The sequence below is a fragment of the Papio anubis genome, chromosome 1 (assembly GCF_008728515.1).
Source record: "Papio anubis isolate 15944 chromosome 1, Panubis1.0, whole genome shotgun sequence".
NCBI classification, from domain to species: domain Eukaryota; kingdom Metazoa; phylum Chordata; class Mammalia; order Primates; family Cercopithecidae; genus Papio; species Papio anubis.
The window spans coordinates 149149272-149293450 of record NC_044976.1 but is presented as its reverse complement, the minus strand read 5'-3'; the positions used below and the strand labels follow the sequence as shown (position 1 = coordinate 149293450).

The 144179-nt window shown below is 43.8% G+C and overlaps 2 protein-coding genes, 2 long non-coding RNA genes and 1 pseudogene across 6 annotated transcripts; 4 read left to right on the top strand and 1 right to left on the bottom strand.

Annotated features, from left to right (window-relative positions):
• The first annotated feature begins 38692 nt into the window (after window positions 1–38692).
• ATF3 (activating transcription factor 3) lies at window positions 38693–92644 on the top strand. Of its 3 annotated transcripts, none has more exons than XM_003918789.5 (4): window positions 38693–38844; window positions 86881–87124; window positions 89987–90094; window positions 91225–92644. In XM_003918789.5, the coding sequence occupies exons 2-4, from the start codon at window positions 86885–86887 to the stop codon at window positions 91420–91422; spliced, it is 546 nt and encodes a 181-aa protein (XP_003918838.1). In that variant the 5' UTR covers window positions 38693–38844; window positions 86881–86884; the 3' UTR covers window positions 91423–92644. The 3 variants fall into 3 exon arrangements, with proteins under 3 accessions (XP_003918838.1, XP_003918837.1, XP_021789047.1); XM_003918788.4 differs by lacking the exon at window positions 38693–38844 and adding an exon at window positions 80580–80895; XM_021933355.2 differs by lacking the exon at window positions 38693–38844 and adding an exon at window positions 80924–85940.
• Window positions 77552–80468, bottom strand: LOC110742288. Its single transcript, XR_002519795.2, has 2 exons — window positions 80390–80468; window positions 77552–78309 (listed from the first exon to the last, which is right to left on the bottom strand). It is a non-coding gene; the product is annotated as an uncharacterized LOC110742288 (long non-coding RNA).
• Window positions 92645–96624: 3980 nt separating the features above from the next.
• Window positions 96625–98944, top strand: FAM71A (family with sequence similarity 71 member A). The gene has a single exon (XM_003918792.3). It carries the CDS (start codon window positions 97049–97051, stop codon window positions 98831–98833), a length of 1785 nt encoding a protein of 594 aa, XP_003918841.2. The 5' UTR covers window positions 96625–97048; the 3' UTR covers window positions 98834–98944.
• A 16678-nt stretch (window positions 98945–115622) lies between these two features.
• Window positions 115623–122204, top strand: LOC110742287 (annotated as a pseudogene).
• Window positions 122205–133707: 11503 nt separating this feature from the next.
• LOC108584057 lies at window positions 133708–142044 on the top strand. Its single transcript, XR_001898939.3, has 3 exons — window positions 133708–134204; window positions 135759–135917; window positions 141995–142044. It is a non-coding gene; the product is annotated as an uncharacterized LOC108584057 (long non-coding RNA).
• The last annotated feature ends 2135 nt before the right edge of the window (window positions 142045–144179 follow it).

Genomic DNA, 144179 nt, shown 5'->3' with positions numbered 1-144179 from the left:
TGGCCAGTCTGACTGTGGCTTGCTGCCTCGTGGTTGCAAGATGACTGTTGCACCTTCAGGCATCACATCTGCATCCAGGTAGGAGGAAGGGGGATGGCAAAAGGATCCAAGGCATTCTCTTAGAGAAGTTTACTTCTTATTCTGGAAAGAAAGTGTTCCTCAAAGACTTCCACTTATAGCTTATTGGCCAGAGTTGTCTCACTAGCTGCAAGAGTAGCTGGGAAATTGAGGTTTTGTTTCCATGCCGGTAGAAGAAGGCTAGGGGAGAAGGCCAGGAGAGGCTTTTGGGTGACCCCTCCTCAGTGTCTGGCCCAGCTCCTCCTCTTTCTCGCACCCAGCCACAGTGTACTGAACACCTGCCATAGGACCGGCACTGAGCTAGAATCTGTGATGGACAGAAAGACGAATAAACGCAACCCCCAGCCCGATTAAGCACATGGCCTGCGACAAAGATGACTATGTCAGAGGGCAGCTGTGAGAGTGTGGGAGGTGCTGTGCTGCCAAATCTCCCTGAGATGCAAGTGTGAATGACAAGCTTGGAGGATTAGCTGGGTAATATTGAACATGATGTACTTTCCAATAAAGGTGGATCCCAAGATTTGAGGACAGGACTTGGCAACGAGAAAGCTTCGGAGAGAACAGCCAGCTGGGTGTGAGAAGAAGGAATGTGTGTGCAGGGGTAAAGCACCTCTCACCCCTGAAAATGACCAGGCTGGGGGCTTGCCGTGGCATTAGGGAGCCATTGTGAATACAACAGTGTGAGAACGGAGATTTGAGTGACTGTGGAGCACACCAGCACAGAGCCACAAGAACTCCTTGTGGAGATGAGTCACCACCCACAAATGAAGAGTCCAAACCTGCCCTTGAGAAAAAGAAGACCAAACCTTTATCTCCTGCCTGAGGATCCTGCTGGGTGCTCAAGTCTCACCCGGCCTGGTTTCCTATCCTTTCAGCCTCTGATGCTAGCCCCCTCCTCGCTTTTCAACCTCTCTCTACTTCCCTAGCTCAGTTGCTAAATCCACTGCTCGGCCCAGGTCTGGCCAGCCTCTAAGCCAGGCAGGCCAGAGGCAGCAGCCTCAGTTGCCAGCCAGGGTTGATGCCTGATGCCAGCGACCCGCTTGGGTTCCTAAGCAAGCAGCAGCGTGCTCTGCCTCCCCTGCACTGGTACTGGCCAGGTCACAGCACAGATGTGGCTCTAACCGCCCCCCCAGTAGCCTCAGAGCCACGGGAGCAGACCTGGAATTATCCTGTAGATTCTTCATGTGAACTCACGGAAACAGAAAAAAAAATAAAAAGCCCTCAAGGTAGGAGAGTTACTGTCATGTTGCCCATGAGGAAATGAGGCCCAGGGAGGCCAGGTGAGCAGCTGGAGGTTACCTGGACACTCAGGGTCAAGGTCGGTGATAAGGTAAAGCCCTAGGACTCCAGATTTGACCCAGTAGTTGAAACAAACCCAAGAGTTGCCCCCTTTTTATTTTTTTGAGAATGAGGAAAGCTTTACTCAGAGCACACCTGTCCCCTTCTACATCTCCAGTGGTTCCTAAATTCTAGATCTGGACAGTATGAAAAATTCAAGTTCTTGAAAACTAAAAATCAATAATGCATATTTCCTTTGGACATACACAGATGTAAAAGCATTTTTTTTTTTTTTTTTTTTTTTTTTGTGACAGATAATAGTTTTTTTTTCCCCCTTCGGGGGAGCGGGGTGGCTGGCTCTCAGCTCACTGCAAGCTCCGCCTCCTGGGTTCACGCCATTCTCCTGCCTCAGCCTCCCGACTAGCTGGGACTACAGGCGCCTGCCACCTCACCTGGCTAGTTTTTTGTATTTTTTTTAGTAGAGACTGGGTTTCACCGTGTTAGCCAGGATGGTCTTGATCTCCTGACCTCGTGATCCGCCCGTCTCGGCCTCCCAAAGTGCTGGGATTACAGGCTTGAGCCACCGTGCCCGGCCAAAAGCATTTTTTTAAAGGACTGTGAGACTATGTACAAAGCTGATTGTACGTGGCACTTTTGGAGACAGCCTTCTTCTCAGGGCCTTCTTCTGGGAAAAGAATCAATTCTCCGGCAGTTCTCTCACACACTTTCTTTTTTGGTTTGATACCTAGCTACTGAGCAGTGGTTGAGGAGGTTCTTCCCACTTCAGGCTACTAGTTCAGAAGGGCTCCTCATTCCAGGGTATCCATCAAGCAGGGACTGCAAGGACGTCTGGGTGACCCGAGCCCTCTGTAGGGTATGGCCAGCAGGGACGAAGGGACCAGTCCCAGGCATTGGGTTGCTCAGAAGCTCACCAGACAAAGACCCCAAGAGGCAGCCAACAGGGAAGACCTTATTGTCCACTGCAAAGCCACATTCTGATGACAATAAAAGAACACCCATGCGAGAACCCGTAAGACTGTAAGAGAAGAAGAACCAACATGGATTGTGCTCCTACTTGTGCCAGGCACCGACAGTACCAGGATGCCTTTGCTGAGGAGAGATAGTTTGAGGAGTAACAGCCTTCTGTTACTGAGCAAAGGGTGGAAGCGGTGAGAACTCTTCATTCACTCACAAACTCTTCTCTGGTAGCCATGTCTCATTTTGTGTGCACTTGCTGGTCTTTGTGTCTTCACATTGCATGCCGTGAAGACACCTCTATTAAAGCATTTTCATAGAGAAAAAAAAGAGGTCTTACATTGAGCATCTGATTTAATCTTCCCTAAAAACCTGCAGAGATGGGTACTATTATCCCCATAATATAGATGAAGAAACTGAGACACGGAGAGACTAGGTTATTTGCTCAAGCTCTCTTAAGCTCTTAACCACTACTCTATAGCTGCTTTGGAGAGAAACCAGAAAACAAAAAAGGGTGGAGGGGAGAAAACAAACACATACATTCCTCTCAATCATTATATTAACACTTGAAGGAAGGGAGTATTATCCCCACTTTATAGGTGAGGAAACTGAAGCTTAGTTAAAAGGTGTCCCGAGGTCACATAGCTGGTAAGCATTGCTCCACGTATGGAGTCCAAGCCTGTCAGCCTCCAAGGCCCAAAACCCCTAATTCTCAAATGATGATTTCCAGCCAGGGAACTATGCTTCAGCATAGTTGGCATTGGAACGAAACATCAAGCAGGGTTCACTGGACAGAGGTGGGAGGGCAGGCAGGCCATGCCATAGGCCTGCATCAGCAAAGTCCCAGGGTTTGAAAATGCATGATCTGTCTGTTAATAGATGAAAGGCACCTAATGACACATTCCTTTAGTACAGTTCTCACTGGACAATAAAATGCCACATCTCACTATTTTGAGATGTGAAAATGATTGCAAAATAAATATACATTGAACTCAGAATATGAAACTGTATATAACAAGATGCCAATTTGGTAGAGGTGTGTGTGTGTGTGTGTGTGTGTGTGTGAGAGAGAGAGAGAGAGAGAGAGAGAGAAAGACTACAAGAAAATCCACCATCTTGTTAAGTGGATTTTTCAGGATGTGAGGCTCATAAATGATTTTTGTTTTCTGATTTTACTTTTCTGTATCTCAAGCACATCGAACGGTACCTTTACAGCTATGAAAAGAGATCTTATTTGCTTACAAAGATGCAAGGCACAGCTTTTTCCTGATACCATTGACAGGGAAAGGATGAACCTCTCTTTATCCCATTGACCCTCCTCCTCTCCTGTCTTGCCAGCTCACAAGTTGATTTTCCAAGACTTTCCATTTGTGAGTTCTTGATGTTTAATTCAACATCAAGGATTCAACATTCAAATTTGTTAAAACAATTTTGGTGGGAGTGGAAGAGATGATGTCTGATGTGATCTGCTTTGAAGACCTCAGGGTGGGCTATAATTTACCCACGCCTGAAACACACATGTGAAAGCTTTAAGTTTCCCCGAGCTGTTCCCATCTGACCAGGGAAAAGTGTGGAATCCCCTGAAATCCTCAGCAGATCTCTGAGCACACAGCTCATAAGTCTCATCCTGCTGTCTCTCTACCTCACTCTGCCCTTACATCACTGCCTGTGTAGAAAGCAAACCCTTAAACTCAAGTTGAAGTTGCTATGATTTTAAAAGCTTTTAGAGATAAAATCAACCTGGAACGTAGTGGTATGTAATGACAAAGTTGACAGTTGACTCCATTTACTTTCGTTCTTATGACTTCATTGTCATATATTCCCATTTGTATTTGAAGGGGTTTATCACAGATGCTGTTATTTAAGTGCTATTTAAAAAAATTCTGGAGCTAAAGAAAAAGAAATCATATACAAGGAATGGCCACCTGGATTGAAACAAAAAAGTTGTTCCAGTTTAAAAGTAGTCCTTGGTTTGACTTAAAAAGAATTCAAACATCCCTTTCCCCCTAGATTTGAAAAGTGTGTCTCCTTCTCCCCACTCTGTATTTTTTAAAAGGTCTTGGGTTCCATTTTCAAAATAAGTTCTATATTTTTAAGGGTGACACATACCAAGTAACCAGAAACTGGCCTTGGCTTGGAAAACCTCCCAGTTCTCATCAACATGCAATCACTAGCTCCTTTCAGCATGATGAATACTATTGATTGGCTCAGATAGGCTTGTGACCCAGCAGGGGTATTAGACATTGGCTATAAAACATCTCCTTATGAATTTTTTATTGGCTTGAGTGTCTGGAGAGCTGGGCAGCTGCCTCCCTGAGTGCTCTCCCTCCCTCCTTGCTCTCCCTCCTCCTCTCTGCGTCTCTGGGCTGATGATGCCACTCTGCAGGGCCACGTTATTGGATCAGAGTGATTAGCTTTACAGCCTGTTTTTCCGAGTAGAATCCAATTTCTTTTTCAGGTGCAGTGGGCTTACGAGTAGTCATGTGCTTTTTGTTTTGCGATGGCATCACAGGATTACTAGAAGATGCAGTAAACTGAAGTCATTTCCCATTAGCCATACTCCTCGGGATACTAAGACAATGTGTCACTCTGCACTTGCAGCATCACAAGCACTTTTCAGAAGAAAGAATGCCTTCAGCAGCTCAAGGAGAAGCTGACAAAGAGTTGAATTTTTCATACTGTCCAAATCTAGAATTTAGGAACCAATGGAGATGTAGAAGGTGACAAGTTTGCTCTGAGTGAAGCTTTCCCCATTCTAGAAAAAGTATTGCATTGGGAGTTATACCTGATGTAAATGACGAGTTGATGGGTGCAGCACACCAACAAGGCACAAGTATACATATGTAACAAACCTGCACGTTATGCACATGTACCCTACAACTTACAGTATAATAATAATAAATAAATTTAAAAAAAAAAAAAAGAAAAATAGCATTTAGAAACTAAGTTCTGGGTCTAGGTGTGCTCACTGCTACTGGGTGCCATTACTTCTTGACCCTTTCAATAAACAGAGCTAGAAAATATGTGTATAATGACTTGTACATATACATACATATATTTTATTTCTGTATTTATCTGCATACATATATTTAAAAATGAGTTCATACTGATACTTTGAATTCCAGTTTATTACAGTAAGTTTCAGGATTGCCTTTTCTTCATTATTTGTAACTTCTTTCTCTAACATTGAGAAATCTGGCTCTTCTTTTTTATGTTATATTTACCTATTTGATCAACCTTAGTACACACATAAATTAGTTCCAGATTGCCTGACCCATTAATGTGTAATAAACAATTTTTCTAACTAGATTATAGTGTTTGAGTAGAGTACTTTTTATCATTAGCCTCATAATATTCAGCCAAAATACTTTTTTCCAAAGTAACTTAGGTTAATTTTTCCTTTCAAATTCCTTATGATTGTGTTATTCATTTGTAATATAGTTGGCTTATTCATGTAGCTTGTTTTCATTTTGGGGTTCCCCTGCATTCGAATTGACTTTTAAAAATTTATATACTAATTCTTTGTGATATGTACAAGGCTTTGAAAGGGTTTGAAAAATGTATAGAGCCATTTATCCACCATTATAGTCATAAGTTTTGTTATCTTCAAAATGCCCTCATGCTCCCTCATTGTAAAATATTCTTTCTACTAACTTGTATCCTTGACACTGATTTTTACTCTTATAATTTTGCCCTTTATGACATCATATAAATGAAATAATACAATATGTACACTTTCAGGTATGTCTTCTTTCACTTAGTAAAACATATTTAAGATTCAAAAAAAAAAAAAAAAAAAAAAAAAAGTAAAATAAAATAAAAAGGGGGCAACTCTTGGGTTTGCTTCAGCCACTGGGTCAAGTCTGGAGTCTTGGGGCTTTACCTTACCACCCACTTCAGTGTGAGCTTGATAAATCCTCAATAGGAGTCTCTGAGAGATTACCGAGGCTCTCAGACAAAGCAGACTCTCGAGAAGCATCATGGTAGGCACTGCCAAACACCTTGGCTCACGATTCTCATCATAACCACAAGGGAGGAGGAACAGTGCTCCCACTTTTACGCTGGTGGAAACTGAGTAGCTGAGAACCTCGGTAATCTCTCAGAGACTCCTATTGTGGATTTATCAAACTTACACTGAAGCAGGTGGTAAGGTAAAGCCTTAGGACTCCAGACTTGACCCAGGAGTTGAAGCATACCCAAGAGTTGCCCCCTTTTTATTTTTTTGAGAATGGGGAAAGCTTCACTCAGAGCACACCTGTCCCCTTCTACATCTCCATTGGTTCCTAAATTCTAGATTTGGACAGTATGAAAACTTCAAGTTCTTGAAAAATAAAAATCAGTAATGCATATCTCCTTTGGACATACACAGATGTAAAAGCATTTTTTAAAGGACTGTGGGACTACGTACAAAGTTGATTATATGTGGCAGTTTTGGAGAGAGGGAGAGAAAGAAATGGAAAGGAGGTGGGTGGAGGTAAGGAGTGATTATGTTATTACAGGAAAAGAGCACTTAGCTTTATCTGTAATGTTCTAATACTTTTTAAAAAGGACAATGTGTTCATGTTTTACTTTAATGATTGTTTTAACAATGTATATATAGAAAAAGCAAGTGTATCAAATAAATGATAAATTTTGAGTCATTAAAGAAAAATTCAAGTTATCATGTTTAGAAATGGGCTTTCTTCTCAATAACACTTGTATCTAGGTGAAATTGGGTTAAAATAAACTTCAAGCACCAATTTTGGGGAGAAAATAAATAACACAAGGTCATTGGGTAGTCTGTGGAATGGAGAGGATAGTGGTGATTGGGTAAGGTGAATGACTGAGGGATTAACATGTGTGTATGACCTCCTTTCACATGTGTGGTCTTCTCTCTGGTTCTGCTGCTTCTGTAAAACATGAGGGACTGTGAAAAACTCATAATGCAAAGTGAGGAAGAACCTTGAGTCTCTGTGGTTGACTATCCCAAATAAGTCTGCCCTCCTTATCTATGGGTTCTGCATCTGTGGATTCCAGCAACCGCAGATCAAAAATATTCACAAAAAAGAGCACGCCTGTCCTGAATATGTACAGACCTTCTTCTTGCCATTGTTTCCTAACCAATACAGTATGAAAACTATTTACTTAGAACTTACGCTGTATTAGGTACATGTAATTACATTACATTAGGTACATGTAATACATGTCTGTATTACAAATAATCCAGACATGACTTAAAGTGTACAGAAGGATGTGCGTTTTATATCAGGGACTTGATATCTGCGGATTCTGGTATCTGGTATCTAAAGAGATTCTGGAACCAATCCCCCACAAATACCAAAACATGACTGTATTTTGCTGTACAAAGGAGAAAAAAAAATAAAGTAAAGGAATCAGGAAATGCCATGTCGTAAATGAAAGTGAGAATTCTTCCTGGTTTCAGTCTCTGCTAAGGAAATCCAAATCCAAACTCTACCTGGGAACTGTGGCTAGTTTTAACAGTGTATCACTCGTCTCATTCACAGCAACCTGCATACCTGAGCCATGAGGCTACAGTCACCAAAAACAACTATGCCAAAAGAAACTGTTCTTTGCATCTATCTCCAGAGTGCTTATCACCATAGCACAAATACACCATTTGTTCTTGAGCCATTGATATAAATTGCTTGGTAAGTTTGAAGAATAAAAACAAATACACACCCACCTAGTCCCTTCTACAGAGGCCACTTGAGATAAATACACTAAGAAGACTGTATTGTGTCTGCCCCTAGATATTAGGTGTTTTCCTATAGCTCCTCCCTGATTTTATAGACTAAAACTCCCAAGTGAACAAGAACTTGTCTATTTCTAGACAGAGAGCTTCTAGAAGCTAGTTTCCAAGCCAGAGTGGATGGAAGTGTCACGTTGTGGGTATTTCAAAACTCATGAGCCTGACCCCTCTGTTGGAGTGGTCATGATTTTCCAGACAGCAGCTGTTAGCCCATCCATATCATGGTTATTACAGACTCCTTGGATGACAGGATCCTTTGCCATTCCTCTGCGAATATCTCATACTGATTACACAGTTTCTAAGCCCTCAGGACTTTTCTGCAAATTTGCACGTATTAGTAAATTTTTAATCAGGGAAGATGTGCAAAATACTGCATTAAACTCAAGGATAATCATTCTGGAATATCGTAGTTGAAAGGAATTCCCATTGGTCCTCTAAATTGCCGTCTGCACCTACAGTCCTCAACCTCAGTGGATCTCCTTTTTCTGCTTCCCTTTGTTTTGTCCTCAGGAAGTAACAGCCCTTTGTAGAATTATAAAGTCACTCTTTATAACTATGCTCTCTATAAGTTTTGGAAGGCCTATTTTCCTTGTATCTTTAGGCTTTTCGTCATGGAGTAAACTGGACAAAGTTCAACCAGTTTCTTTAAAACTACAACTGTGATGATGAGGGCTACGTGGCAGGAGAAGGTCTGAAGTCACATGCATCTTTGAGGGACACCGTCCCTGGTCTCATGACAAAGATGACACAAGATGACAGGGCATCTGGGAAGGCTGTTTGTATCTGCCTTGCAGTCAGTGGGTGAGAGAGTGGGTTGATTCTGATGACTATGGTGAGCTTTTCCTTCCTCCTATTGTAAAAAGGTGAGTGGCCGGATGTTGCATGGTCTAGAAAGTGTCCTTCGCATGAATATCAGACATTGTGAAGATCTATGAAGACTGGATCTTATGAGATTGTATTTTTTTTTATTTTGGTGGAAAATGTTTTCTTAACTAGTAGCGTGATCATGACACAGAAGTCTATTTCCACCTCCAGCTCAGAGAAATAGTGTGGGAGCAACATGGAAGGAGCAGAAAATAAACTTTTTCTTCAGGCTTTAAGGAAGGGTAGCTCCCTCCGCAGGTCAGCAAATGACTTTCAAGATCACTTTTGTAACCTCCTTTGCCCTTAGGCCCCTGCAGCCAGGCAATTTCACTGCCCACAAAAGGCAGTCCTCATGCTTGCGCTGTCTTCAAGTCTGTCCCCAGGCTGAAGGTTGCCTTCTCTTACTCATTCTGACTCCTTCAAGCCAACCTTCAAATTCAGCTTAGGGATGGATACCTCCCCTTTTATTCCAGCCCCTCTTTATTCCAATTGAGAACCTGTCAGTATGAGGCAGGAGAATAGGGTTTGGAGACAGGAACATAAGGACTTCCTAGAACTAAATCAAATGGGAATACTTCAGCTATGACAGGAAATATCCTCTCCATTTACATAGGGCATAGGCCGAGTAAATAACTTTGTAACTTTACTTCATCCTCTTCGTTTATATAGGGTGTACACCAAGTAACCACTAGAAACCTCTAGAGGGTATTTAAACCCCCAAAAATTCTCTAAGAGAACTCTTGAGCCCCTATGCTTGGGCCCATTCCCAGCTAGTGGAGGATACTTTCATTTTCAATAAATCTCTGCCTTTGTTGCATCATTCTTTCCTTGCTTTGTGCATTTTGTCCAATTCTTTGTTCAAAACGCCAAGAATCTGGACACCCTCCACCGATAACAAGTAGACTGATCCCACCATTAGGCAGAGACCTGATTCATCCCTCCCCCAAATCTTCCTTTACCCAGATACCAAAGCTGGCACAGAACAATGGTCAATGATGTTGGTGAACCCAGTTGATGAATTCTGGCTCCACTCTTGGCACAGTTCTTTTCCTTCCTCCTGTTCTAGAAAGGTGAGTGTTACATAGGTGGTCTTTTCCCACCTGCTGTCTCTTGTCACCCCTTTATGTCTGCACCTCTGCATCTCATTCCACAGCTCCCAGTCTCCGCTGCTGCTTTAGGAGGTCGTTAGCAAGTGTTTGTTGACTGGCCCTTGAGAACAGAACGCGTCATGGGAAGTTACGTGACAGACAGATCCTAACCTGGACTGGTGTGTAGTTTCAATACTTTCGGCAAATTATTTACCTAATAATGGGTGTCTACGAAAACAACAAGTCAGACAACTCTATCTTTTCTCTCTCCTCCCACCCCTTCCCACCAAATTTCTTGAGAGAGTAATCTGTATCTACTGCCTTTATCTCATACCTTGTCCATTTAAATCCGATTTCACTTCCCATGCTCCCTCCACACTTATGCAAACTCTGAAATTGCTCACATCTATGTAATAGCTTTTCCTGAATTTTATCCTTGCTAATCTTCCTAATGAGTTTGATGCAGCTGTTCATGATTCCCTTGAAAATTTTCTTCCCTTATCTTTCGAGTGACTGGAAAACAGTTTGCCTCTCACCTCTCACTAACTTACCTCTCTCTCCCTGTTGGCTCATCTGTGCCTTACTTAAAACACAGGTGTGTCCCAAGATTTCTCCTCAATTCTGTTTTTCTTTGTTTTCTATATTTCCTTTCTGATGATCTCAAGTACCCATACTATCTCAATTAACACCTCCATGCAGATGTTATCCTAGTCCAGATCTTTATCCCTAGGCCAAATATCTACAGAGTTCTAGTTTCAAATTTTCTTTTCTTTTTTTGAGACAGGGTCCCACTCTGTCACTCAGGCTGGAGTGCAATGGCACGATCTCAGCTCACTAAAACCTCCACCTCCTATGTTCAAACCATTCTCCTGCCTCAGCCTCCAGAGTAGCTGGGATTATAGGCATGCACGACCAAACCCAGTTAATTGTTGTATTTTTAGTAGAGACAGGGTTTTACCATGTTGGCCAGTCTGGTCTCGAACTCCTGACCTCAGGTGATCTGCCCTGTTCTGCCTCCCAAAATGCTGGGATTATAGGCGAGAGCCACTGTGCCCAGCCTGTATTTTTTTTTCTTTTAGAGACAGGGTCTTGCTGTATTGCCCAAGCTGGAGTGCAGTGGCACAATATGGCTCATTGCAGCTCTACTTCCCAGGCTCAGTGATCCTCCTACCTCACCTCTCAAGTAGCTGGGACTATAGGTATATACCACCATGCCCAGCTAATTTTTGTTTTTGTTTTTTTGTAGAGAGTCCTGTCATGTTGCTCAGGCTCATATTTTCAATTGTCTGCTGGATGGCTTCATCTAGATGATTCTCCTAGTCTTTCAAATGCAGGGGTTAAAATGAGAACAAATAATCTTGTCCCTCCAACCAGCTCCTCCTCCTAACGTTTGTTATTAATATTTGTAAAAGAACATAAGCCGCTAACATTGAAATAAGGTTTAAAACAGAACATCTTTCACTCCTCCATCTCTCTTAAGCCCATATCTAATAAGTTGACTAATTACAGAGCCAACATGCATTCATTGAATGCCTACTATATGCCTGACTCAGGGGATGTAGTGTGGAAAAAATAAAGGAGAGAGAGAAAAAGAGCAAGAGTGAGAGTGAGAGAAAGAGAGGAGAGAGAGAGAGAGAGAGAAGGTGAGCTTATGGTCTAACAGGAGAAAAAGACATTCAGCAAACAATTTCACAAATAAGTTTATGACCACATACAAATAGTGCTTGAAAAGAAAGCTAGATGCTGCTCTGAGAACTTATTTTAAAGGCAGGACAGAAAAATTATTCTTTCACTTGATGAATATTTATTTACTGTCTCCTAAAGGCCAAGCACTGTCTGGGTGCCAAAGTGTCAAGCCCACCTCTGCAGTGCCTCTCAAGGCTTCTCCAGCACAGTACAGGTCCCTATTCCCTGTTCTTCAAGCTTCCTAACAGCCCCTCCTAATGGTCTCTCCACATTTCAACTCAGCCCAAATGCCGCTATCAGACGAATATTCCTGTAAGGCTGCTTTCTTATATTAGTTGCAGTAAAGAATTCAAGGCTGAGCACTGTGGCTCACGCCTGTAATCCCAGCACTTTGGGAGGCCAAGGTGGGCGGATCACGAGGTCAAGGGATCGAGACCATCCTGGCCAAAATGATGAAACCCTGTCTCTACTAAAAATACAAAAATTAACTGGGTATGGTGGTGTGCCTGTAGTCCCAGCTGCAGTCCCAGCTACTCGGGAGGCTGAGGCAGGAGAATCGTTTGAATCTGGGAGGCAGAGGTTGCAGTGAGTCAAGATCACGCCACTGCCTTCTATCCTGGCAACAGAGGGAGACTCCGTCTCAAAAAAAAAAAAAAAAAAAAAAGAACTCAAGACCCCATCTGAGGCCTGACCTCCCATCTTTCTTTCTGGTCTTATCTCCTAATCCCCTTTCATGTTTACCTGTCTTCCAGTCAAACAGGATTACTCCGTGTTCACAAACACATCCCATGCTTTTTTTTACCCAAAGTTATGCTTTCCACTTGGAATCCCATGTTGTCTGTTCATTGAAAGCCTTCTTTCCTCTTTCAAAGTTCAGTTTAATGGCTTCATAACTTAAAAATTTGTGCCTTATTCTCCCTAATATCTTGCACCAATGGCAAGGACTTGGTTCTATTTATATTTATAGTAAGTCTACTCACCACTCTGCATACAACTTGCAAAGGAACCTTCTCATTACAGATGCTTAATAAGTATTTTCTTATTTTTGTCAGTAATAAGTAAATGCTTATTGCTGACAAATAATTGTTGTCAGAAATGTTTTCCTAGTCATTTTGCATGCATACATTACAATATCTCTTTCCAACAGCATTGTAAAATCTTTTTTTTTTTTTTTGAGGTTGAGTCTCGCTCTGTTAACCAGGCTGGAGTGTGGTGGTGTGATCTCGGCTCACTGCAACCTCCACCTCCCGGGCTCAAGCAATTCTCCTGCCTCAGCCTCCCAACTATCTGGGATTACAGGGGCCCGCCACCAGGCCTGGCTAATTTTTATATTTTTAGTAGAGATGGGATTTCGCCATGTTGCCCAAGCTGGTCTCAAATTCATGAGCTCAAGCGATCTGCCTGCCTCGGCCTCCCAAAGTGTTGGGATTACAGGCGTGAGACACCACATCCGGCTTGGATTTCAAAATCTTTAAAAACAGAGGCAATGTTTTCTTCCTTTCCCTTTGTTTTCTCCGTAGTTCTTAGTATAGAACTATAAATAGAGCAGGAATATAAATATTAGCCAAATGAACAACTGATAAGATACGCTTTTTCATAGGAAAATAAATATTACATTAAAATCCATGGCTATATTCCTTAGTTTAAGATAATGCCATTTTGGATTTTAGGAAAAGAAAAACTTATAGCTGGTATATTAACATCCATAAATTTCTTTTCTTTTTTTTTTTTTTGAGATGGAGTCTTGCTGTGTTGCCTAAGCTGGAGTGCAGTGGTACAATCTTGGCTCACTGCAACCTCTGCCTCCCAGGTTCAGGAGATTCTCTTGCCTCAGCCTTCTGAGTAGCTGGGATTACAGACGCACACCACCACGCCTGGCTAATTTTTGTATTTTTAGTAGAGACAGGGCTTCACCATGTTGACCAGACTGGTCTCGAACTCCTGACCTCAAGTGATCTGCCTGCCTTGGCCTCCCAAAGTGTTGGGATTACAGGCATGAGCCACTGTGCCCAGCCTCCATAAAATTCGTTAGCCATTTTTTGGCCTTTGTAGTTTCATAAGCAACTATTGCTGCTCTACAAGCTATCACTTTTTATTGGCTTATTTTTTAACTCCATCTTGTTAAATTCCATTCTTGGTCCATTAAAAAAGTTATCTTGTGGCCAGGCACGGTGGCTCACACCTGTAATCCCAGCACTTTGGGAGGCCGAGGCAGGCAGATCACAAGGTCAGGAGATCAAGACCATCCTGGCTAACACGGTGAAACCCCGTCTCTACTAAAAATACAAAAAATCAGCCGGGCGTGGTGGCGGGTGCCTGTAGTCCCAGCTAGTCGGGAGGCTGAGGCAGGAGAATGGCGTGCACCTGGGAGGCGGAGCTTGCAGTGAGCGGAGATCGTGCCACTGCACTCCAGCCTGGGCGACAGAGCAAGACTCCGTCTCCAAAAAAAAAAAAAAAGTTATCTTGAGTTTTCCTAATAGATTATCATTATCTATAAAGATAATTTTGTCTCTACTTTAAAATAGTTATATCATTTCTTTCTTTTTCTTATCTTATTGCATGGGTTAGAACTTCCAGATCAATATTTAAAAAATGAGAATAATAAGCCTTTTGCCTTACTGGGTTTTTCTTTTTATTTTCCTACTAGCAATTATTATGTTAGTTGTTGGTTTGAAATAAACACTTTTGAAAAGCATTTGTCTATTCTAAATCATGAAATCGCATCTAATTGTTTCTTTTCATATTAAAACTTTATTTGCACACTTAATAGATTGCTCTGTCAAACTGAACTACATAACTTAAGTGAAGTGGAGATTTGGCAACTATTTGGTGATGGGATCAGTTATAGAGTGCCAAGCCAGATAACTTAAATCATGAGTCATTTGGTCTATCTTTACTGATAAAATTATCAAGAGAATTGGTGAACCTACATTAGCCTTTGTGCCATTTAGACACAAAATCTCCGGGAAAAGGTGACAAAATATGAAAATGCTCATGAATTCGCCTATCCTTTCATTCATCATCTATTCATTCATTTGATAAATATTTATTGAGTACTGCTATGTGCCAAACACTATTCCAGCTTTGAGCTATAAGAATAAACAAGATGGCCAGGTGCAGTGACTCAGGCCTGTAATCCCAGCACTTTGGGAGGTGGAGGCGGGTGGATCATGAGGTCTGGAGATTGAGACCGCCCTGGCTAACACAGTGAGACCCTGTCTCTACTAAAAATACAAAAAAATAGCTGGGTGTGGTGGCGGATGCCTGTCATCCCAGCTACTCGGGAAGCTGAGACAGGAGAATCGCTTGAACCCAGGAGGCAGAGGTTGCAGAGACTCTGTCTCAAAAGAAAAAAAAAAAAAAGGCACCAGGCACGGTGGCTCACGCCTGTAATCCCAGCACTTTGGGAGGCTGAGGTGGGCGGATCATGAGGTCAGGAGTTCAGGACCAGCTTGGCCAACATGGTGAAACCTCATCTCTACTAAAAATACAAAAATTAGCTGGGAAAGGTGGCGTGTGCCTGTAATACCAGCTACTCTGGAGGCTGAGGCAGGAGAATTACTTGAACTGTGACCTGGGAGGTGGAGGTTACAGTGAGCCAAGATTGCGCCACTGCACTCCAGCCTGGGCTATAGAGCGAGACTCTGTCTCAAAAAAAAAAAAAAAAAAAAGAATAAACAAGACAAAGTCCCTACTCTTGTGGAGCTTTCTGTCTAGAGAGGGCAAACAAATAGCAAGTTAACAAATAGGCGAACAAGATTTTTAAAAATAGATATTCACGGCCGGGCACGGTAGCTCATGCCTGTAATCCCAGCACTTTGGGAAGCCGAGGTGGGAGGATCACCTGAGGTCAGGAGTTCGAGACCAGACTGGCCAACATGGTGAAACCCTGTCTCAAAAATTAGTCTGGTGTGGTGGCAGGCCCCTATAACCCCAACTACTTGGGAGGCTGAAGCAGGAGAATGGCTTGAACCCAGGAGGTGGAGGTTGTAGTGAACCAAGATCGTGCCACTGCACTCCAGCCTGGGCAACAAGAGTGAAATTCCATCTCAAAAAAAAAGAAAAAAGATATTCGTAAATGCTATAAAGATAACAAAATAAAATGATGTTAGAGAGTGACTTATGGAGATGGGATATTTCAGCAAAAGTGGTCAGAGAAGGCTTCTCCAAGGAATGATATTTGAACAGAGACCTAAGTGACAAGAAGAAACCAGCTGTGTAAAGATCACAGAGACACTGCAGGCAGAGGAAATAGCAAATGCAAAGACACTAAGGCGAAAACGATATTGGCATTTTACAAGAACAAAGAGAATGATGAGGAGCAGTGAATGGAAGGAGAACAATAAAATACAAGGTTGGAGTGGTAGGAGGACCAGATGATGGTGAATAATTTGGATTACATGTATTCATGAAAATAATTTTTAAGGATGATAGTAATACATTTGATAAGATGAAATACATTTAGAAAATTTACAGTGCAAATTATAAACACACAAAATTAACAGAATATCTTAAATAGACAGGAAAAATGCCCAAATAAGGCAAATAAGCTCTTTATTCCATTCTATTCCACAGCCAACTCTCATATACTTGTGTTTTGTCACTTTGAATGGCAACAAAGATTTGAAATGATAACATGCATACATTCCTGGGGGTAAAATTGCTTATGCAACAGATTGTGAGCCAAGATCTTTTTGACAGTTTAGTACGTTAGAGAGACATACTGTCCTAAACAATTAGCATGGGCTTTCCAAAGCTGAGGAATCATATCATCCATACTAGTTGCAGTCTTCATGGTAAGTCAAACAGAACCACATGACTTAGTTCCTTTCTTTGTACTTTTATTGGAGAGAACCAGCAAATGAAACACTTTTCGTGCCCACTAAAGCTACCCAAAAATAAAATGTGTAAGAATTGAACTTGGGTGACTCAGGGTGGTCATTCTCTGCGTCTTGATTTAGAAGATGAGGCTATTTTGGGTTTGTCCTAACTGGTTGGTTGTTGTGGTCTCAGACCAGGCCCAGCACAATGGTCAAAGCAGTGCTTTGTCACACGGCACAGAAGCTTGTGCCCACAAACCTGGCAACCTTCTGTCCCTTTGTGAAAGAACATCGAATCCCAGTGTGGTTAGATTCTGCTGTGGCAGCCTCCAAAACGCTGCTCATGGCTTTGTTATATTGGAGTTTTAAAATTTCCCATAGTGATCATGTTTTTGGAAAGAGCAACTCACCAGTGAGTTTTTCTGGGTTGTGGTGATTGTCGTGGTGATCAGAACCAGACAAAGGCAGGAGCAGACTCCTCTACTCACATACGACGGGGAGCTCATCCCTCCTCAGGCAAGCAAGGCACTGGGCACAGGGCCTGGAGTTAGAGTAACCCCTCAATGAAGGTCATCTGCTTGATTTTGGATTTCACATTTACCTAGCCCCCAAATGGATTAGTTAGCAGTCTGTAGAGCAGCTCCCAAACAGCATTCCACAGAACTAGGCCAGCCCATTTTTACTGGTCTCCAGCGAAAAGAGAAGAAACTATTTTTTGAAATAATTGAGTAAACATTCATGCATACATGTGAGATGGTTTAAAGTGATCATTGGTCACTTCTTGTGAACTGCCTTGACTCTGATATTTTTGTCCTGCCTACCAGGTTTTTCTTAAAGTTGACACACTCTGGCTTTTAATAAAGAATGTTGTCAGTGTATGGTAGCAATTGTTGGTTTAAATATCCTTGTGTGGCAAAATTTAAGGGTAAAATATGGAAGAAAGTTTTTCTAATTATCTCTATGCCAATCTTCCCCCAATATTTTGAAATTTTACAGAGCCCAGCACTCTGAATCTGGAAACCCCTATCTGAATGGCTTCAATCTCTAGTTTTCTGGTCTTACTGGTCCCTACTGTAGTATATGGGATGGGTAAATGCTTACTCTGTAGTCTCTTTACCAATTTACACCCTTTTCTGATGTGGTATCTTACAACTGAAAGCTGGAGACCGAAAGAGAGAGAAGGGGCATGCCAGGGAAGCAGGAATAAATAATGACTATTATTTATTTATTTATTTATTTTATTATTATTATTTTTTTTTTGAGACGGAGTCTCACTCTGTTGCCAGACTGGAGTGTAGTGGTGCAAGCTCTGCTCACTGCAACCTCCGCCTCCTGGGTTCAAGTGATTCTCCTGCCTCAGCCTCCCAAGTAGCTGATATTACAGGCATGCACCACCACGCCTGGCTAATTTTTGTATTTTTAGTAGAGACAGGGTTTCGCCATGTTGGTCAGGCTCGTCTTAAACTCTTGACCTCAGGTGAACTGCCTGCCTCGGCCTCCCAAAGTGCTGGGATTACAGGTGTGAGCCACTGCGCCTGGCCAACTATTAATATTAATATCACTAGTATTTATGTTGGTATTACAGATGGGCAGAAAATAAGGCCAAATAAAACATACAGTTTTTTAGAATGATAAATATAGAAGGAAGTTTTTCTTATGAGTGTATCAACTTGTGAGTGATTTGTTTTGTGATAATATGAACAAATTTTTAAAATTGCATGCTTCTGTCCTTTCAACTTTTGCTGCCCTTAGTTTGCAAACATAAGTGGTACTTTAGACATTCCTTTCAAAAAATATTTAATGCCATAGGGCAAATGTAGATTTTCTATAATTAAATCAGTCTAAGTCACTGCTTACACGATACAGATGATAAATAAGAATGTAAAATAACAAAGTGGCTATTTTTGTCTTAGCAGGACTTCCTGGCCACAGTACAGGACTCTGAGGTGCAGGTCTTGCATTCAGCTAAGCCACTGCTTTGCTGTCTCTCACTGAGAAATGGCTTAAGCCACGTCTGTTCCCTGTTTATGAATTTGAGATAGTAAAATTTGTCACTAATAGTTCATCATCAGGTTGTTGATTAAAACAGATTATTAGAAACAATGGCCTTATATACTGGGAAGGCAGTTACTTGTGTCTTTATAGGTCTTATAGCTACAATACCATGTCTATAATAAATAATAGCATGAGGAAGACTGGGTCCGGTGGCTTACACCTGTGAGGCTGAGGTTTGAGATCATAAGTTTGAGACCAGCATAAGAAACATAGTGAAACCCTGCCTCTACAAAAAATACAAAAATTACCCTGGCATGGTGGCATGCATCTGTAGTCCCAGCTATCTGGAAGGCTGAGGTAGGAGGATCACTTGAGCCTGGGAGTTGGAGGTTGCAGTGAGCCATGATCATGCTACTGCACTCCAGCCTGTGTGACACAGAGTGGCCCTGTCTCAGAAAAAAAAAAGCAAAAATAAATAAATAATAACATAAGGAAAAATTAAAAATTTGGATTAATAAATTTGTAATGCTATTAATAACAGTTTTTATTTACCCTGCATTTATTATGTGCCAAGCATTTTGATAAGTGCTTTTTAAATGTTGTATGATTGGCCCTTTAGAATAACCTTGTAGGAAGGCACAATTACTACCTTCAACTTAAAGTTCAGGAAACTGGGGCTTTTTGAAATCATTCCGCAAGAGTAACAAATGGCAGGCTGAAAGTCCTCTTGGGAGACAGGCAGCCCACCTGTTCCCATAGAGCAGTGTGACCCCCTCTGAATCTCTCTGTGTTGACCAGGCTGGTGAGTATGTATGTCCTCCTCCAACACCTAATAAGGCAATATTTTCCTTTTTCTTTCTCTAGTTCCTTATGTAAAGAATGTTTAATTTCCCTTTGTCTTTTGTCATTTGACTTTCATTTCCTATTTTGGGATTTCTGCTTCTCTCACACGGAGCCTTCTGTTCTGCCCTGCTTCATTTCTCTTCTTGGTGGATTTGACCTAAGTTCCAGTTTTTGTGCCTTTTCCTTTATGTTTCAGTTCCTTATATAGTCTGCACGAAGCCAAGTGAAGTTACCTTCTATGGTTGACATCCCTTTTCTGTTCACTGGAAGTTTTCTAGTTTTCCTGTGTTCTTTTGATACGTATATAACTTATCTGAAAGGGGTTTCCTTTGGAGTGCTCTAGGTTAGACTTCAAAAAGAAGTTTCTGATTTAAGTGCTGTAGTGTATTAGAATATTTTACTGAGAAGGATTATAAAGTGCTTACAGGTTTTTTGTTTTTATAAAGAAAGAATAAACAATGACAGAAGGAAGACGGATGGAGGGGTTGGAATATTATCTTGCTGAGATGCAGAGGAAGGGAGAGAGAGAAAGAGAGAGAAAAATTGGTGGCTTCCACTGATGGCATTCTAGTTGAATTCTGGACTATTTGTACTATTTCAGAACACAGAATAATAGAACTCAGAAATGATCATTGTCACAATATTGGATATTTTGTTAGGTTTTGTTTGGTTTGGAAGTAAGGATGTTCCTCTACTCAGTGTGTTTTAGGTCCTTATCAGAAATTCAGGTTCTAAATGGTTCAATAGAGTGGCCATGGCAGCAGAGCACAGGGAAACAAATACTGGGTTCAGGGCCAGAGACCTAGACTAAGTACTGGTTTTCCTGGTAATCAGCTGTGTGATCTCTAGCAAGTTATCTATCTTATCTCTGAGTTATCTCTGAGTCTGTTTTCTTCCTAGTATAATGAGTGGAAAGGATCAGATAACCTACTGCGAAACTTTTCATACACTATAGTTCTCAGTGTAACACATTTTCCCTCTTTCTTGTAAAAACTTGGAAAATTCTCATTACTAAAAGAAAGTTATCAGTGGTGAGGAAGACCATCAGTAACTCCAGCCATGCCCTAGTTAGATCTTGGCAACTAATACTTCCAAGTTCCCTACATATGTGCATATCAGCTATTTTCTAGAGAATGGTAAAATTCTGTTGTAATGTCCCTTCACAATTGTGATTATATGTGAATCAAATACCTTGTTTAGAGGTTATCTAAACTCCTTTTCAGAAGACATACAGTAACATGCCACGCAGGTTTGTAGACTAGAAGCAATAAGCTATACCATATAGCCTAGGTGTGTAGTAAGCTATACCATCTAGGTTTGTGTAAATACACTCTAGGATACTTCATGACAAAGTTGCCTAATGATGCATTTCTCAGAACATAACCCTGTCATTAAGCGAAGTATGATTGTAATTGCATCACATCCTACACACAAGTCTTTATTTCATCCACTTTCATTTATCTCTGAGCTACATTAACCAAAAAATTGAACATTACATTCCAAAGACAGCGCAAAGACAACCTAGTATCTCCTCACTTATTCCTGTAAAAGAAAACTTTATGAGTTTATCTACAGTTAGGCAAATGTATTTTCTTATACTTTAATATCATTCTCATCACAGATGAAGAAAACAATAAAATAAGTTACACTACGACTACTGATTTTCTTAGATCTTTAAAGCCTCCTCTTGTTTCCTTTCTCCTAAAGCAGATATAAGAACAAGGTTAGTGCCTGCCCTGGGTTTTTCTAAAAAGTGCAAAAGAATATAAAATGAAAAAGTAAAAATCTTCTTTTTATTCCTAACCCCCAATAATATTTATCAGAGCTAACTACTATTAATATTTTCTTGTGTAGCTTTCCAGAATTTTCTAGGCATATGCAAGACCTACTTTTTTTTTTTTCATTAATGAGATTATGTCATGGATGCTTATATGTATCTTACCATTTTTAAAAACAATTCATCTTGAAGATATTTGTATGTCATCACACAGGGAACAGGCTTATCTGCTAAAGTTCTTTAAAAAAAACTAATGAGGCCAGGTGCAGAGGCTCATGCCTGTAATCTCAGCACTTTGGGAGACTGAGGAGGGCAGATCACTTGAGGTCAGGAGTTCAAGACCAGCCTGACCAACACGGTGAAACCTCATCTCGACCAAACATACAAAAATTAGCTGGGCATGGTGGCATGTACCTGTAATTCCAGCTACACGGGAGGCTGAGGCAGGAGAATTGCTTGAACCCAGGAGGTAGGGGTTGCAGTGAGCCAAGATCGTGCCACTGCCCTCCAAGCTGGGGGACGTCTCAAAAAACAAGACAAAACAAACACCTAAATGAGAGAATTCTGTATCATGATCAACACCAGATATGGGGTGCATTCTGCTCTCAAAAATATTAGTTTCCTTCCTCTCTTTCTTTAACAGAAGAGTCACCTGGATATGTATCGTGATTCTGGAGGATTCTATCATTCATGCGTAGACACAGATGTAGAAAGTCACAGAATCACAGACTTTCTGAGGGGATGGCTCTTACAGATTGCTTGGTTCAAGTGGCAGAGCCTGTACCAAAACCAAATCTTCGCTTTCAATTTGGTACTCTTTAATCCTTTTTGTTTCTAATGCAATCCTGACTTGTATTTATTGTTTATCTTAAAAATTAAAGCACGGTATGTAATGGTGTTAGATGATGGTTATAAATCAGGTAGTATATGCTGCTCAAAGGAGACAAGTTTTAAATTTTCATTTAGAGAAGAAAGTTTTAAAAGTATCTTTGTCATCTTGCAATGTTTGGTGTCCTTGTGTTTTACCTAGGGGTGTCTGTACCTCAAAGCCTTTAAAATGCTGATGGAAGGAGTGGAGATCCGGTGTTCAGGATAGAAAAGAGGTGGGTAAACATCAAGAATCCAGGAGAATGCTCTAATATTGGAAAGGGAACAAAAGTTGGGAGCCACTTGAGGAGAATAAAAGGAATTATGGAAGGAGTTTGGAATACCAGAAAGCGTGAACAGTGATTTTTACATTGCATTTGTTCCAAAAAAAACATTGGTTTGTTTGAATATAAGACAGGCAGGAGGAAAATCTGAAAAGTGAAATGACTCAATTTGATCTAAAAAAATTAGTGAATAACAGATTGAGCAGCATTGCAGTGATGTAGAATAAGCTCTTTTGTCCTGAGGAGTCTAGCTTGTTTTCCTCCTCCAAGGGAGCTAACCGCCTTAGATGAGGTTAGGCAATCTATCACATGACTCAAAGTCAGGCGGCTCAGACTCCCATCTGAAAAATGGAAATTCTGAAAAACTCACGTTTGCATCATAATGATTTACTGAAGGCACAATAGAGCAGAGAAAAAAAAAAAAGACTTAAGGCCCAAATTTTGGCAATTCAAGTGGTCTGTTATTTAAAAGTCATTCAAAGCATAGAACTATAGAAGTGGAAGGAATCTTAAAGGTCGTGAAGCATCTTCATTTTACAGATGAAGAAACAAACACGCACCCAGAGGCTAGTCTAGCTCTCACAGCAAGTCAGAGGAGCATGGGACTAGAATCCAGATCTCCCCAGTCAGTGCCTGGGTTGTACTACTGAACTTCCCCGCATACAGCATTTGTTTCCAGTCATCTGATGTTTACTCCATCCCATGGCAACACTCTCTTTAAAACAATGACTTTATGTTCATCTTTTCTCTCTTCTAATTGTATGAAATTACACATCTAACACAAAGGAATCAGAATCACGTATCTTTACGTGAGAAAAGTGTTTAGCGGACATCTAAATTATGTGAAAACACTTATTTTAGAAGTGGGAAAATCATGGCTGTCCCTTAAATCTTTCTGATCCAAGACTGTAAGGGTGGCATTGAAACATTCACATCACACACACACACGCACACCATATAGACAGAAACAGACCATGCCTATTGGATATAAAATAGAGAGTGTAGGAGAAAGGATAAGAGTAGAGAGTCTTATTTGATTCATTTCAAAATACTGCTGATTATAATTCACCTTTTGTAGTGATTTGCTAGTCAAATTCACTCAACAAGAATTTACTGAGTGCTTTCTGCTTCTTAAGCACTAAGTATTCAAATATGAAAAGACATAATTTCCCATTCAGGATGCTCACAGTCTAGAGGAAGATATAAGTCAGTCAGGCAACAAGCAGATTTGGTGTCATATGCTAAAAGTACAGCTAACTGGACAGTTGATTTTAGAAAGCAAAACCTTTTTAAACATTGTACTTAGCAATTCTTCAAATTTCCAGTTTCTAAAACGTTTTAGGATATTTTGTTTCTATTCCATCCACAAAATGAATTTAACACTGAGAAACTAAGTCAGTCAAACAAGGAGTAATATTGGTTCTCCCCATAATTAGATGACATAAATATATACAAGAGTCTTTAGCCAGTTAAATTGAAGCATTAGTATATACTTTTAAATATTTATGGAACTGTGGAAGGCAATGAGTCCGTTTTTTTTTGCTATTAATATCCTATGGCTATAGATTTACATACAAGTTAACTAATTGCTCTATTAGGTGGTATTTTTTACATAGCACAGAATTTGAGAGATTCTGGATGCTGAAAATATAAGGTTCAAACAAATGAAAATTATATTCTTTTTTTTTTTTTTTTTTTGAGACGGAGTCTCGCTCTGTTCCCCAGGCTGGAGTGCAGTGGCGCAATCTCCGCGCACTGCAAGCTCCGCCTCCCGGGTTCACGCCATTCTCCTGCCTCAGCCTCCCGAGTAGCTGGGACTACAGGCGCCCGCCACCTCGCCTGGCTAAATTTTTGTATTTTTGTAGTAGAGACGGGGTTTCACCGTGGTCTCCATCTCCTGACCTCGTGATCCACCCGTCTCGGCCTCCAAAAGTGCTGGGATTACAGGCATGAGCCATCTCTCGCAGCCTTTTTTTTTTTTTTTTTTTTTTTTTTTTTAGAAACAGGGTCTCGCTATTTTGCCCAGGCTGGCCTTGAACTCCTAGCCTTAAGAGAGTCTCTCAGCTCAGCCTCCCAAAATGCTGGGATTACAGGTGTGAGCCACTACACCTGTCCCTTTTCTCTTTTTATTATGAGTGACATATGACAAAATGGCATATATTGTAGGTTTGTAGGATGATGTTACTATTTTTTGGTGTTTTGCCCTCACAATTTACTCATTCATTCATCATTGGTTCAATAAGGAATTCTCTTGCTCAATTTCTCCATCTTGTTTCATTTTTCTTCATTGTCACTCTTTCTTTTCTCACTCTGAGAAAATCCAATATATGAAAACCTGCATTTACCCAAAAGAAAAATCAGAGAGTGATTATTCCCCTTGAGCCCACAGGCCAGTTTCGGTCACCTGCATCTGCATTCTAAAAGGCAGTTCTTCTCTCCTCTACCAGGGGCAGCTGTGGTATTCTATTTAAAGGTAATTCCTGAAGATTTTGAGGGTAAAAAGCAGATAAAGAACTAGCATTTCAGAGTGATGAGTGCAAGGTACAGTTAAATCATTTAATTAACACTCCAAAGCCTGGGTGCTTCTGTCTTGGGGTTATTGTTATCCCCTTTCCTCTCTCTTTACCTTTATGGAAGTGTCACTTTCCCCTTCATATTTGCTTTGCCTCCCTTCTCTCTTCCCCACTTATATGACCACAGTAAAGACTTGAAGTATTCTCTGTTTTCACAGTTGCTACATTTTATACTTTTTACTTTTAGTTTTCTCGAATTTGCTCATCCTTCTCTGTATTGTTCCAATTTTACTATATGGCTGCCAAAGCGAGCACTACTTTTAGCTTTCCAACTAGTGAATTTAGACATTTATTATTGGGTAGGTGCAAAAGTAATTGCGGTTTTTGCCCTTACTCTCAATGGCAAAATTACTTTCGCAATTACTTTTGCACCAACCTAATAGTTTTAAAATCAAACCAAACCAAACCAAACATAAAAGTGCTTTTTATTGCTCCATGGTCCCTAATGAAACTTTTTCTGTGAAATGATAGACATGGATGGGAAAGGAGTGCTTTAGGCCCTGCTTACAAGAGCAAACTCCTCAAGTGTGATTTAAATGATTCAATTAAGTGACGGTTTACAAAGGTGAGGCTAGGGCTAAGGAAAACCGACTATACATGGTGGAACAGCCAGGGAGTCCTTAGAGCAAGAAGTCTTTCCACCCCCAGGTCTGAAAAGGCCAGGAGAAAGAGCTCTTCTCAGAAGCCAGAGCGAGCTATAGTTGTGTGGGTAGGGTGACCTTAGGTAGAGGAAGACAGTCACTGCCAAACCAAGGTTGGCAGAGCGGGAGCCCCAAACTCAGTCTGCTCTGTTTGCCACAGTGTGGAGAAATTTTACTATAAAAGCCAAAGACGGAGATTACAATGAGCAGCCCAGCTAATAATCGCGTAGGGCAATCATCAGGCAGGCCAATCAAGAAGGGCCAGGCCCTGGTGGCTCATGCCTATAATCTCAGTACTTTGGGAGGCAGAGGTGGGTGGATTGCTTGAGTTCAGGAGTTCAAGACCAGCCTGGCCAACAAGGTAAAATCCTGTCTCTACTAAAAATACAAAAAATAGCCGGGCATGAGGGCAGGTGCCTGTAATCCCAGCTATGTGGGAGGCTGAGGCAGGAGAATCCCTTGAACCTGGGTGGCGCAGGTTGCAGTGAGTCGAAATTGCGCCATTGCACTCCAGCCTGGGTGACAAGAGCAAAACTGTAGAAAGACAGAAAGAAAACAAAAGAAAAGAAAAGAAAAGAAAAGAAAAGGGCAAGGGTCCCTTGACTCAACTACACTACTGGAATAGGTAAAACGACCAGCAGGTAAAGAAAAGAAAGATCTTCAGAGTCAATGGTTTTGGGGAAAGAGGAATGAGTCCTTAGATGAATAGATGATGGTTTGTGACAGGGTCTGGGTGTGGTGGACTTCTGGCCTCCTCTTCTGTGATAAGAGTTAATCTTCAGAGATTTGGTGACAACTGACTTCATCTTGTAGGATGTGTCTTTAGGCAGATGGAGGGAAACTCAGAGAAACTCTCTGTTTTGCAGTTTTTCAAGTGCCTTTAGCTCAAAGTAATCAATATACCAAAAAAATACATATATATACCAATATACATATTTTGGGATGGCATTTCCTGAACTCCTTCAATGGTGCTGGGGTTCAGAAACCAACATCCTAAAGTATGGCACTTTAACATGCTGAACTTCAGATGAAGCCTCTCAGGGTCTCTCTGACATGCCCCCAACCCTCTCTGCACTCGCTCTCCCAGAGCACAGGGCGAATCTGTTCTCTGAAGTTCCCTGATTGGCCTAAAGTCTGGACCCACCAAAGAAGAAAACAATTACCTGTGGTCCCTTCCCTGAGTTTTCAGTAACCGAACTCATATCACAGGAAGAAAAACTGAAGTTTGTCAACAAATCTGGACAGACTTTTGTCACAAACCATTGTCTACTTTGCGGGCCCAACAGACTTTGTCTCAGGCCATTGTATGTTCTTCATGCCTATTGAATTCTCCAAAATTCATTTACTGCTACCCTAAAATCATCCACACTTCCCCTACCTCCCTTTCTCCTAAGAAGAAGTGTATATACAAGCATCTGTGCCCCATTGCGTGGTGGCATAATCACTCTGTGATAGCCCCCCTATGCATGCTAATAAGTTTGTATGCTTTTTCTCCCATTATTCTGCCCTTTGTAAGCTGATTTTCTCCTTATGAAAAGAGAAATATTGAGCTAATTGGGCTTACTTGGTATATTAAATTATATGGGAAGCACTATCAAATAATAAGTAATGCTAACCTTCTTTGCATTATATTTGTGTGAATGTGTTATTAATATGTTTCAGAAATTGTATGAAATTCATAGAAATTTGATAGTCTGGAATAACATTATCAGTCATAATTCTGGTTACTATCTTAAAACGTTGCATGCAACAGAAATAACCAAATTTTCTTCTCAATTGTGTTATCATCATAATGAACTCTCATCAGATCTTTAACCATGAACATTTGAAGTCTTGTTATTCTCAGCTGACAATTGTTTACTGTGGTCTATCTTTTTCCTTTCTCCCCTGTTTCCTTATGTCCTAAGTACTTCCTTTTCCTTACAGGAAAATCCATGGAACCGTAATCTATGGATGGCTTTAGGTAAGGCTTATGCTCTAGCAAAAAACCAGAGCAACTGTTAGGCTTATGAAGATAAGCTAGTTTCCACTGAGGAATGATTCCAGTGGGGTTCCCGAGGGCTCACTCTTGGCAGTAGTAGCGCATCAGTCATATGGAATTTGAATCTAATCCATAAATTGGGGAAAAATCCTGGACTTTATGGTTAACCAGAACTCCCAGAGGTTCAAATGGGCAGAAGTCATCCTTTGAAAGGTGGATGATAGCACGCATATATGTTTTTTGTTTTTTGTTTTTTTTTCTTTTTCTGAGATTGAGTCACCCAGGCTGCAGTACAGTGGTGCCATCTTGGCTCACTGCAACCTCTGCCTCAGCCTCCCCAGTAGCTGGGATTACAGGTGCGTGCCATCATGCCTGGCTAATTTTTGTATTTCTAGTAGAGATGGGGTTTCACCATCTTGGCCAGGCTGGTCTTGAAGTCCTGACCTTGTGATCCATCCACTTTAGCCTCCCAAAGTGCTGGGATTACAGGTGTGAGCCACTGTGCCCGGCCAGCATATATGTTTTAAGAAAAAATATTTACTGGAACATCATGTGGCTTTAGAGCTCCTTTTTGCTCAACTTGGAGGCTTGTATATAGCATTGACAAAACTGAATATTGTGCCTATCTCTCCCCTAATTTTGTTAGTAGAGGAAGCTTAACTAAAAACAAAGCTGACTGAAACTGCTGTTTCTTCAGACACTACCATCAAATACATGAAGGAAATTTCTTAAGGGAAAGGAACAAATGCTGTGTCCAGGGCAGCAGCTAACACTTGGTTTGCAGGAATCCTGAGTGGTGGATGGCAAGCTTGGCTTAAACCCGGGAGGCAGAGGTTGCAGGTTTCTAATCTTTATGTTCTTCTAGTGGGTCTCCAGGTTACTATGGCTTGTGTTATTAAATTAATGACAAAACTGGATACTTATTTAAATCAGATCGTTCTATAGCAAGCTGTGGTCCTTAATTTCCATCACACTTTGTTTTTTTTAAATTTTTTTATTTTTTTGAGACGGAGTCTCGCTCTGTCCCCCAGGCTGGAGTGCAGTGGCGCGATCTCGGCTCACTGCAAGCTCCGCCTCCCCAGTTCACGCCATTCTCCTGCCTCAGCCTCCGGAGTAACTGGGACTACAGGTGCCCACCACCACGCCGGGCTAATTTTTTGTATTTTTAGTAGAGACGGGGTTTCACCGTGTTCGCCAGGATGGTCTGGATCTTCTGACCTCGTGATGCGCCCACCTCGGCCTCCCAAGGTGCTGGGATTACAGGCGTGAGCCACCGCGCCCGGCCACCATCACACTTTGAATAAGGATTATGGCCAACTGGATTCAAATACTGTTGAACTGTCGATATTACTTACCTAAGCTTTGACTTGTTTGATTTGAATCAATTTGGTCCCTTGGAGCTCCTGTTAAGGAACACGCTGCAGTTTTTTGGTATTATCCTAAATACCAAATCCTATCTAATAGTCATCATGATAGTCCCCCTGGTGTGCTGTATCCTCTCAAGTCTTAAACGTTTCTATGCAGCCATCCATTGAGCATTGAATGATCTCACTTTGACTAGATCAGCAAGAATATAAAGAATTATTCAACTGATGTGATGCTATGACTTGTGAATTCCATATTGAGAACAAATAAGTCAATTTATGATGGTGACAGAGAGTGGCATGAACCAGATATGTTTTTTAGAAAGTTTTATTTATTAATTTTATTTAAAATTTTATTTTCAGGAATGGGATTGACTGCAAGGAAGCACAAGTGAACTTCCTGGGGTGATGGAAATGTTTTGTTTTGATTGTGGTAATGATTACATGACTATGTTTGTCAAAATTCCAGAACTTTAAACCTAAAAGGGTGAATTTTACTGCATGTAAATTATACCTGACTAAACATGACTTTTTAAAAAGGCCTGAAATCTTAACTACTCAGCTAAAAATAAAATAAAATATACAATTTAGGTGCAAAACAAGTTTTGTTTTCAGGACTGACAGAGGTCCAATGATTGTATTTATTTATAAAGCTAATAATCCAATCCAATATATCAATATAAATACTTTTAAATAGGATATAAAAAGTTATGAGATTTTTAAAAATAAGGATTTAGACTGCAAAATATTTATTATGACTACAATGTTGCTGAAGCAATGCTATCTTTAAAAATATCTCAAACACAAAATAACACTGTAATGCTGTTAATCATTGCAATGATTTAAACTTCCAGAATATTACCATAATGCTGCTTATATTATATACCGAAAGCCCTATATTTAATAGTTAAAAACAAAGAATTATTTAATACCAGCTAGCTTCATTACTTGATAGATTAACTTGCTTGATAGATCAACATTACTTGATAGATTACTTGATGGATCAACCAGCTTCCTAAAACATAATTGTAGCTCAGCTTCTAAAAAAGGTGAAAGAGATTATTACATTCAACTGAACTAGATTTTAAAAATAAAGACTATCAAGAACATAGGAAGAGGTAATTAAATGATGGGTCCTCTTAAGGTTTCAATAGAAGCAAATACATCCAAGAAACCATTTACGAAAAACTCACCCTCATAATTGCCTTAGAGACCAAAGTCACAATTTTACAGCCAAGATCTTTGGAAATCAGACAGGTCAGTGTGACGGTTAATTCTGTGTCAAACTTGACTGGATTATGGGGTGCCCAGATATTTTGGTCAAACATTATTCTGGGGTATCTTCGTAAGGGTGTTTTGGGATGAGATTAACATTTCAATTGATAGAATAAAGCAGAGTGCCTTCTATAACGTAGGTGGGCTTTATCCAACCATTTAAAGGCCTGAATAGAATGAAAAGGTTGGCCCTCCCCAGAGTGAGAGAATTTTTCCTACTTTTTAACTGTGACACGGGCTTTTTCCTGCCTTTGGACTTGGACTAGAACTACACCGTCAGCTCTCCTAGGTCTCAAGCTTGCTTACTGACCTTGCAGATCTTGGGACTTGCCAGCCTCCATCATTGCTTAAGTCAATTCCTTATAATAAATCATATAAATACACACAGGCATGCCTCAGAGATATTGCAGGTTTGGTTCAAGACTACTGCAGTAAACTAAATATCACAATAAAGGGATCCACACAAATATTTTGGTTTCTCAGTACATATATGTTGTTTATACTACACTGTAGTCTTAAGTGTGCAATAGCATTATGTCTTTAAAAAGTAAATACCTTCATTTAAATATATTTTCTTGCTAAAAACATGCCGACAGAGACATAAAGTGAGCACATGCTGCTGGAAAAAACGGTACCAACGGTACCCATTTGTAAATAACACATTATCTGCAAAGTGCAATAAAGTGAGACACAATAAAATAAGGCATGCCTGTATATCCTATTGGTACTGTTTCTCTGGAAAACCCTAATACAACCTGCTTTCAAATCAATTTAAGACCCTCCTCCTATAAGCATTACATTGAGGAAAATGTGGTTGCAACTTTGTCCTAAAAATTAGGACAAAGAGACCTTTGTTGCTATATAACAATATAAAAAAACCAGTATGCCTACCTCTGGACGTATTTGTTACAAATATCAGTATTAGATTGTAACTGCCAATCCTTTAAAACCAGTTTTAAGATGGATATAAAGCCCTAAAAATCTTGCAGGTTCCACACTGACACCTGAAAAACTTCCAATTTACAAAGGCCAATGTGATATTTTTGGAAAACAAAGGAAAATGACACATACCAATTTCTGTCATTTATTCATGTCATAAAGCCACCTTTATTCCACAACTCTTTCCACCATTTTCCTACGGTCAGCTTTTTTTAAGGTTATAGCCTTCAAAAACTTGAAATAGAAAATTTTAAGGATGCAACATTAGAAAATGTTCCCATACTAACATTTAACATTCCCCGTTTATCATTATGTTTACTAACATGTAATTTCCAACATAATCTTATGAGGAGGTCAAAGGCTCTACGAAGAACGCCGTTTTACAGTCTACCTAGGGAGGCAGTGACTGTGAAACACACCACACCAATGACAGGAATGCGGGTCACTGTGACACGGCAGATCCCTCTGCAAAGTCAAAACTGCAGTTCACTTTACGCTGACAGAGCTTCTTTCCAGGACCCCCACCCCCACTCGAGGACAGTAGAGTGTCGATTTCCCAAGGTGTCTAGCACTGCTTCTTGAATATGCAGCTCTCATCTGGTTCCTGGAAGGTCATCCTGGTTCGCGCAGGACTCGGGACGGGGCGCTTGGCTTCTGCGGCACCACGCTGGCTCCTCACCCGGTGACCTTCAGGCCTCTGAGCTTGGCCTGACCCTAGAAGGGCCACCGCCCTTCACAGCGGGCGGCCATGGTCCCTCCCATGGCCCCACCAACTGACGCGGTGGCCCCAAGGGTCCAAGCCCGCCCTTGCCCCACTCCCGCGGCGGTGCCCCCCACATTTGGTCCCCGAGGGCCGCCCCGCTCCCGGTCGGATTTCAGCCCGCACCGCACCCCAGCCGCCAGGGAACCTTCCAGAACCCTGCCCCTCTGGCTTTCTTCCGAAAGCCCAGGGTCGCTGTCCAGGAAGACACTTGATTCATTTATTGAGCGCCGACTGTGTCCAGGGCCGAGGGAGGGGAGGGGTTTCCACGCGGGGAGACCCCTCGGTTCTCGCCTCGGTAAGCGCCCGCGTTCCAGCACCTCGAGTCGCCCGTGGGCCCCCACCCCTCGGGCTGGACCCGGTCCTCGAGGAAGACCCACGGCGGAGCAGGAAGGGACGAGGAAAGCCGCGCTCCTTGCCCGCCTCGTCCCCTCTCTCCGCCTTCACCTCACCGGACCCCAGGGAAGCCGCTGGAGCTAAAATTAGCAACCCGCCCGGCGCGCGCTCACGTGCGCGCGGCCGGGCGGGGGCGGGGAGCAAGGGGCGCGGTCCGGGTGACTCACCGGCCCCGCCCCACTCGCCAAGAACGCGCTGACGTCAGCCGCTTCCCCGAAGGGTGACGTAAGCGCGCCACGGGGAGGCCGAGGCAGCTGATAGAATGTTCTGAGTTTCGATGCCTTAAAGGGACCAGGCATGCTATCGTGAAACTTCTGGGGAGATGACTCCACTCACACACCTGCAGGCTCAGAACCCATCTTGTACCCTTTTATACTTAAAGAGAGTTGACTGTTGAGATGATGATGAACACGGTAGAACAACCGAGCCTAGTTGGAGGCTCTTTGAAGTCCCAGAACCTCTTCCTGGAAGCCCTCCTTGGTTAACCAGATGGACATCTCAGTTGCCCTCTGAGCCTGAAGCAAGTGTCAGGAAGAGTTTTCTATGGCCCTTGACTCTCTAACCCTTCCCTTATGGCGTCTCTGCTGTCTGATGCCTCTGCTGTCAGAGAAAAGCTGTAGTTTAAATATTTATTTTTGAATCCATCAACTTGGGCCAACTAGGCCCATTTATCACTGTTTCAACTGTGTCTAAACTGTCATTAGTGGTGTGACCAGAAACCAGTTAATATCTTTGGGTGGTAAATTCGTGGACTGATCTCCAAACCCTCCTACTATGCTAATATTGCCAATGAAGGTTTCCAGAGGCCAGGATCCTTGGCCAACACATCATCGTAAACAACATGACAGCCTTACAGGGAACTCACAGTTTACTGAGGTTTGCTCTGTGCCAGGTGTTTTCATGAGCCTCCGTCCTCCTGTCATTTAATCCTCTTCTCTGAGGTAGGTACTGTCCTCCCCATTTTACTGATGAGGATAGAAATCGAGGCACGTGATTAAGCATGTTTCGCTGGGTCACACAGCTAATGAATGGCGAGATGGAAATCAGTCCCAGGTCATCAGGCTCCAAAGTTCATGGTTTTGGTGATGAAGGTGGGCTGTGAAATGTGTGTCTTATTCTGTGCATGTGAGTCCCCTAGACCCAGCTTTTCCACTTGTAACACAATCTCAGTGCCTTTCAGCAGGTAACCCGCGCCAGACCAGATCTCCAGAGATGGAGGTGGCGGACCTCAGGGCCCAGACACAGGAAGGTGTATGAGGAGGCATCGCATCAAGTGCCCACCCTGTGCTTGCAGAGCCTGACCATGAGCACCGCCTTCAGTTTTGCATCTTAGGCACCCCACTTGGCTCTCCATCCCAGCCCTGCCAGGCCCACCCTTGACTCTGTGTTTCCTTTCTGGAAACTCGAGAGGCCATTCTACTTAAAGAGTCCTCACCTGGCCTACCAGCGACCAGATGTGCCCAAGTGCAGAAGAAACACTTTGTTATCTCCTCTATCATCGTCCCCTCTCAAGCATAAAACAACATAAAGTTTCCCATCGGAACAGCACGATTGTGCCAAAAACAAATTAGAAACAACAACTACTTCGCAAAATTTTGAGCAAAGTGATGGTGACTGTGTCCTGGAAATGAAGCAAAGTGAGTGAGCCACTGTCACTGTTACCGTCTGACAATCACTACTGGTCCTTGGCTAACTATTGCAGCCCCTTCCTCAGGCTACACATGCCGGGTGTACCAGAAGCACCTTCCACCTCCAGCTGACTCCTGGGAGATGTTTAGAGCTGACTCCTCTCGCCACCCGCCCCCAGTCTCCAGCCACCAGCAGGCTCTCTCCTTTGTGTCCCCAGCTCCTGCCCCTCATACTGATAGAAGCATTGCCCACTGCTCTTCCAGTTCTTACAGGTTTCCTAGTGCCTGTGACCAAACACCTTGTGTGTGCTCCTCAGGAGAGAAAAACTGCTGGCAGCCTCAGGTATTGTTGGGGGTGGGGGGATGGGGGTTCTGTGGGGACAGGAACTTCTTCCTCTGTATTCGGGGTGGACACACACACACATGGAAACTTAGAGTGGTATGCTACCTCCAGGCCAACCAGGCAAGCCCCTGTTTTATAACTAAGGTCTAGGTGAGGTGGCCTCCCTGGGTCTTACGGCCTGTTAGGGGTAGAGATTTCTAGTTACTTGACTTCCAGCCTGCTTCTTTTCCATGGATCACACACACACCACTGTTATAAGATGCAGGTAGGACAAAGGGCATGAATGTGCATGGCAAATGGGAACATGTCATATATACGATGGAAGGGAAGACAAATGATATGAAGTAAATATAGACATGAAATCATAGGGAAGAATTGGAGAACACGATTTCTGATGACCACTGGCTATTCCCACTTCCTTTTTCCTTCTGCCTCCCACCTTGTTTGAAGACAGGTGAGCTGTTCCTCCTCAGACCCAGGAATCATTTCCCAGTGGAATGACACAGTGAAGTGGATTGCCATTTTTAAACCTTCAGTAATAAAGATCTTGTTTGTCATTTCAATTTTAATTTTTTATCTTCCAGTCTTTACTCTCTATCATTTCTTTATCCCAGAAGCCCCATTAAATGTCATTAAGAACCATAAATGTAACTGGCCACTAATGTGGAAGGATTGTGATCTCCGGCAAACAGCCCTGGCAAGCAAAAGAACAGGAATCCTGGGTCAGTGTCCAACTGTGCCTGTGACTCATTGTGTGACACAAAGCAAAGCTCCACTTTTGCGGAAGGAGAGCCATGGGGCAGCGAGACACACATGGTCTGCACCCTGACAGAGGTGGAAGGGTTTCCCTGCTTGCTGGAAGCTCGGGGGTCCCTGGTGGAATCCAGTTCCATAGTAACTCCTTAGCAATGGCCATGAGCTCTGCCTCCAATGGAGACACTACCATGGGTTGGGCTGGATTATGGCACTTGCCCTTCATGACATCATTCTCATAGGTTAGGAATGCACCCTGATTATTTCTAACTCCACTTTAATAACTTGTTCTGGATCTGCCCTCCAGGAATTTATTTGAAACTTTCATTCTATTTATATTTCAGCCTGTACAGCCTTTTCGGGCAACAAGTAGATTTACCATTTATGTAAAAACTCTTAAATTCTAAAACACAGGAAGTGCTGCATAATGGTTTGTTATAATAATAATCACAATAATTTGATATCTGTATTGTTACACATAACAAATATTATATTACAGTTTGATGATAATTATTCATGCAGATGGCCTCACAGGCTTCATACTTTCAACCACTCACTAGCTTTCTGTTTATCCCCCTACCCATCTCTCCCCAACCCCAATCAAAAAGAATCTCTTGGCTGGGAGCAGTGGCTCATGCCTTTAATCCCAGCACTTTGGGAGGCTGAGGCAGGAGGACTGCTTGAGCTCAGGAGTTTGAGACCAGCTTGGGCAACATAGTGAGACCTCATCTCAATTTTTAAAGATTTTTTTTTTTTTTTTGATATGGAGTTTTGCTCTTATTACCCAGGCTGGAGTGCAATGGCACGATCTCGACTCACCACAGCCTCCGCCTCCCGGGTTCAAGCTATTCTCATGCCTCAGCCTCCCGAGTAACTGGGATTACAGGCATGTGCCACCATGCCTGGCTAATGTTGTATTTTTAGTGGAGACGGGATTTCTCCATGTTGGTTAGGCTGGTCTCGAACTCTGGACCTCAGGTGATCCGCCCGCCTTGGCCTCCCAAAGTGCTGGGATTTCAGGTGTGAGCCACCACGCCCAGCCAGAAATTTTTTTAAGTGTCATAGTGAAGATAAGGGGCGAGGGAAGCATTTATTAATGGAATGAGGTGCTGTAATGGGTGCAACTCTGCGCAGAGACTTACCTAAACAGATTCAATGTCCTCTAAGGACTTGTTATCTAAGATGAACATGTGGTAGGTGCTTGTCTTAGTCAATTTGGGCTGCTATAACAAAATACCATAGACTGGGTGGTGTAAACAACAGATATTTATTTCTTACAGTTCTGGAGCCTGGGGAATTCAAGATCAAGGTGCTAGCAGATTAGTGTCTGGTGAGGACTGGCTCCCTGGGTTACAGACAGCTGCCTTCTTGCTGTGTCCTCACGTGGCCTTTCCTTGGTGTTGTGCCTGTGAAGAGAGAGAGCTCTCCTATCTTTTCCTCTTCTTCTAAGGGCACTAATTCCATCATGAGGGCACCATCCTCATGACCTAATCTAAACCTAATGATCTCTCAAAGGCTGCACCTCCAAATACCATTACACTTCGAGTTAGGGCTTCAACATACAATTTTGGAGGAGACACAAACATTCATTCCATTTATTCAGTGCTCAGTAAATATTGGATGTATGAATGGATGGAATAAAAAAAGGTAAACCTGCGTGGTAATTGGATAGAAAACACATGGACATACAGTCATGTGCCACATGACGTTTCAGTCAATAATGAACCGCAGATATAACAGTGGTCCCAAAAGATATAATGGGCCAGGAGTGGTGGCTCACACCTGTGATCCCAGCACTTTGGGAGGCCAAAGCGGGCAGCTCACTTGAGGTCAGGAGTTCAAGACCAGCCTGGCCAACATGGTGAAACCCTGTCTCTACTAAAAATACAAATATTAGCTGATCACAGTGGCAGGTGCCTGTAATCTCTGCTACTTTGGAGTCTGAGGCAGGAGAATAGCTTGAACCCGGGAGATGGAGGTTGCAGTGAGCTGAGATCGCACCATTGCCCTCCAGCCTAGGCGACAGAGCGAGACTCTGTATCAAAACAACAACAATAAAAATTTAAAAAAAAAAAAAAAGCAAAAAGATATAATGGAGCTCAAATAATCCTGTCATCTAGTGATACAGTTGTCATAACATAGTAGTGAAACGTATTAATGTTATTTTTTTTTGACACAGAGTCTTGCCCTGTCGCCCAGGCTGGAGTGCAATGTCACAATCTCAGCTCACTGTAAACTCCACCTCCCAGATTCGTGATTCTCCTGTCTCAGTCTCCCAAGTAGCTGGGATTACAGACGCCTGCCAACATGCGAAGCTATTTTTTGTATTTTTAGGAGAGATGGGATTTCATGTTGGCCAGGCCAGTCTCGAACTCCTTACCTTGTGATCCGCCCACCTCAGCCTCCCAAAGTGCTGGGATTACAGGTGTGAGCCACTGCACCCAGCCAACCTATTAACTTTTTTATGTTTAGATATGTTTAGATACATAAATACCTACCATTGTGTTACAGTTGCCTACGGTATTCAAAATAGTAACATGCCATACAGGTTTGTAGCTTGGAGCAATAGGTTATACCATATAGCCTAGGTGTGTGGTAGGCTACACTACCTAGGTTTGTGTAAGTACACTCTATGATGTTGGCACAACAATGAAATCACCTAACGATACATTTCTGAGAACATATTCTTGTTGTTAAGTGATGAATGACTGTATATGACATTCTGGAAAAGGCAAAACTATGGAAACTAAAAAGATCAGTGGTTACCAGGGGTTGAGGAGTGGGGATGATGAACAGGTGGAGCACAGAGGGTTTTTGGGGCAGTGAAACTATTCTGTAGGATACAATAATGGTAGATACTTGTGTTTAAAAATCTGCCCTAACCCATAGAATGTACAACACCAAGAGTGAACCCCAGCATAAACTATGGATTTCATGTATGAATAATTTGTTAATTAGGTTAATTGATTGTGACAAACGTACCAGCTGGTGGGGGATATTGATAAAGGAAGTGGCTATACAAGTGTGGGAAGAGGAAGTCTGTGGGAAATTGAGTACTTTCCACTTAATTTTGCTGTCAATCTAAAACTGTTCTACACAATAAAGTTGATGTTTAAGAAAGGCAAGTGAGGTGCTAACACTTTTCTGTAGAGTTCATTCCACTGTAGCGTTACACAGATTTGGGCTGGAATCTGAGCCAAGCCCTGTAACCTGGGGGAAGTTACTTACCCCTCTAATCTTAGTTTCTCTAACTTTACAGAGATTGTAATGCCTTCCTCAGAGTGTTTTGAGAGCTAAATGCAAAACTGTATGTAAAGAATCTATTCCAGCACCTGGATATATAGCATGGTAAATATATACAGGCCTCCTCATTCCTCCCTATGACTGTGATTCTTATCTGTTCTGATGGCTACTATTTTCAAAGTCAGGCCAGGGCAAGAAAGCTGTCTTGGGTGAAAGTGTCTTCTACTAGAAAAGAATCTGTGCATGAGGGGCCTGTGTGTCCTCATTTGCTCATGTGTGTCCCCAGAGGTGCTGGCTACAGAAGGCCAGACATGCACTGGAGCCCCGGATCGGTGTCAAGCCCCTCACTCAGCTTTCTCCCGTGAAAAGGTCAGGATGATGGAAGGCTGTCATATTTAGATGATGGCTCGCAGGGAAGCCTTGGTGGGTTAGTCACCTATGATATGACATCATATTGCCACTCAATATAGTAACAGCTGTTGGTTGCTTTGGGGGGCAGAGGTGGGGTTAGCTTTAGTTGACCAACCATGCCTTGAGGATAAATTGGATGGGATCAGATGGGAAGATGTGACAAGAAGAGAAATCCTCCTCTATATAGGATGCTCTGCCATTTCCTAAGGATTTTCAGCACCTCGCCCCAAAATGTGAGTCTTGACTTTTTCTCTGGTTTTGGGGCTAAGTGGGAAAAATGTTACAGGAGAAAGGTGTTTGGTCAGGAAGCCTCCAGCTGGGGGAGTACCCATTGTGGCCCTGCTGGGTGGGTGACACCCGGAAGAGGAGTGGGAAACTGAGCAGTTCGGTGCATATGGCACTCGGTGAAGTGATCTGAGGGATAGGGATCAAAAAGTCCAGGAGTTAGAGTGCTGCAGAAGCTCTAGGTTGGATTAAGGTTTTTAGTGACCCCTCTTCAGGTTACATAACACCTGCGGGATGACCTGTGGCATCCCAGTGAGGCAGTGATGTGGTCTCGGTCTCATCCTGGATGAAACCGTGATTTGGGGATACCATTAGTCAGTGCTGTAGTCAATGTAAGGCATTGATTATTCATAATAGGAAGCAATTGGAGTTGGTTAACACCTTCCTTCTAGTGTGTTCTCCTTCTTGACTTTCCTACCTCTTCTGGGGCCCTTGTGTTTTGGGAATAGAATGCTTTGTATCAGCAGTGTAACATGGATAGGTTAACTGGATATAGGCTGGGTATGGGGAGAGCTGGTTCTTCCTGTGCTTAAACGGAGTAAGTCCAGAGTGAGGGAGTAAAGATGTTAGAGAGGAAAAGCCCTGGAATGAGGGTCAAGAGATCTTGTTTGGCAGCTAGTTCTGCCAAGTAAAAGCTGTGTGACCTTGGGCAAGTCACTGTTTCTCTTTAGATTTTGGTTATTCCTCTCATCTGTAAAAACGTGTGCACTTGGGGTTCTTCCAGCCCCACTGGTCCTCTTCCATCCTTTAAATGTGGATCTGTGGTTCTGTTGTTGGCAGCCCAGAAAGGGCACAAGTTTGAGTGTCTGGCTCTGCCATTTGTTGTGCGACCGTGGACAAAGACACCCCTTCTCTGAAACTCAATTTTCCCATTTATAAAATATGGATTTTTGTGAGACATCAGTGAGGTAAGGAAGCTGAGAGCCTTTTCGGAGGCACGATGTGGATGTAAAGCAACACCCTGAGTTTGGACAGGGCAGGTGGAGTAAGGCAGGCTGAGGGGTGATGTTTGGGGTTACTGGCAGGTTGAACTGTGACCAGGGGCATAGATGGGGTGGAGGTCATGGTCAGCCAGGCCATAGAAACCTCTAGCCCTGTCCTACTCAGTTCCTGTTCCTTCCCCAGCAACCGAGGGAGGGAAAATAGTTGAGAGGTTATAAATGACGCTGTAAACAGCTCACAAAAATGGCTGCAAACTGTCTGTGGGGGTCATGCCGCTGGAGCAAAGCGTGTGCTGGGAAGCCATCCAGGGTTTGGGGACCCCTGAAAATTGAGCAACCTCCTGGTTCCTATTGGTGCCCAAGAGGATGCACCTTCTGCACTGCCTGGCATCACTTCCTGGGAAAGTGAAAACTCCTCGTACGGCGACTAATGGATCACGACTGAACAGTGACCAGAGTGACTTGTCTTGAACCGTCTCTGAGGGAAAGTCACAGATTCCCTAGAGAAAGTTTCCAAATTCCTGTTTATTCTTCACATAAACAGATTAACCTAGGGGTAGCGATTTTACTTAACTCTTCCTTTCATGTTGCAGGGAAAGTGAAATTGGCCACTTCTTTGAAGCTGTTCTTTGAGCCATAAATATAATTTCTCTTCCCACCCACAGAAAGGGGTTTTCTTTTTCTTTCTTTCCTTCTTTTTTCTTTCTTTCTTTCTTTCTTTCTTTTTTTTTTTTTTTTTTGAAGCCCCAGGCTCTGATACGTTCGGAGGTTGGCAGGAGGTGCAGCTGCCGTAGGAGCAGCATGTTGTCCCCCTGCTGACTCATCTGACATTAACATAATTATGTTTCAGGAGTCAAAGTGATTTTCAAACTATGAGTAATGCAGGGCGTTAGAGAGAGTGTTTACACGGCAGTGGGCATTTCAGCACACTCAAGTAACCAGCTGCTGCTAACAGCTGCAATGAGTGAAGGAATAAGAAAATGCTCTCAGGAAAAACAACCCTTCTGTCTCGTCTCTGTTTCTGTGCAAAGGATTCAGATGTCATGAAAGGCAGGTGAACTTAGAGTTCCCTAAGAACCAATTCAGATCTAGCATTGTTATCTGAATGCCTTGATGTCTGATCTTTTTATGGGGAAAAAAAGGTCTTTATAGCTTATTTTCCATTTACCCAACTCTTGGGAAAGGTGGATTTAAAGACTTTAGCAAATTATTTATTTTTTATGATGTTACCAGTATTAATAATTATAATAATATTCTAAGGCTGTGCTGCTGCTTCTAAAACAGGAACAAGGACAAAACCCATTTCCCCCAGTTTTAAAGACGGGGGCAGAAGCCCATGGAGAGGGGGACTGGGGAATGTCTTCTTAAAGCTCCTTTGTCTCATTATTATGGGAAAAGTTCTGAGAGACATGGAGTGCAGTGTGCCAAGTATTTAGACCTCAGGAGCGAAAAGCTGGGCTCCAGTCCTGTTCCAGAACTGAATATTGGAATGGGAATGCCTCAATTTCCTCATCTCATAATGAGAATATTAATAACACTTTCTCTGCCTACATCAGAAAAAGAGCCTTGAACTTTTGTAGGGTAGGGACAGGGTCTGCCCACTACTGTAGCCCCAGTGTCTAACTTAGAGCTGTCACATAGAAGGTGCTCAGTTAGTATTTGCAGAATTAACGAATGAGATAAAAGCTATAAACGCCAGAGCTCTGCTCTTGTGGTTTGCTATTGCATCTAGCAAGGTGTCATTCTCATGGAGAGTGGTCAATAATTTTTTTAATGTGTTAAGAAAAAAATTGTGAACTAATTATACATTCACTTATACATAAGTTATTCATAAACAAATTGGTTATTATTTTGGGGCTACCAAGCTGAATTACACACAAAAGTATTTCTGTTTACTTAAGAATGTCTTTGATGGCCAACACAATTTATTAAGCCTTGTCCCTTGAGTATACATCCTTTGCATGCTCCACATTTGCGCCCTCATGGAAAAAGAAGGAACCCCGGAGAAAGAGCACACCAAAAACATCGACCTACCCTGAACTAAGAGGCTCAGGTGTGCTTTTGTGGACTACTTGTATTGAGTGATCCCTTCATCCTGGACCCATTAATAATTATTGTTAGGCTTACTTCAAGCAGTAAATCTAAGCCAGTCCATTCACGGCAAATCAATCCAAAATGGCCGTTAAGGAGAGTCAGGATCTGTGGTCCCATCCCAAATATTTGAAGATGATGCCAGAAAGCAAATTTAGTGTGTCCTCCTGGTGACTGTCATTTGGTATTTCTGTCCTAGGCCAGTTCTCCAATGGGGTAAATGCAGGATCAGGCATTTCTAATGTCTAAACCTCCACTGCTCTCTTTCTCTCAAAGTTGCATGTCCAATACAGTCGTAATTTCACCTCCCCAACTCCGTCGTTACTGTAGTTCATTAATGTTTGTTGGACCGGCATCCTAATTTGGGTGTGGACGACTATTCCTTAAGGCATCTCAAGTAAAAAGGCTCCTTACTTCTGATCCTGGTTTATTTATTTTAAAAATACTTGTAAATAATTTAATATTAATTTAATAGTGTTTTTAAGTTAGTAGCAGGTTGCTGAAGGATCCAAATGTTTAACATATATTCTAAAATAAACATTGGCTGTTTAGAGCCGTTACAGAATAAACTTATTTGAATTTTTCCTCTAGTACCCTTTTCTTTATTTCTTCTACTCTTTCTTCCTTCCCTCTTTTCCCATCTCTCCCTCCATATTCTTCCTCCCTGCCTTCTTTTCTTTTTATTATCTTGTGTTTCATTTGTTTGTTTGTTGCTTTTGCTAAATGTCTTTCTAAAAAGTATATCTGGAAGGAGATAAGAGAAACTAATTAAAGAGCCTAGGACGAGGTAGAGAGACTTTTCATCATATACACTTTCTGACTTTGAATTTTTAATCATGGCAATACTTTTTGCCCAATAAAAAAGTTAACCAGAACAGAGTTGTACATCCTTCTTGTTTTCATTTTTCCACTTTTCTAATGTGAGCCTATTTCCTTCTTACTAGGATGAAAGACAGGAATGGCTTCCAAAGGGAAACGGGGAAAAGAGAAGGGAGACGGTAGACAGAAGCTCAATGCCTGTGTGTCCACAGTGGAGATGCAGGGGAAAGAGCTAGTGTAACAGAACCAATACATTTTTTTTGGCTTTTTTTTCTTTTCATTTGAAATGTAAACGTCTTCCCACTTCATTCTTTCCACCTCATAAGAATTCTTCTTCTTTTACAACATAATTTTTAATGATTGTACAAGAGTCCCAAGTTAATGTAATATTTTTGTACTGTAGTTTACCTTACTAATACTCTATGTTAAATATTTGGGTAATATCTGATTCATCAATATTGTAAATAGTACTGTAATAAACATTATTGTAGCTAAATCTACGTTCATGGCAATGCTTATTTACTTTAAATATATTTCCTCAAAAAGAATCAACATATTTCTCAAAAATAAATAAACTAAATAATATATGAATCATACAGTCTTTGATATATGTAGCTCTTGATGTAATTTTAATTTCTATAAACACAAAGAAATTTTTTCCATGTTTGTTAACTAGTTTATTTTCTGTTTATGAATCTTCTGTTCAGAGCCTTTGCCTGTACATCTGTTGGAATCTTAATATCTGCAGTGATTTAAAATGTCTTATACATATATAAGACATATCAACAAAGACCTCCCTATTATTTTTTTCGAATAATAATAATTCCCTGGCTTGACATTTATATTTGAATGGAAGTTATATTTATATATTTTTGGCACAGAGAGATTTTAAGATTTAAAGTAATCGAATCTGTCAATTTTTTTTTCTGGAGAATGACTTTTTCTCATATAGAACTTTAAAAACTATTTCATATTTTCTTCTAATAGAAAACAGCCTTTTAAAGATAAAATTTCCATATTTTATGTAATTACAGGGAAATGCACAAATCTTAAATGGATCATTCAGTGAGTTTTGACAAATGACAGATGCATATGCTTTTCAAGATATAGAACTTAAAGGGTATGACTTTTTCAGGTGATGGTTGCACATATCTATGAGGATACAAAAAAACAATGAATTGTACCCTTTAAATAAGTGTGTTATGTAAATCGTATCTACAGACCTTTTTAAAAAATAAAAATTACCATCATCCTGGAAAGCTTCCTCGTGTTCTCTCCCAGCCTGTCCTCACTCCCATACTACCCATATAGGCAACCACAAATTTTAGTTTTTTCATCATTAGTTTGGTCTGTTTTTGACCTTTATGTGGAATGGAGTCACACAGCATGAACTCTTTTGCATAAGGTTTCTTTGACAGCATAATGTTCTTGAAATTCGTCTGTGTTGGTAAGCTTCAGGGATTTGTGTCTTTTTGTTACTAAAAGTAAGCTTTCATTATAGTATGTCTATATGACAGTTTGTTTATTCATTCCTCTATTGATAGACACCAGGCTGTCCCCAGTTTGGTCCCATTATGAATAATGAAACTGTGAACATTCTTGTAAAAGTCCTTTTATAGACATATGCTTTCATTTTTCTTAAATACCTATGGATGGAATTTCTGGCCATAGGATAGATGTATACTTCATTTTATAAGAAACCACCAGCCTTTTCTCCAAAGGAGTTATACCATTTTACACTCCCACCAACAATGCATGAGAATTCAGTTGCTCCAAAGTTTTGTCAACATTTGGTGTTGTCAGACATTTTTATTTTAGCCATTCTGTTACATGTGCAGTAGTAGCTTATTGTAATTTAAATTTGCATTCCCTTGATAAAGTTATTGAACATTTTTTCATGTGCTTCTGATTTTTCTTTATTTTATTTTAATGTGTATGTATTTTACATCTATGTCTATCCATCAAAAGTTATTTTGATTATGATTTGAGGTAAATCTCTAGATTAATTTTTTTCTAAATAATCAGTTAACCCAGAACAATGTATTGAATAATACTTTTATTGTTATTATATATATATTTTTTGAGATGGGAATCTCACTCTGTTGCCCAGGTTGGAGTGCAATGGTGCAATCTCGACTTACTGCCACCTCTGCCTCCTAGGTTCAAGCAATTCTCCTGCTTCAGCCTCCTGAGTAGCTGGGATTACAGGCTCCCACCACCATGCCTGGCTAGTTTTTGTATTTTTTAGTAGAGATGAGGTTTCACCATTTTGGCCATTTTCATCTGGTCTTGAACTCCTGACCTCAGTTGATTCCCCCGCCTTGACCTCCCAAAGTGCTGGGATTACAGGTGTGAGCCACCGCGCCTGGCCAATACTTTTATTCTCTGCTAATTTGTGATGCTTTATTTACCATAGAGTTCTCATATGTACTGTGGTCTCAGAATATCTATTCTATGTCTTGATATGTACATTTTTACACTTGTTCTTTTGTCAGTTCCATACTCTTATTTATATTTGCTTTTAAAAATGATTTAAGAGCTGGCAAGGCCCCTGTCTCATCATTCCTTTTCATGTTCAACATTTTCTTTGCTGCTGGGCATGGTGGTTCATGTCTGTAATCCCAGCACTTTGGGAGGCTGAGGCAGGCTGATCACCTGAGGTTGGGAGTTGGAGACCAGCCTGACCAAGATGGAGAAACCCCCATCTCTACTAAAAATATAAAATTAGCTGGGCGTAGTTGTGCATGCCTGTAATCCCAGCTACTCAGGAGGCTGAGGCGGAAGAATGGCTTGAACCCGGGAGGCGGAGGTTGCGGTGAGCCGAGATTGCACCATTGCACTACAGCCTGGGCAACAAGAGTGAAATTCAGTCTCAAAAAACAAGCAAACAAAAAAACCCCACATTTTATTTGCTGTTCATGCTTAATTATTCTTTTGGTTGAATGTTAGAATGATTTTGTGAAATTCTGAAAAGAACACTATTGAGATTTTTATTGAAATTATATTGACCATTCAAATTAATTTGCAAAGCACTGATGTCGTTGCCATAAAGCTCAGTATTCAAAGCTTCTACATTTTCCAACAGCATTGTATAATTTTTTTATATGGGTCCTTCACATTCTCATTATAGCTTTTCCAAGGCATTCCACAGAAGTTTCCAATGTCATCATTGTTGATTTTTGCTATTGTCATTTTATCTTTTCCAAAAGTTATATTTTCTAATTGGATAATAGTTCTATATAGAAAAGCAATGTAGCAAATTTCTATATACAAATTTTTATACAGAAAATTTGTATATACAGAAGGTACTGGCTTTTGTGTCTTTTTTATATTTAGCAGTTTTCTTGGGCTCTCATATTGATTCTAATAATTCTTAGTTGAATTGTTCTTTTGAATTTCTGGGAATGTAATTATATCATATACAAATAATTACAAATCTATTTTCTCCCTTCCAGTGTTTGTGCATCTTATTTTTATAAGTGCCCTATTTCATCAGTTAGAACTTTCAGGTCAAAATTTAGTAAAACTGGCAACAAACTATATCTTTGTTTTGATCCTGATTTTAATAATATTGCATTACTATTTCATCCTTAAAGATGACTTTATTTGAAATAAACACTTTTTGTTATGTTAATAAAAGTTCTTAAATTTGTAATTATTTTTTAATAGGAACCAGCTGTTGAATTCTAATGTATTTCCTGCATTAATTGAGAATCTTATTTGGATTTTCTTTTTTAGCCTGTGGATGTCATATGTTACACTGTTGGATTTTAAAGATATTAAAACATAAAATTTTTTATTTTAGATTAAACCCTCCTTGGGTTATTTTCATACTGTTACCTGAATTTGGATTTTCTTTTCTATGTTCACAATTTAGATAGGTTTATTATCTTCTTTTTTTGAGCTGTCTTTTTCAGGGTTTTACATCAGGGTTATCTCTGTTAAGTAAATTACATAAATTTTCCACATTTGTCAATGTTTGAAATTACTGAAACGTAGTGATTACGTATTCCTTAGGAATTGAAAGATTTTTTTTTCCTATAAAGTTTTCTTTTTTTTTTTTGTCCTATAAAGTTTTCTAGGCCTAGACACATTTTTTTCCTGGAGGGAAATCTTTCCTTTTTTTCTTTTTTAAGTTCTTCAGCCATGATTGGCATATGTAGGTTTTATACTTCTAATTTTGATAATGTATATATTTTCAGACTATTCATTTCATCTAGGTTTTCAGATTTATAATTTATAATTTTGCAAAGTATTGTCTTGTATTTAAAATATCTCCTTATCTGGTGCTGAACCTCCCCTTTTTATTTTCTAATTTTATTATCCATAGGGTTTTTTTCTTCTTTAGTTTCTCTAATATTTGTCTACTTTATTACTTTTTTTAAAAAGTGCTCTCAAATTAATTCTGTAAGTTTTCCTGTGTCCTAATTCAGTTAGTTTTGGTTTTGCCTTTAGTCTTTTCTTTCTACTGATTTCTTAGGGATTTTGTTGTCATTGCTGTTTTTATAAACTCTTGAGTTGAAAGCTTTTATTTTTCCTTTCCTTGAAAATAAAAACAAATAAGATTGTAACTTTAACTTTTAGTACAACTTTGACAATATTTCACACCTGTTGATATATTGTGCTCTTATTTTAATTATCTTCTAACTGCTATGTTCTTATACTTTAATTTTTGTTTTGTTTAATTTTTGTTCTGTCCTTAGCTTTATTTTTTGTTTTAATTTCTATTATTAATAGCTAGTTATACTGCACTGTGATCAAGTAATCAAGCTTATATAATTTTTGTTTCTTGAAATATTTCCCATTTTGGTATATTCATCACAAATACTTCCTCCTGTTCTATAATATCTTTTCATTTTGTTTATATTGTCTTTTTTAACACATAGTTTTTTTGTCTTAATGTGATCCAATATATCCCTCTTATTTTATTGTTTGCATGTTTGTATCTTATACAAAAAATTTCTGTACTTGATGATAATGAGTGTATCTTCCTATATGTTGTTTTTTCTCGAGGTTGCAAAGTTTTGCTTTTCACATCTGTGTCTTTAATCTTTATGGCTGATGTGAGTGAGAATCTAATTTCACTTACTCCCATATGGATAACCAGTTATCCCAGTTCCACAATTTCCTCCCATTGCTTTGTGAGGCTATTTCAGTCGCGTACAGAGCTTCCTCATGTACATAGGATATTTATGGGCTTTTGTTCGGTTCCATTAGTCTATTTCTATTCCCTATGCCAATACTACCACAATCTTTTCAGTAAGTCTAAATATCTAACAAGACAAGTCCTGCTACCCTCTCTTCTTTTTCTTCCAAATTTTATTGGCTTTTCCTGGCCCATTCACATGAAATTTAGAATTAGCTTCTTAAGAATTGTGCACATTTTGAGGATTTTTAATATTAAAATTTCATCAAATCTATAAACAAATATGGAGATGGCTAACATTTTTATGGGAATCTTGCGTGATACCACTACACCAGAGGTGCCACCAAGATGGCTAACATTTTTATATTACTGAGTACTCTAATCAATAAACATAGTAATTTTCTCCATTTATTTAGATCTTCTTGTATTTTATTCAATAATACTATCGTAGTTTTCTTCTTAGAGGTCTTTCATACCTTTTAACAAATTTATCTCTAGGTGCCATATAATTTCTGTTACTATTATAAATGGGATTTTCCCAATATATTTTCTAATTAGTTATTACTATTAAGAATGCTATTGATTTCTGCATGTTTTTTTTTTTTGTATCTAGCAACCTTTGCTGGATAGTTTTTAGTTCTAAGAGTACGTAAATGTTCTTGAGTTCTTTATGTAGACAATCACATTTTCAGCAAACAAGAACAGTTTCTAATCTTTCTCTTTTTCCATTCTTTTATATTACATCAGTTAAGAACTTCAGTATAATGCTGAATAGAGGCTTAGAACTTACATCCTTCTGTAATTTCTGACTTTAATGAAAATGTCTCTAAAATAGTACCAGTTAATATGATATTTGCTTGTAGAGTTTTGATGTATAGCCTTTGTCAGGTAAGGAAAATTGCCTTCTATACCTAGTTTACTAAGATTTTTAAAACCATGAATGAATGCTATATTCTGTCCATACCTTTTCTGCATTTATTGAGACACTAAAAAGATAAAAAATAAAGGAAAAAGGCCTTCCTTTTTAATGTAATAAGTTTTTGAATCTTGAATTATTCTTTCATTCTAGAGATGAAATTCCACTTGGTCATGATATTTTTTTTAAGGTTTTGTATCTACATGAAAAATGAGATTAAGTTATAATTTTCCTTATTTGGATTGTCCCTGTCTGGCTTTAATATCTCAAAAAATAAGTTAGGAAATTCTCTTCCTTTTTCCTCCCATCCTCTGAAAGAATTTTTGTCTTTTAAAGCAGGGCTTATCTATTTTTTAAAAATCTGGTAAATATTTGGGCCTGGTGTCTTCGGAGATTGAAGAACTTTTGATTAATAATTTAATGTCTTTAGTAGCTAAGGCTTTGTTCTGGTTTTATCTGAATAAATTACCAAATTTCAATTTCTTTCTTGAAAATTATTTATTTCTTCTAAGTTTCCATATTTATTCAGATGGAGTTAATAGTATTCTTTTATGTATTTTAAAATCTCCACTGTATCTATTTCTATCCCTTTTTATTCCCACTTTCTGTTTGTGTTTTTCTCTTTTTTATTGATTGGTTGTGCTCAGGCTTTATCTTTTTCTGTAAGTTGTTTTAAAAAACTAACTTTGTGTTTTATTCACCTTCCCTAAATATAATTTCTTTCATTCTTCTCTTATATTATTTTCCTATTTCTAGTTTGGATTTCTCTGTTGTTCTTGCCTAGTTTTTTAAGTTGAACACTTACTTATTGTGCTGTTTTTAATTTGTTTTTTCATTTTGCTTTTACTAGTTTTTTTCTTAAGTAGAACTTTACTTGTCCTTTTGACTACAGCAAGGACCTCAGCACTTTTTAATTACATGTGGACCCTGTTCCCCATCTTATTTTTATTCCAGAGTTAAAGTTTTTAAAGATAAAAGTTATTTTAAAAACATATTGGTTTTTTTGTTGTTGTTGTTTGTTTGTTTGTTTGTTTGTTTGTTTGTTTTTTTGAGACGGAGTCTCGCTCTGTCACCCAGGCTGGCGTGCAGTGGTGTGATCCCGGCTCACTGCAACCTCCGCCTCCCGGGTTCAAGCAATTCTCCTGCCTCAGCCTCCTGAGTAGATGGGACTACAGGCACGTGCCGTCACACCCGGCTGATGGAGTTTGTATTTTTAGTAGAGACAGGGTTTCACCGTGTTGGCCAGGATGGTCTTGATCTCTTGACCTCGTAATCTGCCCACCTCGGCCTCCCAAAGTACTGGGATTACAGGCGTGAGCCCCCGAGCCCGGCCCAAAATAAAATATTCTTTAGTAGTTCTTTAAGTGACAGTCTGTGGTTGGTAAACTGTCTTCATCTTTGGATGCCTGAAATTCTTTATTTTTCAGGGTATAGAATTCTAGACTGATAATTGTTTTCCCTCTGCACTTTCAACTTATTACCCTTATTATCTTCTAGAATCTATTGATGTCTATGAGAAGGCTGCTATCACACTAATTTTTATTCCTTTGTCAATAAAATAATTTACCTCTTTAACCTTTTTTTAACTGACAGATAAAATGATACGTATTTATAGTGTACAATGTGATGTTTTAAAGTAAAATTATAACATGGAACGACTAAATCTACCTAATTAACATGTACATTACCTCACATTGTTATCATTTTTGTGCTGGCAACACTTAGCATTCACTCTGTTAAGCATTTTTCAAGAATGCAATATATTCTTATTAACTATAGTCACTATGTGGTACAGTAGATCTCAAACTTATTCCTTCTAACTGAAACTTTATATCCTTTGACCAACATCTCTTCAACTCACCAGCCCCACCCCCATCCTACCCCGACCACAGCCCCAGCTCTCGGTAACCACCATTCTGCTCTCTACTTCTGTAAGATCAACTTTTTTCAGTTCCCACATACGAGTGAGATCACATGGTATTTGTTTTTCTGTGCCTGGCATATGTCACGTAACATAATGTCCTCCAGATTCATCCATGTTGTGGCAAATTACAGGATTTGTTTCTTTTTTCACAGCTGAATAGTATTTCATTGTGTACATATACCCCATTTTCTCTATTCATTCATCTGTTAATGGCCACTTAGGTTGATTCCGTATCTTGGCTATTCTGAATAATGCTGCAATGAACATGAAGTGCAGATATCTCTTTGACATACTGTTTTCATTTCCTCTGAACCTATTACTCAGTAGTTGGATTGCTGGATCATATTGTAATTCTATTTTTAATTTTTTGAGAAACCTCCATACTGTTTTTCATAATGGCTGTTCCAATTTACATTCCCACTGACGGTGTGAAAGGGTTTACTTTTCTCCACATCCTCACCAACATTTGTTATCTTTTGTGGATAATAGTCATTCTGACGAGTGAGGTGATCCAACCTGTTAATTTACAATTATCTCTTTATCCACGGTGTTCTGCAATTCAATTGCAATGTATCTTCGCTTCTAGAAAATTCTCAGCCATTATCTCTTTAAATATTGCATCACTGTCATTTCCTCTTTCCTTTCAGAATTTTTATTACATGAGGGTTGGTATCTATGAGAAGGTTGCTTGCTGTCAGACTAATTTTTATTCCTTTGTAGATAAATTCATTTAACTCTTTAATCTTTTTTAACTCACAGATGAAATGATATGTATTTATAGTGTACAATGTGATCAATCTTCCATGTCTCTTAATACTTTCTCATCTTTGCCTGCATTCTGGGTGTGTTCCTCTGCACCCTTTTCCACTTCACTAATGCCTTCTTCAACTTTATCCAGGCCACAAATGTTCTATCTGGTGCATTTTAAATTCCAATGTTTATACTAATCATTTCTGAGGTTTTTTTTTAGTTGGATCTTTTTTCTACTTTTAACCGGGAGTAGAATCCTGTCCTGACTATTCACTTTGTTGGCTGTCTTCCTTAGCATTAGATTTCTTCATGTATTTTGAAAGCTGAGTTTGCCGGCTCATTTCAGGGGAAAGTGATGTTTGTTTGGTTTGGTTTTCTGTCTTTTTCTTCCTCACTCGGTGCTCATCCCTCCTTCTTCTCCACTATTGCAGTGGTCCACTCAGCCCTCCAGCTCCCCGACCCAGAACCAGAGTCTCTGGGAGCATTTCAGGGTTACTGCTGCTCAGTGATGATAGGGACAGAGCGGACCCAGTCGTGGACTCATTCCCAACCACCAGGCTGTGTCTGTGTCCTCCCACACCCCTACACAAGAAACTTCTAGGAGCTAGAGCCCCAGGCAACTCTCTGGAGTTGTTTTTTTTTTTTTTTTTTTTTTTTTTTTTGAGACGGAGTCTCGCTGTGTCGCCCAGGCTGGAGTGCAGCAGCACAATCTTGGCTCACCACAACCTTTGCCTCCCAGATTCAAGTGATTCTCCTGCCTCAGCCTCCCAAGTAGCTGGGATTACAGGCGTGCACCACCACGCCTGATAAATTTTTGTATTTTTAGTAGAGACAGGGTTTCACCATGTTGGCCAGACTGGTCTCGAACTCCTGACCTCAGGCAATCCACCTGCCTCAGCCTCCCAAAGTGCTGGGATTACAGGCATGAGCCACTGCTCACGGCCTTCTAGAGCCGTTTTATTTAGTCTTCCTTTCCAAGCTTGGGAAGCTCAGTTCCATGTACCTTCCCCATCATAAAACTCTAAGCATCACAAGGACCAGGGCAGTATATCTTTTTTTTATCACCATCGTATCCCCAGTGCATAAAATAGTGCCAACACATGGTAAACTGAGTCAATGAATGATGGCTAGCATATCAAAAACTGAAGGACTGAACCTTTGGAGTTTAACCTGGAGCTTTGTTTACTCCCAGTCCCTCTGGGAAACAGTCAGCCTAGTACTCAGCACAACTTATCTGTAGAAGAGAAGAAGTATTGGTGTAGGGATTAAAAGACCTTGGTTTCAGGGCTGGTTCTGCTCTTGCCTAGTTAAGCCACCTAATCATCCTAAATCCAGGATTCCTCTTCTATAAAATGAGCATCTCATGGAAGAATGACAATGCTGTATCCAGATGTGATGGCTGCTTCATTAGCTTGGGCTCCGAGAAAAGCAGAGCAGATCCCAGCCGATATGGAGTAGGGTGAATGAGAAATCAACTACCTTGGTTAGGAAACAGATTTGTAGGCCAGGCTCACGCCTATAATCCAGCACTTTGGGAGGCTGAGGCAGGTGGATCACAAGGTCAGGAAAAAAAAAAAAAAAAAAAGAAAGAAACAATTGTAGAGTTCTTTGTTACTGCAGCATAATTTAAGCTATCCTGATGGACACAATTACTTACTTGTATCCTTCTTCTCAACAGAGTGTGAACTCTATTGGGAGGAGAATGCTTTCATTTTCACTACTGTTTTCTTTCAAATTTCTACTTTTTTTTTTTTTTTTTTTTTTGAGATGAGGTCTTGCTCTGTTGCCCATGCAGTGGCACGATCTCTGCTCACTCTGCCTCCCAGGCTCAAGTGACCCTCCCACCTCAGCCTCCCGAGTAGCTGGCACTGCAGGTGCATACCACCACACCAGGCTAATTTTTGTATTTTTAGTGGAGACTGTTGGCCAGGCTGGTCTCAAACTCCTGAGTTCAAGTGATCCACTTGCTTTCACCACCCAAAGCACTGGGATTACAGGCGTGAGCCACCATACCTAGCCTTCACTTGCTTATGTAATATGTGATAGTTATTCTTCACTCTATCTTCACTACTAAGGACAAGCATATTAAAATCCAGTTTTAATTACCCTACATTTGCAGCACTCTAATTTTCTGAGAAAATTGTGACATTGTCTAGGATTCCCAAAACTATAGTAATACATTTTGTTTGTTTATTTATTTATTTTGAGACAGGGTCTCGCTCTGTCACCCAGGCTGGAGTGCAGTGGCACAATCTCAGCTCACTGCAACCTCTACCTCCCGGGTTCAAGTGATTCTGTCACCCCAGTCTCCTGAATAGCTGGGATTACAGGTGCCCCCCACCATGCCCAGCTAATTTTTGTATTTTTAGTAGAGACAGGGTTTCACCATGTTGGACAGGCTGGTCTTGGACTCCTGGCCTCAAGTGATCTGCCCAGGTTGGCCTCCCAAAGTGCAGGGATGACAGGCGTGAACCACTGCGCCTGGCCATGGAATAGTATATTTTAAAGTGCTATGGTACCTTTTCCAGAGAGGGATGGGAAGACAAAATTTTTGACTTGGATGTAATTTAAAGTTTTCATGAGGACATGCAACATGATTATGTGTCTCAGTAACACAGTGCTGCCTAAGGGCTGGTGCGTGCGCAGATCTGCCGGCCCCTGCAGGACTCTTGGAGTTCCTGGTCCTGTGTCTCAGTGGGGCTTCTGCTCTTATGCTCTCGGTGTACCTGACTTTAGTGGAAGTCCTAGCCACATTCCCAGTTTGCTTCCCTCTACCTGCTTGAGATGGAAAGTCCAAAAACCAAGAACTTTTTGAGTAGATATGTAAGAAGAGCTCAGCAGTACCCTGAGTGAACTGCATGAACCCCATGGCATTTCTTATGGGTGTTGTAGGAGTTTTATTTTGTTGTTGTTGTTGACGTTGTTTTTGTCAATGGAAGAATGTTTTATGGAATTTAAAATACAAAAACTGTCTGTGGTTCCTTAGACACTTGCACTGCAATAAAATTATACTTTATCATATAGTTATTAATGGTTTGAAGAGAAATAAACAGCATAAGCAAAATATGGTCCATACTATGAAAATGCAAACCACACAATGGTGACTTTGATTTTCATAAAATGAAAATCATAAAATAATTACTGAGTATCCAAAGACATACTTAATATATACATGTGAAATATCTTATACACAGATATAATAAAAGTTTGTCAGCATTTTGATATTTGAGGTTTTCAGATACATGGCTTCTAGATAAAGGATATAATTGCATATTCTTAAGGAAATACAGTTTTATTATTTCAAGGAATAGACATCGGAACTCAGTTGATAGGATGCTATTTAGAGTCCTCTTTTAGTGAGTATAAAAAAGCAATTCATAACAAGCACATTGGTTTCTGAGTAAAATGAAGCTTCTGAAATGTGTGAAGAATGCTTGAAAACAATGTTTTATAAGCCAGTGAAACATCTCCCTTCCCCTCACTTATAGGATTGCAAAATTTAGCAAATGAAAATATACCAGGCCCAGGTAAGCGTGAATTTCAAATAGAAACAAAGAATTTTTAGTGTACTATATCCCAAACATTGAGTGGGACAGACTTATATTTGCGGTTTATCTGGAATTCACACTTACCTGGGCACCCTATCCTTTATCTGGCAACCCTTCCCACCTCAGAAGTTAACCTTCATCGTGCACCACCTTTTGGAAAGGAACCAGGCCAGCCTCTGTAAATTCTGTATTGGTGAGCCCGTATTAATGCTTTTTCTTTTGCACATTTTGAGGCTTATAGAGAGACTGAATTTGCCAACCAATGGCTCTCAAACCCAATGCACCCTGGCAAAGCAAAGTAGGGCAGCCTTCAGAACTTCTCCAAGGGGAGGGCTGTGTGGGTTCTCCCCCACAAAGCTCTATTTTAGTCACAGTCATTAGTGCTGGAGAAAACACACACTGGTCATGAGATTCACCTTTTGCCATGTCGCAAGAAAGTCAGTAAAACAATGCCTGAAAGACGGCTTGGGCTTCGGTCCCCTGCACTGAGCGCTCTGCAGTCCACCTTCTGAAACATGCCTGTGCGTTTTTTCCAACTGTCAAAGCTCCTGACATCTCTCCCGGCAGAGGGATTGAGCAGCACTTTAAACCAGAGACTGAGTGATTTCAGGCAAGTATTCCGGCCTTTCCATGAGACCTGTGCTTAGAAGAAAGGAGAAGAAAGGCCAACTTGACTGAGCTCTTGATAGAAATACATTTGCTTACTTAGTCCTCATTAGCTCCCGCTGAAGTATGACTCTCAGTTTACACACCGAGAAACAGGCTCAGAGAAGTCAAGCCCTTGCCGAGTCACAAAATCAGTAGCAGAGCTTGGATTCCAACCCAGGTCTCTTGGGTTACAAAAGGCTGAGCCCTATTTCCATGCTGCCACCCTTCGTCTCTCTAGGGAAAGGGAGAGTGCTAAAGAATGCCAGGGTTATGGAATAGTCTAGAGGAAAACATACACTGTCATGGGGCAGGCTCATTCCTAACCAGTTTCTGAGAGAAGAATATGAGGTATAACAAAATGAAAATGGGCTTCATAGCTAGACACTTCAGTGTCTGACGCCTGCCTCCACTGCTTTTTAGCTGTGTGACTTTGTTATCTAATTTCTCTCTCTGTTTTTTTTTTTTTTTTTTTTTTTTAAGCAATGGCATCTCGCTATGTTGCCCAGGCTGGTGCAGTGGCTGTTCACAGGCATGCTTATAGTGCACTACTCTCTGGAACCCCTGGGCTCAAGTGATCCTCCTGTTTCAGCCTCCTGGGTTTCGTTTCTCTTTATCAGTCAAGATGCCAGCAGGAAATTGATGGCACACACAGCACGTTTAACTGAGGAGAGTTTAGCAAAGGGACTATTAACTGAGGCTTGGGCAGGATTACAGGAACCCACAGGGGATGGTGAAGCACTGAGAGACTAGTAATCGCAGAAAGCCATCACCACCCAGGCTTACGGGGCAAGAGGAGGGAATATTTTATTGGATCCTGTTGAAAGCTGGCATCATGGACAAGAGCCATCTGACAGGGGCTGTGGCCCTGGAGAAACACAGCCACTGTCAGAACAATGCCCTGGAACAGAGGTCCTAACCTTGACCTCTCTCTTTCCCTAGCCAGGAGCACAGGTTATAAGTCTGTAGAGTTTAGCCCCTCAGGGCACAGAGGAGGACAGGAAGTGGATGGAAGGGGTGGGGCATAGTAATCGGAGAATAACAACACTCCCGCTGGGCATCAGTTTCCTTTTTTTTAAAATGGGGATCATGGTAGCTACCATGTGGCATTGTTGTAAAGATTAGAAATACATGGACTGACGCATTCAACAGGTATTTTCCAAGTACCTACCATATCCTGGGCTCTCTCCCACAGATACAGTGATGACCAAAACAGACCGTATCTCTGCCCTCATGGTAGGTGAAACGCAAGAAAGCCAGACGTTACATAAGTATTTACAAGGGGGAGGAGATAAAATATCACCTCTCACACACAGGGTACTCATAGTACTTGTAAAGAGCAGCTATAATTATTTCTTAAAGTCCCCCAAAGAGACCTATGCTGCATACCACTTCTTGATTTCTTATACCAGTATGTATTTATGAACAACTTTTACCATCCGGACAGATTTTCTCCCACTGGAATACAAAGTTCTGAGCGTCCAGAAAGCAGAAAACAGCTGTTACTCCCTGTGTTACTCAGGGTTCTCCAGGGAAACAGAACCAATAAGACGCATGTGTATAAGATATTTATTGTAAGGGACTTGGCTCATGCAATTACGGAGATTGATGGGCCACTAGATCTGTAGTCAGCAAGCTTGGGGAGAGCCAGTGGTGCAGTTCCAGTCTGAGGCTGGCAGGCTCAAGACCCAGGAGGAGCTGATGTTTCAGTTCAAGTCCAAAGGCAGGAAAAAACTGATGTCCCAGCTCAAAGGCAGTCAGGCAGGAGGAATTATCTTTTACTTAGTCTTTTTGCTGTCTTCAGGACTTCAGACAACCGGATGAGGCCTACGTACACGGGGGAGGACAATCGGCTTCACTTGGTTCATCAGTGTAAATGCTAAGGTCATCCAAAACACCCTCACAGAAACACCCAGAATCTTGCTTGACCAAATATCTGGGCACCCCATGGCCCAGTCAAGCTGACACATAAAATTCATCATCATGCTATGCTGGAGTTAAAATTCTTTATAAAGTTGCCCCTCACTTCCCCCTCCTGCCTAACATGGCCTCTCTTTTTCACCTGGAGTCTCTCCAACTGCGGCTCCCAGGCCACCTGTATGGAACTCTTGTGGGAAATTTCTGGTCACTCAGATCGCAGGACCCCAGGCAGGCTCTGTGTATGAGGATACCTGGGACAGAGACTCAGGAATCTGCATGGTAAACACAGCCCTGTGGCTGCCCATTCTCCAGTCCTGTGATCACCTTATGGTGTCCCCTCTCCAACCTGTCAGGTACCAAAAGGAGAAGAGAAACCCTACAAGATAAGATGTATTCTGAGGGCCGAGGGGGTGAGGGAGCCTCTAAGGGGACAGGGAGAAGTGCCTGAATAGTGAGGCCGATCCACAGGATGGTGAGAGGAAGGATTACTAACAGCCGGGGAGTGAAAGGCAAGTGGGGCTCCTGTGCGTGGCAGCTCTGGGGCTGCTGAGCCCTGGGGATGCAAAGGCGCTGCTGGGGCCTCCTGCCTGTCGACCTCTCCAGACTCAGCCTGGCTCTCTCTGCCTTGCCCCCATGGCCAGTCCTGGCGAACTTCCTTCAGTTCCTCAAACAGCTGAATCCCTTCCTGCCTCAGGACCTTGGCTGGTGCTGTTGCTTCTGCCCAGAGCCCTCTCCTTAGGATTCTCTGCTTGGCTGGCACCTTCTCCTTCAGGCTTCACCATCAGGGGAGCTCTCCGTGGAGGGGCCACCTCAAACCACCCCATCCAATGTAGGGGCTTCCCTCTGTTTCAGCACCTGTTTGCTTTCCCTGAGAATTTATGAAGATATGTGGCTTTAAACATTTATTTGTGTGTGAAGCAGGAGCAAGTTTCATAGGCCACATATCTATGTGTGCAAAACTGTAATAGATTATATTTTGTAATTCTTAAATTCTGAACCCTCCCTCTGTCACAGAAAACAGAGTCTTCTTCAGATAACCTCAGCCAAATGAAGGGTTACAGGGTCATTTCCGGTTATCGACCTAGGCAGATTTTCTCACATTCTTCCTAGAGAGGCTCTCAGTTCTAGGGGTGTGTGTGTGTGTGCGTGTGTGTGTGTGTAAAATGAGGGTTATTTTTGCCCTGGTGCCAAGAGAGAGAAGCACCTGCTCTATGGTTGTTGCTCTTTGTCCACAGTGGCTTTGTTGGAGTGTGGAGTCCCCTGGGCCTTTGGTCATTGGCACCCATCCTCCTGACTTCCTTCCAAATGACCTAGGATCTGTTGTGGTCTCCAGTGGCCTTGGCATTCTCCTTTTCCCAAAATTGTTGGGTCCTGTAGCCTCTCTCGACCCTCCGGGGTCCTGCCCGTGGGCAGGGGAGATCTTGGCTCCTCTTTTTGCACTAGACTGTGAGTCTGTCCTCAGCCCATCTGCCTGGATGCCTCATTCAGCCATGCCTCTTCTACCTTCACACACAGGCTTCTGGGGGAGGTCACCTGTGGAAGGGGGCTCAGGGAACCTCCATCCTGGGGTTCCCTAATTAGTTGTGAAGTTTCTATTATCTCTTGACCCAGAGCATGACTGGGGAAGGAGGACCCACACAGGCAGCTCCCTTATTTCTCCCTCTCCCCTTTCTCCCTTTTCTCCTAAGCTGGTGAATTTTTATTTGGGGCAAGTCAGTGGGAGGGAATACTATTCTTAGGACATGGCACTTCCTTCCTCTTTGCTGCTCAAAGTGCAGAGTTAATGATGTAGCAGTGACTCCACGGGGCATCTTCAGGACCAAGCACAGTGCCTGGCATGCAGTAAGCACTAAAGGAGTATTTGGTGAATGAATGAATGACTACATCAGTATGAGTTTGCCATCTTGAATAATATTCCTGCCCTGAATAACTTTGGAGAAAGTGCCAAAGAACTTCATTTGGTGAGAGTTTCCAATCTCCACCACAAAGTAGCTGTCGCCCGTGCCTCATGAGTGGACAGCATGAGCCCTCTGGAAGCCAGACATGAATTGACGTAGGAGAAAATAAACATGTGAAGCACTGAACTGGCAACATGCTCCAGTTACCTTTGAATTTTATGGGAAGGCAAAAAATAGCCAACAGTTATCACGTTAAGCCTTACAAAGTGACTTTGTGTTCAGGTCAGTGCTGCAACCTTAGGAATCCCAAAGATAATTGACGGGGAGCCAATTTTCAATTTTACCCAAGTCCCTGGAGGGCCCTGGGGAAAGTACAATGAGCAGCTTCTTACTGTGAAAGTGACACTGGGCTGGGCCCTCCACAGGGCAGAGGAGCCCTCTAGGTGCAGAGAAGTTCTGGGAACTTTCTGCACTGACCAAATGAACGTTTTTACCGACTCTGACACAAGTTTTGCCTTTTTCTCTTAAAGTGGAATGGGTGAGTTAGAGGGAAGGCGGGGAGAAGAAGATTACATTTTGGAGAAGAGCTTCCAAGTTAAAAACAATGGAAGCTAAAAAATAGAGGAAAGTGATGTATTTAAAAGATTGTGTTTGATAGAATCCTGCAATAATAATGTCATGCTTAAATTACACATAATTGGTGTTCAATAAATGGTGGGGATGAATACATTAATAAATTAAGAATATTTGTACCTATGAGTTTTTATCTGCATCAGACAGACTTTTTGGAAAGCTGACCTGAGAACTAAAATATTCCTTTATGATGTTGTTTCTATGGGAAAATATGCTTTGCATTCCAAACAACTGACTTGTGAGTGGGATTTTGCAGAAGTCAGGATTGCTGCCATGGGGTTGGGTTATGTGACGCAAACCACAATCTCTAGTCTGCACCTCTTGTGACCAACCCACATGCTTAGAAGCCCACAGGCTTCTAATGTCAGGGACGCTGCCATTGGTCAAAGGACAAAGTTTTGCTAACATGGAAATACCCCAGAATATGAACTTAAAACAGAGGGCAGAAAACAGCAGATAAAATCCAGCCTTTCCATTTGAAAGTCAGTTGTAACTTCAGTTAAAGTGAAGCATTAACCATTCATTCACACATATGTGTGTATCTCCTCTCTTTCTTCCCAAGTCCATTACAGGGATTTAAAAAATGAATTATCTTAAATGACAGAACAGGAAGACAGATAACAGCAGACAAGAGATGTCAACAGAATTGTGGAAAATGGGGAGTGTGGGATGGGGTGCCGGTACTTAGTTTAGCAATGCAGCAGTCTAAGCAAGGCACCTGCTGGGGTGGCAGGGGCAGGCGGGGCGGGGGGTGGTGCAGTCCCTCTGTAGACCCCTGTGAGACTCAGCATGTGGGGTGACAGTGATTGTGGGAGGTGAGTGAGAGGGGGGATGTTGAGATCAGGGAAAATTAGCCATTAAGCCTGACTCAAGAGGGCTGTCCTCAGTAGCTTCTTCTACCCCTGCAGCCGGGAGTCTACCCCTCTCGCCTTGAGAAGCTTGTTTTAAGGAGACGTTGAAACCCAACAGAAGAGGCTTAGGACAAGGAGACTCCAGGCAGGGCGTGGATTAGTCAAGGGGACTAATTGAAACAACACTTTCTCCACTCCCCACCCTGCTCAGAAATAGCCCTAACCCGGCATGTTTCCACCAGCTCCCACCAGGGAAAAGGTAGACCCAGTTGGCTCAAGAGTAAAGACAGGTTTACTGACATTGTGTCTACCAATAAAGAATCACATCTCATCACCCTAGGGTGTCACCACCGGGAGACATGATTCATTTCACACAAAGAGCTTTGGATTATCTTTTTAGAGCTTTGGATTATCTTTTTAGCGCCCCACGGCCTATCATGTTGGGGCAGCAGTAATTACCTTGTGGGTAGGATGAGAAGGACAATTACTCTCTTTTTAAATTTTAGTTTACTTTTAATCAAAGTAATACATGTACAAAGCTTAAAAACTCTAACAATACTATAAGGCTTATAATGGAAAACAAAACACAGAAAACAAAAAACAGTCTCCCAGCCCATACAACCCCACACCTGATTCCCACTCCCTGAAGTCAGTTGCTTTCTATTCTTTTCACTGTTTCTTCTCCATATTTATCAATCATGTGTGTATACTGCTCATTTCCTGCTTTTTCCATTTGGACATTATTTATTTCTCATCTTGGACATTTTGAATTTTGATTTTTTCCTCCACCATCCACATAATCACTCCTTCAAATGCTCAAAATGATGCCATATTTTAGTCACCTTCATATTTGGCAATAACTTCCTTTTCAAAAATATAAGTAATACATGTATATACATTTTTTCTGTGAATATGAAGGCGTATTTACATTTTTAAAACAAAATTATTCTCCCAATCCAAAGTCATCTAAAATATAGCATCACTTTGAACATTTGAACCCAGATCATAAGAGAGAGTCTATTTTTCTGCTTTCACCAGGCACATTCTCCTTGAAGTGGCCATGAGTGGTGACTGTGGCCGGGTGGAGAAATGTGATCCTAGCATACTCCTCGGCATCACAGCAATCCTGGGTTGACATAGTCATAATAATGCAAACCTTGTCTATTAGCTCTCCACTCTTAAAATCAACCTACCCACAAAGCAAGGAAGACATGAGAATGGAAACAGAGCTCATTGTAAATGTTTTCATTCTTGATGCAAAATTAAAGGTACAAATAGCAGATAATGGGAGCAAGGGAGAGACAGAAAGAAGGGAACTGTGCTGATATCCTCAGCTAATGTACTAGGGAGTCAAAAGTTACTTTCTAGATGGAGGAAGAAATAGAAGATTAAGTATATCATATAAGTGTACAGCGGAAACCCATAGTAGAAGTAAATTATAAATAAAAAAGTTGGGGGAAGGGAATAGGAACTTATATTCTATTTTATAGAGGTGAGTCAAAAGAGTGCCTGTAATTCCAGCTATTCAGGAGGCTGAGGCAGGAGAATTGCTTGAACCCAGGAAGGCGGAGGTGGCGGTGAGCCAAGATCACACCACTGCACTCCAGCCTGCACAACAAGAGTGAGACTCTGTCTCACAAAAAAAAAAAGAAAAAAAGAAAAAAAAAAAACAAAAGAATGTCTTAAACTGACCAAGAAACTGTTTTTAAAAAGTCACATAAGCATATTTTTTGGAGTTAGGAAGTTCACCATCCAAATAATTTTTAAAAGAGGCCGTTAAAGGTAGTAGTTTCTGGCAGGTGGCATGTGTGTGGGGTGAGCCCTGCTAGTTTTCAATATAAACACTTCCTTATTATCTGATTTCTTTTCTCTTGTGCATATATTACTTCAATTTTTAAAATGTAACAGGTGGAAATACTCAAAAATTGAATTCAGTGTGAACACAGGAGCCATAAATGCAGATACTCATTTTTCAGTGGCCATCTGTATTATTGTGCCATCAGAAATTGCACATTTCCCGGGCACCACTTTGAGTGGTAATATAAGCTTAATAAGTCTCCTGTTGAAAGACTTACCAAGTTAGCATTGGATATGGGCAGCATTAGGGGAGCAGGATAATGTACTTTCAAGGCTCTTACTATAAGGTAAGTGCACCAACCACATAGATGAGGAAGAAAGACTGCACAGAAGTGAAAAATATTCCTCTCTCATGGGTCTGGTTTCTTGTACATCTTTGCAAAGAACATGGCCCTTGGTAGCCTCTCCATTTGTTGAAAGAATACAATTCATAGCAATACATACAAGACCATCCACCATCTGATCCCAACTTTCCCAGCTGCCTCTTCCCCTGTATCCTGTACCAGGGACATGTGGCTGCTCTCCCTTTCTGGAGAGAGACATACTCCTTTTTATGCTTCCTTATCTTTGTATATTCTGAGTCCTCTACTTGGAATACTTTTCCCCACCTTCTTAAGGGCATGTGTTAAGACCCCTCTTCCTAACGGAGCCTCCTGCACCACAGTCTCCCCAGTCTCCTTAGACAGAGAGGACCTTTCCTGAGTGTTCTCACCAGCCTGTGCCATTCTGTTCCTCAACTATATTCAACAACTGCCACCAGGCTCTTCTTGCAAGGGGGAAAAATCTAAAGTGATATCTTGGCTTATGTCTGCAGAAAAAATATAATCCAGAAGCTCAGGAAACCAGCTGAGAAGGTCACTGGGATGTTCTGGCAAGAGCAGAGGTCAGGATGTAGTTTTGAAAACATAGGTGCTCTTTAGACACCCGATGGCCAAGGATTGGCCATGGGGAATGCTCTCCATCGCTCGGCCCCAGTCCATTGTGTGCGCTCCTCCAATCAGCTGGGCTCAGCTACGTTTGTGGGCAGATTTGCACTGTATTCATTTATCCTTGATAGTGAGGCATTCTGCAGTCATTTTTAAACTTTTTAATCATAGGAATTTGCAAACATACACACATAAATCCTCATATACATGAAATCCAGCTTTAACGATTATCAATACTTTGCCTATCTTATTTCATCTCCCCTTCCGCACACTTTTCTTTTATGGGGTGGTAGGGTAGGGTGGGAATTTTTATTTATTTTTATTTATTTATTTATTTATTTTTGAGAAAGGGTTTCATTCTATTGTCCAGGGTGGAGTGCAGTGGAGTGATCTTGGCTCACTGCAACCTCTGTCGGGTGGGAGTATTTTAAAGCAAATCATAGGCATCTCAGAGTATGTTTCTAACAGATAAGGACTTCTTTTAAAATTGCAGTACAATGTACATAACAGAAAATGTTCTGTTTTACCCATTTGTAAGTGTACAATTCAGTGGCACTAAGAACCTTCACATTGTGTGCAACCATCACCACCATCTGTCTCCAAAACATTTGCATCATAAACTGAAACTCTGTACCCATTAAACAATAACTCCTCATTTCTCCCTCAACCTAGCCCCTAGTAACCACTATTCTACTTTCTGTCTCTGGATTTGACCATTCTGGACACTTCATCTAAGTGAAATCATACAGCATTTTTAAAAATCTGGTTTATTTCACTTATAATGTTTTCAACTTTCATCTAAGTATTTTATTCCTTTTAAAGACTGATAAGGGCTTTTAAGATAATAATCACAACATATCTAACAAATTTAATTACAATTTTCTAGTATCATTGAATTAGCTAATCTAGGTTCACATTTCCAAAAGTGTGTCTTTAAATGTCCTTTTACAGTTAGTTTGACAGAATCAGGATCCTAACAAGGTCCACACACTATATTTGGTTGATACGTCTCTTAAGTCTATTTTAACCTACTATATTCTTTCTCCTTATTTTTCATGCCATTTATTTGTTGAAGAAATGAGGTAATTTGTTCTGTAGAATTTTCCTCATTCTGGATTTGGCTGATTACATCCTCAGCATTGTTTAACCATTTCCTCTATCCTCTGAATTTCACAAAAACAAATAGTCAGATCTAGGGGCCGGATTTCATTCAGGTTCAACCCCTTTGGTGGGCTGTGTGCTTTCTATTACATCACAACAAGAAGCCCTTGTATCTGATGGTCTCAATTCTTGAGATATTAAAACAGATCTATGGGTTTGGGTGCTGCCAGCCCAATATACCCATTGATAATATGGCATTTAAAAATAAGTGTTCTTGCTTGTGGTGGCTCACATCTATAACCACAGTGCTTTGAGAGGCTGAAGTGGGAGGGTGGCTTGAGACTAGGCATTCAAGACCAGCCTGGGCAACAAAGTGAGATCCCATCTGTACCAAAAAAAAAAAAAAAGAAATTTAAAAATTAGCTGGGCATGGTGGCATGTGCTTGTAGTCCCAGCTATTTAGGAGGCTGAGGCTAGAGGATCACTTGAGCCCAGGAGATCAAGGCTGCAGTGAGCTACTATGATTGCCCTAATGCACTCCAGCCTGGATTATAGAGAGAGACCCTGTCTCTTTAAAAACAAAAAAAGTGTTCTTAAGACTTTGTAAATGATTGTAAGCATACCTATGTGTCTGCGTCTCTATTTATATCAGTCACCATTCTTAGCCCTAGGGTTGTCTTTATTTTTCTGTAGATCTTTAGAACCTCCCCAAAGTCCCTGTTCAATCTGTGATGTTCAGTAGCCACTCCCAGAATTCTTGAGCTCTCAGATTTCACGTAAGATAGCTCCCTATGTCCAATTAGTCCTTGAGTTGCCTGCATATGGGTGCCCACTCAGGCACACACATCCACCTAGAAGGAATCGTCACCCACCCGTCTTGGTAGCCTGCTCCAATGTCTGAGCGCTCACAGAGCATCAGTCTTCCCTCTGTCTGGTCTAGCCCTCCCTGTGAAGTTGAATTCCATTTCCTCCCATTTGGGGCTCGGTGGAGCTGAAGAGCAGCTGGCCAGCAGCCCCTGTAGATGAGGCCTGGAGAAATGATGCATGAGGCTAAGACACATCCTAGGTAGTCTACATGCTTCATGAATGTAATGGAAGATTGGCAAGGACTATAACATGTTTTATTGTAAGTTTCTAGCTGGAATTCATTATTTTTCTTTTAAAATTAAATACAAATAACTTATTTATAAAAAGTAAATATTCAGAGACTATGAACTAAACAAACAGACAAACTAACAATTTTCCAGAGTTGGCATTGTGCTTATTTTGTGCCGTTATAAATAAACAGAGTCCTACTGGTGTCAGATTTAAAAAGTCACTCTACCTCTTACACATTTTGCCTTACTAGGGTGGAAGGGTCAAAGAGCAAGGAGGGAGAAGACAGAGCAAAGACAGAGGGCAGAAGAGTCTCAGATGAGGGTGTCAGGGGGTATAGGAGAGCCTGGGTCTATAGACACAAACAGAACATGTTTTTGAAACTGCCCAGACTCTATTTCAATCTCCAGTCTGTAAAATGGAGATGAAGCGCCCCGCCTGACCCCTTTTTAGGGTTGTGGGAGATGCAGACGGGCTAATGGGTGTGAATGTGCTTTGTGGGCTGAAGCTACTGGGCCCCTTACAGGCCTACAGGTCAGGGGAAAGAAGAGAGTGTTGCCAGCACCTGTGAGCAGAATTAACCCATTGGTTGATTGCCTGGCCACCTGGACTTAGCATGTATTGAACTGAATCCATGTGCAGGGGCTCACAGCCATTCCGATTCTACAGACTGGTTAAGTTTCACAACAGAAATCGAGGATAATTGCAGGGTTGTCAATTATTGTTTTACCATCTACTATTACAATTCTATTTATTTAAAAGGTAAAAGGATATTTTAATAATATCTCAACCACTGAGGATGGTAAGATGAGCAAAATAGGATACTCACTCCCAAGGAGTTAATAAAACTGTAGGGAAACACATGTATAAAAATATGTACATAAAGACCAAATAGATGTGTAGCCCCTAGGACTCTTTTGCTTGTTAGAAAAAAACAGTACAAAATGGCTTAACAAAAAGTGGGGACTTGCTGGTTCGTACAACTGAAAACTCTGCAGAAAATGTGGCTGCCACCCAGTTTGATGTAGAACCTCTTGACTCTGTCCTTTTTCTCCAGTTGCACATGGCAACCTCAGCAGCCCCAGGCTACAGCCCCTTGCCTTCAAGGCCAGCTAGTAAGCTGCCTCCAGCAGCCCCAGCCCAGTACTCCCGCAGCACAGTGGCTCTACATGGATCCTGAACCCCTTCCTGGACCAACCACAGTGGTCCCTGGCCTGGTTTGCTCTGACTGGTCACCCAATGCACAGGGACCAGAAATGTTAGGGGAGTGGCTTTCCCAGAGGAAAACTGGGAAACCATTACTTGAATTGGGATGGATAGATGCTGAATGGCCAAGAAGCAAAAATATCCTCTAAGAACTATGGGAACACAGAAAAGATGTGTTCATGGCTAGCTTCACAAGCCGGATGACCTGTTCAGTCCCACCCTTAACAGGTTTCACTTTGGCTTAATGCTCTGCTGTCACTGACTTGACATTCTCAATAATTTCTGAATAAGGGGCTCCACATTTGCATTTAGTAATAGGCCCCGCTAATTACATGGTTAGTCCTGGATGTGACTTAACATTATTTTACCTACACAAGGAAGTGACTTTGCAACTGGATTTTGAAAGATAAAATGAAACAGCAGTTTTGCAAATGGAAAGGTTTGGATGGCAGGAGGAGGAGGAAATTCTGTCATCGACAAGAATGTTGGATGTGAGAGGCTTGATGAGAAAGTGAAACCACTAGCGCCTCAAGCGGCTGGGGCTTAAAGTGCCTGTGGGGTGTGGCCCCAGTGGAGTGGGAACAAAATAATCCTTCAATGAATTAATATTCAACACAAGTGAAGTGAAATTTAACATAAGAAAAAATAGTTTATATTTTTTAAACCTCTGTGATTCCAAATGGCCATTACAAGATAACTCCTCTTTTCCATCTCACTTTTCTACTGCACACTAAGGCTAACTTTCCCCTGTGTAACATAAGTGCCTACTGATCTTATCACTAGCGTGTTAGCAAGGTTAGCATTCCACTTCTGTGATTTCACCACCCAAATATTTATGAATCAGAGAGATGTTTCTAAGAACATGTTTTCCAATTGTTTACTTTATAACAATAATAGTGTGCTTTAATTACAAAGGTGACGTTTTACAACCTAAATAGAACAAGCCTCAGTTGTGTGGGAGTTCATTGCTTTGGTGATAAAAGAGAAACACAGACAGTGACTCAGGTGGAACATTTGTTTCATTTTCACTTTGTGTTTCCTTTGGTTCTACATGTCAGGACATGTAACAGAGCCAAGGCAGTAGAGTGCTGTGGGGAATGTGAAAGTTAAAGCTAACGCTCTGTATGTCAGAAAGAAAGGACCAGGTCCCCTCTCACCCACTGGCTCCCTTTCAAGGCCAATGCGAAGGGAGAAAAAGAAGGTGGCTTCCCTCTAGCACATAAATGGTGAACTAGTTAACAGTCAGTGTTTTGTTCCCAAATTCTTTAAAGGAATGCTGAAGAGATAACACTTGTTCTTCTGAATTGAGAATCTCTTTGAATTCTCACTGCTGTCTTATTTCCATTTAAATTAAGCCTAAGAGGAGAAATTAATGTTGGGGTATCTGCTAAGTGCCCAGTGTGGAGCCTCTTTCTGTCTTGTTCATTCTTGGATTTCCAGCTCTTTGAACAATGCCAGGCATGCAGTAGGCACTCAATACATACGTGATTAATAAGTGTATGAATTTATTCCTCACAGCACTTTTATGTAAGGAATAAAGTTGGCGGGGGCAAATTTTCAGATAAGAAAACAGAGACTAAGTGTTGGAAATTGAGGGAAAGAGGTGATTTGTCCAGCAAGGCACATCCAATACAGAGAAAATATGGGGCCTCCTCAGTGACTCACTTTTATGTGACCAGGTATGTGTCTCGTCTGTAGAACCTTGGTCAATAGGGAATGACTACAAGAAAAAAGGGGCCCTTAGAAAGTAATATCACCATCATGATCATCATCCTCATCATCATCGACTGTAGACACAGCACTTACAATCACAAAATTGAAGAACTGTAAGGAATTTCAGAATTTATAATAATAGAAACTCCCATTTACTAATGTGTTGTTATATTCTGGGTACTGAGTTATCTCTATTTCTCTCTCTATATATATTTAGCCAGCTAGCTATCCATCCATTTATCTATCTAGCAATCATCTATCTATCTTTTCAGCCCCTGCCCCATATGAGCCTTGCAAGGTGGGTCATACTGGCTTTACGTTCAATGTCCCAGGCCAGCAAGTGGCAGAGGTTGAGACTCTTGCTGCCTTCTGGAGCCCTTCCCTTAGCACAACCTCCTTGACTAACACAGGAGGAATCTGACCCTCAGAGAGGGACCTCAGGTTTCTCAGTTAGTGCAGAACCAGAAATTGAACCTTGGCCCAGTGTTGTTTCCACTTACCACAGTGTTCTCAGTGTAGATTAGAACACTTTGGATTTCTTTCTGTTTCGCTTATGTAAGTCACTGTGAGGTTTAGCAGGACAAAAACTGAGCTTATTGAATATTAATTCATCATTCCCTCTCCTACCTTAGAAACGATTTTGTTCTTTCCTGGATTCCATCTTAGCCCCTGGCACATTGTAGGCGTTCAAGGAGTGCTTGATACATTTAATTAAGCTAGGATTTGATTTGGATGGAATCTCAGTCTTAAGTACCCCTTAATGGCAGGACTGGAAAAAAGTAGGCAAATACACTCTTTGAAAGACACACAGTAATATTAGTTTTTGCCTTCATGAAAGTTTATGCTTTCATCTTTTAACAATTAGCACAACCACACTATAAAACAATTGGAAAATTCAGAAATATATAAGTAGAAGAGAGAAAAGGTTACCCACTCATACTTCCAACAACTACTTTTAATATTTTATGGAAATTTATTTCCCTTATTCTATGTATTTTGTTGTTTATTTATAGCTTTTATTGAGTTATGATTGTTCTGTGTTGATATGTATTTTGTTTTTTAAAATTTATTTATTTTTAATTTTTATGGGTACATAGTAGGTGTGTATGTTTATGGGGTACATGAGATATTTTGATACAGACATGCAAGATGGAATAATCACATCTTGGGAAATGGGGTATCCATCCCCTTAAGCATTTATCTTTTGTATCACAATCCAATTATACTCTTCTAGTTATTTCTAAATGTACAAGCAAATTATTTTGACTACAGTCACCTTGCGATGCTATCAATAGTAGGTCTTATTCATTCTATTTTTTTGTAACCTATTAACCATCCTCACTTTCCCCCACACCCACTACCCTTCCGAGCCTCTGGTAACCATCCTTCTACTCTCTATGTCCATGGGTTCAATTGTTTCATTTGTAGATCCCACAAATAAGTGAGAACATATGATGTTTGTCTTTCTGTGCCTGGCTTATTTTACCACATTTTCTCTATCCATTCTGTGCCTGGCTTATTTTACCACATTTTCTCTATCCATTCTATGCCTGGCTTATTTTACCACATTTTCTCTATCCATTCATCTGTTGATGGACACTTAGGTTGCCTCCAAATCTTGGCTATTGTGAACAGAGCTGCAACAAACATGAGAGTGCAGATATCTCTTTGATATACTCATTTCCTTTCTTTTGGGTACATACCCAGCAGTAGGATTGCTGGATCATATGGTAGCTCTACTTTTGGTTTTTTGAGGAGCCTCCAAACTGTTTTCTATAATGGCTGTATAATTTACATTCTCACCAACAGTGTATGAAGGTTAACTTTTCTCCACATCCTCACCAGCATTTGTTATTGCCTGTCTTTTGGATAAAACCATTTTAACTGAGGTGAGATGATATGTATCTTGCCTTTAAGACTCACATTATCTCTACAGCATTCCTTAAGTTGTAACCTCTTTGTGAATATCTTTTAAAATAGTGGCATAGCACTGAAAAAAGACTTATTTATATAAGTGTCTAGTTTGTTAATTCTCAATTATGTCAGGCTGAGGATCACTGGCTTTTCCTGGTTCTTGAGGGACAATTCCTGGTCCTCATTAATCACTTTATAAGAAAGCTAGCTGGGGCAAATATTGTTATCCAAAGCCTGAGGGAAAGCATAGATTACAGCTGTGAACCAGTGACGTAGATTTTCATGGTACTTGGTAATTATCTGTAAATTTCCAATAATCCACACTGACACTGACTCCTACATTACGCCTTAGGCCCCACCCTGGCTCTCCTTCCTCCCTCTCTCTCCTCTCCCCCCTGAGTCTTTCCATTACTTTGATATCCCCAACATGCTGATGGCTAGGGACCATTCCCTTCTTTGACATCCCATTGCTAAGCATTTTGTCCCAAAATGCACTTATTAGTCTCTTCTCACTTCTACTCCCTATGATACCCAATCAGTTTCTTCCCACCCCAATGCTATGCTATATAACATCTGAGATAGGGGGATTCCTCCCCTCTCCATCTACCCTAACAACCAAGCTGCTGCCAAAATCCAAAGATGTCTGCCTGGAAGTTTCCCCAAATCATCCCCTCCTGTTTTCCTCACCAGCCCTGCCTCAGGTGAGGCAACACTGCTGTACTCCCAAGACTGACCAGGTACCTGCTTAGGGTACCTGTAATGGGGAGGGCCCCCAAAAGTGAGGGAAGCTCAGCTTTAATGAAGCAATCCTGAATTTTTCAATGAAAAGATCCAGGGGGAAAAGGCTCTTTTAATTTCAGTACGCATAAGAGCATTGTGTTTTGTGAATAATTTTTATTTTGGGTGAACAACATATGAGAGTAGGGATACCACCATCTTCTCAGTGCATCCGGCCTCCGATGGCCTCACATGACCAGTGTTGCAGCCTCCTGATGGCCCTCCATGGGCATCTTCTCTCCCATCCAGCCCACCCTCAGCCCTCTACCAGCAGTCTTCTCGAAAAACATCTGCTTGTGTCCATGTGCCACTGACAGACCCTGTGACCCCCTCCCTTTGTCTCTGGGGATAGAGTTCAAACTGATTATTACATCTTCAAAGCCTATCACACTCTGTTCTTCCCCGACTTGCTTCCCTAACGTCCCCTCTCTTCCACGAATACTCCTGCTCAGCAATTGCCTCACTGTTCTCCAAACACGCTGCATGTTCTCTCCATTCTGTATTTTCATCCACTGAATGAATGCATATTCACTGTGGGTCTGGCATGTGCCTGGAACTGTGCAAAGAGCTGGAAATAAGGACAGAGATGAGTAGGGCACAGCCCCTTCCTGGCACTCACAGCCTCTTCATATGACTTTCTCTATGCCTGGAATGCCTGTCCACTTCCCTTGCCTAGAAAATGGTCAACTCAACATCCAGCTCCACAGTCACCTCAGCCATCAACTCTTGCCAGCTCTCCTGGGCAGAGCCGTCCTGCCCCACTTTAGCCCTTGCTGCATCAAGCTGTAACTATTTGTTGTCAAGTCTGTCTCCCCATGAGCTGTGAGCACCTGGAAGGCAGATATGCATCACTGTGTACCTGCAGCTTCTGACACCGTATCCAGCATATAGTTGGTGCTCGTTAAAATGTTGGAGGACTAAACATACATACATACATATATAATATATATATATATAATACCTACTATATTGCTGCACTTCTGCTTCATGTATATTAATTTGCCACCTAAACAAGATTTTTAACTCCTCAGGTCAAGAAATGCTCTTGTATTGCCCTTCTACCCCCAAGGTGTCTAAGTAGACTGCTGAGAGCAGTGTCTGGTAAGAGGACACAATTTTGATGCATTGATTGATAGGCATAAACTCACTGGAGTGACTCACTTTGCCCTCTGCCACTCTAGTTTCAAGTACAAGTTCATCATCTGATGATTCAAGTTCATCGTATTTTGGGAAAAGAATAAAAGTCCAAAAAGCTCTACTCAGTTTACTCAGTCGATAACAGGGCTTATGTTTGTGGTTAAAGCAAATTATGAAATAATTGCAAATTTGGCAGAGGGGAAAGTATCCCTGAGGGCACAGGGATCTGGAATTTATTAAGCATGAATCCTCTGGGACATCAGGAGTAAGAATTTTCTGGTAAGGTCAACTCTAGAAGCATCTGTGCATTCAGCAAGACTTCGGTAAAGCGAGGGTGCTCATTTTCAACAAGGGAGGCAAGGCTAAAGAAAAGTAAACACACGTCATGCTCTCTAAGATTCTGAGGACAGTATCGCTTAATATAAGTTTTGAAATAAGTCAGATCTGTGTTTAAATCAAGTGCCCACAAGCAATTTTCTTAACCTTTCTGTGCTTTGGTTTCCTCATCTGTAGAACCGAGATAAAAAAAGCTACCTCACATGTTATTATAAGGATGAAATAAGATACTGGGTATTTTTAAAAGTGCTTACTATTGTGCCTGGCATGTAGTATGTGCTCAGTAAATAGTAATTACTAAATATGACCTGGCCACACATCAAGATTTTTAAATTTGTTTTCAAATCAGTCAGTAAGTCAGCCTGAGGGACAGAACTTTCCATGAGGGTCTAGACACTTTGGTGTCTTAGGTTTCCACATGACTTGGTAGCTTCAAGGGTAAGGCATGAAGAGAGAAAAATGTAATATTTATTTAATGGCACTTTTGAGGGTGAATTGTTTTTTAATTTTGGGGGTTATGCAGTAGGTGTATATATTTATTGGGTACGTGAGATATTTTGATACAGGTATACAATGTATAATGAAGGTGCATTGTTCGTTAATCCCATGATTAAGGAAACAGATATAAATGAGGAAATAGATATTATCCTCATTTTACAGGAGAAACTGAGGTTATAGGACCTTCTCAAAACAAAATAAGTGGTGGCAGCAGGAGGATTTTAACTCAGTTCTATCTGACCACAGGTTCTTTCTGCCATCCCTGGCTTCTACCCTGCACCACCCCCTTTTCAGCCCCAGAGATAGTATACTTTGTCAGCCACTAGCTAAGGATGCCCCTGAAATGTTTTAGGGTGCTCTTCTCACAATCAGCTTTTTTCACCTCTACCCTAATCTTAGCAAGAGCAGCATCTCCCCGGGCAGAGGGAAAAAAAGGGGTTCACGAGTCTCAATGGCTGCTAAGGTTCCTTTTGGTATGAGAATTTATGATTCTGACACCATGGAGAGCCACATTTCCTCTGTAAGCTCAGTTTTCTCATCCATCAAATGAGGGCCCTGAACTGCATCAGAGCATCCCAAGTTTCCCGTGAGCACTTGCCAGGAAGTAGTATGTATCGTGGCTGTGCACTCAGACTCGTGAGTCAGACTGCCTGGGTTGAATCCTGCTCTACTGCTCACTAGCTAGATGACTTCTGGCAAGTTATTTACCCTGTCTGTGCCTCAGTTTCCTCATCTATAAAATGGAGATGTTCACAGGTCCATCAAAGGGTGGCTACAATAATTAAAAGCATTAACTGTATGTGAAGGGCTTAGTACATAGCCTGGAACACCCAGAATGCTACATAGCAGCATTTTACACTTAGAAAGAACGGAGGGGGCCGGGCGCGGTGGCTCAAGCCTGTAATCCCCGCACTTTGGGAGGCCGAGACGGGTGGATCACGAGGTCGGGAGATCGAGACCATCTTGGCTAACACGGTGAAACCCCGTCTCCACTAAAAAATACAAAAAACTAGCCGGGCGATGTGGCGGGTGCCTGTAGTCCCAGCTACTCGGGAGGCTGAGGCAGGAGAATGGCGTGAACCCGGGAGGCGGAGCTTGCAGTGAGCTGAGATCCGGCCACTCCACTCCAGCCTGGGCAACAGAGCGAGACTCCGTCTCAAAAAAAAAAAAAAAAAAGAAAGAAAGAAAGAAAGAAGGGAGGGAACTAATCCTCTCAAGATCCCAGGAATAAAACTTTTGGCAGCCGACGCTAAACCCAGAATGTATTTGATATCTTCTCTCTTTCCTTAGAAATCCTTGTATGACTTACATTCAAATTCCGCGTATCTATATATGTTTAATATAACACAACATTTTAAGGATTTTTTACTTAAGGCAGACACTCAAGTAAGAACTCCTTTGTTTATCTCATGGCCCTGGTACACCTGTGTGTGTGCTCATGTCCAGTTTGAGAAAGATGGAAGTGAATGACTTCTAGGGTCCTTTTTGTTATGGTGTCTTTTAGTTCTGAGAATCACCACCAAACATCTGCACCTGTTCAGGTGCAGACTGAGGTGACCAGCTACCTGGTAGCCACTCATGTCACCAAACTGGCATAGAGATGGTAGAGCTGCCCGAGCTACAGTGAGAATTTTGCCTGAAGGCACAGGGAGAAGCAGAGCCTGGCTGCTCTAATTCTGTACCACTAGCCCATGCTGCAGACTACATTTTCTGTTTCAAGCTAGATGAAGAGAAAATAAAGGAGGTTGGGAAGTAGAGAGGGGCAGGGATTAAAAAGGAAGGAAAAAGCGCCTGCAGGATTTTTTGTTTGGATGTTAGAAAACAAGGAAAATGCACAAGTAGTCACAATATTTGGGGGTCCTTCCATCTTCCACCATATATATGCCCTGTGTAGCATTTGAAGGTAGGCATCAAGACTCATTCTTTAACCCTGTTTAAGCATCCTGAGCAATGATGGTATTTGATGCCCCTTCCCTTATAAAAAAAATTTAAATGTGTATAGCATTCAAGCAAAATATTAGCAACACTCTAAATTATAAAAGTAGAGAAATGATTAAATAAATCATACAACATCCATTGGCAAGTTATGGTAATAAGAATCAGCATAGTGGTTACCTCTGGGAGGCAAAGGGGTCTAGTTGTTGAGTGGTGGGTTCCCAATGTGTTTTATTATCAAAATGTATAGATATATATGTGTGTGTTCTATGTAATCTTTTGCATATATGGTATAATTTATAATGACATATTTTTAAGAAGAAAGACCATATACCATTCGAGGTAACAAGAAAAAGAGCAAATTTCAAAGGTGCATGCAATCTAAAATCATAACTATATTTTACAATCATGTACATGAAAAAAAGATTAGAGGGAAACACACTACAGTGCTGACAGTGTTGAGATTGTGGGTAATATTTTTTTCTTGTCTGTTTCCCAAATTTTCATAATGACAAAAAAATTATAGTAAAACTTTCCCCAAAGAAATCTTTTATTTTCAAATCACTTTCACATCTACTATCTCATTTGATTCTTACAACAACCCAGGGGGAGTCAATGCTAAGTAGTTCCGTTTTATAGACTGGGAAACTGAGACATCATGTTTATGACTTGTATACTCACTGTATACTTACTCAGTTGACTGGAGGTAAACCTGTGAATGAATCCCAGGTCTCCTGAGTCCTGCTAATCCCCTGACTTCCAGGACTTCATTTTGGATTCTGGGGTCTCCAGGATTTAATCTCTCAAATGGGAGTATCTGCTACCTGGGTTTTGGCCCTGTAGACCAAGGTAGATGTCTATGGTTGTTGATGATGGGCTACACGTAAGAAGTCCCCAGAGATGTAATCCATGCCTGGGGTGTTCTGCCACGCCCCTCTCTCACAAGGCACCTAGTCCATGGGGATGAAAACTCTTGGAAGTATTGGAGGTGGGAGAAAGGCTGTGTTTAAGTTGGACAGCATTTCTTAACTCTAGTTTTTGGAGGGGAAGAAAGGTTGCATAAATGGGTCTGCCCCTGTGGTATTCAGTGCCTTACCTATGATGTCTTCTCTCTCCCCATCTCTCTTAGGGAAAGTTGCCAGAGGCCCATAGGGTGGCTTTGGCAGAGGGTCCCCATTCAGGACCATCAGAGCTCAGTCCAAGGCTCCTCACTTCAGAAAAGTTGGGAGCCTTAGAAAGGGGGAGTGCCTTGCTCAAGAATATCAAAGACAGAACCAGACCCTGAACCCAAATCCCCTGCTCCTAGCCAGGATACTTGGCAGGGCCACCCAGCATTGAGGAGAGCCCCAGGTGTGTGGTGGAGTTGCTGTGATGGGGAATGAGGACCGTTCTCATCCGTGTCTGCCTGGGCTCTCATTCCCACCCCCTTATGATTGTCATTCCTGGAGATTGCTCGACTTCATCCACTATTTGCCACTGACAAGGGGTACTTAATGAGTTCCTGGAGAGATTCAGGGGCACCTCAGAAAGCTTTTCTTGATTCATAATTAATTAATGATACCACTATTGAGGGCTGACCGGGTGCCACATCCTCAGAGAAATGTTGTAACAATTTTATGCATTAGGCACTATTGTTAGTGCCATTTTTCATTTGAAGAAATAACTTACTTAAGGTGACACAGCATCTAAGTGCTGAATCCAGAATCCAAGTGTCTTCCACACTTTGGTGCCTACTGTGTGATGCTGCACCTGTTTCCTGACAATGCCCATTTTGGACGCTATTAAACTAGCAGTCCCCACATTCAAACTGACTTTGTAGAAAGAGTGGGCTTCAGAAACAGAATAAAGTATAAGAAAATCGACTCCACTCCTGTTTCAAAGCGAAGAAGTAGGTTGAGCTAGGCAGACAGGGCTGGTAGTACTCTGCCGCTCCTCTGGTGGATCTTACCTTGTGTTTCTAGCATTCTGGGTGCGAATACAGTCTTAGGGTTTACAGAACAGAGTAATGGGGCAGAGGAATGTGGGAAGGGATTGTGCACTGAACTAAGAAACTGCTAGAACCATTAAATATCTCGAACTTTTTTTTTTTTTTTTTTGCGTTGGCTCCCTGCAATGTTTTTCTGTTTAGATTTGGTTGCCACGAGTGGGCTGTTTTCAATTACCTAGTTCCTTCCCCTCCCCTTTTAATTTTTTCCCTTCCTTTTGCACATGTCCCAGCATGAAGTCTCCAACTCTTATCTCACTCAGCAAAACATACCAAGGCTGATCCGAATGTGGATTCCCCAGGCCGTTCACCAGCATAAAACCTCAGCAATCTTCAAGTCTCTGCTTAACCGTCTTTCATTGAGGATTAACCCCTGAAATCACCCTAGCCAGGGCTTCCTTCTAAGGCAAGACAGCCATTCTTTGGTTTGCGTCGAGAGGAGTTTTGGTGTGGAAAGTTTTTCTGTGCCCTCCTCTGCATGGCACTGGCTGTGTGTGTGCTGAGAGTGTGCACACTGGACATTGGTGGCATTAACTTAAGTCAGGGTAAAATGAGGATGCAAAGGACTCAGATGTTGATCACTCTCCTGTGGCAAAGACCTCAGGGGCTCTGCCTTGCTCTGTTCTTTTCCAGTCTCAATTCAGCAGGCATTTCACGGTTCTCCTGGGGGCTGAGGGGAGAGAGGCAGGCAGGAGTAGTTTTTGTTTTCCTTGGATAAGAGTTTCATTCAAGTGGGAGTGGACTTAGTTCTCTGTCAAGATTCTTATCACTTTCAGGGTTGAGAATGTCAGGATCAGACTTCTGTGAACAGCGGACAGCATTTCTATCCAGGTGTAACTTGGAGATTCCAAACTAAGAGTAATTAGAATGAAGCAAGATTAATAAAAGGAACTGGAGGCACAATGGTAATAAAAATAACCCGACCAGGGTGTTAGGGGCTTCTCCCCCCACCCCAGTTACCCTTTCCTTCCCAAGGCAGAGCCCCTGACGTTTTGTGGAGGCCGGTCTGGCTGTTTATTTACTTGACGACCTAACTGGAATTTCCCCTTAAGGACGGGACCAGATCTCCACAGATTTGGCTTGCGTGTATTAATGGAATCATAGTTCAAGCTGTAAACTGGTGAAAGATTTCTGTTTCACAGCAGAAAAAGAGTAAAAAGCTTCACGTGTTCTCCCTCCTCTCCTTGCTTCATTTTATAATGGTGCTATTTATTCCAGGACAATCTATAAGTAGATAAAATAGCTAAGTAGAGATACCAAATAACTTCATTCAAATGCACAAACACTCCTCCATCTAATCCCGCCCGGTGTTCTCGGGGTTGCTCCGACACGCCCGGGGTTTACCTGCGCGCACTCCAGCGGGAGGGCGGGTTGTGGAGGTGTGCTGCGCGGCGCGCGGGGGTGAGGGCGTGGGAGCGGAGGGTGGGGCCGGGAGAGCCGTTACCAGGGCGAAAAGTAAAGCGAAAACACCCGCCCTGCACTTCCCGCGCGACGCCGCTGGAAATCGGGTCAGGTGCAGAGCCGGATCTCTGAGGATCCCGCGTGGAACCCCAGGGCTTCAGGGCCCGCCGGGGCGCAAAGACTTCCGAGGCCGCCCTCCGCGTGTTCCCAGGCCCATGGGGAGAGGGGTGCTCTGAGTGAGGTCGGGCTAGGCGGCGAGGAACCCCGGTGGGGGGAACTGGGGACTTCAAGTGAGACCCGGGCTCCAGACACCTCTAGTTTCTACCCCAAATTACCAAACTATGACCTTCGGCCGCCTCTCTCCCAGAGGCAGGTGGAAAGGAGGTGTTTCTGCCCTTTGCCGTGCCCCCACACCCTGCGGCCGCGCAAGTCTCCCTCCCAGGCAGGTGCGAAAGTCCCGGGCCACACTTATGTCCACAAATAGTCATCCACAGGCAGTCAAGAAGGTTACTGGTTCTGCCACTCTCTGAGCAGAAACTGTTGGGGTCGGGGAATAAGAATCAGGAAATCGTTTTTAAGGTTTAAACCCAGTTCTGTTGAGGTCTCAGCTCGAATCTCGGCTACGGGGCCCCGCCTTTCCCGCCACCCTGGCTTGAGGGCAGAGGGGATTTCTGCTGCGGGTTCCGCCTGTGGTCAGTGCGTCCCCATTCCGGGCCGTCTGGTCCCAGTCCAGTAGGCTCTGGGAGCAGAAGAACCCGTGAAAGCTGAGGATGGGTTTTCCCTAAATATTGCCTGAGAGCGGGGCGACCCCCAGGCCTGGGCAGGTTCGCGGACCCCAAAGCACCTTCTCTTTCCCCCTAGTCCTGGCCACTGGCTTCCGCCCCCTCCTACGCTCCCACTGGGCTGCCTCTGATTCCTCCGGGACTCTGATCTTTTCACGCTCTTGTTGGTTTCACTGAGACGTTCTTGTCAATTTCAAACGCTTTGTGATTGAAAAAAAAGAAGAAAAATCGAACCGATACGGTCCTACCACTCGCCCTAGTCTCGGAGCCCGGAGCTGTCCTGCGTGTGCGTCTATGTGGAGGGTCCGGGGCCGTGGGCTCCGGCGCACGGTGCCAGCAGAGGGCTGCCCTCCGCTTTTGTGTTAACCGGCGGGCTTCTCGCGGTCCCCGCCGCGGAGGTCACACCCGGCGGGTAACGGCGTGGATACACCGAAGGGTGACTTTGGACACCTTCCCCACATCACAGACTAACGCTTCTGCCCCTATTCTGTCCCTGCTAGAGAAGTAGGAGGCCAGTGGGGGAGGGGGTATTTTCCTGAAGCTCCAGAAAATGACCACGCATTTTAGAGAAAGGTCGTGCCCGCTTCCCAGCCTCACCTAGTCTGGGCTGGGGCCGGGACCCGCCTCCCCACCTTCCCCGCCCCCCCGCTCCTCAACCTAGCGGAGGGAGAGATGCCAGCGCGGTGGAGTCATGCCGCTGGCTTGGGCACCATTGGTCATGCCTGGAACACGCAGCAGCGAGTACGCACATCTGGCGGCTATCCCAGGCGACTCCGGTCCTGATATGGAGAGAGAGGGCGGGCTGGTGTGTGTCTCAGTAAGCGAGGCTGGGGGAACGCGCCTCGGCTGGCTCCTCCCCGAACTTGCATCACCAGTGCCCCCCCATCTCCACCCGCCTTCCGCCCCGCCTTGGCCCCTCCCCCACCCCCCTTCCTCCGCTCCGTTCGGCCGGTTCTCCCGGGAAGCTATTAATAGCATTACGTCAGCCTGGGACTGGCAACACGGAGTAAACGACCGCGCCGCCCGCCTGAGGGCTATAAAAGGGGTGATGCAACGCTCTCCAAGCCACAGTCGCACGCAGCTAGGCGCGCACTGCACAGCTCTCTTCTCTCGCCGCCGCCCGAGCGCACCCTTCAGCCCGCGCGCCGGCCGTGAGTCCTTGGTGCTCGCCCGCCGGCCAGACAAACAGCCCGCCCGACCCCGTCCCGACCCTGCCCGTCCTCCGGACCCTGGCCGCCCCGAGCGGAGCCTGGAGGTGAGCGCTGGAAGCCAAGGGAGTGAGCGCGACGAGGGCGGCTTGCCTTCATTCCCTTCGCGCCCCTCTAAGTAACCAGTCCGCCGACCCCTGACCCACCCCAGATCCGCGCCCCCAGTCTCCGGCTTGGAAATAACTCTGGCTTTAACTTCTTCTAAGCCACCGCTGCTCCTCGGCGCTTTGAAAAGTTTCCCGCAAAGCGAAAGAACTAACTTTCTCTTTTGACTTGGGGCGCGAAAGGTTCCTGGTGACGGAGGTCGGGCGTCCACTCTGCCGCCAGCCTGGAGCGCCGCTTCCCTCCGCAGACGGCGCTGGCTTGCGGGGCTGGGAGAGGGCGTGAGGTGGGTGGGCGGGTGCGCTGGGGTGTCCGAGGCTGCCCAGCTCGCCGTCCCGCTGCATCCCTCGCTTCGAGACACGGCACTGAGGGAGCCGATCCTTCCCGGGGTCGGCAGAGAGGCACGAAGGCAGGAGGCTTGCGGGAGGGCTGCCCCACGCGCAGAGAGGAATGAATGGGGAAGGGGCAGGAGGGCGGGCGGCGTCGCGTGCGCGGCCGCTGGGGGTCGCCCTGGGCACCCCGGAGCGCTGGCGGCAGGACCGAGAAGGCAACCCCGAGAAAAAGTTAGCTGGGATAAGTTTGGAAGTGGAGAGCGCTGGTGTCGCGCTGTCCCAGGGCGGACGACGGGAAGGGCTCCCGGCACCGGTTGGTGTCTGGAACCCGAGCCTGGGACTCCCACACACCTGGGACTCTCACTCTGGCTTTTCCTTCGGCGGGTCCGCGGGAGACCCACCGTGGCGGGGAAGCGAGGGTGTGGAGTCAGTTGTGCAGATATTTGAGAGAATGGCTTTGTGGTCTAGTGCCAGGACTCTGAGCGCTTACACTGCAATCGATGTCGTTGAGCCTCAGTATGCCGAGCCGGGAAATAGGGGCACATGGGCAGTACCGGCCCCCTCTGCGTGTTGGAGGGCACAATGCAGTGGTTGGACCAGATAACTGCTGAGGTCCTTTCTGTCTGGAGATTTTCAGATTCTGGGGTGGTGTAGTGGGAAGAAAAGGAGCCAGTGAGGGGACTTGAATGCTGTGGGTCTCTATCTAATGTCATTGACCGGTGTCCAGACAGTGGGGGAAAGGGGACTTTTCTGCAGGGCATCTTTTCCCTCACCAGTTTTCTTTCCACTGGATTCCTTCTCCTTCTCTGCTCCTCCTATCCCCATTTTTGTCTCTCATCTACTTCCTTTCCTCCTAAACATTTTCTTTTCCCTAATTTCATTGCAGAGGTCACATATGCTTTCTTACAAATAAAATAGTTACTAAATCCTTGACGAAGCCAGAAAAAAAAAAAGGAGAGCCAGAAAATCTGGATGTTCTCTCAATGTACCCCTTTCGTTGTAGGTGACAGTCATATCTTCTGTTCGAAGTTTCTGTCTCCACAACTTAAAGTGAAGGCAAAAAATTGGTATTACTGTCCCCGTTGTTTTGCAGTTAGCATTGGTTGTAGAATAATGCTACAACATACAGGCTCCTGCTTTGAGGATATCCTGGTCAAAGATGGGATGAGATGAGGATTGCAGTTACTGTCAGAATTGTTTCAGAGACAGCAAAGAAGGCAGCACCCCACGCCCGCAGTGGGGATAAGATACAGCACCCAGCATCTGTGGCAGTGCTGGGAGCCTTCTTTTTCTCTCTCTTCCTCCTTGCCCTTTAGCCATTATAGAATTCCTTTCTCTCCATGGCCCTTTTCTTCGATAGCCCCTCCCTATCTCAGTCCTGTCAAAGTCTCCTTTGTGGTTGGTACCAAGTGCCAGGACTCTTGACCCCTTATCTACCTGGCTAATGGCTCTGTTCTCTGGTTGCCTTGTTGGTTGATCCCTTGAGGTGGTGATACCTATTGGTGATGGAGCAAAATGAGCAGTTGGTGGGTGGTCAGCAGCTTGGCATGGGATGGGCCACTCACCAGCTTTATGACCTCAGGCAAGTCATTTTTACCTCCCTGGACCAGTGTACTCATTACAAAATGAAAATCTGACCTAGATGATTCTAATATTGAGAGGGTGTGATTTCCATTAGATAGAGTCCATGATTCCTTTCTTTTTAAAATTGGCTGGGCATGGGACAAGGCCAGTGGCTTCAAGTGTTACCCAGGCAGGGGAGGAGGAAGGACATAGTCAAGATGCCACAGAAGCTTTCCAAGGGAGAAATGGTTTATAAGTGAGAATTGGTTTTCTTTCAAATATGTAATGCAGAAATGCTGGTGTCAGCAAATAGTGGGGTGACATCTACCTGGTCTGCAAAGAACTTGGGGTCAATCAGAGTACAAAAGAGGCTCTGAATGACCTGAATTTCTTGAAGGTTTTAGTTAATTCCTCACTAACAGGGCTTTGTTGAATTGATAACAACAGAATGAGTTTTTCCTGAAATGGAGAAGATGGAGTCACAGTAATAATAACTACCCAGTGTATATGTAAATCTCATATATCCTTCTTAACAGCCCTTTGGGGCAGGCAATTTTGATCTCAAATTACAGAGGAAGAGAATGAGAGGCCCAGAAACCCTAAGTGATTTGTTGGTGAGTGCTTAGCTTGTGATTGGCACTGATAGGTTTAGAAACATTGTCTCTGGCCCTTGATGCCCAGCTTTGCATGTACAATCTTCAAAAGGTCTGGGAGGAAGACCAAGATATGAAGAGTTAGTGAAAGGCCAGTATTGGCTTCCTAGTAACATAAGATGGTTAGCGAGCAATGCTTAGTGGAAAGAGGATGAAAATTAAAAGTGAAAATTCAATGTAGCTGTAGCTACTAGGAAATAAAAACCTGGGAGCTGAATTTCCAGTTAAAGGAATACATGAGTAGTTTCACTTTCTTGAAAATGATGTAACTACTAATGATACAACATGATTTCTGATTGGAAATAATCAAGCAGAAACAAAATGCAAGTTCTTGGTAGCAAGTCTGAACAATTTTATGATCAGCATAGAAAGTCAGCTCTGATCTGAGGTCCCCAAACAATTTTTTTCAATGATCAGGATGTTTGAGGATCTCAACTTTCTGAAAAATTGTCTGATGATTTAACTTCATTTCCTTGTGGGGACACAGCCTGAGTCTAGGCTGAATCATAACTCAAGAGACTGAGTAAAGGAATAACTAGAAAGTATCCCAAGAAGTTAAGCTTTAGCCTAGTGCCAAGAAAACCCAGATCTCTACAGATACATCTGTTTTACTTTCTGAAAGACTTTTAACATTTTTACAACCATTTCTGTCCCCAAGTAAGCCCACCCAATGCTTTCCATAAAAGCATTCCATACCACTGACATTCTTCAGCTTCTTTCATTGGGACTGCTGACTTTACATAAGAAAAAGAGTCGGGATGGGAGTCACAAACAGCAGACCCCAAGCCCTGAGATCTCATTAATAAACCTAGTTGGGTGGCAAAATGGAACTACACTCTACTGCAGTGAAATTCAAAGTACCCATGTAGAAGGGAACCATCCAGGCCTCCGAACAAAGACTAGCCCAGTGGTAGCTCTGAATGTCATCCCTGAATCACTGGGTTTTTAATAAAGTTGGAAAGGGCAGGGAAACATGAATGCATGGGAGAATCTTAAGCCTCTGGCTTTAGAAGTCTAGTTTCTCAGAGTTTATTGCCTGACAGTGACAAGTATCCTCCCAGCATCCTAAGATTATAGGATTAAACTGAGAGAAGAACTTCAGTTCTGACTCATGACACAGGGCTTTGGGAAAAGAATTACATCCATAGCCTGGGTTTCTTTGACTAGTCAAGGGCAGCTTTCATTGGCCTGGAAGTCTTGCCTCCATTGGTGTATGTTAGATCTCTAGGGGGAGTTGAAGTCAGGGTATTCTATTCAGAAGCCTTTGAGATCAAAGAGGGTGACCAGCCACCCTCCCTCCTGGACCCCACAGAGCCTCTGTCAGAGAGCCAGCCCTGGGCTGGAGAGATCTCTGGGAGGCCTAGTAATCATGGAGCTCCTGGCCAAAGGAATGTTTTCCAGGGCATATTCATGTATTAGTTCCTCAATTCCTCATAGGATATTATGGGAAAATAGGGTGATTGTTACAAGCCCTCTTTAACAGAGGAGAAAAAGCCACTGGGAGGTACAATGATAACACATGATGGAGTAAGTGGGCTTCAGATTTTCATCTTCTGACCCCAGTATGAGAATTTTGTGGATAAGAGACCCACTTGCTCACATTGCCAGAGGGCAGGTAGCAAGCAGCCTGGGTGTGCACCCTGACATAAAGATTAGCAGTTCATTAAACAGAGTTCAAGTTATCCCCAGGAATCTCTACTTAGCCTCGCCTCCATCACTTCATTTCCAGGCCTCCCACCTACCTTAAGGCCTGTCCCCCAAAAATTTGCTCTGGTTTTTTGTTTTGTTTGTGCAATATAACATAATACTGGTTTGTTTTTGTAATGTGTAATAATATTTGTTCATTTTTTGCAATGTACAAATTAAGGGCATGAATCCTGGAGCCAAACTAACTTAATTCCAAATCCTGATGCTGCCCCATATTAATTCTGTGACTTTGGACAAATGACTTAGTTTGTCTAAACCTCAGTTATCTCATCTATAAAAGGGGGCTAAATCCTAACTCACTGGGTTCTCATGAGGATTAAACGAGATAGTGCCCCTAAGGTTTCTGGTATGAAGGAGGCACTCCTTAAATGTTTGAGACTTGCCAGAGGGCTTCTTCGCTGTCTGGACTGTGCTAATGACCACAGATCCCTGGTGAGAGGAATGCCCAGACCACACTCATCCTACACTCATCCCTATACTCATTGCCCCTTGGAAACCAACTGCAGGGAGGAGGGGGAATGGCCACTGCTGGAGGGAGTACACAGCAGGCCAAGACTTATGGGGGACTCTTCCCAATTGGGTCCGTGTAACTGTCACTATTTCTACTCTTTTTTTTCCTTTTGTCATCCTTTTGGGTTCACTGAGCTATAGAATAATAGAGGGAGATGAATTTAGCAACTACATCGCTGAAGCTTCTCCCCCGGAAGTTGGGCCCAAGCAATGGGAATGAGAAAGGTAATCTTGGACTATGGGGGGCATTTGATTTGATGGCCCCATCCCCACTTCATTTATTCAGTTGGCCAGTGAGGCATGGCGAGTCAGGTGCTGGGCCAGGCTCTGGGTAAAGCAATGGTGTAGACTCAATGCTGGCATTGGAGGAGCTCTCAGTCATTTACCAGACACAGAGAGCCAAAGTGACTGGCTCAAGTCACTGCTCTTTAGTGCCAGAGCCAGCCCCAGGGTTCTCTGTCCCCACACCCAGCCTAAGTCTCTCCCTATACCACAGGTCTGAACAACTCCCACATAATATGGCACCTCACTTTTCTTTAAGGCCTTTTGCTTTGCCAACCTTAACCTTAAGAATCCACCTCCCCATCCCCTGCCAAAGTCTGGGGTGAAGAAACACACCTGGCTACAGTTACCTTTCTCATTCCCACTGCTTGGGCCCAACTTCCGGGAGAGAAGCTTCAGAGATGTATTTGCTAAATTCAAGGATTCCCCACTTTTTGCTTTTACTTCCACTCACTGATAGTTTCAACTTGATGTCAAGCCTCTTTGCAAAAGAGGCTGAAAATGAGGTTACTCATGATTTTTAAAATGGCCTCACTGATTTTTTAAAAATGTTCTTCCTCTTTCAGGACTGTTTGAGGCCACATTTGCACATAGGCACACCAGCCAAAACTCATAGCTCTTGTGAATTCAGAGTAGCCTGAAACATCATCCCTAATAAACTTCAAATAAGCATTTTGTTCATGTCACTGAGCTGTGTGCATTTTAAGAACCTGTTTTACTTAAGATGAGGATGGCATGAAACGAAAACAAAACAGAAACCCAATGGCTTATGGGACTTTTCTCTGAGGGTGGGGTTCTGGTGTTGGAGGTCTGGTGGAGGAAAGGGACTTGATCCCATGCCACAGAGCCCCTGAAACAGTTTGGGTTTCAATGTGTCTTTCAGCAAAATGATGCTTCAACACCCAGGCCAGGTCTCTGCCTCGGAAGTGAGTGCTTCTGCCATCGTCCCCTGCCTGTCCCCTCCTGGGTCACTGGTGTTTGAGGATTTTGCTAACCTGACGCCCTTTGTCAAGGAAGAGCTGAGGTTTGCCATCCAGAACAAGCACCTCTGCCACCGGATGTCCTCTGCGCTGGAGTCAGTCACGGTCAGCGACAGACCCCTTGGGGTGTCTGTCACAAAAGCCGAGGTGGGTTCTACCACAGGTGTTCATTCTTTTAGCACATGTTTTGCTCACAGCCACTGTGTGTTGGGCATGTTCTAGGCAGGGGGCTGTTGTTGAGAGTGAAACAAACGAAACCCCTGCCCTCAGGGAGCTTACCTTCTCCTGGGAGGAGACAGACAATACATAACATGTAAATACATTAAGAGATGAGTGCAAAGGAGAAAAAAGCAGGGAGTGAGGCAGAGAGAACAGGTAGGGGTGGGGTTGGTGGGTTTAAAAACTTTTCAGGCCAGGCATGGTGGCCCACGCCTGTAATCCCAGCACTTTGGGAGGCCAAAGTGGGATTATCGCTTAAGTCCAGGAGTTTGAGACCAGCCTGGGCAACACAATGAGACCCAATCTCTATAAAAATATTAGCTGGGCAAGGTGGTACATGCCTGTAGTCTCATCCACTTGAGAGGCTGAGGTGGGAGGACCGCTTGAGCCCAGGAGGTTGAGGCTGCAATGAGCCATGATCACCTCACTGTAGTCCAGCCTGGGTGATGGAACAAGACTCATTTTGCTTTTAGAGACAGTGTTGCTCCATCACCCAGGCTGGGGTACAGTGGGGTGATCACAGCTCATTGTAGCCTCAATCTCCTGGGCTCAAGTCATCCTTCTGCTTCAGCCTCCCAAAACACTGGGATCACAAGCATGAGCCATTGCACCCAGCCGGGGTTGCTGTTTTAAATTAGGAAGTCAGGGAAGGATTCACTGATAGTGGCTTTTGAGCAGAGGTCAAAAGGAAAGGAAGAAGGAAAGAGGAGAGGGAAGAAGTCATGTGGGTATCTGGTAAAAGAAATTCAGGGCACTGAGGTGGGAGTATTGGTGCCTGGTGGGCTGTGCAGTGGGGCAGAGTATGGGGGTGGGAGATAAATAGGGGCTGGTCATATTGAGTCTTACAGACTATTGTTGTATAGATGTGGCCCTGTGCTCAGAGTGAGGTGGGAAACCACAGAAGGGTTTTGAGCAGAGAAGCAACAAGATTCAACACACACACACACACACACACACACACACACACACGTACATTTTTTTTGAGATAGAGTCTTGCTCTGGCACCCAGGCTGGAGTGCAGTGGCATGATCTTGGCTCACTGCAACCTCTGCCTCCCAGGTTTAAGCAATTCTCATGCCTCAGCCTCCCAAATAGCTGGGATTACAGGTGCCCGCCACATGTCTGGCTATTTTTTGTATTTTTTTAGTAGAGACGGGGTTTCTCCATGTTGGCCAGGTTGGTCTCGAACTCCTGACCTCAGGTGATCCACCCGCCTCAGCCTCCCAAAGTACTGGGATTACAGGCGTGAGCCACCATGCCCAGCCTTGATTTATATTTTTAAATGATCACCCTGGCTGTCATGTTGAGAATGGGCAGTAGGGGCAAGACAGAAGCTGAGTGCGCAGAAAGGAGGCCGTGGCAGGAATCCACATGAGTGGGTGTGGCGGGGGGCTGTGTCAGGAGGGAGCAGTGCAGGTGCGGAGAAGTGGTTGGCTTTGGATCTGACTTGAAGGTAAAGCGGATTTGCTGATAGACTGGATGTGGGGTATGAGAGAAAGGGAAGACTCAAGGGTGACTGAGTTTTCTGGCCAGCACAGCTGTAAGAATGGAGCATCCATTTGCTGCTGAGATTTGGGATTATAGGGGTTAGGGTGGTGGCAAGAGCAGGAGATCTGTCCTATTCTGCACCCCTGTGGAGATGTCAAGCAGGCAATTGAATATGTGAGTCTGGAGTTCAGAGGAGAGTCTGGTCTAGAGATAATAGAGTTGGAAATTATCAGCATATAGATGGCACTTAAAAGCCACGAGTCAGGATGAGGCCACCTTCTGTGTCCAGTTGTTCTGAAGAAGCATGGAGTGTGGTGGTCCCTATTTGTATCACTACTAGGACCCAAGCACCTAGACAGTAGAGCAAGGACCAGGCAGCCTGCCCCACCCTTCCCTGTAGCAATGTTCACAGCCTTGGGACCAGGTGTTGCTCCAAGTTCACTTCTGTCTTACACACTTGCACTGTTCCACACTTGGCAACCTTGCATAAGACCCCTGGAATAATAAACATGGTGAGAAGTCTGGGAGGCGGCTTCTGGTGATGTCATAGTGGCTTAAGGATGTCAGAACTGAGGTTCCACCATTTTATTGGCCTTTTCCTCGTGGTGGCAAGTGGAAGTGTTTCACGCTTACTAAACTGGCATGACTGCAGCCTTTGGGCAAGGAGTAGTGAGACTGACCTAAAAGATGGTCCTAGTTCACCACTTGCAGGTGGCACCCCAACATGGGCCGATTAATGCCATTTTGGTTGGGAATGGGCTTAGGTGCCTTCTCTGAAGGAGCATCATGGGCTTCTCCCAAATTTGGGAAGCTGGTGCTCTGATGCTCCAGGTGAAGTCAGAGGTGAATGGGGTTTGCCCTTGGGTCTTGAATCGAAGAAGAGGCCGGGAGAGGGTGGCTAGGTGATGATCCTGAGGTCGTTCCTGGTTCCCAAAGAAAGGAGATGTTTACCAAACAGAATCTGTTTCGGCTTTAAATGATTACGGTTAGTACCAATAGTTATCAATTTGCATATTATCCTTGTCTCAAAATCCAAATGCATTTTCAAAATTGGCTAACTTTTAATTTACTAATATATTGCTGGTATAATTTTAACTTTGATTTTTATTCTTCACTCACGTGTGTATGTGTGTGTGTGTGTAGGGGTTTTCACACAAAAGTCTAGAGCTTTATTTTTTTGGGGTCCTTTAGCACTAGCACTGGACCTTGTCTGCCAGCTTTTGCTGGCAGTAAAAGGCAGCGTATTTGAGATAGGTGGCATTTCTTACTACCCTTTAAATGTGTCCCTTTTGGATTTTATAGGTAGCCCCTGAAGAAGATGAAAGGAAAAAGCGGCGGCGAGAAAGAAATAAGATTGCAGCCGCCAAGTGCCGAAACAAGAAGAAAGAGAAGACGGAGTGCCTGCAGAAAGTAAGTGCCTTCTAGCCTTCCCCTTCCTCTCGCTCATGCCTATCCTCACCAGCTTCATGTGGCTGTCAGAAGAAGAGTTAGAAAACCCCTTACCTGGTTATAATTTCCCAAGAAGGGCCTTGTAGCTGGTAGCAGAAATGCCAGTTGCAGAATAAGGAGGTGGCAAAGCAGTAAACACAATGGATGTGACTGTGGATATATAAAAGCAGGTGTGTGAATTCGTCTGATGCCCGACTCCCAGCAGCCTCGGCCAGTTCATACATGTCCATCAGCTTCCAGGCTGCAGGACATGCCAACCCAGTTAAAGAGGCTTCACTTGACTGTTTTCCTGAGAAAAGGAAGCTGCCAGCTCTCATTTGGCTCACTATGAATAGCCTTTAATTAATCTCTTCAAACAAGTAATTTCCTTAATCCACAAGCAGTGGTTACATTTGCTTTGCATTCTTGTCTGTTTCCTAACTCTACAGTCCTTCTCCCTGGCTTAGCCAGCAAGCTGAGCCCCTGGCTGTGTTCAGCCGGCCCGCCTTGAGAGAGATACAGCTTTTGTGGGTAGGCAGGGTGGCCGGTGGTGCCCAGCAGTCTTTCCAGTGGTTGCGTCCCTCCTCCAAATGTGGTTAGGCCAGGGCAGAGTCTTAACCCAGGTCCCACAGATCTCCAAAGGGTTATATTAATTGCTTCAGGGGATCAGTGAAAATTAGGGAATTTTGTGTGTTGCCATATACATTTTTTCTGGGGAGATGAGCTTCTCATTGAGATCTGTGACTGAGAATCGACTAAGCCTCCATGAGTCTGGATTTCTCCCCAGCTCCCAAGGCCCTTTTGGGTTCTAGAAGACCTGCATATGGGCTGTTGACTCATGCAAATGAGGTATCCGAACTATTGGTTCCTCTGCAGCTTCAGTATTAGTAGAGTCACAGGCCACCTCTGTGGCATCACCAGGGCTTCTCTGAAGAAGAGGGTCTGCATTTTCCTAAACCTAGTGCTGCTCTCCCATCTCCCATCTTCCTCTCCCAGCTTGATGGGCCCCAGGGTGTCCCAGGTGCACCCCTGCATCCAGGCAGCAGTCCAGGCCACTCTCTCCTCACTGGCCCTTGGCTCCTTTCTTGATGCCTCTGTTGCTTGTCCCCCAGGAGTCAGAGAAGCTGGAAAGTGTGAATGCTGAACTGAAGGCTCAGATTGAGGAACTCAAGAATGAGAAGCAGCATTTGATATACATGCTCAACCTTCATCGGCCCACGTGTATTGTCCGGGCTCAGAATGGGAGGACTCCAGAAGATGAGAGAAACCTCTTTATCCAACAGATAAAAGAAGGAACATTGCAGAGCTAAGCAGCCGTGGTATGGGGGCAATTGGGGAGTCCTCACTGAATCCTCATTTTATACCGAAAACCCTGAAGCCATTGGAGAGCTGTCTTCCTGTGTACCTCTAGAATCCCAGCAGCAGAGAACCAGCGAGGCGGGAGGTCCTGAAATGACTCAGTGGGCCCTTCCCATTCTGCCCCAGAGTGGGTCTCGGACCAGGGCAAGTGCATCCTTGCCTCAACTCCAGGATTTAGGCCTTACCACACTGGCCATTCTTATGTTCCAGATGGCCCCCAGCTAGTGTCCTGCCTGCCTTTCATCTGGATTCTACAAAAACCAGGATGCCCACCCTTAGGATTCATGCAGAAGTGTCTGTACCTTGGGTGGGAGGGATGGGGCCATCTCCTTCACCGTGGCTACCATTGTCACTCGTAGGGGATGTGGAGTGAGAACAGCATTTAGTGAAGTTGTGCAATGGCCAGGGTTGTGCTTTCTAGCAAATATGCTGTTATGTCCAAAAATTCTGTGTGCGAGAAAACTAGGCAATGTGCTCTTTTGATGTTTGTGTCACACAACACTGATGTGACTTTTATATGCTTTTTCTCAGATCTGGTTTCTAAGAGTTTTTGGGGGGTGCGGGGCTGTCACCACGTGCAGTATCTCAGGATATTCAGGTGGCCAGAAGAGCTTGTCAGCCCCTGGAGAACAGAATTCTCCCAGTGTTAACACAAAATCCATGGACAGCATGATGGCAGGTCCTCTGTTGCAAACTCAGTTCCAAAGTCACAGGAAGAAAGCAGAAAGTTCAACTTCCAAAGGGTTAGGACTCTCCACTCAATGACTTAGGTCAGGAGTTGTGTCTCGGCTGGAAAAGCCAAAGAATATTCCATTTTCCTTTCCTTGTGGTTAAAAACCACAGTCAGTGGAGACATATTTGGAAACCCCAGTCAGTGGCGCCTAGGTGGTGCCCAGGCTTCAGCATTATTGGATGTCGATAGCATTGTTTTTGTCATGTAGCTGTTTTAAGAAATCTGGCCCAGGGCGTTTGCAGCTGTGAGAAGTCACTCACACTGGCCACAAGGATGCTGGCTACTGTCTGTTAAAATTCTGATGTTTCTGTGAAATTCTCAGAGTGTTTAATTGTACTCAATAGTATCATTACAATTTTCTGTAAGAGAAAATATTACTTATTTATCCTAGTATTCCTAACCTGACAGAATAATAAATATTGGAACCAAGACATGGTAAACACGTGTTGTATTGGTTTCTGTTCATTTAAATCTGTTGGCTGTTGAGATCTAGCCATTCCCTGCCTTTCCCTCCCCATTATGGGGGTTGCCTAGCTTTAAACTTCTCCAGATGTCATCCTTTGCTCTTTGGGGCATCACTAGATGGGATAGTTGACTTTCAGTCCTGTTCCTCAGTCTCGGGCACCTTCTGCTCAATTTCTCATTGACAAACCCTGAAACACGGCACCAAACATATCCTTTAGATCAACAGTTTGGTGTTTAGAATTTTGATATAAAATCTGAATTGCTAGATACCTTAATTATTTTCTCAGAATGTACAAACACCTGAAACATACACCTGCTGTTCAGCTTGAACCTTTGACCCCTAACATTCTGCCACAGAACTCCTCTCAGAGAGTTACTCACTGGAGTTACATCTGTTATGTCTAAATGTGTGTCTCATTGTTGGCAAATACATATCAGAAAAGAATGGGAAGCGGTACTGGAGGAAGAAAGAGGGAACCATTTTAGACAGCATGGGTGTGATAATTCAAAGAAAGGTATTCCACCGAATTTCCTGGAATTTCCAGGGCATATGATTCCTTAGGCCTGCAAGAGAGCCAGGCCCCCTTGCTTTTTGTGCTTCTCTATAAGGTTCACAGGCTAGACATAAAAACTGGCCACTTGCCACTGGTGCCATTCTTCAGAGAGTCACTGTCTTCATTAAATGTCAGATTCATTCGTGCGAATTCTGTGCCTACTTCTTTGATCTCATGTATGGTTCCTTTAAATGATCACTTATGACACAGGTGTCTTCATTTTACTCTCTTAATCGCACATCAGGGGTCTTTCCTAGTCTGTCAAGAGCCATCTGATGTTAATACCATTCACCACTTCTTTCAGGAGATAATCTATGTTCCTTTTGTTGGTGGAGGGGAAAACGTCTCTTGCATTTACCTTCTAGTCATGGGTAGAGGCACCAGCCACCAGCCATTATGAAACACAAGACAATTTGTAAGCTGCCATGGACAACAATGAATTAGAGAGGAAGGAAGTTGGGGGCGGATGGTGGCTGTGGCAAGAAAACTTGATGTGTATGGTAAGTGTAAATGAAGTTCTGTCACAAATGCATTAAAAATTGTTTTATGGGCCGGGCGCGGTGGCTCAAGCCTGTAATCCCAGCACTTTGGGAGGCCGAGACGGGCGGATCACGAGGTCAGGAGATCGAGACCATCCTGGCGAACACGGTGAAACCCCGTCTCTACTAAAAAAAATACAAAAAACTAGCCGGGCGAGGCGGCGGGCGCCTGTAGTCCCAGCTACTCGGGAGGCTGAGGCAGGAGAATGGCGTAAACTCGGGGGGGCGGAGCTTGCAGTGAGCTGAGATCCGGCCACTGCACTCCAGCCCGGGCGACAGAGCCAGACTCCGTCTCAAAAAAAAAAAAAAAATTGTTTTATGTAGCCAAGGTTATGTTTTGATACTTTAATTTTAAAAAGGATGATGACTATGCATTTACCATCAAGTTATTTCGTTTCTTTTGTTTCACATTTAGAGGAAAGGGAAGGTGGGGGGATCTGAGAGAATAAGCTTAGATGGGGCCACCACCATTGTCAAGCACCCGGTTTGACAGTGTCTTTGCACCGAGCTGTCTCCTGTTGGTAGTGGTGATGTCACACTGCCAGGGTGTGGAAAGCCACCCTCCCTTCCCTCTCTTGCCTTCCACCTGCCCCGCTGGCTTTCCCTGAGAGCTGGCCTGATACCTCTTTCAGAGTCAAGAGCTTTTAAAGGGTTCTGGCCCAGGGCAGGAGTTCTGGAATGGAATCTTTCCACTTTCTGTTAACTGAAATACTATTTTCCATCTGTATCCTAATTTCTCCCCACGGGCTTTGAATAAACCTTCAACACGCCAACCCATGTCAAGCTTTCTCCTCTCTTCCCTGTCCCATAACCTCTGGTTGGGTTCACGTACTGTTTCTTTGTGGAGTGAACAGTGTTTCCAATTAGAATCTGCCTGAAATGAGGCCACATTTGCCCACTGAGCATCCTGTGTTCTTATGGTGGCTCTCACTCCAGAAGATTTTAACACGGTCTCATCAAACACTGCTTTCAGGAAGGAATTTACACTTAAAAGGACTGTTAAGGACTAATGCTAACAGAAGCTAACATTTATTGAGTAGGACAATACACTAAACACTTCACATGTATTATCCCATTTAATCCTCACAACAACTGCTATCCCCATTTTACAGATGAGGGAATGGAGAGCTCAGTAACTTGCTCAAGGTCTCACAGTGGATCTTTCCAAAGCTGAAGCCTATGCTTTTTTTCAACCGCAATGGTTTCAAACAAGAGTATATACATTTGTGAGTGTGTGTGTGGGGGGGTAAAATATACAAAAAAATTGCCATTGTAACTATTTTGAAGTGTACAATTCAGTGACATTAAGTACATTCACAATGCTGTGTAACCACTACTATCTAGTTTCAGAACTTTTTCATTGTCCCCAAAGGAAATCCTGTACCCATTAAGGAGTTACTCTTCTTTCCCCTTCCTTCCAGCCTCTGGCAACCACTAATCTGTCTTCTGTTTCTATGGACTTGCCTGTGCTGGATATTTTATGTAAATAGAATCATACAATATGTGGCCTTTCAAACAATATGGCTGGCTTCTTTCACTTAGCATAATATTTTCAAGTGTCAGCCTAGTGTATTATGTAATAGTGCCTTATTTCTCTTTATGGCTGAATGGTATTCTGTTATATGGATACTCTACATTTCGTTTATCCATCAGTTGATAGACAGGTGTGTGTATGTTAAGAAAGAGCTAGCCTTTATCTTCAAGGACTGAATCTCTAAGGTAGGATTTCAGGCCTAATGTCAAGCTGGGAGAAAAGACAGTTGGAAGCAGGGGCTCCTTCTCAGAACTTCCAGGGAACAGCTTGGAAATAACTTATTCCTGGGCTAGCTCTGTGGGCACGGCAAGGCAGGAGGTATAGTGGCACCTGTTCCCCATGGGTGTAAATGGCTTCCAAACTACTTCTGCATGGTAGAGAGGTGAGTAGAGGAGGGCCTTTGGTAAGCTCCTGGAATGTAAGCTCACAATTTCCATCCTACCCTCTTCTCCTGGCATTTCACAGGGTAGGGGGTAAGAAGAGGCATGGGGCAAACACTGGGGGCCTTGAGAAAATATCTGGGCTCCCTGACACAGGATGTTGGTATAAACATGATGGAGGGGAGGAATAGAGGTGGCCCCCTGGATAATTTAATCCCCAACTCAGCGCAGCCCCTTCCTGAAGTGGTTGTCCTAGATTCTCCATAACATGCACACACACACACACACACAGAGAATTAATTATGCAACTTATTTGGCTTGCCCAAGCTTTTTTTGTAAGTTCTGTAGTGGTTCAGAAGGAAGACTTTAAAAGCAGCAACACTTGTATTCAAATAATGCCTCCACTGCCTACAAGTTCTACGAATGTAGGTAAGTTACACAACTTCAGTTTTTTTACCTGTAAGATGAGAAGAGTTGCACTAGTCTCAAACTGGAATGGAGTTTGATACATAGTATGGCACCTAGGAGAAGCAATCTCTCATGTTATTATTAAAGGTTGAGGTTATTACTAAAGTTTTCCGTTGTCAGCATGAACTGAGATCTTTATGGAAGAGTGGGCTAAGAACCAAGACTGCCAATTCTAGGTCAGAAAAAATTTTAAACCATGTACTCAAATGGTTCAAATTTATCCCATTATCTTGCACTCCTATAGACCCTGTCTAGTTACTGAATCTTTTGAATTGGGAGTGAGGAAAGGGAAGCAACCACACAATATTTTCTCATTTGAAAAAATTTTATTTTGGCACCCACTTGAGTACCTGGTAGGGTGGGGCTGCCCTCTATGGGGGCAAAGAAGTATTAGTGAGGGGATCATGGCCCTGGCCTGGGGGATGACAACAAAGGGCTATGTGACAGCAACAGGTCACAAAGGGAAGCAGAAGATAAATATGGCCGCAAAGGGGGTTTAGGCAGAGAGGGTGATCACTTACTGTCACTAGGACTACAGTTTGTAGACTCTCAGGGAGAGAGACTACAAACTGTAGTTAAAAAAATCGGAGGTGGAGGTCAGGGGGTTAGACCCAGAAGAAAACCTCTCTGGAGCCCACCCTGCACCTCTACATCTTGGAAGAGTCTGCAGTTCAGGCACCCTACAGAACCCCCCACAGCAATCATCTGTACTCCCACCCCCACCCCGGCCTCTGGGAGGCTCTCAGGCAACAGCAGGGGCCTGTGGGGTGGGGTGGGATTGAGAGACAAGCTGCAGAGCCATCTTTGTGACCCAGGAGCACCACTGGTCCCTCATCTGCCACCGAGGCCAAGGAAAACCCAGAGACCTGCCTCACCAGCCCTGCCATCGTGCTGGAAGACAGCCATGAATGGTGATTCTCTGCTGCCGTATTATACGGCCCAGAGTGGCTCCAGCATGAGCATGTTCAACACCACCATGGGGAGACTGCAGCGACAACTGTACAAGGGGGAGTATGATATATTCAAATATGCACCGATATTTGAGAGCGACTTTATCCAGATCACCAAAAGGGGAGAAGTGATTGATGTGCACAACCGTGTCCGTATGGTGACCATGGGCATTGCACGAACCAGCCCCATCCTCCCACTCCCAGATGTCATGCTGCTGGCAAGACCAGCCACCGGCTGCGAAGAGTATGCTGGACATGGCCAGGCCACCAAAAGAAAAAAACGCAAGGCAGCCAAGAACTTAGAGCTCACCAGGCTCCTCCCCCTGAAGTTTGTACGGATCTCTGTTCACGACCATGAGAAACAACAGCTGCGCCTGAAGTTTGCCACTGGCAGATCTTGCTATCTGCAGTTGTGTCCTGCTCTCAATACACGGGATGACCTCTTTGCTTATTGGGAAAAACTAATTTACCTCTTGCGGCCACCCATGGAGAGTAACAGCAGTACCTGTGGCATTCCAGCTGAAGACATGATGTGGATGCCTGTGTTTCAGGAAGACAGGAGGAGCCTGGAAGCCGTGGATCTTCAAGGAAAGGGGGATCAGGACCAGGTCAGCATCCGGAGCCTCCACATGGTCTCTGAGGTGTGTGGGGCCACCTCTGCTGCTTATGCTGGAGGGGAGGGACTCCAACATGACTTTCACAAACCCACTAATGTGCTCAATGTATCCATCCCCAAAACATCTACGGAGCTTGCTGAGGAGCCAGCAACAGGGGTGACTAAAGAGGCAGCAGCAGCAGGGGCAGCTGCAGGGGCAGCAACAGGCACCGTAGCAGGTGCCTTGAGTGTGGCAGCAGCCAATTCTGCCCCTGGACAAGTGAGCGTAGCCATAGCTGGGGTGGCCACCATAGGTGCAGGAGGAAGCAAAAGCAACATGGCCGTTGCAGGCACTGCCAGCATGGCTCCAAACAGCACAAAGGTGGCCGTGGCAGGGGCTGCAGGCAAGTCCTCAGAGCATGTTTCCAGCACGTCCATGAGCCTTTCCCGAGAGGGCAGCATGAGCCTGGCCATTGCAGGAGTAGAACTGACCAGCAGGACTGCTGCAGAAACAGACATGGATGCAGCAGCGGGACTTCCTGTCTCCACCCGGCAGAGCAAGAGCAGCCTGAGTGGACAGCATGGAAGGGAGCGAACCCAGGCCAGTGCTGAAGCTTGCAAGGAGGGGAGGGAAAGAAGGGAAAAGGACAAGGCTCTTGGAAGGAGTTCCCGTCGCCGCAGGACAGGTGAAAGCCACCACAAAACAAGGGGGGACAAGATTGCCCGAAAGTCCTCCAGCAGGTCCTCATTCAGCCACAGAGCCAGTAGAGATGACAAAAAGGAGAAAGGCTGTGGCAGCCCAGGGAGCAGCAGGCACGGGGACTCGCATAAAGGTGTCAGCCACACGCCCATCTCAAAGGAGTCCAGGACCTCTCACAAATCTGGGAGGAGTTTATCGACCACCAGCTCCGGATCCAGCAAGAGACTTGGCAGGATTAGCTCTTTCCTGAGGAACGTCAGAGCCAACCTTACTACAAAAGGAGTGGGCACACCACATGGCAGAGATGTGGACATCATGGCTAAGACGGTGGAGAGGAGCACCAACGTGGCCATCGCCGAGACAGCAGAAGGTGGCCAGGGGCTGGAGATGGTTGGTTCTATGACACCGGACATCATGGAGACAATGACTTTTGAAACCCAGTAAATAAGACCCAGAGATGGAAGCTGTAAAGGAGCCCAGAGCTCATAGGAGTGTCCCTGGAGAGCCTATTCCAGCATTCTTTACTGCCATTTAAATAAAGAACCATACATCTGAGAGTGGCTTGCTGGCTGAATTTTTGTGTCCCACAGCCCAGCAGTGACCTCACAGTGGATTCTGTGATGTCAACTGTGCTGCAGCCTGAGACCCCAGGATCCAGCCAAGGGGAGCCCCACCTCACACCCATGCTCAGCAGAGCCTAGATGAGTGCTCCAGCCTTTCTCAACCTCTTCCTCGCTTTGGTTCGCCAGGACTATGGCTGAAAGTCTGGTTGGGAGCTTGGAAGCTCTACCTCCACCATCTCCCCATCCTTTTTATAAACTTATCCCCCAAGCCCTGGAAGATACAAAGACAAAGCAAGAACAGAACTCTCACCCCCTTGCACTATTCAGCGGAGGGAGTAAGGGAGCAGCAGCATGTGTTGGCAACCAGAGCAGGGAGGAACATTGTCTAGACTTAGCAATTCCACTCCTAATTATACTCCCAAGAAACACACATGTTCCATGAGACAGTCATGAGAATGTTTATAGCAAAATAATACTGGAAAGTGCCTAAATTTCTGACAACAGAATTGAGAGGGGTATATGCAGTGACAAAAAATGACAGCTACACATATTATATGCATAGATAAGTTTTGCTCTTTCAAAAACTTTAAAAAGCAAATTGCAGAATAAGATAAAATTCTACCTACAGGACAGTTCAAAAACAAGATCAAATACAAATAATATGTTACATATGTGATACGTGTTTGGTAAAACAAAACCAAGGGAGTGGGAAAAAATTCAGGACAGTGGCTTTCTCTGGGGTGGGAAGGCAAGAGATTGGATCAGGGAGGTGAACACAGTCTTTCAGTGGCGTTGGGAATTGTTTTAGATCTTAAGCAAGGAGGTAGGTACAAGGATGTTTATTATTTTGTTGGCTTTTGCATTTCAATATTGAGTTTTGCATGTTAATACCTCTGGAATCAGAATGGTCCTACAATCACCGTGGCAGTTCTGATGAAGTTATTGCTCCAGACATATATTCACCAATTCCTTCTCCTTAATGCTTTCATTTTTACGCAGGCACAAACGTAATCTAAGTCTGAAAGGCCCATTTGGTTAAGATTCAGATGTGAATGACATTATTACAAAAAGCCTTGGGAAAGAAAGAATGATATCCCTATTTTACAGAAGAGGACACTGAGGCTCAAGAGGGTAACTTGCTCCTGTCACACAGGGACCTTTGCAGATCTACCAGCCCACTTCTTTATGCAAAGACCTGCCTGAGACATGGGAAGGAAGCAAAACCAGCAAATCCAAGGAGAATCGGGCAACACAAGAACCTGAGACTTACCAAGTTCCTACCACCATGGTCTAAACTTTATAGAGATGAGCACCAAAATTCCTGGATTGAGAGGAGGGAATGTGGGGGCAGGGGAGATGCCTGGTGGTGAGCTGCTGTGAGTTGGCTTTGGAACTTCAGTGAGCTCAGAGTCCTTAGTTGGCCTTATCTCAAGAGTGTCCAGACCACCCTTAAGCCATGTCTGGCTCCCAGGCTTCGCTCCCCAGCCTCTGCCTCAGCTAGAAACAGACCTCCCTCCTGGAATTCCAGGCTTTGCTCCCCACAAGGGACCGCTTCTGATGGGGGCTGTATCTCTTTGCAGCCCAGTCCTCACCCAGCTGCTAATAAAACACTTAAAAGCCAGGCCCAGAATGGTTTCTCCATATCAGATCTTCAGAAAATTTCTTCTGCTGGGATTCCAAAAGCAATTAAACCACACATGAGGGGGTTACCAGTTAGGTCACAGCATCCTTGCTACTTGGACCTCCATAGTTAATTCCTAAAGCTACTTTTGAGAAAAGTCACACACTTCATTATGCAGGTAAGGAGAGGTCTCTTCTGTCCATAGAGGGAATTGTAGGCATGAATCCATGAAAGAAAGGGGGTTGAAAAAGAAAGAAGGCCCAAGACTTACACGTAGCCACCATTTCCTTCTGCAAAACAAGGCTCCTGACCCCAAGATGAGGAATTAATGGAGTGAGTCAAGTTATTCTTAACAAAGGGGAGAACATGCCAAAGATTAGACATGAATTGGCTCTGTGAGGAAAACAACCTCAGAATCATTAACCCAGAACTCTAGAGAAGATTGGGGGGCCTGCAGGGAGATGAATTAATGGTTTACTCTCGGCCAGCTTTTCCCTTGACCCAAGTGGGGAAATTACAAAAAGATCACATCGCATTCCTTTAATCTTCTGATTTCCACACAGGCAACTGTAGGTAAACACTGGTCTGGAAGACAAAAATGCAATACAAACATTTGTACAGCCCTTAGCAGTTTATAACACCCTTTCATTACGTGTTCTCTTCTGATTCTCACATCTCTCCATTTTGCAGATCAGGTTGTCTAAAGGACTTGCTCAAGGTGGGAGGTGATGGGGCAGAGGGAACAACTCCAGTGCAACAGCTTTTGGGCACCACCGATGTGTGCTGGCCACGGGTCCCACATGGAGGTACAGAGCCGATGGAGGACACAGGACAGGCATATGTGTGAGTAATTATTGCAACTCTGAGTGACGGATACAATGACAGATGCATGTTTAGGGAACAGGATTTGTTCAAAGGAGGGATTTTGGGACACGAGTCAGGAAAGGCTTCACAGAGGAAGTGGCAGTTTTGAAGGATAAGTAGGGCTGTGTGCCAGGTGAAGAAAGAATGGGGAGCAAGGGTAAAAGTAGCAGAGGTGTAGAGTGAGGGGTGGAGAGAGGGAATTAGGCCACGGAGGAAAATGTGTGCAAAGTACAAAGACTTGAAACATCACAGTGTGTTGGGGCGATTGTTGGGTAGAAGACCAGGAGAGAGGAGGGACACAGGGCAGGAAAATCAAGTAGCCAGATCTTGGGGCCGTGGGGTGCTGTGTGGATGTCTGGCCTTTGGGAGCCACTGGAGGCTGATGTCTGATGGCAGTGAGGGCTGTCTGGTTCCAGGGTGGAGACTTGATGGGCAAGGGGCTTCCTGGAGCCTGGGACCCTTCAGAAAGCTGTTGCACTAATCCTGGCCAGAGATGGGAGGCCCTGAACCTAGCTGGCTGTTAGGAGACCGGGGGAGAGAGTCAAGAGGCGTTGAAAAGATGAAACAGGACAATTGTCTTTTCCATGCCCTGAAAGATAGAGCACACATGGGTTAGGCCTGACACTCTCCTAAAGGAGGCAGAACTGACAAAAGTGGAGACATCTTCCCTCTACCATGACTGTTGTTCTGTAAAGGGGGCGGCAAGCAGAGGAGCTCATGGCAAGCAAGGAGGAAGATGTTAAGGTGTGAGAAAACAGCTTCTAGACCCATGAGGGGCAAAACACAAGGATAAGGCAGCCGGGTGGGGCTGCAGGGCTTCAGCTCCAGAGACCTCTGAGAGTAGAGGTCTCCTAAACACTTCATTTCTCATCTGCTGGGAACTGGGTCAGACGCTCTCCCATTGGGCTCTTCTCCGCGGGGCATGAGTCGCCCAGTAGAGCCTCTGGTGGCCATGTGCTGTTACTGCAGGTCAGGGCTAGAATAGGGGGAGCCAGGACTGAGGCTAAGACACAGTCACCCTTCCCCTTTTTCACACCACAATCAGCCTGGTGCTGATTCACTTGTAATCAGCTCAATCCCTCAGCTGGTGGCCACCCCTGAGCAGGCAGCGGGCAGAGCTGCGAGCTGGTAAAGATGAGTCTCATCCAGGCAGTGTGGCTCTAGTCTCCTGGCAGTGAGGTGACAGAGCGTGGAATGGCCACAAGACAGGTCCCCCAGGAGGCTGGGCTCCCATCAAGGGGACAGTGAGTGACTGCCAAGAGTCGGGGTAGGGTGGAGTTAGTGTCGGGGTCCCTCTGTAGGCTGGTGGTCATTTGAGAAACACTTGTTGAGCACCTACGATGGGCCAAGATGGGAAATCAGGCACTGTGAAGATGCTGCCATACACAGCAGTAACACAAACCCAAGTAGGGATGGCTCTCGGGCAGCACACAGAAGGAGGCTTTGCTGAGGAGGGAAGGTCTGAGCGGAAACAGCAGGCTGAGCACTCCTGGAAGAGGCTATGGCATGACAGGGAAAGAGAAGGGCTTGGGCGACATGGGTCTGTTAACAGATGGCAGACAAGCTCAGCGTGCCTGGGTGCAATGTGTGATGTGCTGGAGGAGAGCCGGCGGTGGGGGGTGAGCAGTGGGAAGAAGCATGAGAGTGTGAGGAAAATTAGGCTGGAAGGAGGATGAGATCTGGAAGGGAGGTGGAACTGACTAAAGCAGAGCGCCTTCCCCCTGCAGGGACTGTTGGTTATAAAGGGGACAGCAAGAAGAGAGGCTCACGGGAAAGCAAGGAGGAGCGTATGGCTTTCCAGGTCTCCATTCCCGAATGCTGCATAACTCCCCTGAGTCCTGGGATTTTTCACTACCCAAATGGGAGCTATAGTGCAGGGGTGAGGGGTGTGCACAGCTGGGCTCTTCGAGAACAAACGGTCAAAGGAAGCCCAGACTCTTCCCCTTTGCCAGTTTAGAGAACCTGAAATGTGTCATGAAGGCCCATGTCTTCCCCACACTCTCTAATGGGAGCTTTCCCACAGATGTGCCAATGTATTGATCTCTCTTCCCGGGGGCGGCTGAAGGATGAGGCCAGTCAGCATTGACCGCAAGGAGCCCCAACTGGTACGCCAGTGTGCCATTCCAATGTTGTCATTTTCTGTGTATGCTATGGTCTGCAAATGTTGGGAAGCATCTTCCTAGACATGCACACAACACAGTGCGTGTGAACTATGAGCGCAGAAGCCAGGAGCAGCTGAGAGGCACTTTCCTTAAAGAGCTGGCCTGTTCCTCACAGTATCAGATGATGCCAATCTTGTCACCCCTGTTTTCTCTTCCCACTGACATTGGCATAGCCCCAGAACCCTGTCTTAAAGCAATTTATACTGGGTCAAGCAGAGATGAGAAAAATGTGGACAAATATAGTATATTTTTCATAAAACTTTTCATAAAGTTAAATATATTTTTAAAAGACCTGTTCTGGCCGGGCATGGTGGCTCACGTTTGTAATCCCAGCACTTTGGGAGGCTGAGGCAAGTCGATCACCTGAGGTCAGGAGTTCAAGACCAGCCTGGCCAACATGGTGAAATCCTGTCTCTACTGAAAATACAAAAATTAACTGGTCTGGTGGTGCACACCTGTAATCCCAGCTACTCAGGAGGCTGAGGCAGGAGAATCGCCTGAATTTGGGTTGCAGTGAGCCGAAATCCCGCCACTGCACTCCAGCCTGGGCAACAGAACAAGACTCTGTCTCAAAACAAAACAAAACAAAACAAAACAACCTGTCCTTTCCTTTGAGACTATGTCCTTCCTCCTGTATCTTACTGTTTTATTTTGAAGTATGACACATATGCAGAGCAGTGCACAGGTTAGAAGCATACCACTCAACGGTATTTCACAAAGTAAGCAACCCCAGGCAGTTAGCACCCGGATAAAGAAACAAAACATCATGGCACACCCTCAGTAACCATCTCATGATCTCTTTCAGTCACTACTCCTAGGGGTAACCACTATCCTAACTTCTAACACCATAAATTAATGTTGCTTCCTTTTCCCACTACATATAAATGGAATCACATAATAATGTACTTTTTTGACTGTGGTTTCTTTCACCATCATGTTTATGAGATTTGTCCATGTCTTTTCTGGTAATAGTCCATTCATTCTGTTTGCTGTACAACATTCCATGGTGTGAATATGGTACAATTTATTTATTCATTCTGCTGTTGATGGGAATTTGGATACTAAAACATCACTGCTTCTCACTTGACTGGAGCAAAAAAAAAAAAAGAAAAAGAAAAGAAAAGATTACTGCTATGGACATTTGTACACAGATCTTTTGGTTAAAATGCTCATAAATTTTTGTAGGGTATATACTTAAGAATGGAATTGAATATATGCATATTTTCGGCTTTAGTGGATACTACCGAGCTATTTCCCAAAGTCTCTATGCCATTTTACGCTGCCCCTTGGCATATATGAGAGCTCTGGTTGTTTCATATCTTTGTCAAAATTTGATAGTGTTTATCTCTTTCATTTTAGCCATTCTGGTAGGATGTAGTCCCTTTTCTCCCTTTTTCATGATAAAATGTACTTTTAAAAAATACAATATGGCCGGGCACAGTGGCTCATGCCTATAATCCTAGCACTTTGGGAGGCTGAGGTTGGAGGATCACTTGAGCCCAGGAATTTGAGACCAGCCTGGGCAATATAGTAATGATATAGGAGTTAAGAAGAAATTGCTTAATTTCTTCTTACTGCGAGTCCTTGGTAAGGTTTTTCTTTTCATGAAAAGCAGTCCCAAAATAGTTTCTTTTTTTTTTCTACAAAGAGCAGCCTGTAAAATCGAGCTGCAGACATAGACAAGCAAGCCAGAAGCTTGTACAGGTGAATGCCAGCAGTTGTGCCAACAGGAAAAGGCTACCTGGGACGAGGCATGTTCAAAATGGCAGCTCCATCTTCCCTTCCCTTTGTCAAACCACATGTGCAGTAAGGAGAAGACAATACAGCACCAGCCAGGCAAAGACCCCATTTACATAATAAGATTCCCCCAATACTATGTAAACATCATACTGGTCAAACCAATCTGTGAGCCCTACATAAATCAGACACTGCCTTCTCAAGCCTGCCTATAAAATCGGGTGTAGTCCACTGCAGGCTGGGTTTTCCCCTTTGGGAGGCCCTCTCTTTCACAAGGGAGAGAGCTGTTCTCCTTTCTCTTTCTTTCTTTTTTTTTTTTTTGAGACAGAGTCTTGCTCTGTCACCCAGGCTGAAATGCAGTGGCGTGATCTGGGCTTACTGCAAGCTCCGCCTCCTGGGTTCACGCCATTCTCCTACCTCAGCCTCCTGAGTAGCTGGGACTACAGGCACCCGCCACCACACCTGGCTAATTTTCTATTTTTAGTAGAGATGGGGTTTCACTGTGTTAGCCAGGATGGTCTCGATCTCCTGACCTCGTGATCTTCCTACCTCGGCCTCCCAAGGTGTTGGGATTAGGGGTGTGAACCACTGTGCCCGGCCCTCCTTTCTCTTTCTTTTGCCTATTAAACCTCTGCTACTAAACTTACTCCTCGTGTGTGTTCATGTCCTTAATCTTCTTGGCTCCAGATTATGAACCCAGGTATTTACCCCAGACAACAACACTGCTTCAGTGAGACCTCATCTCTACTAAAAAGAAATTTAAAAATTAGTTGGGCATGGTAGTGCATACCTGGCTACTTGGGAGGCTGAGGTGGGAGGATGGTTTGAGCCTGGGAGGGGGAGGTTGCAGTGAACCAAGATTGCGCCACTGCACTGCAATCTGGGTGGCAGAGTGAGGCTCTGTCTCAAACAAAAACAAAAATGATATGATGACCTACAGAAGATGGTAGTTTTATACTAAAGTCCTTAGTGGGCAAATGAAAAGTTGGCTTCCAGATTTCTTTTTTTTTTTGAGACAGAGTCTTACTCTGTCGCCCAGGCTGGAGTGCAGTGGTGCGATCTTGGCTCACTGCAAGCTCCACCTCCTCCCAGGTTCATGCCATTCTCCAGCCCCAGCCTCATGAGTAGCTGGGACTACAGGTGCCTGCCACCATGCCCAGGTAATTTTTTGTATTTTTGGTAGAGACGGGGTTTCACTGTGTTAGCCAGCGTGGTCTCAATCTCCTAACCTCGTGATCTGCCTGCCTCCCAAAGTGCTGGGATTACAGGTGTGAGCCACTGCACCCAGCCTCCAGATTTCTTTTGAAATTTCACACCTCTAAAACCTCAAAGTCTTATTTATACATTTTTAAGGATTTTTCATTGCTGTTTGAAACAAGGGTTAAAAAACAAACAAAAAAAATCTCCTACCATCCTGTTCCAGTACTTTTAGTTTTATAAAAAAATCTAGGCACAAACACAGCAGGAATTTGGGTAGGGCTCAGCTAGGTGATTCTTCTGCTCCCTGTGGTATAAAGTGAAATTGATCAGTAATACTTAGCTGGAGCATGGGTTGGCCTGGAGGGTCCAAGATAGCTTCATTCACTTATTTGATAAGACTTGAGGGAAATTATTAGAAGGCAGGGTTCAGCTAGGATTGTCAACAGGAATGCCTATGTGTGGTTTCTCCAGCACAGTGGCCTCAGGTGGTCAGATTGGCTTCCCTCAGAACAAACGTCTTAAAGTAACTAAGGGAAAGCTGCTTCTGACCAAGCCTCAGAAGTCACTTGGAATAACAACACATTTTGTTGTTCATGCAAGTCTTAAGGCCAGCTCAGATTTAAAGGGAGAGAAACTAGACTGCATTTATCTTGGTAGAGAAATGGCAAGGTCACATCGTATAAGAGTATGTGGGATGGCAATACTATTGTGACTCTCCTAGAAAAAATACCATTTTCCACGCCCTCACAACCTATCCTGCCCCCTAAGAAGGTAAACCTGGCCAGGATGTATCTGAAGAGTACTGAGAAATTGCAGCAGACATCTCTATCTTTTGTACTTTCCTTAGCTCCCTCTTTTACACTCTGCCTTCTTCCACCTTTTCACTTTATTTTCTTATTTCCCTTTCTTTCCCCAAACCTTTTAGTTAACTAAACTCATAAGGACATGTCTTAGTCTGTTCCTCCCCATCTCTCCTACACATCTGTAAATCTTTGATCCCTGGGTGACAGAGAGATTACTGAGATACTTAGACCCATAGTATGTCAAGCTTGGAAGGGGCTTGACTAATCCCAGATGCACTTTTACACATGAGGAAGTTGAGGCCTAGAGAAGGGACTTTCCCAAGGTCCTACTTCAAGTAAGTAGCAGAGTTCTGGCTAGCACAGCATAAAGCATAGCCTAGAGTGGGTCTCAAAGAATGTCAACAGCTTCCTTTCGGTTTCGAATGCCTGGAACTAAAGCCGCTTGTTTCCGTTTCACATTAATTGCCTCATCATTCCAATGTCTTTAGGCCTCTTGGTGAAGGAATGAAACTAATGCTAACAAGCCCCTGTGCCCAGAGAGGCCTGCCCCAGCCCTGGCTTTGGTCCAGTCTTCAGAGATGGATGAGGGGCTTGTGAATGGAGCAAGTTGGGATCAGTGCAACAGCCCCTGCATCCAGCCCCTGACACCCCCGACACAGCAGCTGCTCCTTTCTAATGCTGAAGTCCAGGGATTCTCTGAACTCTAACACCAACTGGCAGCCTACAGGCCACTTTTGAAATCATCTGGGCATCTAGAGATGGTGAATTTAGCTGATAATGACTGCAGTCAGGCTGAGGATAAATCTGTGGTGATATAGGCCAAGAAAACACAACTCTCTGGTCAGGCCCAAGAGGCAGCAACTCCGTCATGTTCAAGTCTGTTGCCTCTGATAACAGCTCCAAACAGGCGGAAGCTAAGGCTCAAGGTGGGGGTTGGGGGAGCCCTAGTGGGGCCACCAGACATCCCATAGCATTAGCGACTGGATCTTGAGAGGAAGATCAAGGCTGTGGTAAACAGAGGGGGTTGGCACTGTGCTCCAGAATCTGAATAGTTAATGATGTGGAGAATGACCTTCTAAGAAGCCTCTCAGAACTTTTTTTTTTAATCCACCAGCACATTGCTTTTCGCCGCAAGACAGCAGCTCTGCAAATCAGTGATAAGCTGAGAGTCCCACCTGGGTGTGCTGTCACCGTGGGGCCACAGTGAGAACCTCAAGGCTTCTGTGTGCCTGGGGCAGGGGGAGAAATAGTCTCCATGGAGGACTCTGTTGATAAGAAGGTACTGAAATAATTATTTTAATTAGTATAGCCTGCAACCTCCTTTAGGGGAGTGGCCGTGTTTCTGGGTATCCAGGTCTACCACAGTTTGCCACATATTAGGAGCTCCACAAATATTTTTTATATTTGTTATAAAGACCTTCTGGTCCTCCATCCAGGCATGATGGCATCCATACATCCCCTCCTCCTGGCCTCCTTCCAGCAGATCTCCGCTAGCTCTGACAGGAGGCCTAGGACAGGGAGAAACCCCACGAAGGATTTTTGGCTTCTCCTGGCCACAGATTCAAGACTAACAAACCCTCCCCAAGGGCCCTCCAAGGGGAGTGGTAGAAACAAGTTATGGAGGGGCCTGTGCCTTTCTTCGTGCCAGGGTCCCTCCTTCCAGCTCATGGATTCCTTCTCTCCAAAGAAAGGAAGGGGCAATTTCTTTCCCTTATACTCCCCTAAAAAAGGAAAGGAAAATTTAAAACAGGAAGAAACATCATTAAACCAGATGAAACATCATGAGCTAACAGTGCCATTTCCCAACCTGTGGTTGGCCAGAGCCTGAACCTGGCCATCATCCACACAGCCTGCTGCTGTGGCTGCAGCAACTGAAGTTGAAATTTTAAGAGCAGCTGCCACATCGGGCACGGAGCCAAGCAATTGGGAGCCCATCCGGTGTTTCTCTCCAACCTCTGGAATCTTTCTATTGCATCTTATCAGGGCTGCCGTGTGTCATCATAGCCTGTACTGAGTGTTTCCTCTCTGCCAGCCACTCTTCTAAGAACTCTACAGGGATTATCGTGCTTGGTTCTTTCCCCACAACTCTATGAAGTAGGCATTATTGTTCCTATTTTACAGATGAGGAAACTGAGGCATAGAGGAGTTACAAGAACTTATCCAAGGCCCTCAGAGGTGGAGCCAGGATTAAATCCCAAAGGGGTGACACTGGAGCCCACACTCCTGGCCCCACCATGGGCTGACTCTGCAAAATGCATGGCCTTAGGAGGCTTCCAACCTACACTGTGGTGAGTGGCTGGTCTACAGTCAGCAGTCAATAAGCTCCATGCCTTAGAGCACTGGGCACCATACCAGGTGCCACTCTCTCCCCTGGCTGGGGGACAGCTCCGTTTCTGCCGCAGACATTGCCTTTCCCTCAGGCACAGGAGTGTCTTGGCCACAGGGAAAATGAGTTACATGTGTGGGTAGTGCAGCAGCTTGTTACTTCTAGAAAAACAACTTGGAGCCCCATCTTGCTGTCATCTGCTGTGCCTGGAGTCACTTTCAAATCTGTCATCTGTACCTGTGGGCTCTTCGTGACACCTCAGACAGTCCCAGGACAGACCCCAGCAAGAAACCCCAGTCTAACATAACCTGTCTGGCAAAAGAAAATAGAAACAGGCCAGGCACGGTGGCTCATGCCTGTAATCCCAGCACTTTGGAAGGCCGAGGCGGGCGGATCACGAGGTCAGGAGATCGAGACCATCTTGGCTAACATAGTGAAACCCTGTCTCTACTAAAAATACAAAAAATTAGCTGGGCCTGGTGGCGGGCGCCTGTAGTCCCAGCTACTCGGGAGACTGAGGCAGGAGAATGGTGTGAACCCAGGAGGCAGAGCTCGCAGTGAGCCAAGATCGCGCCACTGCACTCCAGCCTGGGCGACAGAGCAAGACTCCATCTCGAAAAAAAGAAAATACAAAATTAACTGGGAGTGGTGGCACATGCTTGTGATCCCAGCTACCCGAGAGAATGAGGCAGGAGAATTGCTTGAACCTGGGAGGCAGAAGTTGCGGTGAGTGGAGACTGCACCACTGCACTCTAGCCTAGGAAACAAGAGCAAAACTCTGTCTCAAACAAACAAACAAAAACAAACAAACAAACAAAAAACAAGAAAATAGATACAGCCCCTGGAGAAACTGCCTGATCATACACTGTCTGCCTTTAAACAGAAACTTCCTAGATCACTACGTCCCCTTTCCGTTCTCAACTAGCCATGCAGTGCTTGCCTGCTGGTTTGCCTCTACTTAACTCCCCCAACTCTTGCCCCCTCTTACCTCTCCTTTCTGGTTCTCCTGTTTCTACACTAGGGGTCCACTTCCCACGGGTTGTCTCAATCCTGAGTCAGACTCTCTGTCCTTCTCCTTCTACATCTGCTCCCACCCCTGTACCCAGCTCACTCCCTTTCTCCCACACTCTGTCTTTATTCCAATTCCTTGCTTTTTCCTGGCTTCCTTGCCTTTTTGCCTTTACCCAAAACTGAGGATCCCTCCTCACCCAACTCCTATCCCATCACACACAGCTCCCACACCTACTGCATAACTCTAATCCTGTCTCCTAGGCTCCAACACATTGAGGAGGAAGCCTCAGGGTCCAGACAACAGAGGACCCCCTGGCAGGCTTCTCAGTGGGCCCACGGTGAAAATCTGCTGGCCAAAGGGATGATGAGACCTGTTTCTTACAACTCAGTGCTGTGTGCTCTGAGGCTGAAGCTGTCTTCCTCTGCCATTTCCCAGGGGCACAGAAGCTTGAGTCTTTTTGCATTAATTCCCTGGCTTGCTTTGACTCAGAGTCCAGCGTTTGGTAGCATGCTAATTTATGCAAACCAAATGCAAACGAATATAGAAAACTATGTGACCCTGGATTTACTGGAAATCAGAGTCTCCTCTTACAGGAAGACTTAGGGAAATTTTGGAATCTACTTCCCAAGAGAAATATTAAAATAGAATGGCTTTCAGTTTGGGGTCGGGGAGGGATGTGGCCAGAAGTCATTCAGAGGAAAGAGCATAGTCTGGGTTCCGTGTGCATCCTCTAAGCCACCCAACAGAAAGCAGAGGAAGAAAAAGCATCTGGCTGCCAAGCCTGTGCCTTCTTTCTCCTGTCTTGACTCTGAGCTCTGGTTTAGCTCCACGGCACGCCCGAGAACAGAGCCTGTGGGCTGTACTGCCTCTTTGGAAACAGGGGCATTTTATTTATATCTTACTTCCCATGACAGCACTTCACTATTCTCCTCTCACCTTGCATCTCCCTACACTGTCCCTTTTGAACTTGGCTCTCATTGGGTATGGTTGATCGAGTGCACAGTATGTTCTAGGACATTGTTCTGGAACCCGATCAGGGGTTAGGCATTCTGGAGGTTCCTATAAAGCAGGCCTCAGAGGCTCTAAGGGGCAGGTCAACTCAGCCACAAAGGCTTAGGTGCCTCATTTCTTGAAGAAGGGAGAAAAGGACCACTCCGTGAAAGGACAGGAGGGATGAAGGTGGCCCCAGAAGCCTCAGCCCATTCTTCTGATCCAAAAAGAAATGTGTTGAACAGCCCCAAAATATAGAAACTGACCTCTTCTGGCCAGGAGCAGTGGCTTATGCCTATAATCCTAGCACTTGGCAGATCGCTTGAGCACAGGAGTTTGAGACCAGCTGGGGCAACATGGCAAAACCCGGTCTACAAAAACACAAGCAAATTAGCCAGGCATGGTGGCACCTGTCATCCCAGCTACTCAGGATGCTGAGGCAAGAAGATCACTTCAACCTGGGAGGCAGAGGTTGCAGTGAACTGAGGTTACACCACTGCACTCCAGCCTGGGCAACACAGCCAAACCCTGTCAAAAAAGAGAAAGAAATAAAGAGAGAGAGAGAGAGAGAGAGAGAGAGAGAGAGAGAGAGAGAGAGAGAGAGAGAGAGAAAGAAAGAAAGAAAGAAAGAAAGAAAGAAAGAAAGAAAGAAAGGAAGGAAGGAAGGAAGGAAGGAAGGAAGGAAGGAAGGAAGGAAGGAAGGAAGGAAGGGAAAGAAAGAAAAGAAGAAGGAAGGAAGGAAGGAAGGAAGGAAGGAGAAAAGAAAAAAGAAAAAAAAAGAAAAAAGAAACTGACCTTTTCTTAAAGATCTCAAGAGAAGGAAAGATTCTTCCAAAGTCTTTGTAATAGTCCAGTAGTTCCATCAGATTTTTTTACTTCTGTTAACATAAATGCTTGGTGCTGCATGGAAATCATTTTGTTCTGGTACTTTCCTCGAGGTAACCAGAGAACCACTGTTCCTGGTTATTCAGATAATAGCTCAGCAAAACCTTCACATATGTTGCAAAAAGACCTTAAGACAAACTCCCCCAAGATTCAGGGACCACCTTGCTGCCTCCCTGAGAGATCACCCAAACTCAACCCTCTACTCCCAGGGCATAGGAGCTGTGGGTGCTGATCCATATTCCCCTAATGACATAAAAGTTTGCTGAAGGCCAACTTTCAGCTAGTCAATATTTGGAGTTGCCCAGAGGAAGGAAAAACTGCTTATCTGTATATTTAAAATGGGAAGGACGCACTAGGTATCAAGCACGTCATGTATACTATTTCCTCTAAGTCTCACAACAGTCCCATGAGATCTGTATTACTCCCATTTTACAGATGAGTGAACTGAGGCTAAGAAAGTTGAAGTCATTTGCTCAAGGTCACAAAGCTGATGAATAGCTGTGGCAGAACCTTTTAATGTTCATTAGTATCCATTTTCTTCATTTTTAGACACATGCTCAACTACATTTCCTAGCTCTCTTGCAGTTAGGCAGGCCACATGACTGAGTTCTGGCCACTGAAATGGGGACAGAAGTGATTTTTTCCACTTTCAGGCCTGGCCCATAAAGACTTTGCAGATGAGCTTCCACTTCCCTTTTTCACATCACTATCTGGATGACCCCGGGTACCATGGAGCCATGTGATGAAGACGGGAGGAGTTTGGATCCCTGAATGACTACATGGAGCAGGGCACCCTTCATCCTGACCTCTGCTCCCTGCACTAAGACTATGACTTAGATGAGATAAAGTTTCACTGGGTTATGCCACTGAGAGTTTATCCTCAATAATAGCATGGTGGGGGCAAGATCTGAAACCAAGCATGTCAAACTCCAAAGACCATCTTTTCTCATTAAGCCATATAGCCACACAATATAGCAGAAATGTAAAAGTTAAACTATAAAATGTTATCTAATCTCACACTTCATCTGTCCCCCTCCATGCCTCTCCCTTAACCAAGAACTAGATTCCTAGAACCAAGAACTTTAGATTCCTAAAGATTTTAGAGAAATTGCATATATAAAAACATAAAATCAAACAAGCAACTGATAAATATTTGTTGACTGCATACAACAACATGGGAGACAAAACTGCTTTTGTTGTTATTGGAGAGCTGGAGAAAGCCTTTCAGCATTCATGCCAAAAAGAGTCCTCTCCACCACCTTCCTCCAAGAACCACTTCCACCTGTGGCTCCATCCTATGGATGTGGAGCTATGAATTTACAGGACATGGAACATGGTTGTGGCCATCATGAAAGCCTACCAAAGCCATTATCAGTGATTGATAGCTCACCATTGCATCCTGTCATCCCTGCCCCAAGGCAAAGAGAGCTGAGTAAATATCATATAGGGACTATACTATGATCATGACAAAAGAAACAGACTTAATCAACTTTCCCCCCACAGGCTGTCATTCTATCAAATATAAGCTAAAATTAGCCAGTAGTTTTGGCATGATAGAATCAGACCAATCTGATTTTGAAATGAGGGACAGGAAAAGGATTATTGGCAAGAAGGGAAAAATAAAGGGTAAAGGTTTTAAAATTTTTCCATTAAGATAGGAAATCGGCTGGGCGAGATGGCTCATGCCTGTAATCCCAGCACTTTGGGAGTCCGAGATGGGCAGATCACCTGACATCAGGAGTTAGAGACCAGCCTGGCCAACATGGTGAAACCCCGTCTCTACTAAAAATACAAAAAAAATTAGCCAGGCGTGGTGGCAGGCACCTGTAATCCCAGCTACTTGGGAGGCTGAGGCAGGAGAGTTGCTTGAACCTAGAAGGTGGAGGTTGTAGTGAGCCAAGGTCGTGCCATTGCACTCCAGCCTGGGCAACAAGAGCAAAACTCTGTCTTAAAAAAAAAAATATATATATATATATATAAAAGAAATCCTTTAGGTATAATTTACAGGGGCTAGGAAGATCTCTCCTGTTCCCCTCAAACATTTCCACCAAAGTCTAGGGAATAATTAATTTTTTTTTCTTCTTTTTTTTTTTTGAGACAGCCTGTTGCCCAGGCTGGAGTGCAGTGGTGTAAACACAGCGCACTGCAACCCCACATGCTTAGATTATGGGTGCTGAGCCACTGTACCCAGCGAGAGAATTGATTCTTGGTCTTAACACTTTGTCCCTCCCCCTTTAAATGCTGGGCTGGTCTCTCTGGAAGAGTAACCCACAACTGTCTTATTAATCAATTATGCTTTATTGTGATTCAGAACTTGGGGGGAATTAATATTTATTGAGTCCTTTTAATCTGCCAATTATGGTTTCAGGATCTTTAAATACATTGTTTTGGCTGAGTGTGGTGCCTCAGACCTATAATCCCAACACTTTGGGAGGCTGAGGCAGGAGGATTGTTTGAGGCCAGAAGTTCGAGACTAGCCTCGACAACATAGTGAGAATCTCTCTCTACGACAATTTAAAAAATTATCTAGGCACGGTGGCAGGTGCCTGTAGTCCTAGCTAGTCATGGGAAGCTAAAGTGGGAAGATCACTTAAGCCCAGGAGTTTAAGGTCGCAGTGAGCTGATCACACCATTGCACTCCAGCCCAGGCAACAGAGCAAAATGCTACCCTTCAAAACAACAATAACAACAACTATATATAGTTGTTGTTGTTGTTTTTCTCAATTTTCACCTTTTACAAATGGGCAAACTGAGACTCAGAGAAGCTTAGTAATGGCCCATGACCACAGTGGCAGAAGCTGGATTTGAACTCCAGTCTGATTCCAAAGCCCTTGCTCATTGCACTATGCCAGTGTTTCTTTTTTTTCTTTTTTCTTTTGTTTTTGGAGATGGAGTCTCATTCTGTCAACCAGGCTGGAGTGCAGTGACGTGGTCTCGGCTCACTGCAACCTGAACCTCCCAGGCTCAAGTGATTCTCGTGCCTCAGCCTCCCAAGTAGCTGGGATTACAGGTGTGCACCACCATGCCTGGCTAATTTTTGTATTTTCAGTAGAGACGGGGTTTCACCATGTTGGCCAGACTGGTCTCGAACTGCTGACCTCAAGTGATCCTCCCACCTCGGCCTCCCAAAGTGCTGGGATGACAGGCCAGTGTTTCTTGATCTAGGGTGCTCTTCAGAATCACCAAGGGGACAGTTAAAAATACAGATTCGTGGCCTTGGCCCCAGCCTCCTCGATCACTCTCCTGGGGGCAGGGCTCAGCAATCTGTGTTTTCCAACACCCCCAGATGCAAGTGGAGATGAGCCAAGTTTGGGAAATATCACACTGTGCTTTGCTGTGGGAAATTGGAAGAGGGTAAGTCGAGCGGGGATGGTGAGGGAATGCAGGGAGGAGGGAACAGAAAGGGACCATCTACAGTGCTGCTCAGGCCTGGCCCTGCTTAGACAGACACTGGCGCCTGTCCCAGGAGTTGAGCTCCTGACTGTGGAACCTGGGGGAAGAACCTCAAATCAAGAAACGGACTTTCCAGGCGGATGTTCTCCACATCTCTCCTGTGGAAAGGGGATACCATGAATGCAGAATTCAGCTGCGAAAAGTCATCTCCAGGCCTATTTTTAAATTCACCATAAATAAAGAAAGAAAAGCCTGTCAACATTCAAAATGTGCTAGTCCCTTTTCTGCTTCAATAAAACAGCCTTGATTTAGTGCTCACTACTTCCAAGCCTGTGACCACTAAGAGGCAACTGGGATGAAGTTGGCTGCCACGCAGTCTTGGAAGCCAATTCATAAAGAATGGTGCCAAAATCAGGATGAGGGTACTGTTTAGGTGTGAGGAACTGAATGGCTACCTTAAAAAATTTTAGTATATTCTTGTATATACACAGGGGCCATAAGAGCTCGACTTGGGAATTGTAATAACTGCTGCCGTTTATTGAGAGCTTAACTTTGTACAGATACACAATCCCTTATCCACAGGTTGACCATATAATTTATCATGCAAACCAGGCAATTTTGAAAGTGTAAAGGAGGGGTGGGGGAGCTATCAATAATTTCACCAGTGGCGTAAACCCGGGAGGCGGAGCTTGCAGTAAGCTGAGATCCGGCCACTGCACTCCAGCCTGGGCGGCAGAGCGAGACTCCGTCTCAAAAAAAATAAAATAAAATAAAATAAATAATTTCACCAGGACTACAATTGTAAAACTGGGATGTATGATCACCTGATTTATCCAAAACCCTGCAAACGTGCTTCAAGTTCAGGCTTTTTTTAGATTTTATAAAGGTAATACTGTGTACATGCATATATGCGTATGTGTATACATACTGTATGTATGTAGGGGGATCCAGGATAGTACCTCATAATCAAACACATTATATTTCTGCAGCAAATGTATGAATATTCGCCCCAAATTGAATAGACACATCAGGTCAGATTCTGCTGACTAATGATTTATGAAAAATACTTTTTCATGAAAGTTTTCAGAGAAACTTGGAAAATTCTTTTTAAAATTGTGGAAAGGGCTTATGGACCTGTACCAAGAGATCTGCTAAGTGTCTTTAATTGCGTAGCAGAGACACTAGCTGTCCCACTGTAAATACCTTCTCCTTCTCCCTCGATACTAGAACCTCCAACTTGTGTTTGGATCCAAGGCTGTCTGGAGTAAAGACTGTGCTTCCCAGGCTTCCTTGAAGCTATGTATGGTCATGTGACTAAGATCTGCCAATGAGATCTGTAAGTGGAAAGATGTGATCAGGGCTGGTAGTTACCCCCCGTGCCCAGGTAGAGATGTACCTGTTGTTTATAGCTGGCGTTCATTCTGATTAACTGAAACCCATGCCTTACTGGTCGTTAAATATTTTCAAAATTACTCCCTGTGTAAAACTTTTAGGAAGTCTCCTTAAAGGGACAGGCATGTCCTTCTGCCATCCCTCAACCTTACTTCCTGCTGGCTAGAATGTGGACTCTGATCACTCACTCCGCTTTGGATCATGAAGATGAAGGCCACAACCTGGAGAGGATGAAACTGAAAGCTGGAAGGGTCCTGGGTCTTGGTGACTCCTTGGATGGCCTACCTTTGGATTTTTACATGAGAGAAGAAAACCTTTTTGTGTTAAGTCACTGGTCATTTGTGTTCTCAGTCTTGCTCAAAATAACTGTATGCTAGGGTTTGCTCTGACCATGCTGCTTAACAAACAACCCTGAAATCTCAGATGGCAATTGTATTTATTTCTCATTCAATAGCCTGCACGTCGGATGTTGTGGCTCTGCTTCAGACTGTGGGTCTTCGTCCTGGAACTAGCAGACACTCAGGACAAGCTCTCCCCATAACCCGGAAAGCTCAGGAGATGAAGCCAAAACACAAACCCACTTAAAGCTCCTGCTAGTGTTGCTCTCATATTCCATTGGCCAAAACAAGTCACGGGACAGCCTGACATCAAGGGGAGAGAAAATAGGGGAAGAGAGGATAAACACCTGCTGTTGATACACAGAATTGACACATGTGCAACCCAGGCCTACAGCTGCACAGGCACCAGGGGCTTCTGAGCATTCTAGGCTCCTTCCAGCCCTCCCAGCATCATGAGGGCGGAGTGGGGGGACCACTGCTCCCTCCCTGATCATGGCCTGAAATTCCAAGTGTTTGCCCCCGACCCCAACCCCGATGACACTACCAAGTAGGTGGCAACAGGAAAGTCTCTCTTCCTTTGACTTCCCCTCTCTACAGTCACCCCAGACCACACACCAGGCTGCACAGGTGTCTCTGGCAGTCTTTCCCAAAGGGGTGAGGGGAAATGTTAAAGATGGGAGCTCTGCTGCCTTACATTTGTGTGTCTCCCAAGGCTCCCCTTCTTCCAAACTTCCTTTGAGAATTTCTACCCAGTGGCTGTGTGCAGGTCCTTCCCACACATCCAGGAGCACCTGGCACTTCTGGAAGTTTGCTCAGGAAGGAAGTGCATTTCCTACAGTTCCCCAATAAACCTCTCCAGGGGCCTCATTGTCCAGCTGCCAGGACCCACCCCCAATTCATTAATTGTAAGGTTTAGGGAGGGGATTTGGCAAATCAGCCTCAGCCACATCCAAACGCCTGAAAGAAAACACCAAGAGAAGTTGCGGGGGGCAGGGTGTATGTTGAGGATATTGCCAGTAGGTAAGTGGGTCTGGGGGAAGAACAGACCTGGAAGATTTTACCACTGACTATGTGACCTCTGGCAAACCAGTCCCTTTTCTGGGCCTTTATTTGCTTTAGTGTTATTTTATTTGTTGAAAGAAAGGATTGCCTTTGATGGCATTTAAAGTTTCTTCTAGTTCTAACAGCCTGTGATCTAAGGAGTAAGGGGTGAGAAGGAAAAGACTAGCATATGGGTGCCCAGAGGGACACAGCATGGTGGGGGCTCAGTCACCTGGGGATAGCATGAGGCTGAAGTTCAAGTTCTTCAGTCCTTATCAGATTGTAGTCCTTATCACCAAGCTTAGCTTTACCTCTCAGCCACATTCAGGGCCATGGACTAAAGCCACAAAATTTGTGCACAACAGGGGCTACCTATCATGACGACTGCAGTATGCATGGCACCCCCCAGAGTTAGAGCAGTTCTGGCCTCATCGCTCACCAACCTCAGTTCCAGCAACTCCAAACTACCCTCAGTTCTCAGCACATGTCATGGTGCCTTCCACAGTTTCCTTTCCCTGCTACACCGCTATCCCTCGATCTCCCTTCCCCTGCCCCCACCTTCCCCTGGCTATTGCCTGCTCATCCTTCAACGTTCAGCTGAGCCTCCTCCCCACCCAGGTTCGGACCCCCTCTGCATCACTCCCACAATGCCTTATCACTGCACTCACTACACTGTATTGTAGCTATCTGCTGTGAACCTCTAACTACTGTCCTACTAGACTCTGAGTTCCCTTGGGGGCTGAGGGGAGAAATTGTGTCTTATCTCTCTTATTTTATGCCCAATGTCTTTCACAATACCAGACAAATGATAAATGGGCAATGTTTGATGCAAGAACAAAGAAACAAACGAACTGGGAAGGAAAACTGAAAGGAATGTCACATGTAGATGGTATAGGCCACCTTTATTTCTCCCCCACACCCCAGCTGCCACACATACTACATCTGTAGTTCAGTGAAATCATGTCAATAAACACCAAGGGTGAATGGTAACCTTTGAGCTAGGGAAAATAAATTGCCCGGGGAAGAAGCTTGTTGTCTGGTAGGCAAGAAAAGCCTTCCTTAGTGATGGTGGAGAAGAGAGCAAGGTTGGGGTGCAAGGTCGACTAGGGGCAGGATAGTCAGGAAAGAAGTCTTGAGGAGAGCAGGACTTGAGGGGCCAGTGGTGAGGAGGCTGGGTTTGGTGGGCAAATGGAGACCAAGCTGTCACACACCTGTGGCTTCACCAAGACAAGAAAGAGCCTGTGGCCTGGCCAGAGAGGGGGAAGAGGATTTCAGTTGGAAATCTGAGTATGAGGTGTATGCGAGCAGTGGGAGGGCTCCAGCTGAAGGGGACTGAGACGCAGAGGGACCCAGATGGCAGGAGCAGGTGGCGCCCCTCTGCTCCCTTCTCCCACTCTCCCTGACTGTGCTCAAGGTGTCCAGAGCTGCCTCAAGCCCGGTGGTCTAAGTAGGAGACTTGGTGATGCTCCCTCAGGGACTGGCTTCAGGAAGTTAAGTGGGCCTGATAATCTGGCGGAAATTTCTGTTTGCTTTAGAGAAGATGATTAAAATTGCCTAGTCACTGGATTTGAATACTCAAGAATGAGTTTAATTGAGAAGAGAATGTTTCTTTTTAGATGATGCAATAACTGCCATTGCTGGGTTTGTTTGCACCAAGGGGAAGAACTTAAATATCTGAAGTGTCTGAATTGTAGTGGTTGTTGGAGAGGATGTTTGACTTTTCCTAAGATGATGGCCGAGGTGGGAGCCAGGGCTGTCATGAAGTGTAAGATTGAATCTTACCCTGAAATCTCCATCAAAGAGGTCACTTAGCACGCATTAAAACCCATGCATTCACCTCAACATACCTTATGAATCTGCACTCTCCGGAGCCAGGAGCAGCCAGTTCAGGATTTTCACTGGGCTGGCACCCAGCTCGGGTCCCACTTCACTTCCCTTCGCAGTCTGTCGGCTGAGAGACGGCACTGTGCGCCTGCACATGTTTGGGCTGTGTTCGCCTGTGTGGGTGCAGGTGTGCACTTGCACATCGCTGGCTGTGCGTGGTCTTGCAGCACACTTAGGCAAACCTCTCCCCAACCTGGGTCTGGGGCCTCAGACGTAGTGAAACTGATGCTGTGCGAACACGTGTTTGATTCAGTTTAAATGGAGGTGGTGCGGACGAATTGAAGTTTTGCATCAATACAGTAGAACTTGCATAATCCAAGACCGCCTGTTTCTTCTCTCTGCCTTCCCCATCCAAATCATCCCCAAATCATCCCTGAGAAGCCTCTGCTCCCATCAGTGTCGTCCCTGGGGGCCTCCATCAGAGAAGTGTGTGGGAGAAGCAGGTGCAGATGACAGTACTCCCTAGTCCAGCTGCCTCAGAAACTATTCCTAGGGTCGGCGGCGTGAGAGACCCACCCACCACCATGTGTCGTGGGCGTCTGCCCCAGCACAGAGTTCACACCCAGTCCCCCAATGGACCCCCTTGTGCTGGGATCTGGGCAATGCGTGGACTGGGCCACAGCCCGTGCCCCGAGCGAGCGGACTGCATTCTGAGGCACCTGCTCTACTTCTGCCCAGGCCAGGTGCTGTGGATCCAAGCACTGGGCATGGCCACAGCGAACTTTCCTGAACAAGTAGTACTCTTCCAGCTGATGCATGCACTGGCATTTATTATGGTTCGGCCAGTGCTGGAAGTGGAGATGACTATAAGATGGTCATGAGGATAGGATGGAACCCATACTCTAAGAACACAAATAAGGCCATGGAAAGGCATATCGTGGGTATCTTCAAAGAGGACTTCTGCAGCGAGATCTTCAATGTGGCCATCCTTGGCTACCTCAGACCTGAAAGAACTTTGATTCTTTAGAGTCACTTTTTTCAGCAATTCAAGGTGATATTGAGGAAGCTAAGAAACACCTACATTTACCAGAACATTTGAAACTTAAAGAAGACCATTTCTTCCAGGTTCCTAAAAGCAAAATAATGAATGGCCACTGATTAAAAAAAAATCTTATTTATTCATTCACTGTATTCTAGTATTTCACTGCTTACAACTGTCCAGTCTCACCTTGGTTATAGTTGTAAAATCAAACATTTTCCTACAGCTGTGAACTAGTTTAAACAAAACAACGTAATTACTATCTTGTGCTTCAATTGTTAAATTATTAACAGGTTTCATTTATTTAAATATATAACAAGCTTTATTTAAAAATCAAGATTTTCAAAATATGTTGATTAGAATGTACCACTAGAAGGGTATTAAGTGTCTTATAATGGAAATGAAATGTATGTAAGTATGGGCTAAAAGGCAAGTCACTAATTTGAGATGAGAACTATAGTTCTCTTGGCAAAAACCCAGCATGTATGTACTTGTATAGCATATACTCCTAAACAGAGAAGACTTATAAAAGTAAATACATTAAATAGGAGTTTTATAGTTTATTATAAGCCTAAGGGGAAAACTCCAGACTTTGTATTTGTGATATATGATGCATTAATATATTATTATAAGCATGAAGACATTTGTGAAATTTTGTTTTTTGTCATTTTCTTTTTCTTTCTTTCTTTAATTTATTTATTTATTGACACAGGGTCTTGCCCTGTCACCCAGGTTGGAGTACAATGGTGATCAAGGTTTATGGCAGCCTTGACCTCCTGGGCTCAAGCAATTCTCTCACCTCAGCCTCCTGAGTAGTTGGGACTACAGGGGAAGCCACTGTGCTCAGCTAAATTTTAAAATCTTTTTGTAGAGATAGGGTCTCCCTACGTTGCCCAGCCTGGTCTCAAACTCTTGCCTCAAGCAATCCTCCCACCTCAACCTCTTAAAATGCTGGGATTACAGGCCTGAGCCACTGCACCTGGCTTTAGTCATTATCTGGGCAGTCACATCGTTGCACCATTTTCATTTCTGTATAGAGCTGCCTCAGTTCTAAGTAGTCTGGACTCCCTCTGCAGATCTTTATTGTTGTTAAGACAGTAAGATAAACTTTTTTAAATCTATAGATCTCCTTTTTGTTGGATAACACTTCTTTCTTCTTCAGAGTAGATATTCTTGTAGATATCTGTAAGACTTTAACATTTTTCTTGACTTTGATTTTTTTTCCTTTTTTAGGAAAAACAAAGACACAACAGACTTCATCTTTAGGTTTCCTCAAGATTTAAGTGAACACATAAAAAAAAAATTTAAAGGAACACATAGCCGTTCATTTATATGTACCAGTTTCTTAACACACACACACACACACACACACTGCTTGTTTTCCCTCTAGCCTAAGAGCCAATTAAACTATAAAATACTTATAAAATTATTTATTGTTAATGTAACTATATGTTCCAGGACAAATCTAAACTGGTGTAGTTGTATACACACAATGTAATTTAATGCTAGTCTAAGAATGCTTGTAGCCTGAGAGAAAGGCATAGGTTTTGTTAAACAATCTTCATACTGTAGATTTTTTTCGTCCTACTGACTGTGATTTTTGGCCACTTGAGTCTTTTTGTTGATATTGGCAGAAAGTTGAAATCTTTGGATATTTAGAAAATTAAGATTACAGATTGCGTTGGGCCCCTTCAAACAGTATATTGCATTATTGTTCACTTTAGTAATAGATTTGGTGGTTGGTTTGGTGGAGGGATAGAAGTATATAGAAGGTAATTTTAAAAATAATTCACTATGGATCATTTTTTTCCTAATCTGCATAAATGAATTTGAACTGACTTTAATAAAAATATTTTGAAAGTACATAGAAAAACATCTGAAACAGTTGTTGGACAAAAGGAAAACATGTATAAATTTAATTGGATTGTGTTTTACTTTTTGGTGTATGAATTTATGGTAAACAATGCAGCTTGTGGCTGTTTTCATTTCTTTATAGAGCTATGTAGAAAATATTATTTTTAATATTAGAAATCCTATACTTGAAAGAAGCCTCAATTATATGTGGCTTTATGAAGCAAAGTTAAAAATAAACATGAAAAATGTGAAAACATTTGTGTTTGTTTTGTCTGACTAGCTTGCTGTTAATTATGTTCTCTAAGTGTGTGAATGTTCTTTGATACTTTGCTGTTACCTTCCATTTTGTTAAACAGCCATTGCTTTTAAGATGGAATGGTATGGTGCATAGAGTTTAGTAGAGGTTAGTTAACTGTATCTACATTTTTCAAAGTTTTATATTAATTATCTATTATAAGAAGTTACAAGGCTGGGCACGATGGCTCACGCCTGTAATCCCAGCACTTGGGGAGGTCGATGCAGGCGGATCACGAGGTCAGGAGATTGAGACCATCCTGGCTAACATAGTGAAACCCTGTGTCTACTAAAGCTACAAAAAATTAGCCGAGTGTGGTTGTGTGCACCTATAATCCCAGCTACTCAGGAGGCTGAGGCAGGAGAATCACTTGAACCCAGGAGGTGGAGATTTTGCAGTGAGCCGAGATCGCGCCACTGCCCTCCAGCCTGGGCAACAGAGCAAGACTCTGTCTCAAAAATATAAAAAATAAAAATAAAAGAAAAAGAAAAAAAAGAAGTTACAGTAGTGCCATTTTGATTAGTCTGAATGTTCTCAGGCCTTGAAATAAATTTTGACTAAGCAATTTTTTTTTTCAGAGCAGGAGTGGAAGTTTATTTTAAAAGCTTTAGGCCAGTAAGGAAAAACAGGAAAGGAAAGAAGGAAAGTACAACTTGGAAGAGGGCCAGGCAGGCGACTCAAGAAACCAAGTGCACAGCTTGACATCTTGACTTGGGGGTTTGATTTGTTGGCATACTTCCAGGATCTTATTGGGAAGCTGCTGATCAGTTTCAGGTGTTTTCTATCTAGCAGGAGGCTGCCTCTCCCTGGCGCCAGTTGTGACCGATTATTACTTTAAACAAACTGTTAACAACCACCTGGCCATCACCTGATGGTTGCCCAACACTTTGGTGTGTGTGTGGTGGGGAGCCTTCTCCTGCCCTGCTCATACCTGACTAGCTACCTACTGTAACATTTACCCCTGCCTTAAGAGTCCAAGACCCCAAATCTTTGGTGGAAAGTGGATGCAGTCCAGTCTTCTGTAACTGTTTCCTGCTGACGAGGGGCGGTGGTGGTTCTGTGAGTCTCAGCCTCTCACTGTCTAGGCTGAGTTGGCTCCATGAGTTGCTGAAAGTGGTATCGAGCCAGGTCCAAAGAATACAGAAGCAGGATTTCGCCTAGGTCATATCCCACAATGGGCAGTCTAGAGGCCCCTGTAGAAGGTGATTCTTGAATATTGAGAGGACGGTGTCCCTTATTGAGGATCATCTGGAGCTTAATGGCCTTACTTTGAGGTGAAAAGGCATTACTTATCTTTCCGCTTAAAAAGGAACCTCAGATCTTCCAGGGACTCGCAAGCATGTTCAGGAGCTGAGGGCATTGTTTCCAGCTCTGGTGTCTCGGAGCCTTTCCACAGCTTCACTCAGGTGTGATGTATCCAGCTGGCAAGCTCTAAGACTAAGTAACTTTTTAAATGTTCCTTCTAAGTCTTTTTTTGTTTAACAACTCTATTCTTATAATTTCTTAAAATTGTGAACAACTAGCCACACTACAAAGTTAGTGGACATAGATAGTCATGTTATAATCAAAGTAAACTTACCCAGCTGTTAATAAAACTTGCAAAATCATATGAAGCATATATCATGAATTGCTTCCTGGTAATTAATCATGGTGGCCATAAGTCAGTCCAGCCATTGCCTTCCCATTTCCCAGGCCACAGGCTCAATAAGGGCTTTTCAAATTCCTGGATATTAGCTGGGCCATCTGGCTTTGTTTTGGCCGAGCAGTATCCAACTCCTCTTTCCTATTGGAGGGAAATCTCCTTTTATATAAGGTCTTGGTGGGTGGCCACTTTGGAGACTAAAAAGGCCAAGCCCTCCTTCTCTCTGCACTCAGCTATCCAGGTCATACGCCTGAACCCCAGCCAGAGCCAATACTATATTGCTGCCAAGACTTCAATCTTGAATGAGTGACACATAGCCCAGAAGTACTAGAATTCTTCCACTGTGATGAGGAATCCACACCAAGCCACTCCGGCTAAAAGGCATTTATTGTGCTTCCTGGTTTTTTTCTAGACTGTTTCCTCCAGACTCACACCACACGTTTCTTCCAATAAATATCCTTCCTGGTTACAACAACCAGATATTCTTGGTTTCTTGCTCCTGAACACGTTCCCCCTGATTATGGCAGGCACTGTTGGTCACCCAATGGCTGCTCCCCTTTCCTTTCTTGCTAATAGAACCCCAAGTTTTTATTTCTTCATATCTCTACCTGGCCCAAGTATAGGGACCATGACTGGTCAGTCCTATCGCCTTGTCCAGTGACAGGTCTAAGGTTAGGCCTGTGACCCAGCTCTAGCCGAAGAGACCTGAGGGGAAGCACTGGAAGCTTCTGGGAAAGGCTTTCCTCACTGATTGTCTTCCTGCTTGAGAAGCTGCCACAAAAGAAGAAAAGCTTGGAGCCACTGCAGCCATCTTGCCACCACGAAGGAAGGCAGCAGCAGCCCTAAAGAAGGCAGAGGAAGCCTGGGTCCTTGATCTCTCAGAGCCACCACAATGACCCTGGAATCACCTCCCTCTGAACTGTGGATTTTCTGTGATGAATCGGCCCTTGTCATTTAGTTATCTTATACTAAGTGTTTTGTTATTTGCAGCCAAAACATTCTGAAAAACTGATTCTCTGAATTTCACTATTTTCCAAAATAATCATCTGCCGTTGGAGCTGGAAGAGATCTGGGAGATCTTTGAGTTTCTTTGTAATAGAAGAATCTGAGTCGGATATGGAGGCAGAAGCAGAGGGAGAACCCAGGCCTCCTGAGTCTTATCCTGTGATGAGCCTTGCCATATGGTGGTCTCCCTAGCACCCTGAGGAGGTGCCCAGGACATTCCACAGGGAGCCATGGGGATAGAGCCTGGATTCTGACATCTGAGAATCATGGGCAAAGGGGCAAATAAGAAGGAGCAGAGTGAGCCTCTGCTGGGCTTGGGCAAGGCTGTGGGCTGAGACACCTAAGATGCCAGAGTTGTGTTTCCAGCTCTTTCTGTCGGGGCTCCTGTTGTATGCCTGAGTGTGTGCACGTGTGTGTGTGCACGTGGGTACACACCAACCTTTGCCCTGGGTTCCACTTTTCAGCCTCCCTGAGTCTCTAGGATCTCCTGCTTCCCCACCAGCCTGGCAGCAACGTCCTCTTCCTCTCATGGATGAGTACTTTTGGCAGTTTCTGGTTGGTTTCGTGCCCTTTATTTTTTTTCTTTTTTCTTTTTTTCCACTTTTTAGGGCTTTATGTAAAAAGTGTGTATGTAAGGAAGTAAAGCCGTTTCCATTTACAGTTTACAAACTAGAACCAGTGGAGTTTGCCTTGGAAGCCCAGTCTGGGTAACCAGTCATGCCCAGGCTGGCACAGAGGAAATCAGCATTCTTCCTGTACACCTGTAGTCAGCAGGTGAGATGAACAGGGCTGAAACAGCTCTTCAGTGTCCATTTTCATCACTGTGAAATCACAACTGTATAAATTTCACCACTGTATGAATCTACATTTATAGAGTGAAATGGGAACTGCTTTGACAACAGTAATTGTGGGTATATTCAAAACCAACCATAATGGGAAAAAAATACAAGTGCATCAAATAAAGCCACAGTATTGTTTCAGAATACCATTTAGATAGAATGCATAAGAATGTATTACCACACACATGCGCGCGCGCAACTGAAAACCATGTTGCCCAGCCCAGAGTATTTGCACTTTATATGCAGGTGTATAAAATATATATTGGGCACCTATCAGATGCTCACATCCTATAGATTAGTAGTTGTTACCCCAAATCCAATGTAATTCAAGAATTCTCATTTTCAGGAGAAACATTAATTTGGGTAAACCAAGGATTTTTATAGTAAAGATGTATAACGACTCTCAACTGAATTATCCCTTAAGTATATTTGTGTATATGTGTATGTAGAAATACATTTACCTTACAATAGGACATAGTATTTTTATTTTTTAAAATGCAGTGGTTTTTTTTTAAAGAAAAATTACAGAATTTACTACACTAAACCCTTCACTTTTTTCATGCCACTTCACAATTTTTCCTACAGCTATGCCTGGACAAAGACAGCTCAAAGAAAGGCTAGGAATTCACTTCTGGGCCTTACAAAGCTTCAAAAGAGTGGACCAGATCTAGGGAGAACATTGATCCTGGATGCAGCTGGCTGACTGAGGTGCTGGTGTGCTGTTTCTTCAGAGGTTTCAGGAAGGCGGCCCCAGCCCAAAAGCACCCTTCCTTCACCTGGGAAGTCAGTGCCTGAGACTCCACCATTAGAGATACAATGCAAACCTTCCTGGGAGACAAAACTCCTCATATATGCCTTAAAGTGAGTTTTTATGATCCTTTCAAGAGGGTCAATGTTGAGAAGAATCCAAGTGGAGAAAGGACCAGGTTGGTTGAGGGTAGCACCAAAAGATTCTCTTTTTCACCCAGAATAGGTGCTACAAGTCTTTCCTGCTGGTGATGCACATACTGGAGAACAAGAGGGTCGTGGAGACAATTATGTAAACTTCCAGGGAGAAAAGCTGGGCAAGGGGAAGGGCATGGAGGTGGGTGGTCAGGTGTATCGGGGCATACTGTGGAGAGAAGTGTAAGAAGCATGTGGTTACTTTGGTAGTGGACACTAGAGAGCCATTGAAGATTCTTAAAGAGGAGAGCGACATAATCCAAAAGCCAAATCTGATGGCTATGTGGACAGGATTGAATGGAGAGACTGGCATCAGGGACTCCAGGGAAGACATAATGAAGGACTGAACATGGCCATAAAGGAATGGTAGAAAGCTCACAAGAGGCCGGGCGCGGTGGCTCAAGCCTGTAATCCCAGCACTTTGGGAGGCCGAGACGGGCGGATCACGAGGTCAGGAGATCGAGACCATCCTGGCTAACACGGTGAAACCCCGTCTCTACTAAAAATACAAGAAAATTAGCCGGGCGAGGTGGCGGGCGCCTGTAGTCCCAGCTACTCGGGAGGCTGAGGCAGGAGAATGGCGTGAACCCGGGAGGCGGAGCTTGCAGTGAGCCGAGATCACGCCACTGCACTCCAGCCTGGGGCACAGAGCAAGACTCCGTCTCAAAAAAAAAAAAAAAAAAAAGAAAAGAAAGCTCACAAGAAAGGCACAAAGTAGAATCCAGGTGACCTTGTCCCCAAAGACTTGTAGGAAGAATGCTGATTCCCTCACAGGGAACTAGAAAGGGAGGCCAGGAAGCTGGTTTATAGGGAAGAAATACCGAGTTCAAGGTACCTATAGGTCATCCAAGTGGAGATGTTATTACGTCATTAGTATTCGCTGACAAACATTAAGAGATTACTCTCTACCAGGCACCATGCTAAGCCCTTCACATACATTATCCCATTTAATTCTCATAGCATCCCAAAGGGTAGATATTTTTATCCCCATCTTACAGATGAGGACATTACAGCTCCAAGAGATTAAGTATTTGCCCAAGTTCCCACAGCTAATAAGAACCCAGGCCCCTGGCTCCAAAGCTCCTAACCACCATGAGGCCCTGGTGCTTGGGGAAGAGGTCAGAAGCTAGTCTGTGGCCACAGAGATGACAAGGGAGCTCTTAAGAATGGCTGGGACCTCCCTAAGGAAATTCGAGAAGGAAGAGGAGAGAACGAATCTTTATGGCGTATCATTAGACAAGTCACTTAACTGTCACCATCCTTCAGCTAACCTTGAACGAGACCTCTAAGTGCAATTTCCCTATTCCCCAGGATGTAAATGGGGTTTGGAGTTGGCATTGACAACCCACTAACAACAGCTCACAAGCTCACTAGCAGAGTAACCCGTAACTCAGTGTGAAGGAGGCTGTTTGCTCCTTCCACCCTCTGATCAAGACAGCTTGTTTTTCTAAGTAGGACTTCTTTTCTGGATATAAGTCTTGGGACAGAACTTTGAAGCAAAATCTGGATGCAGAGGTGGAGTGGGATGGGAGGGAGCAGGTTTAGGGGTCACTGCACTTTTCAGTTATTCCTTGGGAGCTTCAGACATAGTCTGGAGGGTAGGGGGGACATTGATGAGACGAGAGAGTAGAGGATGGCCTGTGGAGGAAGGGAGGTGGAGGAGACAGAGGGACAGGGCATGAGGGCTCGAGGGAGCAGGGCCTTGGAAGCATTCGCCCTCTCTCTGTGCTCACTTTTATCCACCAGTTCCCCACTCTGTGCCTCTTCACTCTTTTTTCATCTTCTAAAAGAAAAGACATTCAAGGGAACACTTACACTGAACCCAAATTGGTTTCCTTTCCCTCCAAGCCAGGTGTCAGTGGCACCTTCCTCTCTTGGTCCCCCAGCACGATGCCTCCTCCTTCCTCATCTCATATCCCTTCTGGAGCCACATCCAGCCCAATTAACCTCAGAAACTTCTCCTTCATCAGGCTTCCCTGAACCCCATGAGGTGAGCCTCAAGAACTTGGAGAAAAGCTCCTACTCCCCTACCCCCCAACCCCTCTTAGGGCCTGGTGAGGAGAGGTAAGATGGGTGGGGGGTATAATCGCCACTCAGCCTCCCCATCAAGTCTGTCTTCCACACTCCAGACCCCAGGGTCCAGCACACTTTGGGTTCCTGACACATGTTTGTGGAATGAATGAATGAATGAATGAATGGGAAAATGGACATGTAACGAAGGATGCCAGAGCAGAGCCTGCTGAGTGGAGGAGGCTTCGGTGAGTCACGGGGCTCTCCATGCCTCCAAGGCAAAGCTGTGAAAACCATTAGCTGCGAATCAAGTCCAGCAGGCCCAGAGCAAGCTTCAGTCGCCCTGGCTGCAGAGTTCATACCCTGAGCGCCCATCCCCAGACCAGCAGCCTTGCCTCCTATACCCAACTCCCCCAGTGAGATCTGGTCTCAGGCCTGCCTCATTGTCCACACAGGCCAAGGGTATGGGGTGGAAGCTCCCAGCAGGCAAGGACTTTGGCTTACTCACCTGTGTACCCCCACAGATAGGCTCACAGTAAGTGCTTAGTAAATACCAAATGAAGGAAAATAGTTATTTGGTGTTTGTTCTGGTCTGAATGTTTGTGCCCTCCATCCCCCAAAAAACTCATATGTTGAGATCTTAACCCCAACATGATGGTATTAGGTGATGGGGCCTTATCGAGGTGATTACCTCCCAATCATAGGCCATTGGGAGGTGATTATGGTGGCGCACTCTTGAATGGAATTAGTGCCCTTATAAAAGAGGCCGAAGAGGGACCTCTCACCCTTTCTACCATGTGAGGACACAGCCAGAAGGCAGGCTTCGCCCAACACTGAATCTGTCAGCACCTTGACTGTGGGCTTCCCAGCCTCTAGGATAGCGAGCAATAAATTCCAGTGGTGTGTAAGCCACCTACTCTATGGTACTTCGTTACAGCAGCCTGCACGGACTAAGACACTGCTCGTTAGGTGCCAGCAACTTTAACACATAGATGTCACTCAAACCAAACAGCAGTTTTGAAAGGCGAGTCCTCCTGTGCCTATTTTTGCAGATGAAACTAACACAAAGAAGTTAAGAGACTTCCTAATGGCCACCAAGTATTTTGGTAGCAGAGACCTGGCATTGGTTCAAATCAGGTCATTTTGCTCTTAAGGCCATGTTCGTTCCACCAACCATAAATACCCAAACCATCTGGGTTCTGTAGGAGGAAACTGAAAGAGAAAATCCTGGCGTCCCAGAGTCCACCCAGGTTTAGTGCACTTCCCTTCTTTCACCCCACTTAGGAGAGGCAAAGGAGGCATGGAGTAGGGAAGGATGGCAGCTCCTCCCACGTCTCCAGGTGGCTTGCTACTGAGGTCTCTCAGATGCCCAGGATAGGGGAGAAGGGGACTCTTCCTGAGACCTAGAGGTCCTGGATAAGGACTGATTGTCAAGGGTGAGCCTTCAGTCTACCCCAGGCCCTGATGGCCGCATCCTTCTGCCGGGAGCCATGCTCTGAAAGTACCAAGTGTTCAGTGGATGAGAAGAGAGAGCGAGTGAGCCTGGCAAGGATAAACCAATCCACACTTGACCCCAAAGCAATGTGAGCTGGTTAAGAGAGTGAGCTTGGCCAGGAAAATCAGTCAAGACGGAAGCCCTCAGAAGACAGCACCTGAGACAGATTGACATCAGCCCAGCCGGCCTCCACCAGCATGCAGAGGTGTCTGAGACGCACTCCAAAGGGCCCAGCTGGGTCAGCAGATTCCAGCTGAGACTGTGCTCTGCCTTCCAGAGCTGTGTGCCTGTAAGCAAGTCACTCACCTCCTAATGGAGATCACGATGTACTTCACAAGATTGTTATGAGCATCGAAAGAGATGGGGCATGTGAGTGAATCCCTGCCCAACAAAATATATGGAAGAAATAGAAAAAGGCATTCAACTAATATTTGTTAAATTGAACTGTTCTTATGTCTAGCTAGATGTGGGTTTCATAGTTTTACTTGACTGGATTTGGGTTGCATTTACTCGTATGTCCTCATTTTCTCTTTTGATTTTTAAGTGGGGAATGACAATAAAAATTCATTGAAGGTCTAGTATGTGCTAGATTAGTCCTTCTCAAAGTCCGGTTCCTGGACAGATTGCACCAACATCCCCCGAGATGCAAATTAGAAGTGCAAATAAATTATGGAGCCACACCACGGTCCTACTGCTTCAGAAACTTGAGGTGGGGCCTAGCAACTCTTGTTTTAATAAATCCTCAGGTGATGCTGATGCACACTAAAACTACCATGCTAAGTGTTTTACATGAATAATCTCTTTTAATTCCATAAAAGCCTAAAGAGGTGGGAAGTAGAATCATATCCCTGATTTACAGAGGACAAACATGGGGTTTGGTGAGGTTAGTGGCCTGCCCCAGGTCCTCACCTGGTAAGGGAGCCCCAGGTCTATGTAACCCACACCACTGCCCTCTCCCCTCACTGCCTTGATGCCTCCTAGAAGTGAGATGCTTTTGTTCCAAGAGGGCTTCCTGCAGGCAGATGTGGGAGCAGGAGTCACTAGTGACACTGGAGCATTCTCCCGGGCTGATGGGTAGAATAGACAGCTATTTTTATTAGGTTTGCAAGACCAGCTGGACTGTTATCATCTATGGGACTAGGCAAACATCTAGCACTAGGACTGTCCCATTCCTGGGCTGGAGCTAAGAAGGCATGGCTACTCGTTTGCAATATTCCCAGAGCACCTACCATCTGCTAAGCATGAGCGTCCACAACACTGAGACCTGTTGTAACCACTGATGATGATGTCGCCTTCAAGGATGGATTAAGTTCCTACTACTTGAAGGCACTGTGCCAGAGGCTTTACAATATATTCTCCTCCTGGTGTTATTATGCCCTTTAACAGATGACACCGTTGAGACCCAGAGAGAGGCGGGGACAACAACGTATAAGCAACGGGGCAGAGTTCTGGCCTGCGTACTCGAAAGATGATTTCTTCCATTATGCTATCCTTTGAGAAGACAGGAGGGAGTAGGGGAGAACGGTGGGGGCTCCCAGCAAAAGGACAAGGCCCTCAGGGCCTGGGGTAGAACTGGAGGCCCACTCTTGACAATCAGTCCTTACCCAGGAGCACAGAACCAGGCAAATCTGGTCCCAGCACCCATGCCCGCTTCCCCTCCTGGCTCCCTGACGCAGGAGAAAGCCCCCTGGGGCTCACTGCTGGCCGGAGAGCACCTGCCGCTGATGGGACGAGCTCCGGTTTTCCGTGTGCGCCAAGAGGGCTCAAGGCAGACCTGCCAGCAGCCACGAGATGGCGCTGAGATCCAGGAGACTCCGAGCGCTGCCGCCACCCTCTCCGAGGCTGCCCCTCGGAGGACCCAAGCGGTCGCGGAGGACGCTCTCCCACTCCCCACCGGGATTCCTCTTCCCTCCCTCCTCCTTCCTCGCCCCCTGGCTCTGCGAAGAGTGGAGGCACCATCGGGGAGCCCTAGGCCCAAGGGCGGGCTGGGACTCCCCAGTGACTCCCAGGCAGCCCGGGGACAGCTGCTTCTCCCCTCCCCTGCCCTCCCTTCCTCTTTCCGTGGGCTCCTCCCCAGCCCTGCCGGTCAGTCCTGGGCCACTGCTCTCCCACAGCACAACTGAAGCAGCATCGCAACTCGCAGACTTAACGACTGCACAACTAAACATCAAAAATGAACTCTTCGTTAGAAGACATCCCTCTGCTTGAAAACTCAGCCATCGAAGTTCCCCCTATGTGTCAAAAATAAATTATGCGTAGGAGCCGGAGTCCTGTGCCTGGCGTCACCTCTCTTTCCCAAAGTCCTCTCCCATCAGGAAAACCATGCATGTGCGTGGGTCCGCGCGCGCGCACTTGGAGAGGTAGAATTTTGAGTTGAAAATCTGGATCTACCATGAAAAATTGTGTGACACCAAGCAAGTTCTTTAGGATTCTTTGAGCCTCAATTTTCTCATCCATAAAGTGGAAATAATACTAGCAATCGCTCCATGGGCTGTTGGAAAAATTAAATACATCTAAACCATTTAGAGATGCTTTAACACATAGTAAGTATTCAGTAAATATTATTTCTTTTCCTCTGACAGTTATGGTGTGTGTCCATCATTTGGCATTCAATGCAGGCAGCCTTGTGTTTTTGTCTAATTTCTCCTATAGGACCTCTCACCCCCAAGGGCCGTGTCTTGCGTATCTGTATGCTCAGGAGCACCCAGCACAGGCTCTCGCCTGGTGCATAGTAATCAGAGTGGGCCATAGTGACCACCACAAACCACAGCCTCTGGCTTCAATTCTGCCTCCCTCCTGTCTTCTCTCAGGTGCTGGCTTCATGCACAGCCCTGCTGGCGCAGTTATCGAGTGTCCTCACCTCCACTTCTCTGCTTTGGGGCGAGTCGTGCCCAGCTTTGAGGTGGGTCGTGCCCAGCTTTGAGTGGTGAGAGCTGTAGCCTTTTGCTCTCTGCTAGGCCAGGGAGCCCCTTCTGAGAGGGTGACGGGGGCCAGGGTGGGGGGGGATATGGTGCTTTTTTTGTGTCTTGGAGAGAGTGTGCGCCACATAAAGCCTGCTTGAGCAGAGGAGAAGAACCTGCCCCACACCTTAGCCTTGACCCAGGTTCGTATGGTGTGAAGCCCTTGCTTCCGCTGTGATCGGGTCCAAAAGGTTAACAAGTCAATTTGTAGAGGTCTGTGTCTGGGAGTTCTTTGGGGTTTTTATTTGTGTCTTTCCTGACTCTTCTATCTCTGAGAGTCAGGTCTTTCCTCCACATCTCTGTCTTGCACTGCAGTTCCCCAGTGCGCATTCATTCCATGTGTGTTGACTGACTGCCAGACACATTGGCTCTGAAGGCTTTACCAAGCTGGCTCTCAGTCATATATATATTTTTTAAATTTTTGAGACAGGGTCTCACTCTGTTGCCCAGGCTGGAGTGCAGTGGCACAATCATAGCTCACTGTAGCCTCGAACTCTGGGGCTCAAGCGATCCTCCCACCTCAGTCTTCTGAGTAGTTGGGACTACAGGTGCCTGCCACCACACCTGGCTAATTTTTATTTTGTATATTAGAGATGAGAATCTCGCCATGTTGCCTGGAGCTGGTCTCAAACTCCTGGGCTCAATCAATCCTCCCTCCTAGGCCTCCCAAAGCACTGGGTTTACAGGAGTGAGCCAACACACCTGGCCTCAATCAGATCTTTAACATCCAATTTATTCAATTATGTCAGAGGGCCCCCGCTGAAGCTGTTCACAGATTGCTCTGATATCATTAAAAAGCTAACCACATATGCAAATGAAGTGTTGGAGGTGTCAGGGTGGCTTGGGGTAGAAAGTGCTTCTGGTTCATCTAGGAAGGCTTCCTGGTGGGGGAAGGGCAGGGGCTGAAGTTGTCACTGAAAAGGATGCAGTTTGATACAGTGAGGGGGGTGGTGTGGTTTTAGGCCATAACCCTCCCTTTCCTGGTGCAGGTCCTCACATGAGTCATTCCAGAGTTCCCTTGCTGGTCACTGGGAACATTCTAGTGTGTGACCTCTCTCTGGCAACAAGCTGAGTTCCTGGAAAACAACAATCACGGAGAGACAGTCCACCACCTCTACCCTCTTAACTCTTCCTTAGAAATCCTACTGTCTGCAGCTGGGAATGAATGGAATGAAGGTCAAGGATGAAGTAATAATCAAATACTGGGTTTTGGGTGCCCTGGTAACTATCCAGTTTCCAGTTAGAGTTCCTGGATGACATCTTCTTTCCGGAGGAAGACAGAGTCAAATGAGAAACGTGAGTTGAGCCCAGGGGAAAGGACCATCCGGGAGATGCCTAAGGGGCTCCAGGGCATCGTAATCTCTTGCTCAGCTGGCAGAGTGGGGATGACACGGCCAGCTGCTCTCTGGAGTCTTTGGCCTTCCTGTTTCCCTCTGAGGACTTTGAGTGGGGAATCTAAACCATATGTCTCTGATTCATTTACTGTGAACTCATCAAGTTGCAGTTTGGCGAGAGTCCTTGGATGTCTCGGAAGAGCTTTTGGTTTGGTTTCATTTGTTCTTTCTAGTGCTTTTCCTTTAAAATAGGAAGTTTATGTTTGCCAAAAATAAGTTGAAAAGCTAATTTGATATTGGATCAGAGCATAAAAAGAAATCAAGAAGATATTATCCTTTGTGTGTCCCTATTTTTAACTTTGCAATGCAGGCAAGTCATAGCTGACATTTAATTCTGCGGATTGGGCACTATCATTATCCCCATTTTACAAATGAGAAAACTAAAGCCCAGAGTGGTTAAGTAAATTGCCCAAGTCCACATAGCTAGTAAAGTGGCAGCTTTATATACGTGCACAGTAGCATCGCCAAGGGCCCGTCATGCTTTTAGGGGCTTATGTAAATATTTTAATTTCTTTTAAAATCAGAAAAAAATGAACTTGATGTTGAAAGAGAATTTAACGTACTTGTCTTTCTACCAACACAGTCATATAAAGGTTAACTCTTTCAGAAGCAGGCACCGTCTTGAGTACCAGGGAGAATGAGAGAGAGAATGGAAGGAGCAGTGGTTGGGTGTCCACTGCGCTCGGCAGGGCTGACCACTGTGTGAAAGTGGCCCAGATGCCACGTCAGCCCCCTCAGTGAGGGGACTCAGCCCACACCCTAAGAGCAGACTGTATTTAATAAAGTGCCACTGGGCTTGGACTAGGTAGATCACACGAGGCTTCATGAAGGAGCTGGGATTTGAGGAGAGGGTTAAACACAAAAGGATGGGAGAGTGGAGACAATTTGAGGAATGGAGAATTCCCTGTACTGGTGGAGACTGGGGGTAGCTGATGTAGAAGTTGTACTGATTATTAGTTAAAACTCAGTTTCTAAACTACTTTTGAATTGTATTTTGTTTGTATTTCACATTGAAGATCTGCATCTAGCTGTTACTTGTTTTCATTCTGTCAGTGATAATTAAAGCTCAATTGTTACTTAAACTCACAAATGATTATCTTCTGTAATAGAAAGGTAAACAGGACTTTTGCTTTTGTTCATTTTGTTATTTCCTGTTAGAGGTTAACTAATATTCATTCTTTAGCAGTTAATGTCTATATAGCAGACATAGATATAGCAGGTATAGATATTGCTGTTTAGCAGCAATAATTAGGAAATTGTCCAAAAGGTCATAGGAAACCATCTCACTTCCTTATTTTTGCACCAAAATGAAATACCAAACATTGCAGTGTGGTTTCCATGGAAGGGACTCATGGTTTACAAACAGTGCCCCTCAGAGATAGGACTTGATAAAGACGCCTTGGGGGACAAGGGGGTAGGCAAGGCGGGCAGGGAGTGGCCAGGGGGTGAGCAGCGGGTGGGTGCTGAGGTCTTTTTCCCTGCTTTAACCTGATCAGGCTGTTTACATATGTTAGGGTTTCTAGAAAATATTTCATTTTTTAAAAAGGAGATCCTTTGAAAAAAATAAATTTGAAAACCACTGCTATAAAAACTTTAAGAAAGTTAAAAACACTAGGAACTAGGTGGTTTATTTCTTTATTTCTCTGCCTATTCCAGGAATAACTTAAGATGGCTTATACAAATATTAATACAAATCATTCAGCAAGTTTTTTTAAGCAAAGCAGAAATGAGAAGAAGGAAAAATAGTGGTAGAGAAGTCAGACATCCCCAGGTTCATGCACCAGTGTACCTGAGGAGGAGCAGGCCAGCGGGGCTGGGCGGCACAGGCTGCAGCTGGCAGGTGTGGTTCACAGAAGGGTCACGCAGACAGAAGCCATCCTCCCTCTGCAGGATGAGGAGACGGTGGCCTGGGCAGAGCCCTGATATCCTGTGGAAGCTCCTAGGATATTAGTGAGAGTCCCTTGGAGTTTTGTTTGACTTTGCAGAAGCGCGTCCTTCTCCATCCCAGCCACCATCTTTGTCCTTTCCTTCCCTAAAGACGCATAAACCATGGCAAGTGGAGGTCTCCGTCTGCCCACCCAGTTGTTCTCAGTCCTCTGGCCACACACCCTTCACACCCTAGTCACCCCCCAATCAAAAATTATCAAAAGCCAAATTTGATAATTTGTCTTGCGTTTACTCTGGACCAGGTACCTTTCCAAGTACTTCATACATTCAGCCTTCCATGTCTGTGGGTTCAACCAACTGTGGATAAAAAATATTTTTAAAAAACAAAACATCTGTACTGAATATCTACAGACATTTTTTCTTGTCACTATTCCCTAAACAATAAAGTATAACAATTATTCACATAGCATTTACATTGTATTAGGAATTATAAGTAATCTGGTATTGATTTAAAGTAAACAGGAGGATGTGCATAAGTTAATGCAAATACTAAGCCATTTGATATCAGGGACTTGAGCATCTTTGGATTTTGATGTCCATGGAGACTGCTAGGTAAGTTACTGTGTGGTTTCTCCCTGAGTCATCAGGGCAGGGATGAGGTTGGAGGAGCGAGGTTTTCCTGCCAGTATTTGGGTTCTCTTTACCCAAAGAAACCAATCCCCCGAAGGTACTGAGAGACAACTGTATGTGTTAACACTTTTGATTCACACAACCTCCCTATGCGGTAGGTACTATTATCATCCCCATTTAACAGATCAAGAAACCGAGGTACAAAGAGGTTAAACAACTTGCTCAAAGTTATACGCCTGGTGACAGAGCCGAGATTTGAATGTAGTTTGGTTCTGCATTCTTTTTACTCTACCCATGAAGCCCCAATTTCCCAACTTATTACAGCCTGCTGGTTGCAGAGTGGGAAGTTACGCTGTCCCTGAGGCTGAAGTCCCAGGTTTTACCCTCAAGTGAGCTACTCGGTCACACCTTGGCCTGTCCTGTTTGGGGGCCACAGATGGCACCTTGCAGTCTGTCCAGTCATTTGTTGATATTTGCAGATCCCAAAGAAAACCCAAGGTTTGAAGGAGTGAGGGCGCTCAAGGCAGGCTTTTCTCACAATAGAAAAGGCAGCAAAGAAGTAGGATATGCAAGACAGGATCTTGGTTGCTCTATGGTTTCGTCTTATTAATAATAATTAATATTATGACAGATACCACTTAGAGCCAGATACTGTTCTAGGCATTTTACATTCATGATCTTATTTAATCCTCAAAGCAACAGAGCAAGGTAGGTATTATTAGTCTCACTGTAGCAGGAGGAAATTGAGACCTAGAGGCCACAGTGAATTCATCTCTGCTTTTCCCCAGGCTATAGCACCCAAGTTTTCTATGTAGTCACCACCCTTGTGCCCTCTACACCCATTTGCACAGAAGCTCCTTCATGAGGGTTCTCAGGATCTGTATTTGCTTCTGCTCCTGCCTGTCAGTTCCTCAAAAGCCAAGGCTGTGCTCACTAGTTCTCTTCATGTCCTTCCTCTCTAACCCCAAGAGCCCCACATAAAGCTCTTGGTAAGGTAGGCTCTGGTTCGATGCTGGGCTTCACAGCTAGGATGACATCAGCAGCTGGCACTGCTGGTGGAAATGCAGAAATGGGGAAACAGTCAAAAACAGAGTGCCCTGATCCTTCTTCACCCCCAACAACTCCTAACTTGCATACATATGCATAAAGGATGAATCTGCCTAAACACCCTAGAAAAATGCCTACCCTTGGGCGTCCAAGCCTCAGCCATGTAAATCATCATGCAAATGAGGCAGCAGCTGTGGGCCTGGCTGCCTGAACCATTTGTGTCCTCTCACACCTAAAGAAAACTCAAATACTGGTAGGAAAACCCCACTCCTCCAGCCTCATCCCTGCCCTGATGACTCAGGGAGAAGCCACACAGTAATCTACCCAGCAGGTTCCAGAAGCAGCCTCTTCACTTCCCTGCCAACCCTCCTCACCCACTTGTACCCCCACACAGGCAGGGGGAGGTGATAATAAGCAGGCTCTTACCAGCTGTCTTTGCAGGGGCAGCAAAAATGATTGCTCAGCCTTGTTCAGGAGAACACACTCTCCCAACCCTGGCTTATTCTTGGGGGTGTGGGGCATGGGAAGGAAACTGGTGTCAGGCTGGCTCAGGTCTTAGAAAAGTGTCATTCATCTGGACAGTGCACAGACTTTGTAACAACTTAGTGATGGAACCAAAGCTTACTTTTGTGCCATTTATGAGGGAACTAATCTATAAGCAAAGGAACTCAACTATTTGCTCATTTATTCAATGTGTACATGAGAACACAATAAAGGAGAGCTTTAAAAAAAAAAAAAAAAAAACCCTAAAAATGGCTATTAGCATGAAATATCAGCTGTAGCACTTTAGCCTGTGGGAGAGAATTTGGCATTTTCAAGTTGTTTCGAGGGTCTTGAGTTTAGTAAAAAAACAGACCTAGAAATTTCAAATAATTCTTTTCTCTTTACTGAGGTAGATTCACAGAACCCCCTTCTTGTCAACCTCTGTCACTCTATGCAATGAAAACATATAGCCTTCAAAAAAAATAAAATAAAGGCACTTGTGTTTTACAATTTTTAAATAATTTACTTCTTCAAATTTTCAGAATATCTTCCCTACCTCAATTATTCTGAATGAATGAGATAACCCAAAACAATGCTTTTATAAAGTGACTTTGGCTTTGGAATGTATTATTTGGGATATATTTGTAAGTCCTCTACGTCCCAAGTTTGGTCTGCAGACCAGCAGCATTGGCATCACCTGGAAGCTTGATTGAAATGCAGACTCTTCAGTTCCTGATTCTCCTGGGCCAGGAGCTGCAGTTTAGCAAGATCTCCAGGTGCTTTCAATGCACATTGAAGTTCAATAAGCACCTGTTGGATATTGTCCTCATGGGCAATGACTTGACTTGCAGAGTTTTTGCTTTGCTCCCAATGATGCTAGAAGGGCTGGTTCTCTCTGAGCAAGTGGCAGTGTTCTGAGGACAGCTGGTACTAGACCTTGTTGGGGTTTGGCCTTAAAAACAGATCAAGTGGGTGGGTTCACACACCATGACCCTGGCAGCTGGCCTCCAGATCAGTAGGAGCAACAAGGACATTTCTTGAGCTACCTGTTGGATACCTCTTTCTTGACTTCAGGGGAAGGAGGAAGCCCTCATGAATCTCTTTGCAATCTTCTCCTGTCTCCACTCTTTTATATCTTCAGTATAACTGAGAGGTTTCAACAGTCAGGTAACCGGTCTTAAACTTCTTTTGTAGTAAATTTTGTATACAGCCTAGCACTTCCTTTAGAAAGCAGCATCTATTATAACTTGGTAGCTGATTCAAAACTTCAATATTACATCTTGTGGCATGTATAACAGAAAAAGAACTGGGAAAACCCTAAATGTTTACCAATTATTGGTTCAATAGATTATAGAATGTCCATGCCATAGAGTATTAGGCAGTAGTTAAAAAGAATAGGGCCTGTCTCGATGTGTGAACATGAGATAGTGTCCAGGATGTATTACATGAGAAAGCAAATACTGTTGTCCCTCCCTATCCACATGGGATTGGTTCAGGAACAATGCAAGAATACCAAAATCGGAAAGTGCTCAAGTCCCTTATATAAAATGATATATACTATTTGTATATAACCTATGCACATCCTCCATACACTTTGAATCATCTCTAGATTACTTATAATACCCAAAACAATGTAAATGCTATGTAGTGGTTGTTATACTATGTTGTTTTTTATTTGTATTATTTATTATTATATTGGATTTTTAAAATATTATCAATTCACAGTTAGTTGAATCCACAGATGTAGAATTCTCAGATACAGAGGGCCAACTGTATCTAGTATCACCTCATTTGTGCCTAAAAGAAGAGGAAACGGTCTTCATGTATAGTCTTTATGTGCACAGAATATTGCTGGTTGTGTATCTTAGAACCTGGAATAGCCACTGCTTCTAAGTTAACGGTATTTTTTTTTTTTTTTTTTTTTTTTTTGAGATGGGATCTCACTCTGTTACCCAGGGTGGAGTGCAGGAGCATGAACATGGATCACTGCAGCTTCGACTTCCTGGATCAAGCAATCCTCCCACCTCAGCCTCCCAGGTAGCTGGGACTACAGGTACACACCATCACACCCGGCTAGTTTTTGTATTTTTGGTAGAGACGAGGTTTCACCATGTTGACAAGGCTTGTCTTGAACTCCCAGGCTCAAGCGATCCACCCACCTCAGCCTCCCAAAGTTCTGGGATTACAGTCATGAGCCATGAAGTAAAGGGTCTTAAAGGCCGGACCTGGGAGAAGAATTACTCTCACAGTGTATTATTTGGTACTTTTGATTTTTTAAAATATAAATGTAATGTATATATTACATTTTAAATTCCCAAAGGATTATACAGTCATTTAAAAATTATGGTTATGAAGATTAATATGGCAGCATGAAAAATTTTTATGATGTAAAGTGAGAAAAGCAAACATCCGTAGTCAGTACATGCATTCCAATTTCAACTAGGTAAAAATAAGCAAATTTTAAAAAGACTTAAAAATGAACAAAATTTAAGAGTAGTTATGTTACAGCATTGGGATTTTCCATAGTTATAAAAATCAACTTTAGTGAGGTATAGTTTATATGCAAAAATGCATCTATTTTAAGTATACATTTGGAAGAATTTTCACAAATTTATATAGTCATATAACCATCACCACAATCAAAACACAGAACATTTCCATTATCCCAAAAAGTTTCCTTGTACTTTGTCTCATTCAATCCTGGTCTGCAATCAACGATGAGTTTTCTGTCACTATAAGTTAGATTTTATTTTCTGTCACTATGAATTAGAATCATATACTATGTACTCTTTTTGTGTCCTGGCTCCTTTTGCTCAGCATGATATCACATCCATCCTCTCCTTCTTCCTTAGAAACTGCATCCTGGGCAATATCCCCAGCTGAAAGATTACACTTCCCAGCCTTCCTTGCAACTAGATGTAGCCATATGACAAAATGATGTCCAATGAAGCATAAATAGAAAAGTCATGTGAGACTTCTGGAAAAGCCTCTGTAAAAGTGAGGAGCAGACATCCTTTTCTTTTTCTTCTCCTTTCTCTTGCTGTTGCCCTGGAATGTGGACCTGATGGATGGAGCTCTGGCAATCATCTTGGAATATGTAGTGACCTTAAGGATGAACAGAAAAGAAAATGAGCCTGGGCCTTTAATGACACAGTGGAGCTGCCCTCCCAGCTTGGCTCTCTTCCTCTTAGTCTGCTTTTATATGAAAATATATACATATCTTGTTTAAGCACAAATATTTTGGATTTTTCTGTTATTTGTTGCTAAAAGTAATTCTAATTGTTCCATAAGCCTTAATACATTTTTAAATTATGCATTTTTTGATCAAAAATTAAATTGTAACATAAAAAATAAAAATTTATACTAAGATCTGACAAAAACCGTTTAAGAAAAACATTACAGGCTGGGGGCGGTGGCTCACGCCTGTAATCCCAGCACTTTTGGAAGCCGAGGTGGGTGGATCACCTGAGGTCCATTCGAGACCAGCCTGGCCAACATGGCAAAACCCTGTCTCTACTAAAAATACAAAAATTAGCCAGGCATGGTGGCATGCACCTGTAATCCCAGCTACCCAGGAGGCTAAGACAGGAGAATAGCTGGAACCCGGGAGGCAGAGGCTGCTGTGAGCTGAGATCGCACCACTGCACTCCAGCCTGGGCTTCAGAGCAAGACTCTGTCTCAAAAAAAAAAAAAAAAAAAAGAAAAAGAAAAAGAAAAACATTGCAGACCAATATCCCTCATGAACATAGATGCAAAAATTCTCAGCAAAATATTAGCAAAATGAATCCTCAATATATAAAATGAATATGCATGACCAAATGAAAAGTTGACTCAGCATTAACAAATCAATCAATGTCTATAGTCCCAGCTACTTGAGAGGCTGAGGCAGGAGGATCACTTGAGCCCAGGAGTGTGAAGCTGTGGTGCACTATGATCACGCCTGTGAACTGCCACTGCACTCCAGCCCAGGTAACATAGCGAGACTTCATCTCAAAAAAAAAAAAAAAAATCAATGTATTAATAATTCTCCACAGAATAAAAGAGAAAATCAAATAATCATCTCAATTGATGCAGAAGATGCATTTGACAAAATTAATATTCCCGTATGATAAAAATT

What these genes read in the sequence shown, in the direction of transcription:
- ATF3 (XM_003918789.5), top strand. Translation starts at nt 86,885, where the DNA reads ATGATGCTTCAACACCCAGGCCAGGTCTCTGCCTCGGAAGTGAGTGCT. An exon ending in TGTCTGTCACAAAAGCCGAG is followed by an intron (nt 87,125 to 89,986) that starts GTGGGTTCTACC and finishes TGGATTTTATAG; the next exon opens with GTAGCCCCTGAAGAAGATGA. An exon ending in AGACGGAGTGCCTGCAGAAA is followed by an intron (nt 90,095 to 91,224) that starts GTAAGTGCCTTC and finishes CTTGTCCCCCAG; the next exon opens with GAGTCAGAGAAGCTGGAAAG.
- FAM71A (XM_003918792.3), top strand. Translation starts at nt 97,049, where the DNA reads ATGAATGGTGATTCTCTGCTGCCGTATTATACGGCCCAGAGTGGCTCC.